General features: G+C 37.3%; 2 protein-coding genes across 2 annotated transcripts; one reads left to right on the top strand and one right to left on the bottom strand.

Moving 5' to 3' along the window:
* The first annotated feature begins 19,464 nt into the window (after window positions 1–19,464).
* LOC145982760 (uncharacterized) lies at window positions 19,465–86,044 on the top strand. Its single transcript, XM_083116128.1, has 5 exons — window positions 19,465–19,578; window positions 46,202–46,378; window positions 66,400–66,625; window positions 74,908–75,253; window positions 85,902–86,044. Exons 2-5 carry the CDS (start codon window positions 46,221–46,223, stop codon window positions 86,042–86,044), a joined length of 873 nt encoding a protein of 290 aa, XP_082972254.1. The 5' UTR covers window positions 19,465–19,578; window positions 46,202–46,220.
* A 2,202-nt stretch (window positions 86,045–88,246) lies between these two features.
* Window positions 88,247–88,753, bottom strand: LOC145982759 (uncharacterized). Its single transcript, XM_083116127.1, has one exon. The coding sequence runs from the start codon at window positions 88,751–88,753 to the stop codon at window positions 88,247–88,249; it is 507 nt and encodes a 168-aa protein (XP_082972253.1).
* Between the last annotated feature and the right edge of the window lie 49,912 nt (window positions 88,754–138,665).

Genomic DNA, 138,665 nt, shown 5'->3' with positions numbered 1-138,665 from the left:
CCAGTGAACGAGATTATTCTGAAAATAAATTAGTGCTTTACCTGTAAATTAGTTTTGATTTTTATTTATTACACAGTTTAATGTTTCTCAGTGATGTCCATGCATCTAGGAAAATTAACTTCTCAGTGATGTCCATGCGTCTAAGAAAATTAACTATCTTAATTTATTTGGTTCTTTTATGAATTTGTGCCGGACCCTGTGGCCGAGTGGTTAGCACATTGCGCTGTGACGCCAAGGGTCCTGGGTTCGAATCCCGCTCAGGCTTGGTTGTTTGTGAATGTCCATTCATCAATTTCATCAGTCATCCCCATCTTCGCAAATTAGCCGAGAGGCACAAAATGCGAAGTAAAGTAAACTCAATCAATCAATCAATTTTATGAATTTGTAACATGTGGGTATTCTTGGAATCCATGGGAGGGAGTATGTATGCACCATGTGCACACATGAACAGACAATCGATAAAAAATAACATAAAAATCTGTGGTATCACGCCAAAAATTATTTACAACAGGAATGGTATGCTTTCAACTATTCAGTATAGCCTGGTACAGTTTAGAGTTACTCAGGTAAGTAAGTGCATCAAATTCTCTAGATATCATTCATTAATGGGAAAAAGCCTTATGATAGTGTACCATCAAGCTAATGTTAATCTAATTAACTGGGTAAAAAATATACTTTTTATATGATTTGAAAAATAATGAGTAACTTATGCAAGAGAAATGTTCAGAGGAAGCAATTGAAGGGCTCGGTGTGTAAAACATGCTAAGTGACACCTTAGTCATTTCTGAGTTCATTATGAAAAAAAAATTATTAGAAGCTATACTGTAGATAAATTGTTTTTGTGTTGTGTTTACCAATTTCAGAAGGCTTCACCGAGTCCAATGCAAATTGTATGACATGACAATTTCACTCTAAAATTGAAGGATGGCACATTTTACTTTGTAACTCAAAAATACCAAAATGTCGCCATGTTTTCCACCTAAGCCCTTCAATTGATCATAGCTCTCTGGAACATTTTATTGTGACCATGGACTCTTACTTTGTTTATATAGCCTATGGTACAGCATAAATGAGCAAGGTAGAGAGGCTGTGATTAGGCAGTGGGATAAATTAGTTTGGTAATGTTTGTGCATCTCACATTTATGTGAGAATCCCATAATCTTATACCTTCTGTTTTATGATGGAATAAAAAGCACACCCAGTGTATTGTTACACACTTTTGCATTAAACTTTGATAGGGTAAGGACGGGGCAAACGGACACTGGGGCAAACGGACAGTCCCTAAGAAAAATTAGAATAATTTGGCGTTGAAGTTTGCAACAGTGCATCGGTTGGCGTTGTGATTTGAAGCAGAACATTGGCGAGAAGGTATGTTGAACATCGGTTGAAATCTTGAAGAAGAACGCCAATCCAGCAGTAAAACCTGACCAGGTAAGGATAATTGTACTAGCAAAAACCTAAACAGTAAAAATCTGTGTGCGGAACATAAGGATTGCGTGGATTATGATGGTCCCGCCAAAGTTGCGCTTTGTAGTGTGGATACGGCATTGCTTCCTCGACATACACAGCCTGTGTCAACATGCTGCTGCCAAGAAGTGGGCTTTTTCGAAAATGTAAAGCGCAAGGCTACAGGCGGGGCGAACGGACAGGCTTGTGTTGGGGCAAACGGACATGCATAAAGTGCATATCATTTAAATACTATAAGGTATTATGTAATTCAGCAACTAATCTACATTTGACTCAAAATCGAAAGGGCATGTGTGAATTGTATGTAATGTATGTATTACTCTTCAGATGTATGCTTTTCTAAAATAATGTGTCCTTGTTACAGGATGGTGCGACATCGTGAACGAACCACAGACCGCTGTTCCTGGACAGATGAGAATATGCAGAGGGCTGTTAAAGCAGTACAAGATGGCATGCCTCTAGCTACAGTCGAAAGAACATTGTCTGTTCCGCGGAACACTTTACGGAGACGGGTGGCTAGCAACATGCAAATCCCGAAATTTGGCCAGCAGTGGAGGTACAACTGGTGGACCACCTTCTGAAACTTGGTTCCATAGGATATGGTTTGACCTATAAGGAACTCCGCAGTTTGGTATATCGGTATGCATTTACAAATGGTGAGCCACACTCCTTTAATGATCTACAAATGGCAGAGAAGAACTGGATACAAGGATTTTTAGCTCGTCACAAGGAACTCAGCTTGCGTGTTGCAGAGGCTCTGTTATATGCTCGCGCTAAATGACTATCTAAGACAAATGTTAATATATTTTACAATAATTTATCAAAGTTGCTAGACGAACACAATATGTGGGACAAACCTGCCAACATATACAACTGTGACGAGACTGGCTTGCAACTGATCTACAAACCAAAACGAGTCATATCAATGCGGGACAAAAGAGAAGTCGTGAGCCAAACAAATTGTGAAAGTGTTATGGCATGTGTATCTGCAACTGGCCAGTATATGCCTCCTTTTGTTATCATGAAGGGTCAAAGATATAATGAGAACTATGGAATTGGCATGTCTCCTGAGACGAAAATAGTTCTTTCGGATAGTGGCTACATGCAATGGGAAGAGTTTGCTCATTTTATGGACCATTTCATTAGTGTCAAACCCCCTGGTCCTGTAGTGCTCATTCTTGATGGACACGGATCGCATTGTTCAGATCCACCAACTCTGGAGAAGGCATTAGCCAATAATGTGTATCTTCTGTGTTTACCTCCACACAGCACACACAAACTTCGTTTCGTTCTTTGGGCCACTTAAAATATTTTACAACGACGGCTGTAGAATTTACGTGCGAAGACATTCGGGGAAAGATATCAATAAAGTGGCCTTTGGTGTCATTTTTGCAGAGGCTTGGAATCGTGCGGCCACAGTGGGGAATGCAGTAAATAGGTTTCATACGTGTGGGATACATCCATTTAATCCACAACGCCTGCCTGAGCACGCATTATTTCCTGGAACTGTCCATGAAGTGCATGTTCAAGATCAGCTATCACCAGAACCTTTAGCGACAGACGATGATGCCTCATCCCAAGGAAGTTTTCAAGAGCTCAACCCCTTGCCATCAACTTCTGGGACCTCGAACAGGAAACGAAAAACGGGGGAATTGCACTTATTAACGGATCCTTTTTTCATCGCTCGCCTCAAAGAGAAAAAACTGACTGCAGCAAATCAAACAACAAGAAAGGCAAAGCATGTTAAAAGCACCGCAAAAGATGTGTGCCGTGTATGCAACGGTGTGTACACGCAGGGTCAACACTGGGTGCAGTGCTTAGTGTGTTCTGTCTGGTTCCACGTAAAGTGCGTTGTGAATGGAAATGACCAATACTTTGTGTGTTCTTCTTGTGAGAATGATGACAGATCATAAATGAGCTAGTGTCCACTTGCCCCTCTCACATGTCCGTTTGCCCCTCGATGGTGGGGCAAACGGACACTGCTACACACACTGATTCATTTAACAATTTGGAAGCCAACGTTCATTATTTTGAATTATACATTGTACTATTTGTTAACTCAATGTTCACACTTTCTGTATCGACCATATTTGTAATTTTTCAATAAACAGTTTGATAGTTATTTTGCAATATATCCTTAGGGTGTCCGTTTGCCCCGTCCTTACCCTATATCTCTGATATTCAGTAGATTTCTTTTGTCTTCTGTTAAAAGTTCATCCCTTAACATATTCTGAATAGTTGATGTCCTTTGCTATACACTCATATTGTGCATAAATGCCAGGCTATAATCACTCCGCATCTCTTGTTCACGTGTATTGTAACCACCCATTTCAAATTCCAACTTCTAGATGTTACGCTTTCTTCGTTGATGAATTTTACTTGTACTTGTGTCGAATTATGTCATTGCATTTCGCTTATACTCTTGAGAATAGGTAAAAAAAAGAAAGGTAAAGTGTTCCCCTGTGCTTAGCACCATGCCATGAAGGCGTATAGGGGGTGCGGGGGTAACGCCCCACATTTGAGAATAGGAGTGTACAATTCATTGCATTTCGCTTCTACTCTTGAGAATAGGTAAAAAAAAGGTAAAGTGTTCCCCTGTGCTTAGCACCATGCCATGAAGGCATATAGGGGGTGCGGGGGTAACGCCCCACACTTGAGAATAGGAGCGAACAATTTATGTGCACATTGTGGAAATTCATTATGAGTATTCCGCTTCGGATTTCGAATCCATAGAAGAAGTTTTTAGTTTCTTTCATGATTTCTTCTATTTTATATATGTGGAAAGAGGACATCAAGTAGATTTCAGGAAAAAATTGTAAATATTAACAAAGTGAACAACATCTGTTCTATGGTTTTCTGAAAAAAAAAAAAAACATGACAATATGCAGGTGAGTTTGGACTAGATAGCCCTTTCTCGTTTGTTGCAATTTGATACTTGGGTAGAAAATGGAGAAGCATCCCAGTATTAGACTGATGTAAGGAAATTATGTTCAAACAGATTGATGCTACAGTGAAAGAGTGGTAAGGTTGGTAAGCTTCAAGTTCATAAGATTCCTCAAATGCATGCCTGCAGCTGTAAATGCCCATTTTGCTCAACTAAACCTTTTTTTATCTTATGCTTATGGATATATATTCACAAATGAATTGATTTTTCTAATATATAATGTATCAAATTTGTGTCCCAAAAAAGTTGAATTGAAATGGTTCTCGCACATCTCAATGCAGCGATGTCCGTTGAACCATAGAAACTGCAGGTTCTTAGTGCTAACAGTGTTGGACACGTTCCATGTACATATTTACTCCAGGCTGTCTACCAGTCAAGAAAGTCAAGAAATCATGCTTGTGGTCAAGAATGTTTGCTATTTTTTTTACAGTGTAGCGAGTTATATTGTTATATACCTGTCCTGGGATTTGGAAATTTAAATTGAATTGTGTTTAAAATTTGTTTACTTTGGTTCTTAAGAATTACATTCTTGTATGCATGAAGTTTTGTAAAAATATTACATAATGTAATGTGGCCATTCCCCATCTAAGATGAAATCAGGAGCATTAATTTTTACATGCATTCATAATTAAAGCAAGTCAAGCACAGCTTCAGTTTTCATCTTCACTGGCCTTCTGGTAAGGGGTTTTCATTGAATAAAAATATCTAAATTTGGAACTATGCCTAAGTAGTGAACGATTAAATAAATGTTAAGAAAAAGGGAAGAAAGGTCAAGAATTTTGGATTTGTTATTTTGGTAGACACCCTGTACTCTGTTGATTAAAAATCTGTTTTGCAACGTGAATTGACAATGATAATGGATTTGAAAAACAGATGCAAAGACCTTCAAAGCAAGACCAAAATTGTATTTGTAGGACTACAATATTATAAGAGAAGTAGTTTCGTAAAAATCGTTAAGAATAGTTTTCTTGACAAATTTTAAAAATCTGAAAATTAAGAATTGTTGAAAATCTTTCTGGTTGCACCGTAATAAAATTTCATTAGAATTGGACCACCCATTTCTTTTTTATAGAATTTCAAAGAGAGCGATCGTATGCAAAAAAAAAGGGGGACACTTTTTTCTCAAGACAAAAAAATTTGCTTAGCATAGATTAACGCAGAATTGAGTACACTGAGTTTTGATGTAACTCGTTTCAATGTAGACTAATTCCTGGTTAATTTTTAATTTGAGTCCAAACTCGAGTATCTATAAGTTTTAATCCGTGAGTAGATAATTCTTTTGTTGTTGTTGTTTCTCTTTCGTCAACGTATATGAACAACAAAACATGGACCTACAGTGCTGTGAATTTGCATCTTGACTGCACACCGCTGCGTGATTTTCTTTTGTTTTACTACCAACATACAACCTTATCACTAACCCAAGAAAACATACAAAGCCAGGAAAGTAATTCATCTTCTGTAACAAAATCATCACTTATCGAAATAAATATACTTTTACGACTCTGTTCATAACTTCACGTAATTTATTAATGTATTTCAAAATTTGTTTTGTTGTTTCTTTTGACAATTTCTCTTGCAGTTCTTTTAAGTTGGTATCACTTCAGGCAATCGCATCTCAGGATCGTCGTCTTGGCGAAGAGAAAGTTTCTTTCCTTGGGAAGAGAGGCTCTTAGCCAAGAGTTTCTCAAGATACGACTATGAAACGACACTGTCTCAAGACGAGATTACCTTCCCAAGATCGTCTTGGCTAAGAATCTCTTACACAGTGTCTGGAGATTTAACTATGAATACGGCCATTGCATAAATTGATAATAATAGCAGTATAGTTAAAATTAAAGATTACACCTAATAATATTAATTTGAAAATTAACTGATAGAAAAAGATATAGTAATTATAAGCTTTTTAACATGTCAAAGTAATTAGTTAATTTGTTAATTACAAGAAATATAAATTGTATACACTAAATAAGTACAATTCTTTGGTATGAATATATCAAAAATTGTGCAAAACTTTGCATTATAACCAGTAAATTAAACAAAATTTGCCTTAGAATAGCTCAAAATAGCATACTTATTAGATTAATAATAAACTTACTGATGCAGTAAAATATTGACTAGGGCTGAATGTTTCAATTACTGTAAAATATTATTCTCTGATTGATTAAAATATGTAAAATATGCTTGTTAATTCCTCTGATAGCAGACATATCAACTTTATACATTCTAAATAACCTAACTTAGACACATAAATTAGTAAAAAGTCTTAAAAATTAAGTTAAACTGAAAAAGTAATTACCTTGGTTCTTTAAAATAAGCATAAGGTAGTAAAAAATATTGAAAGATTTTCCTTTTATTAGTTATCAAAAGAATGCCAGATAGTGTAAACCAGATGTTATATTACTAATTTCATTAATTATTAATCAAGTATAGAGCTTAAGAACTGACTAAATAACATAAAAACATAAAATTATGAAAGCAGTAACAATATTTTTTTTAAAAATACTGTTTTTTACCTAACTTTGCTAATTAATTGAAGGGCTCGGTGCAATAAGGAGCAAACCCTCACTTCTGTCAAAATTGAGATACACCATGCAGTACATGCGGCATGCAGCATGAACGTCTGCTGCATTCACCAAGAGGTGGTGATGGTGCTGTGTCACATTCACATGGTACCCTCAATCACATGGTACCCTTCTTCGAAAGTAATATACGAACGGAAAGTTCAGTGCAACAAGGTATCAAGCCACAGCAAAATGTCGTATAACGAGGAAGGTCTGGAGAGCACCTCCTCATATATTTGTGATTCTGATGAGGAAAATGATGTGTCGTGATGTGCATGTTAATGCGCAAATCAGGTCACTATGCATTTGTCAGGCCTCGTGCAAGTTGGTACAGTAAAATCATGAACTTATTCTGATGACAACTGCTGCTAACATAATGAATGTAGGTTAGCACCATATTGCTGAAATGATTAATCACGAAGAAATCGACATGACACACGTACATGGTTCCCAAATAATGACAAATTCTGACAACGTACCATCAAGGACATTGCGATAAATCTTATAGAATAGGAAAGGTGGCCTCCAGGATGGCTCAGTGGTAGCGTCATCGCCTTGTAATCAAGGGGTCCCAGGTGCAATTCCCGGTGGAGGCACATAGTGGTTCGGATTCCACTTTAAACTGTAGGTTCAGTCCCAATTAGTCTTACTGTGCATAAAGTAGACTTAAAACAACAAATCAATCAATCAACAGGAAAGGTATTGTAGAAATAATGTAAAGATAAATAATCATAATTGTTTGGTCATTTGCAAAAATGATTTGTTTCAGAAATTTCTGTTTGTCGAGTGGATTGGACAGTTATTGCTACGTGCTAGTTTACATTTTTAAATAAATGTGTTACTCTGATCCATTTCAGAATGACCTTCACATCACAAGGACGACAGACCGATCTTCTGTGAAACATCCTCCAGCCAGAAAAGATAAGATAACTGGGAGAGAGTGAAATGTAAGAGAAGAAGAAATAAAGGGGAGCAGTACACATCCAGGAACACAAAGGATGTTGTTCCAGCCAGGAAGATAGGTGAGCCATGTACTTGTCCAAAGAAATGCTGGAACAAAATTAAGGGGCACATTCTAGGACTTGGCTGATTATGCAACACAGAACACATACCTCATGAAAAATATTAGAATTCAGAATAAGAAACGTTCCTACACAAAGGGACAATCTTCCAGGAGGTCATTCACGTTTTCCTATAATTTGAAAATTAATGGTGTAAATATGTGCAAGAAGGCTATGATCGTGATTTTGGCCGCATAGAGCTGTACGCAAGGAGGCATCATCCCATTGTGTATACAACAGATAAATTGGCAGATGTGATCAGCAGTGCAAACAGAAAGAAGAAATTTCATGTAACACGCATGCAGCAAACCGACTACACGGATCTCACACCACTAGTGTAATCAATTTCCAAGAAAACCACCACAGTTGGTAAGGAGCCCCTCAAGTTTAAAGAGGCTGTGGTGTTCATGATGGAATCCGCTACTCGTCATATTCTGCATGCGAGTTATTCATACCAGATAGAAGCGCCAGTATGGGCTAGGTGCACCCTAAAGAAAAGAGACCATCCACTGCCAGAGGTACCCCTAAAGTGATTTGCCATGCAAGTACAAGGAACAGATTCCCATAGATGTCTGGAAATATTCAGACATAATGTCCCTGTTGGAATGGATCCCTCCAATATACCATAATTTTTATCTCAGCCTTGTTCCGACGGAAGTAACTGCCGCGGAGAGTGCAGAAACTCTGGATGGACTTGATGACTGCTACATTAGGAGGGCCTGGATCAGTTGAATTCAGAATAGTTTGTGCGACCTGCATTCATATGCCACTATTTGGTGTCAGTGCTGAGAATATTTCGGCTGACACTGCATATGAATTAAACTTGTATGTCATTTTTTTCTCCCTATAAAATTAACTTCGACTTTTCATTCTTATGTATATTGTTTTGTTCACAATATAATGGCCATGCATTCCTGTTTGTTGTTATTCCACAGAACTGACACCGAAGATTGTGATGCAATAAGGATCTAACCAACAATGGGAAATAATGAACTGAAAAAAACAACTAATTGAATCATCTTTGCAATAATTGTACCACATTTGAATGTGTCCATGTAAACTGGAAACTTCAGACATGCTTTTGAAATCAACTATACGACAATACAAACAATATTCAGATTTATGGATTTTTTCAAACTTTCAAATGCTAAAATCTCGAAAACAACTTTTTGTGGGTTAGCTCCTTCTTGCACCGAGCCCTTCAATTCCTAGTATCTTTGTTAAGTTATAAATAAAATATAGCTATTTCTTTGGTACGTGTGCTTTAGTCAAAGAAATTGTTATTAAAATTAGCTAGTAGTTGGTGCGATCACAGTAAATCTGAGTTTTGACAATATTTGTCCTGAAATGGATACAAATGTAACTTGATAAGCTTGTCAAACAAAATAGTTAAGAAACAGTACAGTGTGACCTCAATTTTGAAAGCTAACAGTACTCTAGCGTTTCTACATAGCCTTCTGCAGCAGTAAGTTATATCCAGTCCATAAGATTATTGCCCTTCCATTAATCCTCAGCATCGCGATTAGTCACAAACGCACAAAAGCAAAGTCTCGTGTTTGTTATATTTTCTTCTTTTCATGCAAGCACCTATTATAGTGGCCGTGGTGGCTCAGCCGTCGGCCCCTGTGGTGGAGTGGTTACCACATCGCGCTACTATGCCAGGGATCCCGGGTTCGAATCCTGAAAGTCCTGAAAGAGAAATTCGAGTGAAATGATATGAGTAAATGAAGTGTGATGGGGAAGCTTCCGCTTAGGGGCTTTCCTTTATATAAAATAAAATAAAAAAATATATATATAAAAAGTCGGTATCGCGTCTGACTACCATGGTAAAGGTCCCGGGTTCAATCCCCGACCGGTTCAAATCCGGGAACTTTTCTAACGTCGGAAGCGGCCCCGGCGCCCACCCAGCGTCGAATGACATGAGTACCTGGGGGAAACCCTAGGGGGTAAAGGCGTTCAGGGCGTGATGCTGATCACATCACCCCCACTCACGACCGGATCAAGAAAGTGTGGGGCGTTACTCCCACACCCCCTATACGCCTTCATGGCGTCGTGCTAAGCAGAGGAGAGTACTTTATCTTTACATGCAATCACCTATACTATAGGGTAAAACGAGGAGAAACGCCGCAGGTGGAGAGATGCCGCACATGCTGTAGTTTCCCTAGTACACATCAGATGGCAGCAACATTCTGCAAGGATGTGTAACTGTCGTTCATTCCACCATGCCAGTGCAGTAGAGACCAGTCAAGTGAAGTTTAAAGGAGTGGGGCGCCTTCATATGAAACTTTCCTGGTGAATTGACCGTCGAAATTTTATGAAAGGTAAGTGTGATAGATCGTAATAGACCGCACGCTAGTTTCTACGTGACAAATATTTTATAGAATACTTGTTACAGTATTGCGATTACCTTTCGCACGATTTTACACCGAAACTACAAAACCAGTAAAAAGCAACTGGTGCGGCATCTCTCCTCGCGAAAAAGGATTGTTGCCGCACATTTTTCTGTTTTTCACATCTATTGTAATCAAACATCAATTTATTGTGATTTTTTAGAAATTTATTACAGTCTTTATTTTGTTTAAGTTAACAACTTAGAATGATTGGTGTGCTCAGCAGACGTTGTATTATTTTATACAATGCAATAAAACCCGGAGGTACAAGCTGTGCTTCAAACTTTGGGGCCGCAGCTTTTTCTTTAAAAAATTTAGAATGAATATTCCTTTATTTTTTTGTTCTACACTTAAATAAAGATGAAATTGGAGAAAACAATAATATATCACTTATTAAGTAACACAGGCTTGTACTAAACGTACGCGCAGCAGGACGCCGCAAGATAGAGTACCTAGTGATTTTGCGGCCCTTTAACAAAATCGTTTCTTTGTCCTGAGGTACTATTCTTGCCCCCAATTTTGGCACCATACCCTCTAGTTTTGGAACCCAATCACCACCACTGCCAGCGACGTTAGTTCTAATCTTGTATATCTAATACATTCAGACACTATACAATGGAAGATAACAATATATTTAGAATGAATATTCCTTTATTTTTTTTGTTCTACACTTAAATAAAGATGAAATTGGAGAAAACAATAATATCACTTATTAAGTAACACAGGCTTGTACTAAACGTACGCGCAACAGGACGCCGCAAGATAGAGTACCTAGTGATTTTGCGGCCCTTTAACAAAATCGTTTCTTTGTCCTGAGGTACTATTCTTGCCCCCAATTTTGGCACCATACCCTCTAGTTTTGGAACCCAATCACCACCACTGCCAGCGACGTTAGTTCTAATCTTGTATATCTAATACATTCAGACATTATACAATGGAAGATAACAATATATTTAGAATGAATATTCCTTTATTTTTTTTTGTTCTACACTTAAATAAAGATGAAATTGGAGAAAACAATAATATATCACTTATTAAGTAACACAGGCTTGTACTAAACGTACGCGCAGCAGGACGCCGCAAGATAGAGTACCTAGTGATTTTGCGGCCCTTTAACAAAATCGTTTCTTTGTCCTGAGGTACTATTCTTGCCCCCAATTTTGGCACCATACCCTCTAGTTTTGGAACCCAATCACCACCACTGCCAGCGACGTTAGTTCTAATCTTGTATATCTAATACATTCAGACACTATACAATGGAAGATATCACAACAGTCGCGTGTCCTGGATTTTCGAAAGGGGTGTTATGACTCCCATCAACCACCCTTTGGCACGTGTCTGATAACAAAACTCGAGATTATTCGCGACGTCACTACTTTCATCCTGGAACACGACTATTACACTTCTTTTCCGGATTTATTTACTGCTTGTGTGATTTTCCTCACTTTACCCGTGACTTTCGTCTCTGCAGAAAGCGGACATTCCAAACTTCAGCCAATAAAATATCATCTGTGGAATAGTGCTCCTCAGCAAAGATAAACAAGCATATAGGTTTTGAACAATGGACATTTCCACTCAATTTTTTTACAACAATTTTAACCCTAGAACACTACCGTGTTCCAATATTACAGTATAACTACCGCTACGTAAATTTTACGTACATGAAGAAATCTATTTTTAAAACAACCTCTACATCATGAAAACAAATTTCTATTCATTGTGAACATTATTGTGTTTATTTTTCCTTATATTGGAATTTTATTCTTCATTTTAAAATGTATAAGTATGGTTTTATTAAACATAGAATATTTTAAGAGAAGGTCTTGCTTGACAAGCCCGTTCGTACATTAAGAATGAAGGCGAAAAGTTCGAACAATGAAAAGCAAACAATAATAATATTCATAACGCTGTAAATAAGGAACAAATGTAATTTTAAAGTCTTGCAAGAAAATAGTGCATGCTTCTAAACTTTCGTTTTCAAAATCTAAGTAATCAAATCGAATTTACAAATGTCAAAATTACGTGGAAGATACTTCTCGTTTTACACAGCTACGTAAAATTGACGTACAGTGCACAACATAACAAACGAAATCAAGACGATCAGCGCTTGCACCCTCCTTACCACAGTGCTGCATTATGTCTGACAGATAACTTGAGGCACTGCTAGGCAGAGGGGTAAGTAGGTGGGAGGTAGGGGAGGGATTTGAGCGCAAAGCATACGTAAATTTTACGTACGGTAGTGTTCCACAAATTGGCTTCCCACAGGAGCAGTACGTAGTTGTCATCCTCCTTTACTTGTAGTTGCAGAAACTGCAATACTTTCTGTTCCCTTGTGACGTGGCTGCTACTGTACTTGTCTCTTCCTTCCCCAGTACCTTCAAAATTGACTTTCTTAACTCCTGTGACAGTCCCGGATTTATTAGCCTTTGCTCCTGCCAGATCTTGGTCAAGTTCTCTATGGAGGTGAAGCATGAACTGAATTCGTGAGAATGGTCTCTGTTCTGAGTTGTCCTGATTGTTGTAGAAGTTGTGAGTGTGAATAATGTATCCATTTATCGCTGCGATGTTGATCATATTATAGAAAAGTGAGATATAATAGAAAAATTCACGCAAATCTTACGTGAATACAAATGGCGTTATTACTACATGCACGTCAAAATTACGTGCAAGATTTTTCTTATGTTACTATCGCTACGTATTATTGACGTACAGAGTCTCACATAACGCACAAACTAAAGACGTTCACTGCTTCCGCCCTCCTTACCACAGTGCTGCCACGCACCTGACAGAATGCTCGAGGAACACCATAGGTGGAGGAATAGGTGGGTGCGATGTGGGAGGTAGGGGAGGGAAATGAGCGCGAAGCATACGTAAATTTTACGTACGGTAGTGTTCTAGGGTTAAAAACTACACCTTGGAAAAATGACCCCTGCAAGTTCTCGCGTTTCTCCGCGTCCAGTTTAAGGCAGAAACGAGACTTCCAAAGTTGCGAGGCTAGCGTTGCGCTGAAAACACGCCGCCGCCATGTTACTACGTCACTCCTTAGGGAAAGCTCGTTTGTCGTCTGCTTCGAGCGTCCAGTTCCGGATGGGTAGCCCACGGTGAGCGAACACGTGCAGCAGTTTTACAAATTTGTACCGATTTAAATAATGGAAGAAGGAGCGATAGGAAAAAGGAAAGCTATGCTTTGTAATGATCATTCTTCTATGAAATATCCGTGCTGCTCACGTGCAAGATAAATGAAAGGGTTCAGCTGCGTGTGTGTTCTCAGGCCATGCGAAAAATATTGCTTATAAAATTGGTTGCTGACCAGACACTCAAAAATATTTACCGTAACCTATGTAGTGCAAAATAGGAATTTTCACATTCTTCACTTTATTTATAAAGCCTATTTAACTTTCTTTTCCATAAAGCAATTTCAGTTTGTGTTCCATTTCTTTTGTGCAAATTATGATCAAATATTTTTGTGCAGATAAGAGAAAATACACTGAGAAGATTACAATAGTTGCACAGTACATATCTATACTTAGTTTATGTATAATCATTACAAGGAAATAATGTGTATAACCATGGGCGTATTTAAGGGGGATTCAACGGGTCCAAGCCCCCTCTTTTGTTGGTTCACTAAAATTACCAGTTTCCGTTGTTCTATCCGCTTGTTCATAAAAAAATCCTTCGGACTTATTTCATTCTCTTAAATTAGAGACGTATAGGACGGGATACGGATGGGAAGGAAATTTCGTAATTCCACACACCAGATGGGACTGCAGACCAATATCTGCAATTTCCTGATAGTTTCGGAATTTCTGCGATAAGAAACTGCATTCAGACTGTCAAATCAGTTATTCCCCCCCCCCCCTCGAATCATATCAAAGAAATTTGGTTCTTAAAAACGTAGTGACACAAGATGAACAGAAAAGTATCAATACTAAGCAGCGTGACTTCCTGACTACAAACACACAACTTTGTCGGGTCCAACATCCCCTCCCCCCATGCTGCACAACAAGATTCCGGCCAGCAGTGTCCTGGATTTTCACTTACGAAATAAAGCAACCCTAATCATACCAAAAGTTGATCCATACCTCCCCCCCGTGAACTATATATACGTCCATGTGTATAACAATATCCCATACCATCATGTCCCATACTGAAATGGTACGATATAATTATTTTGAATTTTGTCCTGCGAAAAAAGCCGCCTCATCTCGTTACCCCGAACGCATTAATTGGTTGGTTCACAACTTCACCACTAAGGATCTTATCGAGACGAGACATGGCAGCCTTGGTCTTGTTCTCGTTGAGAGTTGTAAATGTCTGTCTCGTGTTTATTTGTAAATGTCTCATTGACAGTCTCGTCTCAATTTATAAACATCCGTCTCGGTTTGGGAGGGCAATTCTCTTTCTCATCTCAAGTCTAGAAAAATATAGAATTAACACGTATGCAAAGGCTTATCATTATAAATACAAAAAAAAACTTTCTTTTTATTACTTTTATTTTGACTCCTCGTTTCGACGGTACAGCCCTCGAAAACTAAATATTATCCTGCTTATATATGCAAACCAAACTGCAGATTCAGAATTACCAGGAATGAACTGGCGTTGTAATTATTATACACAAAATTCATGATTTATCTGAGGAAGTCGCATGTTCCAGGTTTGACTCTCGACCTGGGCATGACTGTTTCCTTGTGAGTGACATTTCATTGAACTGGAAATTGTTACATGGGAGGATGTTTGCTCGAGACTTTGGGGTCAGCTAGGGGGATGCTTCTATTGTTAATGTTAGTGTTGCTCACGAGACGAGGCATGTTCCGTCTCGTCTCATAAGAGGAGATGGGACAAGTGAATGTTTTCGAAAAGAGATGGGACAGAAGAAAAAGTTCGTCTCTTATCATGTCAGCTTGGGTGATACTCAGATTGTGCAGTTAGTGGTAGTGTGTGTGTGGGGGGGGGGGGGGAGTGTACTCCTTCATCCCGACTTCGAATACTGCTTGTAGTTATTCATCTTCATTGTAGCGATTAGCCAAAAGTGGGAAGAAATGTGATGTTAGAGATGATACATAATAAATTAACCATGCGTTCTCATCGTTGCGGTTAAACAAAGTGAACGGAAAAGCGACGTAAAAGTAGGCTAAATACAAAAATTTGCAATATACAGGGTGTCATTTTAATGGCGCCCACGGACCACGGAAACGTATAGAGGACATCAAAACAAACAACTTTTTTCAGTAACATTTTTCTCGTTGGAGCGTAGTTTCGGCGCTACAGTCGTTCAAAAAAGACCGTTTTGCCGCCTGAATGCTGGCAACCACACACATCATTTGATTGCATTTGTGACGTCATATCCCGTCGTGAAGCGATGCGTTACAGGGTTGCCAGGAACACACATATTCTGTGAAAAATGACATAGCTACAATCAGCCACATTATGTACCGTAAAACAAAACGAGAAAACACGTTCTGTAACCTAACAGGAAGTAAACAAACGATACGAAAAATGGTAGAAAGAAAATAGAATTCAAGTGGAAGTGGTCATATCGAATTTTGTATCAGCTTGCATGTCAAATATTTGCAAATCTAGTTACCAAGTTGGCATCTACAATTTAGTCTATCCACTTCGTCCTTCTGATACTAGTTGTCTGTGACACACTGAACAGATGACAAAATAGAAATGAAACAACTCAAAATTCCAAAGGTAAGCAACACATAATATAATGTATATTCAGGGCATTATGAGGCAAGTGGCAAAAATGGTTGAAAATACAGGGATATAAGTAGTAATAAAAAAAACTCTCCGACGACTGTGTTTATCTACGCACCGGATACACATGTAATAGTTTGCAACTCTGAAGAGGGCAGTATATTCGCTACTGATTCATCATTAGATTGTTACTGTGGTTGTACAGTGGGATCCATGAGTATTACCCTGCAAATTGTCCACGACTATTTTAATTAATTTTTCTCTTACATCCTATGTGTTTTTAAGCGATGGATTGATATGTATGCTGGTGCAGAAGTTGTCAACAGCTTGTTTTGAGTTTTCTTTTAATTCTTGAAGCTCTCATTGCTTCAAATAAAGTGCACGAACATGGTGATGGACAATTTGCACGGTACTACTCATGGATCCCACTGTACGTGTTTTAGCCGTAATGTAACAACGTTAACCTCAGATACTTCCGTTATCAGCACAAAGTACCACAAGGCATCTGGACACAAACCTGTAGATATCAACCTTGCAACGAGATTTGCAAATATAATTGACATGTAGCTGGGCGTAAACAGCCACATGTAAGTTGTAAGTACAATAAAAGTTATTGTTGTTGACATTTGACATGTAGGCTGAGACAAAATCCGATATTGACTCTTCATTTTCAATTCGTTTTTACCATTTCTCATATCGTTGGTTCACTTCCACCTTCCCCTGAGATGACTGCTGAACTTCTGTCTGGTAGGCTATGATGTTCGGTTTACTGGACGCGTTTCTCGCTTCGTTTTACAGCTTATAATGTGGTTGGTAGTTTGTCATTTTTCACAAAATTTGTGTGTTCCTTGCAACCCTACCGTGCGCTGTTTCGCCGCAGGAAATGACGTCATAGATACGATCAAATGTTGTGTTGGGTTGCCAGCATCCAGGCGGCAAAATTGTCTTTTTTGAACGGCTGTAGCGTCGAATTGACGCACCAACGTGAAAAATGTTACTGAGAAAAGTTGTTTGTTTTGATGTCCTCTACACGAATCTGTGGTCCGTGGGCGCCATTAAAATGACACCCTGTATATATATATATATCTTAACTGAAGAAAACTGTCATTTACTGCAGGAAATTTAAAAACTCACCGTACCTTTTTAAACCGTATCACCTCTTATATTGTAGAAATTGGCGTGTAAACCAGTGTGTTCTAGAAGCATTATCTTAAAATTTGTGAAGAAAATATTATGACGAAAATAATTGTAATCCCAGAAAAGGCATTCCTATAACATTAAGTTCTTGCCAGTCAGAACTAACCTATGTATTCGCAATGAACAAGCCTGTTCACGTGTTCAGCCATTGACTGTTACAAGGTTTGCTTTGTCACCCTAATGGGAAAACTCTCTACCGAGTGGCTGAATTATGGTAAATACTACTATACTGCTAGGGCATAATTCATCTCCAAGAAATGGAGCACAGATGTTTGCACTGGAAGTTGTAAGATACTTGTTTTACACAGTAACAAGTAAATTTGCTGTCGATTCCGCGACTCATGCTAAGTTGACGGGACGAGCAGAAGCCCCGCCTACATGCATTTCTAAGTGATGACGTCAGAGGACCTCCTGTCTGTGGAGAGGACGTTTTCAAATCCGTGACGTAGTAGGTGAATTTCAGCGGTGTTTGAAGGCGTGTTTCTCGAGAACCGAAACAAATATCGCCGAGATATTTTGCACGTCTCATGTTTGTGTCATTATCTGTAAAATGAATGGATTTAAAACGTTTTTCATGTCAAAGTGGAAATGTCCATTAGCACAGGCGAACAGAGCAGCTAAACGTTGAACACACTGTGAAACACATTGCTCATGCCAAAGCACGCAAGCGAATGTTTTAGTTTTTTTAATAGCCTAATTTTTTTTACGCTGAATTTAATATCGATACATACTTCTTGAATTTTTTTTGTTCGATATTTGTTACCTACACCTTCATTACTTGTTTTGCTGTAAAATGCAATTTTCTCTCAATAAACATCAGCCACACGATGTGAATTTTCTGACTTAAAAACATTACAAGCATGCAATTCATAATTGTTATTGCCCTCATAGCGCAAGAAATACTATGGCTGGCTGGAAGTATGAGGGGGGGGGGGGCAAAAACATGACACGGCTGGGCCTCCAAAGTTTTAGTTACGACAGGACCGTAGTTTGTGAGGGAAGTGTCAGAGCGCCGAAAGTTCAGGGGGCTGGGGGCGCCGAAATGGGTGTACGCCCCTCTCCGAGAGAACGTCCTTAATCCACCACTGTGTGAAACTAAGAATTTTAATAAGACGATTGTTTACAACAGAAAAGATATCGGAACTAAAAAAGCCTTAAAATTTGCACAGCACTTGTTTACGTCACTTGCAATTTTCACAATTTAAGTGCTTTATTCTTGTGAATCTGGTAAAGAATAATACATAATAATTTTACGCGACTGTACTTTAATTTTTATAGTTGCTATTAATAACAAACTTTTCTTTTTAACTTGATATCATACTTTTCCTCATGGCTAGTAAGTAGGGGTGTGCGGGACAGAATTGTTTTGGTCGGAACGGGATCGGTACAAGAAATTTTCTTAATCCCGACATTAGGGACGGGAAAAAATCGCCCTTTCCCGAAAAGTAGGGGAATTTTCGGGACGCAAAATATTCGAAATTTCCCGAAGCTCTGAAAATCTCGAATTCTACAAGTCATTTTCAACTTAAGTGATTCTTTTTGCATTTTTGGAATAAAAACAAACAATTTACGATAAGTTCCAGACACTTGCAATGCAGAAAACGTCGAGAATTAACAACTTTTTAAAATGACCATTCGGCATTTCTCGACTGCTCGGGATCCCGAAGAGTCGGGAAGTCATTTCCTGAAGTCGGGATCGGGACGAGATATTTAGTAAATTTCTCGTATCGGACAAACGGCTGAAATTTGCTAGTTCATTTAATTTGAATATTCGTACTTACGTATTCTGCATTGAGAAACATTGCTGAAGGTAGCATTTCGATTATTTTACGGAATTTTACGGTTTGCTAAACACATTTTTGTTACCGATTTACACGAGAAATTCTTACCTTCGTTGAAAATAACGTTTGAATAGCCATCCTTTCGCTCTCCCATGTAAATCTTAGGGCAACCAAATGACGAACGAAATTATTTTCCTCTGGCGGAAAAGTTTGGCAATGAACAGCCCCATTACGCCAGGTCAACCGTTGCTATGGCGACTAATTTTAATCGCTAATATTCTGTGCCTCTATATACTTTGAGTCTGTGCATAGATTGTGCTTGATTCTCATGATTCAAATCACTCGAAGTCTAGGAGTGTAGAAAATCTTTTTATCTTGCTTGATTGTGGTTACTACAAACTCATACCTGTTGATAGCATTAACTTAAATTGAAAAGTGAATGGAAACCTAAATTGTCCTGTCCAGTTGTGTGTCCATGTAAGTGTACTGTTGTACCAATTTCTTTAGTGTTGATTAAATATTGCAGCAAAGATGCATGTAGCTTCCGGAAAAACTGTTTATCCAATTAATGAATGCGTAGCTAATTACCACATACACGTGTGATGTGGGTATGGACATCGAGTAATGTGAATAGAAAAGCGGCGCACTTGATTTCTATTCAGACCATGCACGCACCACTCACTTCTGTAAATAATAAGAATGGGCACCTTATCATATAGCAGGTACTCCGTAATGGGCATTGTTCCAGTCATGAGCATATCCTTACATTTTGATGTGACTAAAATTAAAAAAGTTCTAAACCCCTAGCAGGTTTTTGGATATGTATGATTGCTGGTGTTCATGCATGTATGTTGCAAGATCATAAGAAACAAAAACTGATACACCTATGACAAAACTCTCGATAGAAAACTGGGGTGTAAGGGGTGCTCCTTCAACATAGTGCACCCAATATTCAACCTCACTTCCACGTAGTACACCCTGGACTGCAGACTAACGAGACTCTGGCGACTGGCCATGGCCACTATAATTCTGTGTCGTCCTATGTTTTGTCCTTATTTGTGCTGAGTGCCTTTTTTAGCCTCAGCTTTTAACCAAGGTAAGGACATTTTAGTTTTCAGACATGCTTTAATTTTGTTATGATATGGAGCTGGACCCCGTATAGTGTGACGGGTGCAAAAGAGCCTCAGTGCTGACGCACCCAAATAATTTTTGGCAAATGTTTAATTTAGGGGTGAAATGAGTGCTAATGGAACCTAACCTAACAGGCCTAAACTAACCTTGTAGGCATACCTCGTTCCCGTGAATGGTTAGTGACAGAAAGTGTAAAAAGAAAAACTTACTTACCCTACGGATGCCGGAGTGCCGGCTGTCTGCTAGCATGGTTTTGTAAACGGGCAAGAAGAAGGATGTAAACTAGAGTCTAGCCAACGTTTCCGATTGTTTTATGATTTATCCTAGCACAAAGACTAATTATCGTAGAATTTTGGAAATCATTGTAACACTAAATTTGAACCTTCCTTAAAGTAATGAGCGCTGTTTGGACTCAAAAAAAAGTTATTTATGTTGAAAAAACAACTTGAAAATTACCTTATGCCCTTCTCATGGACAAGATATTCTGCGTCGACAAGCAACAGTAAATATCGTAGAAGTGTGGGAATGAATGTAGAAGTAAATCGGAAGCTTAGTAGAATGCATTTAGGGACGTTATTTTAATGCTAAGGGAACCAAACCTAACCTGCCTAATCTAACCACAAAAGCATATATTGAACAAAGCCTAATCGCTAAAACTTCGCAGTATGTGTTAAGATGTACATCGAAATCAAACCATGTAAAAATTGCATTCGTAGCATGATGGCATCGCAATAAAACAAAAGGAACTTGGGCCATCATGAATGTTTACCCAATCTTATTAATATGACCCACATGTCATGTTGGAGAGAAAAATGGGTACTACTTTACTATACCTGAGACACCTGGGAATCATTTCTTTCGCACTTTTTTACATTGCTAACGTACTATTCTGCATTCCGGAACACTTATTTAGGTGAAATAATTGAATTTGTTAGGATAGTAATGTATATTTCTTACATTTACGAGTACTTACTGTTCTTGTTTATTTCCACACACAACATGGCGATAGCTTACCGTTGGTCGTTCCTTGAGCCAGATAACCCATTGACGTTAGCCCAAAAAATCACGATAGCACCACAAACAATCATGGGGACGAGGTATGCCTACTAGGTTAGGTTAGGCCTGTTAGGTTTGGTTCCATTAGCACTCCTTTCGTTCAATTGAGCATATACGGACAATACGAGAGCGTATTGTGCTCTCATGCAGGAAGCAAATGGCGGCAGCAGCAATAGCACGTCGGAAATAGATTTTCGTACAAAACCACATGCATTCGCATTAAAATGAATCAAAATTACATTCCCGAACATCAACAACGCTACAGAAAATGATTTGCGTAAGTACTTTCTCCTGTAAATTTGAAGAAATCTGTCTCAGGTATAGTAAAGTGTTACCGAAAAATGTTTCTCGGTTTTGCAGTTCATCAACAATTCAAACTGAGCCCATGTTCCAATTGTTTAATTCAAATTTATTCATGAGGTACATACATTTATGACATGATTCGATTGCTATTTATGCCTGTGCACATGGACTTCTTCACCTTAGTGATTACTTACTGTGTGTTTCCTCAAAAAAATATTTTTCCTATCCATATGCTCCTATAAGTATACTTGTTTGTGAGCAACCATTCATTTACTGTGGTCATGGATATTGACTGCTGTTGCCATCTATGTCATGTGTGTAAGTTACAGAAAGGTTTTCTGGTTCAGACCTGTTACCCCATGATGGCCTATTCCGTTGTTTCCATTGCACTGTCAAAAATGTTTTGGAATCATTTGGGACAGTGCTGTTCTCTTGGCATTGTGGTCGACTACATTAAAATAATGCCCCTGAATGCTTTTGAAGTTGTGTTAGGGAAGTCAGGATTAAGTCTTATAGCATTATAAAGATGTCTCTAAATGCTCTTGGGGTTATGTTATGGCTTAGGTTTAGGGCTTTTAGTATTAAAATAATGTTCCTAAATGCTTTTGTGGTTAGGATGTGGCTGTTCTTATTAAAATAACATTGTTGAATGCATCTACTAGCCGGTCACAACCCCCTCAAGCTTCATATGCAGCAATAGTCCATATTCAACATGGGCAAGGGTTCCAATTGTATTATGTTTTTTTTTCAAATTCTCCTTGCTGAAATACTAATTATCGTAGAATTTTGGCAATCACTATCACATGGAATTTGAACCTTCCTTGATGTAATGAGCACTGGTTGGGTTTCGAAAAAAGTTATTTAGGCCCAAGTTCCTTTGTTTTATTGTGATTTCATCATGCTATGAATGCAATTTTTATGTGGCTCGATTTCAATTTATGTCTGTTAAAACATCTGCGGAGTTTTAGCAATTACTTAAGATTTTGTTCTGTATATGCTTTTGTGGTTAGGTTTGGTTCTCTTAGCATTAAAATAATGTCTCTAAATGCATACTACTAAGGTTCTGATTTACTTCTACATTCATTCCCACTAGTCTATGATACTTACTGTCACTTGTCAACAGGACACCTTGCCCATGGGAAGCATGCATGCTTGCGTAAGGTGATTTTTAAGTTGTTTTTTTTTCCAACATAAATAACTTCTTTTTAAAAAAACTGAAACAGTGATCATTACTTTAAGGAAGGTTCAAATTTTGTGTGACAATGATTTCCAAAATTCTATGATAATTACTCTTCTGCTAGGAGAATTTTTTAAAAAAATCATAAAACAATCTGAACAGTAACCGTTGTTATGTTAAAATAAACTACTAAGAAACTTCCCTTATGCAAGCATGCACACTTCCCATTGACAAGAGCATTTTCCATTGATAGAAGTGATAGTAAGTATCATAGAATAGTGGAAATGAATGTAGAAGTAAATTTGCACCTTGCTGAAACTCATCAGCACAGTTCTCATTTGCAATAAGTCCAGTCTATTGCAAAAATAAGATGTTTGAGATACCTTGCACAAAACTCCCCATTTTGCAGGCATGACACATTCCACAGACTGTTCCACTGCTACTCCCCTCTTGCTGAATGTTCGCAGGAGAATCAAAGGGGTTTCATGTTTGTAGCACTGTCAGTAGTATGAAGCATTTAGGGATCTTATTTTAATGCTAACCTGCCTAACCTAATCAAAGAAATAAAATAAAAATAACTCTGACTATTACTAAAATGCTAAGAGAACTAAACCTGACCTGCCTAAACTAATAACAAAAGTATTTAAGCCAGTTTTTCACTGTACCATTAAGATTCATGTTAGAACATAACTGGAAGTTTGTGATAATTTTGCTTTTTCAATGTACAGTTAGCTCGTAACTGGAAGTGTTGTGGCGATTATTTTAACCGATACTCCTTCTTGCAGTTAACATCCTAACTGGAACTTGCGAAGCAACATGCCTGCCATGGAGTTATCGAAGTTCCACACTTGACAACTTCACCCCATCAGCTTAAAGATGTGATTCACTAAAAAGTTATATCTCAAGTAATCAAGGAAATTAAGCAGTATGGTTGCAAAAATTCATTTTGCAAGGTTGTGTTGGAGAATTTGTGACAAGAATATCTGCTTTACCAAGTGCACCATTGCTATAGAATAATTTGCCTCAGTGTTTAATAGGCACCACCTTTTGAAGTGCCTTACATTTATGATAATAGTTCGAGTCCTGATCTCTGTCCTTTCCCTTTTGTCAATTATTTATTATGTATGTTCCCTTCATTTCAGGCTTTATTGTTGAAGGATCTTATCTCATAAAAATCGTACAGTAAATTTTAAAATTATATTTACTCTTCGTATACTTTCATATCTTTAGAAGTTTTCCTGCAAAGCATGCTTACTAAAAGGTTCTTTTCCCCTTCTCGAGCAACAAACAAACATTGCACAGAGATGGTATAAAGCTTGCAGTCAAATTACATGTAAAATTTTTGTATATTCATAGTGTTTACATAAACAGACAGAAAATATTAATGTTTCGACCTTCGAGTTCCTGACTCTCCTTCCGTAAGAAAGTATGTATGCTTGTGCTCCATAACAGCATTTGAGATATAGGAAATTAGCCATTATTGAAAGAAAGCCAAATTTGTAGTGCTTGCTTTCCATAAATTTATTTCATAATCATACAGAATTAATGCAATTTGTAGCACTTGCTTTCCATGACTTTATTTCAAAATCATACAGGATTAATACATAGCCATTGTTTCAGTTGTTTCCAATGAAGAAACATGCTTTCTAGTGCATAAGTATTTGTAGTTCTACATTTAAACACCAGGCTGTGTGCCAATCCACATAGTTTGAACCTACACTAAGAGATGGCGTGAAGGTCGATTTTATGTAATTTCCATGCTTCAGCATTGCCAACACACTATTTTGGAGAGCAAACTTACGATTAGTTAACTGGCTGTTGGAGGCGAGATGGAAATGCAATTCTGAACACCTGACTCTAAACGAACATATTCCATGAACCGATACCAGAAACCCCTTCATACCTCACACATGTGACCTAGGTAGGAGGGGCAGTTCATGTCTAAGATTATAGTAAACTAATGGTTATTGGCAAGTACAGAAGTAAATGGAAGTAAAATACCAGTGTCAAGAAATGAGGCAGTAAGTAATCACTAAAACTCCACAGTATGTGTTAACAGATATATATTGAAATCGAACTATGTAAAAAATGCACATGTGGCATGATGAAATCGCAATGAAACAAAAGGAACTTGAGCCATTTATGCTATCTGAAACTTTTGACTCTACTAAGAACTTTCTCAAAGCTACTAAATTTCCTCCACAACCATTTCCACTATTCCTGAAGTTTCCCTAATGTTCCTCAGGGGGTCGCAGGTTCAAATCCTGGCCTGGGTATGGATGTTTGTGAGTGCCCATTCATCAATATCATCACTCATCCCCATCTTCGCAAATTAGCCAAAAGTGGCACAAGAAACGAAGTAAAATAAAGCAAATCAATCAAATCCTAATGGTCCTATAATGTATTTTATAGTATTTCAAGATTGTAGATAAGTAATGGATTTTTCTTATGTTGAGGTAGATTCCAAATTCTGATGACACTTTCAAATCTCTGCCTAAACTACATTTTTGGAGATTAAGAAAAGAGTCTTAAGAATTTTAGGGCTTCACTTAAGCTATAATTTGACAATAAATGTTTTGAAATATAGTGCATGTTTGGGGATCGTTGTGGACCAAATTGGAGATCACCAATGTTTTGGCCATGGGAATTGCCATTCTCATAGCAACCAGATGTTTTGGAAAATTTATAAGGTATTCCATTTGGATGAAACACCCAGACAATTAAATATGGCAAACTTATAATTTATCATGGTTAATATATGGAGGAGGTTTTTTTGCTTGAAACATCCAGAAAAATAATAGGAAAACACAACTGTGATAAACTGAAGAGTAAAACCTGGCTTGACGTGTGTGTTGCATATTATTGTTGGCACAACTCCTTGTGGATGGGTTTCTTCCAGGTCTCGTGCAGGCCTCTGGCCAGATCCGAAAATGTGCAACGAAGATACGATCTGAAATGATGTGGGGTAGATTGACTGAGGTTATTTTGCATCGCTTTTCTGAAAGGTTTCTGTAATCAAGATGATGAGGATGAGTGATGATATGATGAAGGAACACACAAAGAACACCCAGGCCGGGATTAGAATCTGGGACCCTTGGCTATGTAGCACACTGCACCACTGTGGCCAGCGGAAAGCTGTTGAAGTATCAGATGTGACAACAAATGATATGGTAATATTTCAACTAGAGCTAAAGGTACAATTATAGTGTTCCAATATAATGGTCCAAAGTAACTGTAAAAATTCGACTCACTTGTAGGGGAGGGTGGGTAAAGTGAGACAGGTTGGGCAAGTATGTCCAGCCTAGCTAAATTGTATACCACGACAGGAAATGACCCCGCGAAGAGATAGTTGGTGTCATAGAAGCTGGAGAGGCTGTGTGTGAAGCCGTACGCTACTCTTGAAAATTGATGATTTTGTAGGTATTATATAGTATATATTTTGGTGTTATCTTTATAAGGATTATGGTGTATACAGAAACCTCAATTACATATCATCAATACATTTTAACACTTGTAATATATTTATTGCATAATCTATCTCTTTACGAACCTCATACTAGGGTGAATGTAGCATTATTAGACTCTCATACAGGGGTCGAGTAAATAAAAAATGTGGGGTGGGGCAAGAGCATCCACCTAGAATATTAGATGGTCGCACATTCTCCAGGTTGATTGATTCACTAGTAGGTTATTTCTCGTTGCTTTACTACCGTTATGTTATTCTCGATGACAGTGCCTCCATGTGTATGTGTTCTGGTGGATGCCCACTAATTTCTTTTGCCAGTTAATTTTTTAAACTTTTAAAATAATATTTCATAGCTTAGGAGATAAGTGGTTGAAAATGGTAAGATCACACACGTTACATTTGTGATAACCACCATAAATGCAAAGCTTTTGAGTTGCATTTTTTATAGTTGCAAGATAACTTGAAGGATTGGTCTCACATTGTATTTGAAAAAAGATGGTCATCATGTTTAAAGATAGTAGACGACAGACTGTTTTAACATGTCTTGCGAGAACTTTAAATTATGCTCATATTTGACTATGTTTTGAAATATAGTGCATGTTTGGGGATTGTTGTGGACCAAATTGGAGATCACCAATGTTTTGGCCATGGGAATTGCTATTCTCATAATAGCCAGATATTTTGGAAGATTTATAAGGTATTCCATTTGGATGAGGTGGCCACGGTGGCTCAGTCGGTAACGCATCTGACTACTGTGATCAAGGTCCCGGGGTCGATCCCCGGCCGGTTCAAATCCGGGAACTTTTCTAACGTTGGAAGCGGCCCCGGCGCCCACCCAGCATCGAATCACATGGGTACCTGGGGTAAACCCTGGGGGGTAAAGGTGATCAGGGGCATGATGCTGATCACATCACCCCTACTCACGACCGGATCAAGAAAGTGTGAGGCGTTACCCCCACACCCCCTATATGCCTTCATGGCGTGGTTATATGCACAGGGGAACACTTTACCTTTTTTTAATTCCATTTGGATTAAATCACCCAGACAATTAAATACGGCAAACTTATAATTTGGCATGGTTAATACATGGAGGAGGTATTTTTGCTTGAAACATCCAGAAAAATAATTGTGTTACATAGTATTTTTGAATTATTTAATGGTCTATGGCATATGAAATAAATGAGATGAAAAATGTGTTTGTAGTTGTAGCATAATTCATTCCTACACATGCACAACACTGCATTCGCAAAATAATTTGTTTCCTAAACTAAAGTTCAGCATGGTTTTGATTGATTTGCTTTATTTAACTTTGCCTTTTGTGCCACTTTTGCTACTTTTTGAAGCTGGGGATGAGTGATGATATTATGAAATTGATGAATGGACACTCAAAAACATCCATGCCCAGGCTGGGATTCAAACCCAGGACCTCTGGCATTGTAGTGTGATGTGCTAACCACTCCGCCACGGGGGCCGGCAAAGTTCAATAATAGTATTAACCCTCCGTAACCCACACTGAGTGCCATCTTTTTTAAAAATTTGAATTATTTTCCTTACCAGCGCTATAATTGTCGGGAATGCTCTAGGTAACTTATCTACACTACTCCCACGAAAACATAGAGGCATTGGTGCCTTTTTTCTCTCATTGTTTCAGTTGCTTACATGCCTCTGAAGTGACCGGCCCTTTGGCGGCACTCAGTACCACGCGCGGGAATGTTTCATATTTTAAATCACAGCATGCCAGCCACGAATTCGATGGAAATAAGAAGAATAAAACCACGGTACGTTGTTTGGAATGCAAATTATTTGTATGCAGAAACCATTGCAGTACCCATACGTAATGTCAGAGTTGTCAAAATAACGATATTGAAAAGTGACAACATTTGGTTCCTTATATCGTGCATTCATTTCGATCTTCAGTCGAGAGATCGGAAGAAGCGTGGCTGGCGGCGCTGGTGGAGATGCCAACATTTACGGCCTGTAATGCCCGCTTATTTTTATGGACATGTGCAGACATTTATATAAATATTGCAAAACGAGCACTAACCTGTGTTATAAGAGTACGATTTTAATTTTAGTAGCTTAGTGGCTGTATGTGCTGATGATTTTGACACATCCATCTCCTGTGAAACACGGCGTAGAGGTTTGTTTGGAGAACGTTCTAGCTCTGCACCAATTTCATCGAGTTTTGCTTTGGTTAGAATCCGTCGTTTTTGCTTAGGTGTTTTAAAATTCAGTTTCTCGTAATTTAAGGACAAGATGTGTAACTGTATCTCTATGTGGAGGTGAAATGCCTGGGAATTTCTGTACAAATTGCCTACACACGTCTCGACACGAGTCTGTTTTCACGTAAGTGTCATACATAAAAATTCTTTGTTCTAACGTGAACCTGGCGGCTGTCATTCCAATCATCTCACTGACACAACACACATACACACTGCAATAACACAAACAAGTAACGGTAAGTAACCAAGAATAACACTCTTGAGCACAGTACGAAATTAACATGCTCTTGGTTTACATCTGCTCGCCACTATATTCATAGCTCTGTCTTCATCTAGTCGTGAAGGAACAAAAAACTCGAGTTCGAAAATTTCGGATTGCAAGGAAGCTCACAAACACCATTGCCTTTTAACGGTTTCGTCTGTAGTGTAATCTTGATACAGTGTTGCACATTCGAAACCTCCAAACGATCCCCATCGACACAAAACTCTTCCAAGGATATAAACTTAAGCAGGACGTTACTGGTCAAAACTATGATTAAAATGTTTTATTATGTGTGGCTCTTAACATAATTTCTAAAGTGTATTTATTTGTGTATATAAGGGCAGAACTTGGATGAATGACAGAATAACTTTTGCGTGTTATAAGACAGGTTAGTACTCGTTTTGCGGTATTTATATAAATGTCTGCATATGTCCCTAAAAATAAGAGGGCATTACAGGCCGCAAATGTCGGCATCTCAGTCAGCGCCGCCCGCCACGGTTCTCCCGATCTCTCGGCTGAAGATCGAATTGAACGCACGGTATTTGAGTCAGAATGTATTTTCTTACGTATACCTCGTAAGAGTACGAGAAACAAATTGAGATTTTAACATTTTGAAAATATTTATTAAGTTTCTTCGAGGTATATTTTCTACATTTGATTGCTTTTTCTGCGAGTCAGTAAGATTTCGACCAAGAGTTTTGGAACAAATAGTTCCTTTCTACACACATATAAGTTGTAAGATTTCAATTCGATTTGAAAAATATGTTGAACGTTTTTGGAAAATAAATGATAATTTTGTGAATGGTGAGTTAATTTTGTAGTGCCTTTATTATATAGCAAAGTTTTAATTTCTTTTAGAATAATATTTTGGTGCAATTGCTTCAAGAGCCTATGCTTGTAATTCTTTCATTTTTATTTTTTACTTTTCTTTTAATAGCTGATAAAAATGTCCAAAATGGACATGATGGTATTCATGTATATTTCACCTGATTTCCAGTAAGTGCTAGTGTAATTCAACCTCGATTTGCGTCAATAATTCACGTACATAACGTTGGTTTTGGTGAGGCGGCACTGAGTGCCGCACGCGGGACATTCGTGCTGCAATAAGGATGCGGATGACGGAGGGTTAACTAAAAGTGTGCTTTAAAAAGAAAAAGAAAAGAATATACTTTATCATGCCAAAATTTGAGTATCATTATGGAGGAAGAAGGTAGCAAACCTGATTGATAAAATAAGTGTGTTAAATGTTAGTTATTTTTTTCCTAGGAAGAAAGGTTCCGCACTATTCAAGTTGATATGTTATGTTACCATGCTTGTTAATGTTTTTATCATAGCAACTACTCAAAATTGTGTTATGTTCATAAACGATGATGCATCCAAGCACACACATACGTGCATATGCATTTCACTTGTTTGTTTCACTGGTTGATTGATTGATTTGCTTTATTTTACTCCTCTTTTCTGCCACATTTGGCTAATTGCAAAGATCAGAACGAGTGATGATATGATGAAATTGATGAAGGCCCACAAAGAATACCCATGCTCAGGCTGGGATTCGAACCCAGGACATCTGGCATTGTAGGCATTTCCCTTGTGAGACCCGCTTTAGACAAAAGCATTTATCTTAATATTTATGCCATGATCAAAAAGCTACTGTGTAAAGTGAGAAATGTTATGGCATATTTCATGGCATTTCTGAAGGATAGAACCAGCTCTATTTCCATAGCATAACCAATCAGAAGTGACCTCATGGTCAGGAGTGCAAATGTAATGGTGGTCGTGTGAGATGTATACAACATATCACTTCAAACGACGATAACTATTCGATCTAGAGGAATATGACTTCGTATTAAATTCTTTCAGGTAGAGATGAATGGTGCTGATTAAATACATACTGTACAACATTTACTGTATACGTTTCGAAGAATATTTTAGCTTTTTCAATTGTAAACACCATGCACACAGCATAGATGGTGTAACTAGACGTGCCTTTCGTGCTGTATGTATTGTACATTGTAATTGAAACAGCTAACCAAAATGTTTCATAAAATGCTTTCGTGTAAAGTACTATCTGTTATAAGATTTTTGGAAGCATTTGCGATAAGATTTTTGGAAGCATTTACGTAGCATTTATGCTAGCAAAAATGTTAATCGAAATGCTTTCGTCTAAAGCCGGCTTTAGAATAAAATGTTATTAGCCCTCACCTATAATAAGGTGCCATTATGGACTACCATTGTTGACTACCAGATAAGAAAAAAACACTGGTCATAACATATTTTTACCCTCCCCCCCTCCTCCCTGGTAGTCTGATTCTTGGATACACCAAAGTATGTGCCTCCTGAGGGAATGCAACAGTGAAAACTCATCACAAACCAACAGCATTAACTATTACACCCTCCAGGAAGAGTAGAACCAAACTGTTGGACAGATGTTTTAGATGTGTTAAATAGCTTTTGATTCAGTCAACTATTCCCTTTCACAGATATCTCTGGAGCAAGGGTGCGCATAGCATCAGAGAAGGGGAGGAAATAGAGCGGGCAGAGTGAAGCAGTACATGCTGTTGTGAAGGCTGGTAACTGTAGTTGCTTACACCCCCCTCCTTGCAGGCAATCTATTTCTCCCTCTGGTGTTCATTGGTGGAGCCATCTCTCGTTACTACTTGCGCAGAAACTTGTTTTCGTTCGCTTTCTCTAGAGATAGTTGGGACAAGGGTATGAAGCAATACAAATTGAATGTTACTGGTACATTACTACTAGGGGAAAGATCTATTTAATTTTTTAACATAACCTGAAGAAGCCCACTCAGGTTGGTTTTAAAAAAAATGTGCAAAATGCCAACTTCTGTGTTGTAACTACTGTATTGAAGGTCCACTGGGGCCATTAAAACTCAGAAGTGATCCTGACTCTACAAGGCAGTATATTTTGTTGAAGTTTTTTTCTTAAGAAAGAACGCTGAGTGCTGGGTACTTCTAAGTGAGGTATGTTGTGTTTCATGTTGTTACTAAACAAGCTCATTGAAGGTAATTAGTGAGTCAAACTGCCAACCACTTTCAGGTGTCTGTTTGGTTACATGGCATAATGGCTAGTTTACTTTTATTTGAAGGGGATATTCCCAGCAACAGCTGCTTGTACCAGGCTCAAGGACAGAGAGGGAAAGTGGCAATGAATCAATATTAAAACTAATATTTTTTGTGGAGTGTAATGTTGTCCAAGTGCTCATATATTAATATAGTATAATATATTGTTTGTGTGACCCCAGTATTGAAGATACAGCATTTAATACAGTCCAGGTTAAGTAACAGTATGCTCATAGTTTTTCTTAAGGACACACATTGGGTAAATGTTGCCCAGAAACAAAATTACTTTGTAAGTCTGAATTATAATTGTTTTAAAGCAATTCATTAACAATATCTTTATTAAACTAATTTTCTTAATTTTGAACATCTTTATTGTATTACGCAATTGATTAAAATGAAAAGAAAGAGAATATGTTGAAATATCATACTGAAATGTTTGAGCGTATAGCCTATATGGGCAAGACAGTGTTTCTACGGCTCTGTGAGCAGAAGTAACAAAGTCTCACACCTGATTTAATGTTCTGACATTCGGAAGGGTTCATTGGAAAGGTAGTATTGAGAAGGGTGGCCTGTGGCACTCATTGGAATTGGTTTGAAAATATGTTTCAAAATCGTCTGGCTAATTTTTATACACACATGCTTATGGGTGAATGGTGGTACATTATGGAAATCCACATAATGCCTTTTGTGAAAAATCTGGTGAAGATAGGAATCATCAAATAGAAGGAAAGGCATCGGAACTAGTGAATAAATATTATCAGCAGGGTGGATAACAATAATGATTTTTTTTAGAAATTGTTTTCGATTATTTTTTTTTATTAAAGAAAAGCGTAAAAATGTTTGCATGTGTTTTGGCACCATACATATAGATATGTTTTTTAGAAAGGTTTTCTCTAGTAAATGTCCCTGTGAAATTTATTTTTATTTATTTATTATGTCTTGTTTATCATGGCGAAGTAAAGGCTTTGTATTGTAGCCTTTTCTACCACTTAACCATGTTTACACCAAAATTTTAGCATATGAAAATTAGGAAACAACATTTGAAAGATTACATACAAAGGCAAATATTGAAAACAAAGAAACAATATTTGAACAGTTTGATTAAAGCAAATAAAACTTTAGATGTAAATATAAATTTCACTGTTTCTGATACTGTATTTTGATATATGTTTCTTGAGTGTCTTAATAAAACTATCCTAATTTCAGTTACTTTTCTTCCAGTGAAAATAAAACATTCTGAAAATATTGTTTATAGTCTTTGTAGCTGAATTTTGGTGTTTTTTGTAATGACAGCAAAATATCAGCTGTCATTTTTATTTACAGTTTAATGATAATGAAATGACACTTTTTGCAGTTTAACATGATTAGTATTTTGTACAATTTTCTACACAAACTATTTGCTATCTTTGCCTATAAAAATTATTGAATTTTAAATCAAGAGAAATTTAAGTGTGTTTACAGATTACATATTACATTCTCTTTTGAGTGAGCTACATCCCATCAGTACATTTGTTTTGATTTCTTTTTTTTCCCTTAGAGCCTAATAAACACCATTAGATGATTACAATTACTACTTTCACCAAAAGTGATTCTGATATCTACGAAATCCTTGTGTACATTAATCTATAAATTATTTATTTAAAGTGATTTAAATCAGGGATTTTTTTTAACAAAATCACCCGATTTAAATCAATCCACATTGCTTAACAGACAATTTATTTTGACATTGATTTGATAGGAAGTCTTTGATTTCCTAGCATTGAATATTTATTGTGCATAACTGCATTTTCAAGTTTCACTTTTTATTACCATTATTATTATCATCATCATCATCATCACTATTGTCAATATTACATAGAAGTGGCATTATATTATATAAATGGTTTCTGTAAATAATAATATATTTTTCTTCTTCTTATGCAAAGGTTGGTTTCTCATTTGAACTATATATAATTTTATCAATGACTTCAAAGCTTATTCTGATGTAGCAAACAATATTATAAGACTATTATTGAGTACACTGTTGAAGTTTCTGTTGCAACATTTTTGGCTTTATTTGTTGTTACTGTGAGCACATTGTTGCTTGATAAATACCAGTGATTGTTGTTGCGAAGCAGTGGATATTCTGTGAATTGAGATGGTACAGTACAGCTGTATTCTGAACACTTGTTAGTGGGATTTGAAAATTGAAAGTGGAAGGAGAGACTTCCTTTTAGTTTTTTGTGTCTGTGTTTTTTGAACTCTTCTCGTTTATTACACAAATATAAACTAGTGCTAGTGTGTTAGCTAGTGTGTATTTTCATCACCTGCACCGGTGTTTCCAGGAATAATGTTGGCAAGAAGCAAAAAGGGATCTGAACTGAGCCCAGGGCCCAGATCAGCATATTGCATCAAGAGGGTAAGTCAAAATCCGAAATTGCAGCCCAATTCAAGATAGCTCCAAGTACTGTCACAAAAAACACTGAATAGAATTCAAGAAATCGGTTCAATCAAGTCTCGCACACGAAATGGCAGGCGACGTGTTTTGTCCGATCGAACAGACACAACAATCGTTAGATTTTGCAAACAATCTCCCAAAACTACTTCTGCTAAAATAAGATCTAACCTTCCAGAAGACATCAACAAACAGAGTTGCCGAACCATTAGACGTAGACTGTTTGATGTAGGTCTGAAATCCTACACTCCAGCAAAGAAGCCGAAACTATCACAAAAAAATATCACTGATAGTATAAAATTTTGTCGTCATTACATGGCTTGGACAGCAGAGGACTGGAAATCAGTGATGTTTTCTGATGAATCAACATTTACTCAATTTTCCATTATAATGAAATGTGTAAGATGCCCCAAAAACAAAAGGTATGACCAACATTATGTCGTCCCTGCTGTGAAGCAAGCAGAAAAAGTGATGGTCTATGGTTGTATTTCCGCAAAAGGACGTGGATCACTATGGATAGTGCCAAGGAACACTACCATAAATGGAAGGGTGTATCTACAGATCCTTCAACAGAAGCTTCCAGCTCTTATGGATATTCATCAGTGTACTTATTTTCAACAAGATGGAGTTACTTGCCACGGTACTAAGAAAGTGAAATCCTGGCTAACCTCACGCGACTACCAGTTGATCCATCCATGGCCAGGCAGTTCACCAGATCTAAACATCATAGAAAATGCATGGTCCATCATGAAGATGAAGGTCTCTGAGAAGTCCGCAACATCATACAATGACCTGGTACAAAAAATCAAGGAAGTATGGGTCACTGAAATTATGCCAGATTACCATCAACACTTGGCACACTCTATGCCTAAATGGATATTGGAAGTATTAAGAAACTAAGGACATGCTACAAAATACTAGAGTATGGAAATTATGATAACTTGTATCTATATTTGTTCAAGTAATCTTATAGTATACATTTTAAAAATAAAATATAAAATTTCATCAATTGTATTAAGTGTGAGAGAATTAAAAAGTAATAATAATTGAAAGTTTTGATGATTTTCCAGACTTTTGGTAACCACTGTATTATTAATATATTTTTGGGAAAGTATTTCAGTCTTCAAGTGCCTTGCTTAGTATTACTGTTCTTCCAAGTGTTTACTTAAATATACTTTTCGTACAAAAATCTATATAATCAATCTTGCATCAATGGATGGTATTCTTTGATTGATTTGGTTTATTTTACTTCGCCTTTCTGCCATTTTAGGCTAATCACGAAGATGATAGTGATGAATGAAGTTCACAAAGAACACCCATGCCCAGGCTGGGATTTAAACCCGGGACCCCTAGAGTCATAGCATGCTATTCTAACCTCTTCACCACTGAGGCCAGCTATGATATTCAATATGATGTCAGCAGCGCAAAGCATGATAGGGAATATGGCTGGAATGGGACATAGTCTGGCATGAGTGAAGCAAAGCAAATGCTGTGTGCATGAAAACAACCTGGTGTTTAACACTTTAAATTGTATTATTGTAGATTTTCAATTGAAGATTTCTTTTGGTGAATTAATGTGTTGTGTGCGTGTGTATATATACCATTGTTTTTGTATTAATTGTGAGAGAAAATCATATCTTCAGACAGTTTTGACTGTGGTTAAGATGGCATGATTTTTATCAATCTGGGGTGAAATATGAATTGTGTTTGAAAGGCAAGTATCAGTTTATGGCTCACATTGTGAATTTTATGCTACTCTTTACATCCTGATGCTTTGCAATATGTGTGATTGCTGTATGATCTAATAATGTTCACAAAAAAAAAAAAAATGTTGAAATGTTGTTTATCAATCAGGAGATGCATTCCCTGTATGCCATATTTGTATACACTTTTCAGCACATCTTCTATACATGTCTCGATACACACACAAAAAATGACAATTATATGTTTCTGCCTTAAAAAAAATACACAATTCTACACTTCGGAACATACCTATAAATTATCATTTTGACGTGACAAAGTTTGTTTTTAATTCAATTTATGCTCAGATGGACTAGTACCGTTAAAAATGTGCCTCCACCACCAATTAAATTTTGGATCGTTCCATTACAATGGGATAACATTAGCTGCTACACTATCTGATATGCCAGATTAATTCCATGAGAACAGGCTCCCTAGCCCTGTATTTCTTTCAGATGTTGTATGCCTTTGTACAACTTTGTTTTGTGGCAAATGACATTTTTTTAGATACTCTGGTCATTGGTACGAGACTAAGCAAAATGCAAAGGATTACATTTGGCATATAATTGTTGTATTTGTACCCCCGAATCACTGCCACAAAAGCTGTGAGAGAATTACTTTTCAAAAGTGTTTTCAACATTCTGCAAAATGTTTGTTGGAATCATGGCATCAGGCTTAATTTCACGCAATGAATTGTGTTGGAAGTTTTTCACTGAATATCATCCATTCTGTGGTCCCAAAGTGTCAATTATTCCTTAAAATTGCTAATCTTACACATTTGTATTAATTATCAAATAGCAAGTTCCATATTTTTGCCTATTTTTTTTTTTTTTGGCATTTTGTATCACTGTGCAGTAAGTTCAAGCCCCCCGTCCCCATCAGCAGAGATGACACCACCAGTATAATAAGTGAAATAAAATATTTTTTCTATATATACACATTGTATTACCAAAATTTCTATTTGTGCTCCCATTGCAATATTTTTAACTGTACACCCTTTAGCAGAAAGAAACGCCCACCCTTGAAAATTTCAAATTTGAAGTCTGCATGATGTGACAACAAAGCAGGGCAGTATAGCAAACCTCACATATGAAACAGTGTTCAGAAAGTTACTTTTTTAAAAGTAACTAGTTACAGTTACAGTTACTCATTTTGAAAAGTAACTCAGTTACTTTTACAGTTACTATCTGTTCGAAATTTTCTTGCAAATAATTTACACACAATCAGTAATCTGGTACATATTATAAGTGTTCATATATTTATATTATCAGTATTGTATTTTAGAAATTTGCAGTGGGTGAGGGGAATTATACTAACTGTATGGAAATAGCATGAAATAATGATTTTATACCTCCTAACATACCGTTACTCACTCACACTCTCTCTCACACACACACACACATACGAGGTGTGGCTAGAAAGAAACCGGATTGATATTGCTGTCGATAAACGGCAAGCGCGTCAAGCTCAAGCGGTGCATGAGTGTATAACGTGATATCTTGCCTATCGACTGTGTGATTGCCCAGGGTGCGTGGCAGTCAGTTCCGCTGTAGCTTGTGGACGAAGTGAACCGTACATCTGTGCTCTGTCGGAAAAATGTTAAGTCTGAAAGTGGAACAGCATATCAATGTGAAGTTTCTTACGAAACTCGGGAAATCCGCCACAGAAACTTATGGTTTGTTGAAGGAAGTGTACGGAGATGAGTGTTTATCACGCACGCAAGTGATTGAGGGGTTTGAAAGGTTTAAAGAAGGACGAGAAGTGACGCGGATGACTTGCGTCCCGGACGACCTTGCACGTCAAAAATGGAATAAAACATTAATGTCCGTGAATTGATTCGAATTGGGTACCTGAAGGTCAAACTGTCAACCAACATTATTTCATTACGCTGCTGACGACCCTTTGTGAGCGAGTAAGAAGACGACGACCTGATTTGTGGAAAAGCATGTAATGGATTCTTCATCAGGAAAATGCTCCTGCCCACACGGCATTGTCAGTCAAGGCTTTTTTGGCCAAGTATGGGATCCCAGTGTTAGAACATCCACCCTATTCGCCGGATCTCACTCCGTGCTACTTTTTTTTATTTCCAAAGGTCAAATCAGCACTGAAAGGAACCAGATTTACGACCGTAGGATCTGTGAAAAGAAAAGCGACGGAGGTCATGAACATGGTTTCAGAAAATAATTTCCAGAACTGCTTCCAGCAATGGAAGGTTCATATCGGTGTATCGATAGTACAGGGGAGTACTTTGAAGGGGATAATGTTCGTATTGTACAAAGTAACCAATAAAAGATTTTGTAGCAACAGTCCGGTTTCTTTCTAGCCACACCTCGTATGATTGAATTAGGTTATGTTACATAGCTTTTCTGCCACTTTTGGCTAATCACGACGATGAGTGATGATATGATAAAATTGATGAAGGGTCACTCACAAAGACGACTCATAGCCAGGCCAGATTCGAACCTGGGGTCCCTGCTTCCGTAGTGCATTTTCCAATGTTTCTGTATTACTTTTGCTCATAAAGTCACAAAGGTAACATCATACGTAAGAGGCAAAATTCAATTGGTGCGCCTGTCACCCCCCCCCCCCACTTTTCCTTAGGATGTGTGTTCCGACATGACACTCAAGCCTACAACAATTATGGTAATTTTTATAATTAATATAATTACTACATACTTGCACTTATGTAAACAAGAAAAGCATTGATTCAACATTAATATTTTTTCTGTGCTTTAGTGAATGATCAGATTTGTGTGCGCAATAATTGGTTCTTATTTGTTATTAATGATGGTAATTTTTGTAGCTCATATATCTGCTCACATGTAAACAATAGAGGAAGTGATGAATCAATAACAAAATTGTTTCTTGAAATTTAATGATAAAATAACTCCGAAACCCCTTTTCAGGCAAGTACGTTTCTTGAATTGCACAAGTAAACAAGGGTTCAGACGCCTCACTACCCTCCACCTCCCCACAAAAGTCTCGAATAATTATAATTCAAGTACGAATTTATCATTTTTATATGTCCTGTGTGTGTCATGAGAAAAAAAATCTATTTGGTGTAATATTTCTTGTTAGTTTGTTCAATTTTTGTTACCCATTACGAGTCCAGAAAAAGAAATAAAAAAGTGTCATACTGTTGCTACAAAGGAAGCTACATATTTATATCTTATTAAATATATTTAAATTTTCAAGAACTTAAACACTATGAAATCATATTTTCACAGGAGGAAAGGGGTGGAGTTGAGGTATATAGGTATAGTGTGTGACAGGGAGAAATAAATTTCAAGTGCTTGTGCATTATCAATGAGGCCAAGAATTACATTCTAAACTTACCCTTCCAGTCCTCCTGCAGAAGATTACATTAACAAGCATGTGTGATGGCTAGGTTCTTCTTCTTTGTTGGTTTGGCACATGAGTGTTGCAATTATCACACTGTTCTTAAATGATTTTGTAAAGGACTACTGTGCTCACGCAAAAAAATCAATGTAGGCTATCTTCCACGTACTCTTATTGTTCCACTCATTCATGCAAATAGAGGTTCTGCGGTGGATGACCGAATCAGAGTCACCATGACAACTCTCTCATTCATTGTGAAACTATTTTATTCCAAATTCCATGGACAGAGGAAAGGGATGAGGGGAGGTTGTCCTTGATCCCTTGGTTGTTTTATCTCTGCCTTGACCATCACTTCAGGGGGTGATGCCTTGATGCTTGCAACTTGTGCAGTTCCAAGAATAAGGTATTGCTCGAGGCTACTACTACTGTGTTCGCCAAACACAGCTTGCAAATGAATGGCAAAGAGGAAAAAGAAAATAGCCAAATTGTCAGTACTTTACATCACAATAACAATTTAGTGTTGTAAAGTAACTGTTGAAATGTTACTTCTGCTGAAAAAAGTAACTCTGTTACAGTTACTTGATTTTAAAAGTAACTAGTTAGTTACAAGTAACAGTTACCTTTTTTGAAGAAATGTAACTAGTTACTTCCAAACACTGGTACAAAAAATTAACATCGCGATTATGTCGGAGACTTAGTTATGTTAAAACAGACATGTAATTAGATAATACAGGTCTGCGATGAAAAAATTGTTTCAACTTGAATGGCTGATTCCTGTGTATTTTTTGTGTTGATTACGGGAAAAATAGTAAGAACATTCCATCACGTACCATTTTTGCGCAAAACTCTATTTTTGGATTTGACACCCCACGTAGGCCCTTATATGGTAAGTAATATGAGCAGTTAGTAGCATCTTCTGTAACTTAAAATAAGCTGTTCCTCATAACTTTCAATTTATACTATTGAGACAAGGATATATTAGTCAATAACCTGGCAAACAGCCTTATTTTTACCCTGAAGGCGAGGTTTCCCCAATGCGTCATCCTAAAATCCCCGTTCAACCACTCCTCCACTTATCTCCATAAAACAATCTGTTCCTTGCCTCCAACCCCTGCGGTTCATTTCACTTGTGTGTGTTGCGGTGAACAAGTTTTTTTCTTAAGTGTTTCGTTGTGTTCTTTTAAGAAATGAAATGGTTGGAGGAGGTTGCAAGAATTCTCCTGACAGCTTTTGTATGTTTGTGGCAAGTTTATTGTAAAAAAAAAACAGCAAAGGAACATTACAGACTTTGTCAAGAAAGTTTACTTTTCTTATCTTGGAGTAAGACTGTGAGACCAAGATAAACGTGAGCCCCACATAAGGTTTGCTCTGTTTGTGTGGAGAAACTTCGTCAGTGGTCACAAGGTAAGAAGAAATCTTTTCGTTTTGGTGTGCCTATGGTTTGGAGAGAGTCCCACAACCATAGTAATGACTATTATTTTTGCTCTTGCAACATACAAGGGTTCAATCTGAAACATAGGAAGGAAATCTCATATCAAATCCTACCCTCTACAATGCGTCCAGTGCCTCATGGACCCGGGATTCCGGTTCAGTCACCTCCAGAAACTAGAAACCCCGGCTAGTGGGCACGTGTGAAGACTCAGGTGATGACTTCCTCGACAATACTACCTCCAGTGAGCCTCAACTCTTCACCCAAATAGAGTTAAACGACTCGGTCAGAGATTTGGGCCTATCCAAAGAGTCAGCAGAGCTCCTTGGCTCCAGATTGAAGCAAAATAACTTGTTGGCTCCTGGAATGGCTTTAGATAAGGAGGGAGAGTACTTTAAATACTTGGTAAAGAGCTTTCCTGGGCTGTCCGAAGATAAAGTGAAGGAAGGAATTTTTGTCGGTCGGGATATTCTCAGGCTCATGAAAGATGAACCCTTCATTTCCACAATGAAGGACAGTGAGAAGGAAGCATGGACTGCATTTAAGGATGTGATCATGAGGTTTCTAGGGAACCAGAAAGATCCCAACTTCAAAGGCATAGTACATACCATGCTGACACAATATAAAAATTTAGGGTGCTCCATGAGTTTGAAAATGCACTTCTTGGCATCTAACCTTAACTACTTTCCAGAAAACCTTGGTACTGTTAGCAAAGAACATGGTGAAAGGTTCCACCAGGACATAAAAGAGATGGAACAACTGTATCAGGGCAGCTGGAACATCACCAGATGGTAGACTACTGCTGGACGCTTCACAGGGACCTGTCACAGGTGACTTCCAAAAGAAAAAGCTCTTGAAGCTTTGAAGGGATGTAAAAACGGTATTACAAGGACTTGTAGCAATTCGATAAGTGACTGAAACTCAAAATTCAAATTTTTACCTATTTTTCAGAGCAAATTTACAATATTTTGTTAATATTTTGCATACTCACTAATTTAGGCATCAAAACCACGAATCTGAACTTAAAATTTGGGGGTCATGTCTAGAAATCGGAAAATAAGGGGGTCCATGATCTCAACCAACAATGTAGAATTGCTCATTATTTATCGCAAGATCTATCGTTTCACAACAAAATATACATCTTCCTGATATACTACAACCACAAATTTTAACTATGTTTGCCTAACCCAACTGCAACTAACCTAACCTTACTGTGAATGGTGCATGGGGCTATTCGCCAATGGTGCGTGACCTATGCATGCATGGTTCTACGACCCCAAATTTTAACTATGTCTGCCTAACCTAGCCTAACCTAACCTTCCTGTGAATGGTGCGTGACCTATATGTCCATGGTTCTACACTTTTGTAGCATGTAACTGGTGACCAGACATTTTGAATCAAAGGAATTGAATCACCGTTTTCAAACTTACCTCTAATTAAAATCTGCATTCTACGTGCTCTTGTCCTTTCGGGTTCTCACGTTCAATATCTTCATTTTCCTCTTCCCCGTTTGTGGTATCGTACAGCATTCCTGCAAGCTTGAAAAATTCTAATGTTCGGTCCGATTGTAACATAATGCACAACTTTAGAAACATATACTTAGCCAGGTAACCGGAGTATAACAGTTTCTTTGTACCACTGGAATTTAATGTCACTTTTTCCTGTCTCCATGTAGATTGTATAGTGTTTGTATGAACCCCAGTTTCCTCATTGACAAAGCTAATACTATGATTCACTTTCAGGTGCTCATACCCCTCATCTTTGAGCGTATCGTATACCTTCCAAAAGTCTGAAGTAATTGTCGTTCCCGGCAGAATCCACTCTTTAATCAAACCTATTAAAGTCTCCGCATCCCTCTTATCAACAGGTACTAAGAAACACCATCCACTTCCCCTTTCTATCCCTCTGAACGCCCACTGCCCCTCCACATGATGACTGCCATGATACTTTCATTTTCCAAATTTAGATTCGTCAATCTCCACGATCTTTCCAACACCTCTTATCTTCTGCTGGTTCTTGTAAAAAGAATGTTCCACAACTTCCCTACAGAAAGAAGCCCAGTCAACTCCCATTTTGTATGAAATTTCAGCCTCCTCGCAAATAATATTCAAAGCACAGTTCGAGACCCACAATCTTACGAAGACACACACTTGTAACAAGGATAACTTGGATCTAGCGAAAAAAGTCCCTTTCCTTAGTGACACTGAGTAATTGCATGGCTGAGTTTTTTTCTTTCCATGCACAACACTTGTCAAACACTTCCACGCATACTTATCAATACACGCACGGTTTCTGTACAATTTCAAAATGTGTGCACATGTATCTACCCTCCTTCGGCAGAACACCAAATTCCTTCAATTTGTTAACCAAACCACGACCATCCTCTTCTACACTCCACTTATATAACTGTAGCACATTAACAATCTTTTCATTCCTCTCCGCCATTCTTCCACGACCTTCCACGACCAATGCTGTAAATCTAAGAGAATCGCTCTGAACAGCATCGCAATGCTCTAGACAGCAGAACGGACGTTGATCGTCATTTCTTCACATCATCAAACATGGTTCCTATGTTTCTTTATGGGGAATCATCGCTATAATTAATAATGTTATTTTACAAGTTCTACAACTCAATGTGCAATTTGAACACGTTACCCCAAATATTATATGCATATACGTAAGTACGACTGCATATTTAGTGAGTATAACAACTAGTAAACTAATTACACAATATATCTATATTGTAAATTCTTACCAATTTTTCTTAACTTTTAACTCCATTTTGTGGAAAATCCTTACGTGATGGAGGAAAACGGGGGTCATTTTCCGATTCAGTGCACCTAAAAACATTAAAATCAGTTATTGCGGTTAAGACAATTTTCAAAAAGTCTCAAAATGCAGGCCTGTGTAATTAAACAATTTTCCATTGATCCATTTTACTTCACATACGCCGGCCCTCTTGGCGTGGATGCTAGGGGTCCCATGTTCGAATCCTGGCCTGGGCGTGGATGTTTGTGTGTGTCCATTCATCAATTTCATCATGTCATTACTCATCTCTATCTTCGCAAATTAGCCAAAAGTGGCACAAAAAAGTGAAGTAAAATAAAGCAGATCAAAAACAATATCAAAATATTACACATACTTTGCTCCTGCTGCTTTTGTCAAAAATTACTATAGCTGCATATAACTTGAAGTATGTTCTTCACTGTTTGTAACACTATCATCCGTAATCAAATCGTGGCAGTCTTCTTGATTGATTGAGTTGGTGTTTTAAGTCCACTTTATGCACAGTTAGGCTAATCGGGACTGGACCTACAGCTTAAAGTGGGATCCGAACCAGTATGTGCCTCCACCGGGTATCGAACCTGGGACCCCTTGATTACAAGGCAACAACATTACCACTGCACCATCGGGGAGGCACCCGCAGTCATCATTTGGCTTGTGGGAGGTTTTGAAAGCAGCTACTTATGTTCCCAAAATAATCACGCAAAGAATGTAAAAATTTTCATGGACACAAACTATGGGGGAAAATATATCAATGAGCCTATCAAGATTTAATGTTGCAACAAACATGAGATTTCCTACACTGCCCTGCTCTGTTTTGTCACATTGTGCAGATTTTGACTTTGAAATTTTCAAGGAGGGCAGTTTTTCCCACTCAAGAGTGTACATTATTTATTATTCATAATTAGCCGATGAAACTTTTACCAATTATAGATGGGAGATGTATGTCCTTCAAAGCCTCCAGTGGCTGATGCCAGATTTCGAAGAATTCCTATTATGATGATTTTTTTACTGCTTATTTTCCTTTTTAGTTGGGGATGAAAGTGGTGTATCTTCCAAGTGTGGTCTTTTTTGTGCTTCACTGCAAATTTCAAAACATGGTTGTCCATAGGGCCGGAGCTACAACCAATTTTTCAGACCTGTTTTCAATAGTATTGGTACACTGTTTTTTATTGAGGTGCATTATGCATTTCGATTATATTTTCCCGCAAGAAGTATATAATGATTTTCAATGTGACTGTGTATGATTGTAGGAACATAATAGTGCTACTTACTATATTTTCATTCACTTTAGTATGTTGTGGTGGCAACATAGAACTGCCAAAGATGAACTTTTGTCTAAAATTTATATTTTATTCTTCTTAACTATTATTAATGGGAAGAAAATGTATAAATTTTATGGCTGAGACACCTTTCATTCACAAAAAGAAAAAAACCCTGATAAATAGTTCTCCTGCTATGATTTATTTTCTACATCTGGGTGCATTTGAAAAGTGAGCACCTGATAAGATTCCAGCCATAGAGAGACCATTCAATGTGAAATCAACTAACGAAGATGCACTTTTTAACCTTTCATATTTTAATTCATTTGGAATTTGGCACACTGAAAGGGGCACTTGAGGTAGGAAAATAATTTGTAGATCCATATTTTTTGTATTTCTGAAATTACAGTGGTGCAAACTGTGTGATTGATTTTGATCATTTCTTCCAACATCTTGTTAACTGTAAATTGCAAAATTTTGGCAATCAGGGCACCTAAGATTTGATTGGGACGATGTTGGAAAGGTCTTTAGGGGCTATTTCACATGAGATATAGCATGCCTATGTCAGGTTTGATTAGCATATTGGAGCATGTTGTGGACTTAAAGAATACTTTTTGTTAATTTTTCATCTCCTGACAATAGTGTCAACTGCTTAGTTTTGATATTATGTAACATGGTGTGAAATCCCGGGGGTGACAGGGTGGAATTCCCCCACGAATGATCTTGTCATGAAATCCCCCCTACCAAACTCTTCCGGGGGGGAAAGTTTTTGTTTTAACAACGATCATAAACAATTAGTTTGGGATTCGAATATACTTGACTGGAATAATATCAATAACATAACTGACAACAAAGAGCCTCATCTCTTAGGAAACTGAATCCAGCCAGCAATCCCCAGAACACAGAAATTAGATCGACTTATTTCTTCTCCATTTCTCACTGCCTTTCGTTAGCAAGCACAAAGTATATAAATATGTATATTAATAAAACACGTAATAGCACTTATATGTGAATTTTATACAGGAAACTATTATCTTCTTAAAGTTTCTTATTTTTGGCCCTCCTCCCTTACGCAAATCATTGTTCATAGCATCAGTAGTACATCAAACTCTTCAATTTGCAATTACATTTTGACTGAAATAACAGTCGATATAATATATTGTATATTTTATAACATAATTTGATTATTTAATAATTGACATATATTTAATGGCATTATGCATATATATGTATAATGTGCATGTGTGTCTGTCTGTCTGTCTGTCTGCTCCTTCCCACCGGCCAATCTGCAGTGATTTTGCACCCTGTTATGTAATTCAACAAATGAGGCTATATTCATTAATTTCTCTATATATTTAATTCTTAAAAATGAGAGGATCATTTCTGATGTATACATGTGTCATATTCTTTCTTTTAAGGTGAAGCAGTGGTAATAAAATGGAAGAAGAGGAAGCAAATCAAGAAGAGTTGGATAAACAATTACAGCTCTTGCAAACAGAAATCAACAAAATAACTGACGAAATTGCTGTTTTAGAGCACCACACAGAATGCAATAGTGACTCATGGGAAATTCTTCTTGATTCCTTAAGCTGCAGGTAAAAAAGATAAAAAGTAAAGTTAAGTGTTCCCCTGTGCTTAGCACCATGCCATGAAGGCATATTGGGGGTGCAGGGGTAACGCAAATTTTATATTCATGCATGTACATTTAATTCTATGTCTATGTATGTCTGTGTAGTATCTTTATGTCAGGAAGTTTAGTGTGTTGGTTAAGTATTATTCTACCATTTAATTTCCCATAAATCTGTGTACATTGAAAGTATCTTTTAAGGTTTTTTCTTTGCTCATTTTTGTGTTGTATTTAATTTTTGAACTGATGTGGTCTTCTATGTAAATAAGATGCACAAGAAACCTCTTGTTTCTTTCTTTTACAAATTTGTGTAATTTACACCCTTTCAACTGCAACTGAGAAATTTAAACTTTACTGCTTTCCACTACTCTGGAAAAATATCAAACTCAGATTGTCACTGGTTAGTAATGAAAATTGTTCAGCCTAATCTCTTCTACATTTTTAAAGTTGTGTCTGGCAGGGTGGCTACTTAATTCCAACAAAACAATAAAGGGGGAACCCCCGAATGTTACCAAACCTCCACCCGTATGCATTCGAGGGCATACGCTTTGTCCCAGTGCCTCTGTGAATAAACTGGGACGTCTTTTGCTCGAATTACGGTTCCCCCGTTATTGTTTTGCTCTACCACTTTATTAAATTTCCCATTACAATATTTGAAAGTATACAAGAAAATAACATTACTACATACATGAAATTATTACATAAAATAGTGTATGGACACAGTATTACAGTACACAATTATTTCTTCGTGAGATGGAGATTCTGTATGAAAGTGTTTGCAGTTTATTGTAGTTTGGTATGGCTGTAAGTACCGGATTCTGTGGTACCAGAATCTAAGAAATTGAGGATTTGTATGGCTCGAGTGCTCTATTTAATATAGTTGGTTTTTAAAGGTATGATTAGGCTCCTGGACCAGCCACCGAGAGAGGGTGAGTTGATGGTTGAAGACCATTTTAGTTTGTATTGTTTCGTCGTTTGCTCCACCCCAGAGGCTAGGTGTTCCGCCCTCGGTGTCCCGTCCCGTTTCCTTTAGGAGGAAGTGGACAAGGTATAGAGCACTCGAGTTCCATCACTATAGTGGAGTATTGCAATTTGTAGTGAGAAAGAAAAAAAAACAAAAAAAACAAAAACAGAAGTTGTGGATAAAATAAAAGAAAAGATCGTCGCCATGTTGTGTATGTGTAGGCCGAAATGTGTGCACTTCAGCTAATTCATGGCGACGTGTATGATTACAATCAGATAACTAGTAAATGTAAAGTAAAATAACTTTTAATAAAATATTAATGAAAATAACAATGATAATACAAAAATAAGATACTATATTATTATGAGTATTAATAATGAATACAATGGTTTATGAAGCTCCGGATTTCCGGTGCTATGTTCTTACTGGCGTACCAGTACGTGTATCTACAGAGGGGTTTTATTTGATAATTTTATGAATTTGGGTTGTGTTGTTTTGAGGCTGTCTCCCTCAGAAGGTAGTCCTTGTGTATTTCTCCTTGCATTCACATGAGACGAAATCTTCTTCTTTCGGCTGCTTCACTTCTGCCTGTAGATGTCACGAAGAATTTCCTTCTGGGGGCATTTACTGGTGCGTCCTCCTTATCGCTCTTCTCCCCGGGAACTACTGTGGGTGATCTCTACTCTTCGAGAGAGCATTTTGGGACCTCGTCACCCTTCTATCTTGAGGCTGGCTGGGAGTAATGAGAGGTGTAGTAGGTCGAGTCTGCAGCTGTGAGTTGAACCGTTTCATTTCCTCCAAGGAAACTGCGTTTGTCAAGCATTTCAATTTGTCTATTTGTTGCTGACAGAGAAGGATTTTGATATTCGTCGTTGGTAGTTCCTTCCTCAGATTCTTGATGTAGTCTCCAGCTGCCGGGCAGAAGAAGACCTTATGTTCTGGAGTATCCTCTGTCTCTCCGCATGTGGCGCATACTGTTGTTTGCCTGCTGCCAATTCGGTGCAAGTGAACTCCATAAGGACCATGGCCTGTCAGCAGGTGAATAAGTCCTCTTATGGGGAGATCACCAGTAGGAATTTTGGCTCTTATGTTCGGGATGAATTCATATGTTCTTCTCCCGTTTTTCGCTCTTTCCCATTCTCGTTGCCAGTCCGTGGTTATTTTGTCGTGAATTTCTTGGAGTGTCAGGTGGAAGGTCCCTATAGTTCTTATTATGTCTCTTTCATTGCCCTTCTTGAAATGGTATTTAGTGGCTCTCCATCTCGCTTCCAGATCCATTGGCAGGTGTCCTGTGACAGCCAGAAGCGCCTCAGTCGATGTTGTACCAAAGGCACCTGTCGTTCTTAAAAGTATCCTTCGTTGTGAACCTCTTAGTGTCCTTAAATTTTTTTGGTTGTTTAGGCCATCTACCCACGTTGAAGCCGCATATGTTACTATTTGTGCATATATGGATTTAATGTAAGATTGTATAATGCTAGGATGTAGATTAAAATTCTGGGAGGCCAACCTTGTCAGTTTATTCATGGCTAGCTCCCCTTTACTTGTAATAGATTGTATATGAGCTCCAAATTTTAGCCCCTCTTCCAATGTTACTCCCAGATATTCTACTGCATTTGCTCGCTGTATAGATTTTCCTGATATTCTGATTGTTGGATTTCTACTTCTGCTGAGTCGACCTTTGACAATCAGATACTTTGTTTTAGCAGCCGATATCTCAAGTTTAGCATTACGGCACCACCCGTTTAGTTCACTTAGAGCGTTATTTGCTTTTCTCTCCAACTGAGCTCTCGTGTTTCCCGAACAAATGAAGGCAACATCGTCTGCATAGGCTATGACTCTATCGACATTATTGTTCCTTCCTAATAGTCTCAAACAGGGCTCGAGGTTTATATTCCACAAATGTGGTCCCAACACTGATCCTTGTGGGCATCCTTTTGTTGACATTTTGGACACAGTTTCGCCATTTAAATTTAATTTAACTTTCCTGTCTTTGAAATAGCTCTCCAGGATTTGGATTATGGTCACGGGACAATTCATTTTGTATAGTGTGGAGAAAAGGTGCGGCCACCATAAGTTGTCGAACGCTCCACTGATGTCGGCAAAAATAATTATGATATATTTTCCATCTATTTCCCTTGTTGCTTTTGTTAGTGCATTTACGGCATCCTCGGTGGAGCGACCCTTCGTGAAGCCGTACTGATTTCCAGTGTTACCAATCATTTTGAGGAAGTCCTGAAGTCTTCTATTTATAAGCTTTTACAGTAGTTTACCAATACTATTTAACAGACAGATAGGTCTATAGGTTTTTAATGCCAGCTCATCTTGTTTTCCCTCCTTTTTAATTACTATCAATCTCCCTTCCTTCCATGGGGTAGGGAATTGTTTCTCAATTAGGCACAAGTTGAAGAGTGACGTAATGAATTGAAGCGTCTTAGGGAGAGACATTTTTAATATCTCAGCCGGAATGCCATCAGGCCCTGGAGCTTTGCCATTTCTTACTGTAGCCAGTTCGCTCAACACTTCTTCAGGTGTAAAAGGAAGAATTGGGTTATTATTTGGGTACCTTCCCATCTCGCTTCTAATTATGGCATTAACCTCATTGTCCGTGTCTTCATCATCATCTGGCAATAGTCCATACAGCAATGCTATGGCAGTTTCCTTTAAGTCCATGGTTATGGACCCATCAGGTTTCCTGAGAGTAGTAATTCCTGAATCCTGTTTAATTTTATTTGTTGCAATCCTGTACGGTATTCCCCATTTGTCCTTATTGAGATTTTTATTTACAAATTTTTGCCAATTTTTCTTCCTAAAATCCTTGAGCTCCTCTGCGTACCTAGCCTTGGCCCTGCGGTAGTCATCGAGTAGGATCGCTCTAGTGTTTGGAATATTTGATTTTTGATATGCCTTCCTACATCTTCGCATGTTTGCTCTTAATTTTGTGAGTTTTTCTGTCCATGGTCTCTTTTGTATTGCCATACCTCTCATTGGGGTGGATGTTTGTATTGCAGTTTGGAGTTCTTTAGTAAGTATCTCTGCCCATTCATCCAGACTATGCTCAGGTCCAGGATAATCCGGCAACACAATACTATCGAGGAGGGTTTCCATGTTTGTTTTCTTCCAGTTGTACGAAAGATTTTGCCCTGTTGGAGCATTTGGGATGTTTGGAATAGCATCCAGTCTTATATTAAAATGTATGGCATTATGATCACTGGTAGTGATCATGTCCAGTACCTGCCATCCTTCTATTAATGGACACATACTTCTATTTGATAGTGTCAGGTCGATGTTGCTGGATGCTCCAGCTCTACCTCTAAAAGTTGGAGGATTGTCTGGTTGATTTTCTATATTTAGGTTAGTTTCAGCAATGAGATCCATCATCTTCTCTCCATTGGCATCGATTACCCTACCAAACCATAGGGGGGAGGAAGAGTTGCTATCTAGTGTGATCAAAATTTTCCTGTTAGGGTAGGCTTCATAGGCTCTTCTTATACAGGCGATGTACTTGTCAATATTGTGACTGTATTGACAGTAACAGTTAATTATTATAAAGTTTATTGTTTCATAGCAAATTTCCACACAATTGACATGGGAGTCTGATAATTGAGCAATTTTTAAGATTTTAATTTTCTTGTTCAGTGAGATTATTGCTGCTTTTGCGTTTAAAGATGGGTTGTATATTGCTGTGGCACTAAGTGGTGCATGAATTATTTTACCATTTCGAGTGTAGGGTTCTTGCAACATTAATAAATCCACATTGTTTCTTCTGGCATAGATGAAAATTTCCTCTGTGGCCAGCTCAGCCCCATTTAAGTTCACCTGTAGGCAGCCTATTTTATTTTCCTTCAATGCCTTAATATCGAAGTCCACGATGGCCATGGTTTACTGGTGTCCTGAACAACTCTTCCATATCCCCTGGCAAAGTACTTGTATACCTCATCAAGGTCCAATTTTAGATCTCTACGCTGTAGTGCCTGTTCTAGTAAATCCTGCAGTTCATCTGGATCCACGGGGATATTGCTGCATCTCAGGAGCATTTTATCCACTATCGCCGGGAAAGGAAAGGTGATGAAGTTTCCGTTTTCATGTTTCATTCTGACCAGTATGCGCAGCGCCGCAACGAGGTTGTCCCTTTCTTCTAGTCGGCTTAACCTTAGGTTCAATTCAAAGTTTTGGTAAATGGCTTCATGGTTTATATCAGTGTTATGTAGATCTGGAGTGTCAGGTTTGGGGGATGTCATTAGTGTAGGTGCCGTGAAGTTTGGGTACTTATTTTGGTAATGGTACGGTGGTGCTTCCGGATTGAGGTTGCTGGACGTTTTAGGTTGAGCCCGGCAGTTTGAAGGAGCAATTCTTTGGGGTTGGTTGTTTGAGGTGCAGGAGTCCTCCGTTTGGTATGCAGGGCTGTCCGGGGGTGTGGGAATTGTAATAAGGGGTGGGTGTGTGGCTATAGTCGGAGATATGTCCGTAAGGAAGGACATAGGAGTAGCAATTGGTGATGGGTTTAATGATTCTGTTTCTGAAAATGAGGAAGTCTCCAAGAGAGTGGGTACTGGCGACAAATCAGATTGTGAGATGAATAAGGATTGAACAGACTCAAAGGGTGATGTGTGAAATGATTGAGTTAAAATGGGAGATTGAGGGGGTGAGTTGTATACATATTGGCTGGGCTCTGGGGTTGAAAGACTCAAATAGGGAGGAGAAGGTAGAAAGTATTGGGGGTAGAATATCGAGCAGGGGTTTAGGCCTGGAATATAATTACTAAGAAGGGGTTGATAATGTATATAAACCTGGTTAGGTTGGGATACAGTGTTGAAGGAGTAGTTATTTAGGGGTGGTGTGGAGGAGAGTTGATGCAGTTTGTTGTGGTTTAAGTCATTTAAATGTTGGGCTAAGTCTATGGTAAAAATAGTTTCAAGAGTGTATTTTAATTCTTGTTGTTTTCTCAGTGCGTAGGCCGCCGCTCGTCCCGAATTTCGTCGTCGACGGCTAGGAGTATTTCTATTTTTTCTTTTTCTTTTAACTTCACTATTCATAGTTGGTCTTTTCAATCAATCTCTGTTGGAAAAACTTTAATGTAGGGCACTCTTTCGAATTTTCGTGGCAATTTCTCTTCCTTCTCTTGCAAGGTATGCAAATTTCAACTGACTTGTCTATTCTGCATTCCTCCCTTACGTGATCCTCCAATCCACATCTGATACAGCATTTGTTACCCTTGCAGTGTTTCGCGACGTGTCCATAGTCTCTACTTAATTCCAACAATTATACGTGGATTATTGGCTCCGGGAATTATGCATGAATTTTTCTCTGTAGATATGAAAAATTACAAGCTTTATTAATCCAAAGCCCATTGAATTTATACAGGGTCATTGAGAATGATTGCCAGCATTTTAAACTGTTATTATAAAAGAAGTATTTAATGAATATACATATGTGGCATCTTAAAATGTTCAGCAAAGTTTAAAGTTTTAGACTTACCTTAGTACAGTTCGATATGGGCGTCATTTGTAGCTCTGGTGATGTCTAGACGGTATTCAATCCCCTGCCACATCGTGTCCAGAGTTACAGTTGCAATTGCTGCAGTGACACTCTCTTTAAGGTATTCCCACGCATGCGCCATTTTAAACCTCATGGTAACACAAGGTCACACGAAACTTTAAACTTTTCTGAACATTTTAAGATGCCACACCTGTATATCCATTAAATAGTTCTTTTATAATAACAGTTTAAAATCCCGGCAATCATGCTTGATGCCCCTGTACATATTTATAAATGCCCTGAGGCAAGTTTTTCACAGTTTAGCATTTATTTTTATCGAGGAAACAGAATTCCCCCAATCTGTTTACTTTGTTAGTGTCATCTGACAGATGGAAGATTTTTGCTAGATAAGATTTCTTGAGGATGATTAGGTAAATATGAGTTTGAAATTCATGAGCGAGCAAGTTTTTTTTTATTTATTTACTTTTATTAAAATCAATAGTAGAGACCTAAAAATAAACACTTGAGTTTAACATTTGGAAAATTGTGGTTAAAATTACTAGCTCCGACAACAAAAATAGACATATCAAGGTACATCAAACTTCATGAACTGGACAAATTATTCATTTTATTGTGATTATATGATTATGTAACTTAATACTTTATATGCAAGTTTTGGTTGGGAATTGATTATCATAATCTGTTTATATACTGTATTTTTTTTAAGAAAATCCTTTATGGGAGTTTAATATCTACACAGATATTCACACCAACATATTTTTTTAACATTGGTTATGCTTTGTATGAATATGTAACACTAGTCACATTAATACATTATGAAGTAGCACACATATGTTAACAGATATAACCAAGAAAACCTACTAATCCTGAATAAATGATTGATTTATTGATTTGGTGTTTTAAGTCCACTTTATGCACAGTAAGGCTAATCGGGACTGGACGTGCAGTTTAAAGTGAGATCCGAACCACTTGTGCCTCCCTTAATTGCAAAGGCGATGACGCTACCACTGCACCATCGGGGAGGCCCTGAATAAATAAAATAGTGGCATATTGCAAAACAGAATATTTTCAACTTCTAATCGACTTTTACGAATGGAAACAACATTAATGAAAAATTTCATGGCCCCTTTAGTGTCAACATTATCCAGTTTTTCCTTATGTAGTTGACACAGTGCCAGAGAGTTAAGATGCTTTTGTCTTATCATACTTTGTAATTAGTTCTTGAGGTGATGGAAAACACAAACTACTTTCAGCCTCGCAAGAAGAATACAGTGTCAAAAGTAAGTGGACTAGTCAGGCCCCAACCCAGAATTCTTTTAAGGGAGGCCAGGTCCAGAGCACTACACATCCACAAAATACACTTACTTGGCCCTCTTGGGTGGCGAGCGAGCGAGTAAAACTGTTTGCCTAAGTTTTGAACTGTCAAGCATCGAAAGCCCACGGGTAACTGGCAGGCCTTGCAAGACCCAGCTCACTTATATACAGCAAACACTCCTTCAGGTTTTGCACAGTCTCCAGGTACATGAGTCATGCAGTCACTGTTGCCAACTTTTATATTCTAAACTGTTCAAGGTGGACTTGAAATATTCATCACATTTATCAATTTGAAACTGCAGAGATTTATTCCGTGGTAGGAAACATTTGTATCACTCACACCCAGTAGCGGCAATTGGGTTCCAAAACTAAGGGGGGGGGGGGTTGGCTTGCAAGGTGCAAAAAAGTGGGGGGGGGGGGGCAAGGACAGTCTAATTTTCCTTGGTACATAAGGTTAGCATAGTGCGGAAGCAAAAGTGGCAAGAAGTGTGTTGAGGGTCAACTGCCTCCTAATCACCTCCACTGCTGACACCTGTAAAGGAGTACGAACCAAGTTTCACAAAAAGTGCCATTGTAAATATTTTGGAACGTTGTGACTGGTGATGGTTTTACATTAAACTATTTTTTTTTGGGGGGGGGGGGTGCTCCCCGATGTTGCAGTGGTAGCATCATCGCCTTGTAATCAAGAGGTCCCAGGTTCAATACCTGGTGGAGGCACATTAGGGTGTTTCATTTTTCCAAAGATGTGATATTTATATGACTTTGCTTACGCCCCGAGTCTGAGTGATGTAAAAGATATATATGCCAAATTTCAAGAAGATTGGATAATATTTAGGGGTTGCACACATTGATCACTTTTATCTCAAACTAGTGAAATTTCTAATATTGAAGTGCTTTGTACTAATGGGCTTCTCATGTATTTCTTTCATCTTGTGCAGGTAATTGAACTTTAAAATGGGAACTGAAAGAGGAATTTGACTGCTAGAAAAGGTGCCTAGTGGTGAGTTTTTAGGAGCTCGGCTCCCTTCAAAGGAACAAGTACTTTTAGTTTTTATTTACCATCACAAGGAAATGAAAGAAACACTTTCGGATGCTGCTAAATCTACCAGTACTAAACTACAGGAAGTGTGGAGGAAAGCTAATATCCCTGTTAAGACGGAGGAGAATATCCATGCTGGTATACAGAAGCTGTACAAAGAATACCAAAATCTGGGTAAAGAGAAATCGAGAAACACGGATAAGCAAATGTGAAACGGCAGATTTGGAAAGGTGATCTCGTCGAGATATTTGACATTTCCCGGCAAAATGTGATGGACATGAATAGCGTATGACAAGAAGATAAAGAATTTCTTAGATCACAAAGAGAAGATCGTATGAGTTCGTCAATGAGTGGAGTAGACAAGGTTTTCGCCTCGAAAATGAGAACTAAGTGGACAAAAGAAGACAAAAATTATTCATATAAGAATAAACATTACAAAGCTATCACTGACATCAATAAGACAGTTATACTGGAAGACTCATCTCCATCATCATCAGCACCTAGTGACGAGGCCGAGTTTTCGCCTCCAGCAACGAGAAAATTACGTTCAAGTCCTAGATTAAAACCTCTTGATCAGACACTCACGTCTACTTGGGATTGAGAACAGCTCTCTATTCGACAAGCAAGTACTTCATTTATAGCAACTGCAAAGAGCCTTGGCCACGATGTTTCAAAAATTTCCGTATCTCCAGCTACTGTTTACCGAGCTCGGGCGATCAATAGAAGTAAAATGGCAAAGAAAATCGAAGAGTCACTCTTTGAAAATCCTCCTCATTTGGTCTTGCATTGGGATGGTAAACTGTTGCCCTCAGTTGTCCATGGGAGTGTCAAAACTTTTGGAAGATAGAGTTTTAGTTCTAGTGACTGGCAAAGATTTGAGCATTTTCTTGGCATACCTGTTGCCCTGAAAAGCACTGGTGAGCAGATGGCTGAAGTAGTTATTCGGGAAGTGGACCGATTTGGGCTATGTGACAATATCATCGGTATGTGTCTTGATACTACAGCATCTAATACAGGACTGATCCAAGGGGCATGTACCAGAATTGAAAGGGAATTCGGACGAACATTGTTGTGGTTGGCTTGCCGTCATCACACCCATGACCCATGACCTAATATTGAAAGGAGTGTTTGAGGAGTGTTGTGGCGTACCATCAAGTGGTCCTGACATCCAGATTTTTCGGAAGTTCCAAAGTCTGTGGGCTTCACTTGATAAGAAGTCATATACGACAATGCTGGATGAAGAAAGTCCTGTTCAAGGCTTTCTAGAAGAACAACGAGTGAAAATGGTTAACTACATCCAAAATGTCCTAAAAGATGAAAGTCATCCAAGAGAAGACTACAAAGAGTTATTACAACTCTCACTCCTGTACCTAGGAGGTTGGTCTGAAAACGACTTCAGTTTCAGGATCCCAGGGGCTCTGCATCAAGCAAGGTGGATGGCAAAGGCAATATATGCACTTAAAATTGTCCTCTTCACTAAATAGTTGAATATTCCTCAACGAGAATTGAAAGGAATAAAACGGGTTACACATTTTGTCAGCCTCATATATGTTCGCTTTTGGCACGAGGCAATTGTAAGTCCATGGGCTCCAAAGAATGATTTGGATATGCTACAGCTTCTGAGCCAGATGCAGACGTCAAAAAAAGTGCTCCCACAGTTGCTAAGAGACACCTTTGGTATCCATCAGAAACAAACGTAGGATTGGCATTTTTGGATGAACGTATTACTCAGGCTGATAAGGAAAATATGACTAAAAATTTAGAAACCAAACCTGCAAAGAAAAAGGAAATGAAACGATTAGAGGGTAAAAACCTAATTTTTGAAGGAAAAGACCTGAGCCATTTCATTACTAATAAAACAAAGACGTTCTTTGAATTGTTTGGGATCCACGACGTGACAGAATACTGCAGTGATTCTCTAAGAATCCATGTGAATGCTCTTAAGGTGGCCAATGATACCGCAGAAAGAGGAATTGCTCTGATTAAAAATGTTTAACGAATCGGTCAGGGACGAACAAGAAAAACAATTCTTGTTGAGGGCAGTCGAGCATCACAGAGAAGTTGTCACCAAGCGAACAAAAAAAGGGATTGCATCGTTCAAAGTTGATTAATATAACACATGTATTGCCTATCATACTACCTATTAATCTTAGTGTCTAGTTTTAATATTATTTTAAGTTTGTGATTTCTAGTTTTCCCAATAAAAGTAATTAACATTGAAAAATTGTATTTTTTGCCTACTTTTACAAAACTGATCAAAGTGTGCAACCTCTAAATATTATCCAATCTTCTTGAAATTTGGCATGTATATCTTTTACATCACTGAGACTCGGGGCGTAAGCAAAGTCTGCAAAAATTTTACATTTTATTTTTTGCCTTACGAAATGAAACACCCTAAGGCACATGGTGGTTCAGATACCACTTTAAATGTTGGTCCAGTCCCGATTAATCGTACATAAAGTCAACACCAAATCAATTAAACTATTTTTCTAAAAACATTGAAAACTGTTGTTACAGATTTTCTCTCTGGTGTAATTTTGCCAATTAAATATCCGATTTAGTTGAGAAAGATATCCCCCTTCTCTTTGAAAACTTATACTGCTCGTGGCTTGCTTAATGTTATTATCCCCTCTACGGCACAATGATAGGTTGTTTTTTTTCATAACTTTCATTCTGAAGGGAATTTTATACTCAATATAGGTGAAATGTAGTTCTTTTTCAACCATTACATTTCTGATATCACGTGATGCTGAACACTTAAGCACAGGGGTCCATAAAAATGGAACATGAAATCAGAATTTACATTAAAAAGGTTTTTGAATATTGCCATCTATTTCAATGAATAGTCGTTCTCTCATATTGTCGCAAGTAATCTAGTTCTGCAGAACACATTGATAGTAACACGATGCAAAATATATAGAAATTGTTAGCTTGTATCTTCAAATGGAATGCTATTTACACATTTCATCAAACAACGTAAAAATGAAACGGAGAGAATATTTATGATTTCAAGACCAGAAATGTGACATAAAATGAGCAAAACACACAACCCTCTTTCAAGATCTTCAAAACAAATTTTGAAAATATGTGGTAGTTCGTTTGAAATAATAATGGAACTAATTTGAGAGGTTAACAAAATCTAACAGTACAACCTCAAGGCACCTGCGACTACAATAAATTTGAATGTTTCCTTGTGTAGTGAAATTTAATGGCCATTGGAAACACTGACAATGGTGCTTGCGTCTGACTGCATCAGGTCTCACGTGACTTCTAGTGCACGGGTAAAGAGAAAAACCTTGCAGGCATTGAGGCCTGTGGAAGGGAAGTTAGTTTTTGCAATGTCGAACACCTCGCTTGACGTGTGTGTTACATGTGATTGTTGCCACGACTCCTTGTGGATGAGTTTCTTCCAGGTCTCGTGCAGGCCTCTGGCCAGGCTGTGTGCCAATCCACATAGTTTGAAACTACACTAAGAGATGGCGTGAAGGTCGATTTCCTGTAATTTCCATGCTTCAGCATTGCCAACACACTATTTTGGAGAGCAAACTTACGATTAGTTAACTGGCTGTTGGAGGCGAGATGGAAATGCAAATCTGAACACCTGATGCTAAACGAACATATTCCATGAACCGATACCAGAAACCCCTTCATACCTCACACATGTGACCTAGGTAGGAGGGGCAGTTCATGTCTAAGATGATAGTAAACTAATGTTTATTGGCAAGTACAGAAGTAAATGGAAGTAAAATACCAGTGTCAAGAAATGAGGCAGTAAGTAATCACTAAAACTCCACAGTATGTGTTAACAGATATATATTGAAATCGAACTATGTACAAAATGCACATGTGGCATGATGAAATCGCAATGAAACAAAAGGAACTTGAGCCATTTATGCTATCTGAAACTTTTGACTCTACTAAGAACTTTCTCAAAGCTACTAAATTTCCTCCACAACCATTTCCACTATTCCTGAAGTTTCCCTAATGTTTCAGGGGGTCGCAGGTTCAAATCCTGGCCTGGGTATGGATGTTTGTGAGTGCCCATTCATCAATATCATCACTCATCCCCATCTTCGCAAATTAGCCAAAAGTGGCACAAGAAACGAAGTAAAATAAAGCAAATCAATCAAATCCTAATGGTCCTATAATGTATTTTATAGTATTTCAAGATTGTAGATAAGTAATGGATTTTTCTTATGTTGAGGTAGATTCCAAATTCTGATGACACTTTCAAATCTCTGCCTAAACTACATTTTTGGAGATTAAGAAAAGAGTCTTAAGAATTTTAGGGCTTCACTTAAGCTATAATTTGACAATAAATGTTTTGAAATATAGTGCATGTTTGGGGATCGTTGTGGACCAAATTGGAGATCACCAATGTTTTGGCCATGGGAATTGCCATTCTCATAGCAACCAGATGTTTTGGAAAATTTATAAGGTATTCCATTTGGATGAAACACCCAGACAATTAAATATGGCAAACTTATAATTTATCATGGTTATATGGAGGAGGTATTTTTGCTTGAAACATCCAGAAAAATAATAGGAAAACACAACTGTGATAAACTGAAGAGTAAAACCTGGCCAGATCCGAAAATGTGCAACGAAGATACGATCTGAAATGATGTGGGGTAGATTGACTGAGGTTATTTTGCATCGCTTTTCTGAAAGGTTTCTGTAATCAAGATGATGAGGATGAGTGATGATATGATGAAGGAACACACAAAGAACACCCAGGCCGGGATTAGAATCCGGGACCCTTGGCTATGTAGCACACTGCACCACTGTGGCCAGCGGAAAGCTGTTGAAGTATCAGATGTGACAACAAATGATATGGTAATATTTCAACTAGAGCTAAAGGTACAATTATAGAGTTCCAATATAATGGTCCAAAGTAACTGTAAAAATTCGACTCACTTGTAGGGGAGGGTGGGTAAAGTGAGACAGGTTGGGCAAGTATGTCCAGCCTAGCTAAATTGTATACCACGACAGGAAATGACCCCGCGAAGAGATAGTTGGTGTCATAGAAGCTGGAGAGGCTGTGTGTGAAGCCGTACGCTACTCTTGAAAATTGATGATTTTGTAGGTATTATATAGTATATATTTCGGTGTTATCTTTATAAGGATTATGGTGTATACAGAAACCTCAATTACATATCATCAATACATTTTAACACGTGTAATATATTTATTGCATAATCTATCTCTTTACGAACCTCATACTTACATAGGGTGAATGTAGCATTATTAGACTCTCATACAGGGGTCGAGTAAATAAAAAATGTGGGGTGGGGCAAGAGCATCCACCTAGAATATTAGATGGTCGCACATTCTCCAGGTTGATTGATTCACTAGTAGGTTATTTCTCGTTGCTTTACTACCGTTAGGTTATTCTCGATGACAGTGCCTCCATGTGTATGTGTTCTGGTGGATGCCCACTCATTTCTTTTGCCAGTTAATTTTTCTATCGGAAGGACTCTGTGCCCCCCCCCCCCTGCCTTTCTGTTAAATTCACATCCTAACTTAGAGTTTCAAGTCTTGTAATGAAAATCCAATATCATAGTTGTCGTGATGTCTTATATCCCTGTACCTTCATTCAGATGTGGTTCTTGTCTGTGTTTGAAACAGAGAGAGGAATGGTGTAGATGGAGGATGACATCAAGCATTGCATTGCAGAGTTTCAAGGATGGTTTTCTGTCATTGAGAAATGAAGCAGTGGGATGCAGTATACCCCAGACAACTCTCATCTCAAGTATAGATTGAGGCACTGTTGGAAGGGTACAAAATATGGGAAAGTTTAACCTCACATTCATAGCTGAAATGGAAGAAGAGAATACTGGACAAAACAATTTTGTGTGTCATAAAGTGAGCTTCCTACAATAGTTCAGGCAATTAAAAACATTTTTCCATCCATCCTTAACAAAACTGCTTCAGACGCTTTTTAAACAATTTCTAGTTCAGAATTCATTGCTGAATGACATACAAAATCAGACCACCGGAAAACCACCGGGAGAGCAAGTGTTGGAATTGTAAAAATAGTCAAACCTACGCTCTACTATTGGGGGATACACAATAAAATATTTAGTATATTTGGAACTTTCACTCAAAATTGTATTCTGAGGATTAATTTAAAAGGCATTTGCATTTAGCACTTTCCCAAGTTCTTTCCTGCATTCATTTAAAAATTTTGATTTTCCTCAAAATTTCGGGAGGGACTGTACCATCTGCACCTCCTCCCACATGTGTACACCAGTGTTTGCAGTGATGAAAATGATTAATTAAACTTTGTCCATCTTAAGAAGTTGACTTTATAGTTAAGAGAACTTAACAAATAATTTTATTTGAAGTAATTGTAATTTTCTCTTTCTCTCTTTCTATAAATATCTTTTAATATCAAAATTATGTAAGAAATAGTATATTGTTGAAATATAGTTTTAGTTTAAATATTATTAAATGTAAATAATAAAGTGTAAATTACTTTATTTTTGCCTTTAGTAGAAAACAGTCAGTCCGCCACTTTGGAATCCGTTTTTGGGGGCTTTCCTGTTGTCCGATTTTGTTTGATTTTGGATATGTTATTCAGCAATGATTTTTGAGCTAGAAACTCTTTAAAATCCTTCTGAAGCAATTTTGCCCAGGTCAAAGTGTAAATTGCCAGGACTACAAGCGTTATGTGACAGTTATATTTCCATTAATCTGAACACATAATTTAAGTGATTTAGAACGTTTGTCTGGTTAAAGTTATTTGTCAAGTTTCAGTGTCCAATTTCTGTATCTGGCTTCTCTCATTTGCCCCACCCTATGGGGCAAGTGAGTCCACACGCAGACTTGAATTATTTAATTTTTTTAACAGTGGAGTTAATAATTTTTTTTGTATTTGAACTAGATAAAATGTTCATAACTGTTCTATGTGTAGAGTGGTAAAAAGTTTATTTCCTTTCAAATAAATAATGTACACACTATGACCTTTTTTTTCTTAATGGGTCTCACTTGCTCCACTCTCCCCTACGACCCAGTGATCAGCAACAGAGTTGCTTACAGGCAAGGATGTCATACGACACATAACTTAGTGCTCGAATAGTACTGTGTTCCACAAATTAACAATGATTTCAAATTTCCTTCAATTTTCTTACAGCAGCACCATTGAACAGCTATTATAATTCCATGTTTAGAAAATAATATATTTATAAATTAAATTATACATATTAACAATTATCATAAATGTGAGTTATCCAAAGAATATGAGACATTTTCGCATCACAAATGCTTCAAAGAAATGTCGAGACAGGAGTTAAAATTAATGGATTGTTCAGACTAAATCCGGACATCTAGTAGCCTGGCATCAATGGTTATAAAACTTAAACTACCAAATATGGCAAACTGCATACTTCTGGAGCCTGCCTCTTTCCACAACTCACACATTCATTTATGCAAGGACAAAATCGAAATTTTTGCAAATTTGAAAATATCTTCGATGTTATTTTCGTAGCTTTTTATAGATTTACATTGAAATATTTGAGAGCTCAAGGAGGGGGGCAGCAGGCTTCATGGCTCCTCCCCTGGATATGGGCCTGGTACTAGTCCTAACTATGCACCATGAGTACTGATCAGAACATAGAATATCTATAGCATATTGTTTATAGATATTTTATGAACTTACTACTGAGGATAATATCAAATAAATTAAAAACATATATATTTTGTTATTCATTTTACCATCGTAGTTCGATAATAGTTGAATTTTGATAATTAATGTTCCACCAAATTGTTATCTTATCAAAGTACTTTTAGTTCATATGAAATAGGGACAGGATTAGGCCACTCGAATGCCATTTACAGTTTCGAAACCATGCACCTGGTCACCCTGGGCTAAGACATCCCCTTTTTTTATTGTAGTTATATACCCTATCCCAGGCACATATGCAGAACTAATTTTTGGGATGGGTCAGAGCCAAGCATATTATGTGTAATAATAATGATAATCATTCCTTTCTTTTGACTCTTTCGAATGCATCTGATAGCATTCCAAATTTTGGTGGTTCAGAAGTTCATAAGGTGAGGTAACCAATACATCAACGACAGACAATGGAAGTTAAAAGTAGCTTACATTCATGTGGAAAACAAAGGCATCTACATATTTTTTGATGAACTGACTCATTCAAGATCACGAGGACTAGAGTATTCCCATGCATCTTCCTCTATTCTTGCACATAATCATAATATACCATGCATTTTCCTTAATTAACTGTGTATTTGGGAAATGAAATACTAATAGAGTAAAATGCCCATTTCAGAGCAGAATCCTGACTAATTTCCCACAGAGTCCTCAAATAATGTATGAAATTTCCATCACACAAACAATATTTTGTTACAAAAAGAAATCGTGTTGAAAGTTAAACATTGGGACCATTATACAGGGGTCCCAAATGAGAACTGAGGGTCCCGGGCACCCCTGGTCCCCCACTTTCGGGGCCCTGGACATTTCTAGACTGTAAGGTGTTCACTGAATGTAGCATTTACTAATGTCAGATTCTTTTAATTTCTGTTCCCCAAGCCATCCCAAAATGAAACTTACACCAAAGAAAGATTACATTTAACTGAATAACTTAACTTATTTCCACAAAAATTGAAAGTACCATTTTTAGGTATTCAAGGTCATGTGACAACCTAATGAAAATTTCAATGTTTTCATATGAAACTATTTTTATAAAAACTATGCTCCCTTATCTTCAAAATAAGCCCAACATGAAAGGTATACCATAATTAGAAGAAAAGTTGTGAATTGACCTTGACATAAATTTGACATTTGGCAACCCTCCTGTATGAGCACCATGTATCACTGAAGGCTAAAATTGTACACATGCTAGTTACTTCATGTTCTCTACCATCCTACCAAATTTCATTACAATCTGAGATGGTCGTTTGGGAGTTGTGATGATTCGGCATGGAATGAACTTGATTCTATACTTTTTGTACACTTTGAAGTAAAAAAAAAAAATCCTTGTGAATTTGATTGAATGGCAAAGAAAGTATTCAGATTTTAATACCTCATGATATTCTTTATGTTAAGACTCTTTTCTAGCATTTTTTTAAAAAATATTTTTGAAAGTTGAAATTGTTGTTTATTTGCAAAACTGTAGATAGGTGGCATGATCTTGACTGGACTACTTTCATGCTGTTTACTACAGATGTTACTGCCATGACATTATTTACTGATGGTACCCAAATGAAATAATAGCTCTAATTTCATTTTCATTTGAGTTATTCGTTTTTTATTTATAAAATTACTTCTTTTATGTTGTGTGTAAGGCGGCTAGCCTCTTTCCACATGGTACAATCTGAAAACTACATGCTAGAAGGCTAACAAAGAGATGACTCCAGGGTCCACAGTCAGAATAATCACATGCATGGTTGTGTATGATCCTGTCTCTTGTCTATATGTCTGCTGAGTGCCACTTCACAATGGTGATTAGAGTTCTTAGATGCTTCGTGTTTGTTCTTAATGAGACCAGCTTCTATAATGTTCATAGTTATTTTAGCTGTTCAATGTTGATTATTATTATTATTTGTTCTTGATAAGGAATTCATCTCCAAAAAAATGTTGTTCCTTCCATGTACTCACTTACATGTTTTCCTAAGTAGAATAAGAGAAGGTTGCAAATAGTCTCAGTGCTGACAATATTGTTTTGTTTTTCAACACAAACAAATCTGTAACATTTCAATTTGCTAGTGGTGGCAAATTCAGTTTAACTTTTTCAGATGAAACCATGTTTCTATTAAATGTCCTGCAAGGCCTGTTTTCCTAATGCATCTAAAAAAATCCAAATTTCTTTCTCTTGCAGGTGGTTTAGTTTGACTTACATATTTTCATGTAAATGTCTGAAATTGGGTCCTTCATTTTGACTTACCCTGTATAGTGAAAAACATGCATTTTGTAGTGCATAGTATAATACATTATCTCGTGTCACATCATAGGTGTGCTGCGTTTGCCGACAAATGTTTGGAACACATTGTGCTGAAAGGACTCCTTATTTCTTATTTCCCTCTCCTCTCCTCCTCCCCTCTCATGGGGCTGGATGAGATCTATACAAACAAAGAAGTGAAATCATAAGTCAAAGGTTTGATCTCATTGTATTCGTTGTAGCAATGAGTGTCTAATAATATTTTTCCGATAAATATTCTCAAAAAATATGGGGAAGGGCTTCTGTACATTATTAAAAATATTCTTGAAATTTTGGAATGTATTCTGTAAAACCTGGAATTATTCTTGAATTTTGTCTTAACTGGTGGAATAGCCATACTGGTTGCAGAAACGTAACAGCTGCTTTTAGCACCCGACCCTGTGGCCGAGTGGTTAGCACATCGCGCTGCGACGCCAAGGGTCCCGGGTTCGAATCCCAGTCGGGCTTGGTTGTTTGTGAATGTCCATTCATCAATTTCATCATTTCATCACTCATCCCCATCTTCGCAAATTAGCCAAGAGGCACAAAACGCGAAGTAAAATAAACTAAATCAACAACAACAGCTGCTTTTAGCAGTAGGTCATATTGTGAAATGTATTATTTATTTCTATTCTCTCCCCCCCCCCCCCCAACATGCAAGTGAGTACCGCTCATGTGACAAAAGGCTTCACAAGTAACAAAAAAATTAATTACTAATACTTAATAAATCAGATCTCAAATTAAAACCACTGACTCACTGGCCAAGCACCTTGAGTGATGAACTCAAGATGTCTCCACTGAATCTTACTGGTTTGAGTTCTTGCCAGGATGTGAGTGTTCCATGGCGAATGTCCCTTCATGAATTTCATCTAAGCATCATTCACTCTACCATGATTAGCTAGTAGAATCAGAAAAGCAGTGTAAATTAGAAAGAAAATCCTGGAAAGTGTCACAAAGTAGAATGCTAGATAAATGTTTTTATGAACAGTAGAATTACTGTATGTAAATATTCATTTAAAATATTTTCTTGAGCTGATGCAAAATGGAACTCATCCAATTCTTGATCTGTGTTATTTATTTCATTATTGACTCCTAATGATGCATTTAGGCTTTCAGGTTTTTCAGCATTTGAAATTAAAATTTATGAATACATAAGTATTTATGTCTGTGTTTGTGCGATTAGTTTTTATTTATTTTTGACTGGTAATTAATTGCATTCATTGGGTTTCTTCTAGTGGAAGTTTTGAAGAACCAGATCCTTCTTTTGGACCCAACTTCACAGATGTGAGGGAAATGATGAAGCATTATGAAATAGTGAATGGTATTAAATTCACAAACTTTCGGAAGGAAATAGGAATTAAACATGTAATTGATGAAGATAAATGTAAATTAGATGCATATTGGGTATTTGGAGAGATTGGCCATGTGATGTTTCATGTGAACTTTAAACTAGGATCAGAGGTTTGTGAATTTATACAGTTCATATGAACTAACAAGGGAGGTTATCTAAGTGTCCCCCTCCGATTTCCATGAAACTTGGCAGGTGTATAAAGGGGCCCAAAGGAAGAAATACGTGTTTTTTTTTGTTTTGGCTAAAAAACTGTTTTAGGGGGCAAAACCTCCCCTCAGGTGTCAAGATGAGAACAAATTGAAGTGGGGATCTGACCCCTGTGTCCCGCTCCGATTTCCATGAAACTTGGCAGGTGTATAGAAGGGCCAAAGGAAGAAATGCGTATTTTTTTGTTTCGGCTAAAAACTGTATTAGGAGGCAAAAACCCCCCTCAAATGTCAAAATGAGGACAAATTGAGGTAGGGATGTGACCCCTGTGTCCCCCTCCGATTTCCATGAAACTTGGCATTTGTATAGAGGGGCCCAAAGAAAGAAATACGTGTTCTTTTATTTGGCTATAAAATGGTTTTAGGGGGCAAAACCTCCCCTTAAATGTCACGATGAGAACAAATTGAAGTGGGGATCTGACCCCTATGTCCCCTTCGATTTTTATGAAACTTGGCAGGTGTATAGAGGGGCCAAAGGAAGAAATACATTTTTTTTTTCGGCTAAGAAACTGCTTTAACGGGCAAAACCTCCCCTCATATGTCAAGATGAGGACATATTGATGTGGGGATCTGACCCCTGTGTCCCCCTCCGATTTCCATGAAACTTGGCAGGTGTATAGAGGGTCCCAAAGGAAGAAATACGTTTTTTTTTGATTCGGCTAAAATACTGTTTTAGGGGCAAAAACCCCTCAAATGTCAAGATGAGGACAAATTGAAGTGTGGATCTGACCCCTGTGTCCCACTCCGATTTTCATGAAACATTGCAGGTGTATAGAGGGGCCCAAAGGAAGAAATAGGTGTTTTTTGTTTCGGTTAAAAACTGGCAGATACACAAGTGGAGCATTTGAGATATGAAGTGCATGTCACTGGGAAACACAGCTATCACGGACGAGACGAAGAAAGGCAAATATGCCACGTGAGAGCATACAATGTGACAAAATGCATTACATAACACACGATTCATGCTTGACACAAATCATGTGCAACACACCCACCACGATGTATCACCTATGGGCAGGGCAGTCTGTCAGGAGATACCTCACAAGCAGAGGAGATAAGAGTAAAGAAACGTGAAATGGTGCCAAGAGGCCACAGTTAAACACAATTATCAGGTGTGCTGTAGTGGGATGGTATATACGATAAGACATCATGAATCCAAATTCCATATGTGTGACCCTGTATATAAAGGCTCACAGAAGGAAATAAGGACAATCGTTCTGTATGGAGGTACCTTGTTGAATGTAGTGAATGTGGTCACACTTTTAATACAGGCATTTAATACCAGTAGCCCATCTCCTTTAATAGCAGAGGAGGGATATGTCACAGACGTTGTGAAGGACGTCATTGAAAGATGTACCGAAGATCCTGCGTACATCGTTGAATTTGCTCCTTCCTTGGACTTTGACCAGCAAGACGATACATATGCACACGCTTTGGAAGATACAGATGATGACACAGAAGAAGACTATACCGACCATTGTTCACCACATACTGTATCCATTGGATATAAACGAAGAGCAGTTGACTTTTCGAGGAGTGGACAGAAGTGACGTTTGTCTCTGACCACCGTGCAAAATCAGTATAAGAAGGTTACCTCAACACAGCAACTACGAAGATGGGAAGAGCAGGGGCAGGAGGAACACAGAAAGAAAAGCTGTGTCAGGTTTCCAAATACGTTTTAGAAAACTTTAGTGATGCCGTGCAAGCACAGGTTCCAATTCATGATATTGATATTCGGAGATGGGCTCTGCAAGCTAAAGCTGAATTGGACGTTCCTCGGTTTACAGCATCACGGTTTTGGCTTTGGAAATTCAAGAAAGCACATCACATCGTTTCCTGGAAGGTCACCAGGTTCGACACGTCTTCCAATACGCACGGTGTAAGAGTGGGTATCTTCCCGAAAGGCCTCCATTTGAGAATCCGGTGGCATTCTGTTTTGGGGGTGACAGTAATGCGATATGTGATGTTTTTGGTGCAGTGCAGTAATCAGATGTGCATGGTGTAACCGAACATTATGTTTAAATCATTTTTTTTAGGAGTACCATTACTGTGACGAGTATGTACATTGACACCGTGGAAGCAACAATGGGGGCGGTTTTCAATGTGATGCATGGGTGCTTGTCTTTACTTTGTGTTGGCAGATCGGTTACCATAACATTGTTTCGTGTTACTTTCTGATGGTAATAAATGTTTTATACATGCTGTGTATTCATCTGTGGAACTATCCTCTTGTGTCCTTGGCTATGGATATCACCTATATGATATCTAGGCCATGCTTGATAGGGTTATGGTTCCTGTGTGCGGCTATTTTGATGCTCCGTTACCCTGCTCTGGTCCGTCTATTGTTATGCCCATCCCTATCCGGGAACAACGGTGTCTATGAATTCGGCATCTCTCTACAATTACACTGCGTTTGGTACCGACAATCCTACAGTTCTGTGCTGTGTGTGTTCCAATTATATGAGTGTGTTCTTCGTATGCCAGATTTATGTGGTTTCGGGGTCAGATCCCCACTTCAATTTGTCCATGACATTTGAGGGGGGGGGGGGGGTTGCCCCCTAAAACAATTTTTTAGCCGAAACAAAAAAACACGTATTTCTTCCTTTGGTCCCCTCTATACACCTGCCAAGTTTCATGAAAATCTGTGGGGGACACAAGGGTCAGATCCCCACTTCAATTTGTTCTCATCTTGACATTTGAGGGGAGGTTTTGCCCCCTAAAACCGTTTTTTAGCAGAAACAAAAAAAACACGTATTTCTTCCTTTGGGCCCCTCTATACACCTTCCAGGTTTCATGGAAATCGAAGGGGGACACAGGGGTCAGATCCACACTTCAATTTGTTCTCATCTTGACATTAGAGGGGAGGTTTTGCCCCCCTAAAACAGTTTTTTAGCCGAAACAAAAGAACACTTATTTCTTCCTTTGGGCCCCTCTATACACCTGCCAAGTTTCATGGATATCGGAAGGGGGATGCAGGGGTCAGATCCCCACTTCAATTTGTCCTCATCTTGACATTAGGGGAGAGGTTTTGCCCCCTAAAACCATTTTTTAGCTGAAACAAAAAAACACTTCTTTCTTCCTTTGGGCCCTTCTATACACCTCCCAGGTTTTATGGAAATCGGAGGGTGACACAGGGGTCAGATCCCACTTCAATTTGCCCTCATCTTGACATTTGGGGGGGGGGGGGGGGGGTTGCCCCCTAAAACCATTTTTTAGCCGAAACAAAAAAACACATTTTTCTTCCTTTGGGCCCCTTTATACACCTGCCAAGTTTCATGGAAATCGGAGGGGGACACTTAGATAACCTCCCTTGTAAGTAATGTAAGAAGTAACATTTATAAATTACACATGTGTGAGTGAATGTACATATATTGAAACTCAATGTTGTCACAAATTATTAGGTGTTGAATAGTAAAGGAATGAAAGAACATTTCTGTTACACATCACATCAATAAGCTGAAACTGTTTCCAGTTGTTGCATACACCACTTGATGGCCATAATGCAGCATTCAAAGAATAGACTGGATATTGCACGAATTAGTTTGAAATTTGATGTATTTTCAATTCTTATAACAGTTTGTGCATGTGAAAAAAGACTGTTATAACTTGTTTTGATTTGATGCATAATGTAGTTGTCCTATCACTGAAAAATGCCTATTAATTTGTGACCAGCCTGTGTTACAAAACAGGCTTGTGGCATTTCATGGCTGCAATCAAAAGTTTTTAAGTAAAATTATAAAGTTGGACATTTATGATAGCAGATTACCTAAAAAGAGCATTACAATTACTTTGAACAAGCACCACATTTCCTTGTTCTGGCAATATATCAACATTTCTCACATTGTTTTTTTTAAAAGCATCTAATGACCATATTACACATACTCTGGGGGTTAAAGGCAACCAGAGGTTGTAAGTTGGCATTCATTGGCATGAACAGCTTCTTCAGGACTGGAGAACTTCTTCCATGCATACGATTTTTTACTGTAGGGAACAGGATATAATCACATGGGGCCAATTCAGGACTGTATGGTGGGTGAGTCCTACTCTGTGGCCTCCGGGAACTGAATGAGTATTTTGGCTGTGTGGGCAGATGCATTCTCATGGTGCAAGAGGATCACTCATAGTCCTGTCCTTGGTCGTCGTTCTTGAAACTTCTCGAACATTTTTGGTATGCAAACTATTGCATACCACTAAGCGGTAAAAGTCTTTTGTTCCTTCAAAGGCTCACATCTGATCCTTTGGAGAACAAAGTTGCAGCAATTTTCTTTTCGACACTTCAGGGCCGCTTCAATTTTGTTTTTGGAATTTCATGGAAAAAATCCACACTGTCGACTGACACTTATTCTCTGGATCAAACTGCTAAATCCAAGTTTCTGGGACTCATTTAGCCCACTTTTAAAATCATAGAAAATCATCATATGAAAGTACTCTGTTTCCAGCTCCATAGCTGCAGGCGACTGATGCCACACAGACAGCAACAAATGAAACCCCCTGAACAAAACACAGATAAGCAGAGCAGATTGAAACTTGCATGAGCGCATCAGTAAAGATGTCACTGCTGACAATATTTCTTGGAATCTAAACAATTCACCATATTTCTATAGAACACCCTGTAGAATCCCCCATACCAAAATGAGGGCTCACTTAGTAAAGTTGATGTGTTTTACATGCTATGAACGTTTGCCTAAATGTATACAGCAACCCCTCCCCCCTTCTTCTCTGCCTCTGTGTTTGTTTGTGTGTGTGTCGCAAATGAGAAGGAAGTAGGAAACACTCACCAGGCACTGGAAAATTTTGAATTTTTGCATCTGCATGCTGCATCTTCAGTTGTAGATAAAGGATGGTGGTAATGAAAGTGAGTGTTCAACTTTCAAAATTGCCAGTTTCAAGCAGAGATAGTTGAGTGGTGGAGATGGGGTTCAGTTGGAAGGGTTACTGAGTGTCCTTATTGTGGCCAAGGTGTGTGACATTTTTAATGTTATTTTGAATCTGCAACAGTCTACATTGCTGATTCAATAGCTTTTGTTTGTTGTTTGTTTTGATTTTAAATCCACTTTATGAACAGAAAGGCTACTTGCTACTGGACCTACAGTTTAAATATGTATCTGAACCACTCTGTGCGTCCACCAGGTATGGAACCAAGTGCACCTTGATTACAAGACAACAGTATTACCACTGGTTTAATAGGTAATAACACTTTTTGAGGTGACCTGTCATATTCTGCACTACAATTGTGTCACAAACTTGAATTTCTCTGATTTTTTTCCAGCTTCTTTCATTTTTCACTTGTATATAAATCTTAGAATTGGCATTTCTTAACATGCTTGTACCAAATTTTCTTTTCAATGAAGAGGAGATACTTACATGTACCATTAAGTGTTTGGTCTATTATCCAGCTTAGTTTTAGAAATGATAACACCCTGTAACACGATTTTTGTTCCTGTGTAGTGAGTTTTATTTTCTAAAAGCTTCTGACTGGAAACATAGAAAATGCCTATTATTCCCCTCAAACTTTGTTTTTGTGACCGGGGCAGTGTTATTTTTAAATGTTACCTGTTTTCAATGAGAAAATATACGAATTCGTGCTTTTCATTTACATAAAGAAAAATACAAACACACATACATCAAAAGTGACATATATTTGCAATCTAGTTGTGAACAAAATTATTGCAAAAGATTTAAAAATGAGTAGTTTTCCAGGATTTATGATTATACTGTACATTACTTTCACGAATCAGCCCCCAAATATAGTCTCCCATCATGTTCTCATTATACTGGACTTGGTAGCGACGTTCGAAGTCCAATAGCTATATCTTGATGGAAACGCTCGCCTTGCTCCTCCGAGTACGCTCCCATGTTATCCTTAAATGTATGAAGGTGAGCATCGAGGGCATGAATTTTCAGGGACATCCTGCAGCCCATTTTGACGTAGTTCTTCACCAGAGTCTCAACCACTTCCACATAGCTTTCGGACTTATGATTACCCAAAAAGCCCTTAACCACTAAAACAAAGCTGTTCCAAGACGCTTTTTCATTCTCACTGAGCTTCTTGGGAAATTCTTCGCATGCCAAAAGCTTCTTTATCCGTGGGCCGACGAAGACACCGGCTTTGATCTTTGCATCAGACAGGTTAGGAAAGAAGTCTTGAGGGTACTTGAAGGCTGCTGACTCCTTATCTAAAGCTTTGACAAATTGTTTGATCAGGCCCAATTTAATATGGAGTGGAAGCATTAGCACCTTGTGGGGGTCTACCAGTGGCTCCCACTTGACGTTGTTTTTTCCCACAGAGAACTCGGTCCTCTGTGGCCAGTACCTCGTGTTGTAGTGCGCTTTGGTGTGTCTGCTGTCCCATAGGCAAAGATAACAAGGAAACTTGGTAAAACCTCCTTGGAGACCCATTAGAAATCCTATGATTTTGAAGTCTCCGATGACTTCCCATCCATACTCATCATATTTCAAGGTATCTAGCAATCGCTTTATGCTGTTATAATCCTCTTGGAGGTGGACTGAGTGAGCTAGTGGAAGAGACGGGTATGTATTTCCATTATGAAGAAGCACGGCTTTAAGACTTCTGGACGAACTGTCAATAAAGAGGCGCCACTCATTTGGACTGAAGTCAATTCCAATTGCTTCAAACAGACCGGTGACATTGTGGCAGAAGCAGAGTCCATCTTGACTTATGAAAAAGCTGGAAAAACTTTGATGACACTTCCTCTGATCTGTTATTTGCACACTTTCATCTAATAAATTCCACTGCTTAAGCCTGGACGTCAAGAGTTCTGCATTGGACTTGGTGAGACCAAGATCTCTTATTGAGTTGTTAAGATCTTTTTGATTGGGGTAGTATGGGTTTCTCTCTTCGGCTCGCAAATTGTAAGTATGAAGATCAATGTCTTCCTCGCTCTCTGACTTACTACTCTCATCTGAAGAGGGCAGCTTTTTCTCCGGAGGAGTGGGCACGGGAAACTCAGGGCAATGTGGCACAGGGGCGATGGATGAAGGTATATCCGGATATATAATAGCTTGCGCATTCTTTCCAGCCCGACGTTTGGAAGGATCCACCATGCAAAAGTAGCAATTACTTGAGTGGTCAGTGGGTTCCCGCGAAATTCTTGGGATAGTGAACTTCATGGCTCTCTTTTCTCCTCTGTACCATCCTGCAAAATACAAAAGACAAAAATAAACTAATGTGTATTTTCACAACATATTTCACATATGAGATATGTAGATATATATTTAATATGCACAAAATTATATACTTTATTAACTTTGTCAATCAGGTGCACAACTTCACCCAAACCTTGTGACTTAGGTGCACTACTATTGGTTAGGTGCACAAGCAACTTACAAAACAGGATGTACAATTCAACATTAATGTGGGTAAAAATAAAGTATATAGCAGTTTATTAAATGTTAAACATGTAAGGTGTTAGTAAAAGTAATTTTTCAAAATACATTTGAAATAAACAAAAAACTCTAGGCCTCTTCAAGAAAACCCTAAATATTTAATATATAATTGAAATTATTAAAATTTTACATTTTAATTTTCCGTCTTACCTTCCAGATTTTTTTTTGCAGTTATCGCAGGTGAAATAAGGTGCCCAGGTTTTGTCTTGTTCCCCTACAGACATGCCGAAATATGCTCTGTATGCTTCACACATTTTAGCAGATGCTTTCACAGAGTACTTATTTCCTCTTTTCTTGATAAAATGGCCACAGACATAACAAAATTCGTCTGCCATATACTTGCAACTTCTTGATGGCATTGTAAACGTGTATCTAATTAGGCAGCTAGGACGACAATGAACCACTTCAAACTGCACGATTTGCACTATTGTTGCTGGCAGAATGCCAAGACCTGTCCATTTCAGTTATAGGGGAGACCAGTATATCGTTACAGCGCGCAATATGACACGTTATTTATCTTCTTTATTCATAATGAGAAAAAACGTGTACTGGAAAAGGGTAAATCTCAAAACATCATTGTCCTGGCTACAAAAACAAAGTTTATGAGGAATAATACCCATTTTCTATACTTTTGGAACACAAGGAATTAGGAAATAACAATTATTACCCAGGAACAGAAAGAAAATATTTTTTTGTTACATTGTGTCATTTATTAACTTAAATGCACCTTCATTACAGTGTAGTTTTTCATAATTTTTTTTCTTTTGATTTTAATGCAGGCAGGTGAAATAAAAATGATACCATTGAAGATTATTGTGAGTGACTATGATAATTTGAATGAGTTGAAAGAACTTATAGAAATATCTGAGCAAAAGAAGGATTTGTCTCTGTTCTTCAAAGGATTGAATGACTTCTGGACTCTCAGCCAACGCAGAAAAGAAGTGATTGAAATGCTAAGGGATTATGCAGCATGCATAGGTGTAAGACCATTGGGAGAAGGAGGATTTTCAATTTTGGCATTAAGCACAGAATTAAAAGAATACTTTGGTATGACATGGAGAATCAAATACAATAGTCTGGAACAGAAAATGATGTCTGAAGTCAATATTAATGTTTCAAATTATGGTGAGTAGATTTTCAGTTTTACTCTTAGTTTCATCGCACATTGTTAAACTACATATAGTAATATTGAATTTAGTGGGGAAGAACTTGATCACATGTCAACCCTTCTCCCTCATAATGCATGTAGTACAAACTGTATTTCTGCAGGTATACAAGATACTGGTGTCTGGAAGCACAGCCTAATTAATATTCCTGTGTAGTGTTGTGTTTTGGGCATGCCCACATTACTCTTGTGACCATCAGAATTACATTTTAATATTATATTGTAAAATTTACTACTTGAATAAGTTCAATATTCAGTTGAATATGTGTGATATACTCAAGTTTTATATTATGCGAGTAGTAAATGTTCTTACATGAGTGTGTGTGTGTGCATGCATCCTTATGTGTGAGGAAGAAGGGAGACTCTGTAATGGTCACAAAAGTAACATGGTCATATTCTTGTGTCCTTATGCGTGCTGAGTATCTCTTAAAATTTCCAGCTCTTGGCACAGGTATGGAGGTTCTAGACATCAGTATATGTTTTCATTTGACATACATGGCTTAATTTAAGTTATGATAAGGAGTTTATTTTCCCAAGACAAGCATTAATTGGGGTGTAAGGGGTGCTCCTTCCACATAGTGCACCCAATAGTCAACCTCACTTCCACTGGACTGCAGACTCACGAGGCTCTGGCGACTGACCCATGGCCAGTATAATTCTGTGGCATCCTGTGTTTTGTCCTTATTTGTGCTGAGCACTCTTTTTAGCCTCAGCTTTAAACCAAGGTAAAGGAATTTTAGTTTTCAGACAAGCTTTTATTTTTGTTATGATAAGGGGCTGGACACCGTATAGTGTGATGGGTGCAAAATAGCCCCAAAATAGTACCCAAAAATTTTTAATTCAAATTCAAAAAATTCAAAAACAAGCATTAATCCAGACACTTTTTTTTTTTTTACATCACAAGATCTGACCTGTTTGATTTTAATCTCAATCAACCAACCATCTGTTATGTTCATAACCCACCATCATCTCTATGCTTTCCTAACTTGGCATACATTTTAAATAAGGGAATACCTTCACATTCAGAGAATACTTGAAAGTTAATGAAAATTTTGAATCTTGCATAATTGAAACTATTTAGAATTTCTAAATGTACCGCACATGAATTTGCAGACCCAACACCTCATTCAAGGTACCCAGATTCCAGAAAGTTGTTCACTAGTGTTAGAGATTAAATGTGAATCAATCCTTCCATACTTGTATCTAACATACACTCATGTCCAGGTAATTCCATGTCAAATCAACCAAGGAAAAATAAATTTCGGAATTTGATGTTATGGATTTGATTAATTTTTGGTATACATGTATCTTATCATCTGAAATATAGAAAACGTTTTATTTTTTTATTTTTCATGTTGCCAGTTTGTAAGTTATTGAAATTTGAAAATTGACAAAATTGCCCAAAAACTGCTCACCGCTGAAACTTTAAAGACAATCTGCAAGAGACCTGTTTCAACTACAGGGCTGGTCATGGTCTCATTTTAAAGCTTGTGCAGATAATTCACAATTGCTCATGATCCCCAGAAAACAGAAAAATTTCAATGTTTTTAATTTGACATTGAAAATTTTCCTCAGAAGGAATGGATTGCTAGTGAAAGTTGGAAAATCATAAATCCAATAGAATTTCATGCTCCTAGACATATTATTATGTGGTTTCATTTGTCTTTTCTTGAATGTACTTCACAGATGTTCTTTTCTGCTAATGACTTTTTGAAAAGTTAGGGCTTTTCAATCACTATTGAACTTCAAAGTAAATTTCTATTCAGACATGTAAATGTAAGACATGCTGTCCCGAAAAGGAAAGAAATAGGTAGCTTTCTATTCACACATAACGTATTAGCTGATCAGACATTGGTTACTAGAGTAACCAATCTATCTGGCCAAGGAAATAATTGAGACATTTTGTATTTTTAGACTGAAAACAATTAATTCAACTTATGGATAGATTGTCATCACTGATGACCTTGCAAATGAATCCCAATTTTTGCTAACCTTGTGTACGAATATGATACAATCAATATTCGACATTTTTTATTCCTTAAAAAGAAGTGTTTACAACATGTGTGCATTTTTGTTCCAAGCAAATCATGCAGTACTTGATTATTGTTTCATTTGGACTGCTGCTGTTGAAGAAAGGAAAATAAAAGTATTTCTTTCCAAGAAAATGCAGTTAAACTGCCCCTTCCTCCAGTGGCCACCCACCCTGCATTTATTTACATTATGGGCATGAGTTGAGGTACAAGTTGCTGTCTTCAGTGCCAACAAAGATATCAGTTGAACTTCTTTCCTCTTGCCAGACATTGACTCATATGCTTCTTCTAATTCACACATATTTAGCAAACCTGTTATTTTTTGTAACATATGATTGTTATTAAGAGAAATAATTGATCATAGAACTAAGTCATATAGTTCTTGTGATTAGTCTGATTTTGTCCCCAGCAAACAAGAAAAACTAGACTGAATATGCTTTTCTTTTTAGATCAGGTAAACATTTCGTATGACATTCATGCATGTATTAAATGTGACTGCCTCCAAGCATAAACATTTTTTTCTTTGCTACTGCCAGCTTATGTACAATGTATTAGAGTTGGAAGTGGTTGAAAAAAAAAACTGGCTTTTTTCCCTGAAATGTTTCAAATGGATGAAAATACATTACTTGACTGAATTTTTCCTTTTCCACAGGTTTTTTGGAAGCGACTCTATATCTTACTTCTATCCATGTTTATTTTTCCTTTGCACAAATACTTTTTTTTACACCTTAGTAACTTTTTCTTCATACTGAATGTTCATGTAGAGAATCATTTTCTTGTTTCATGTTTTTAAAATATCCCTATCACTTTTTGTACAAAAGTTATGTAGGGTGGAGGCACTAGTTATGGACATCTTAAGGGAAATGTACAATAGTATACAAATTTTAACATGATGATAATTTTACTGATAGCTTACAAAAATTATGATCACTGGTACAGAGTAAGTACATTATGACTAAGCATTAATAAATACAAAGAAGTTAGTCAGAAAAAAGTTTTAAAAATATTAATCAAACGTGACACTATTCTTCAGTTATGGCCACTGATTTTCCCCGCTTAGGCCACCTTGTCTATGAACAAATAATGAAGTAATACAGACGAAACTCAATATGTTAAGGGTAAATAACATAGTTTTCAATGGATGAACATAGTGTAAATGTAGTTGAACAACATAAATTAACATATCCAGACTTCTCCGGTCACTCCGTAGTAAACAAAAAAACAAAATGTCAGTTCGAAAAATGAAAGTAAGGAGAGAAAAAAGTTTTCACACATTAGATAGTAGCTTCATATCACAAGGAAATTATATCTCTAATGCCAGTTCACTGGCAATAATGTTATACAGAAAATTACTTTTTTCCAGTGTGTTAACAGGACCAGGAAATTTTGTTATCAAGTGTCGCCCCTCTTGTATTAGGATAGGCTCCGGCAATTTTCCCATAATGTCATTCACATTTATTGTTAAAAAATCATTTTCTATATAATCAAAGCATGTCTTCTGCACATTTGCAATCTTCAGGCACTGTATTTCATATTCACTTTTTTTCAAAACCTTTAAAATAACAACCACATACCGAAATATGGTGGAAAGAGGAGATTTTTACCCTTTGCAACTGAATTTAACGAGAATAAAATCTCCAGTTTTCAAATTTTCTGTTGAAGATAATGTACAATCCTCTAAGTCTTCATCAGACTCTTCTGTAACATCAACAGAACTTCCAGTTTCCATCCAGTCTTTTTCAGATGAACTTGTGTCTTTTTTTGTCACAACGGAACTAGATGATTTGGACCGGTTTTTTTTTCTCTTTAGCTCCATGTTTGCTTTATGTTCTTGTTTCTGTTTTTTTTTCTCTTGTTTCTATCTCTCCTTTTGTTCATGATATTCAACCCATTTGTCACAGGTTACTACACTAGGAGTGAATTCCTTCTTCCTTCTGCTGGTTGATTGTTTTGGTTGTGGCCAAATGGCAACATCATTGTAAACTTATTGGTGTCACCTGGATGGTAGTTCTAGGAGTCAACTGCGATGCAGATGCCAATGGTTGCTGCACTGGAGTACTGTTATCAACACATGCATACATACATTAATAAACTGCAATCATTTTCTTCAGTGGCCATAATCAAAGAATCTTTGCAAACCTGCATCTAGTAATGGCCATGTGGTCTACACATGCTGTTTTGTGGTTATTTCTATTTCTGGATATACATACTGCAATTCTAACATTTAAACTCACCTCTGAACAAATTATATGTTCCTGATATATATAACAACTGTGGAAAACATTATTGTAGCTCTCTCTTTTCTTACGAAAATGCATAAGAAATTCTACTGTAACAAGCAGCTTCTTCCTTACAACAAGCTTACTTCCTACAGGAACTACAAAGAGGAAACATGAATATCAAATTGGAAAGCTTATTTTACACTGATTTATGTAAGCTGTTCACTGATTGGCTTTAGATCACCTAGGTAGCTACCAATTGAATATGAACAGCAAAGTGGCCATAAGTAAGGTAGTGGCCAAAACTAATGCCTCCACCCTACATTCAAAAACTAGATTGACTGACTTTTCAAACACCTTCAGAAGAAATGGTCAATATGTGTCTTCTGCCTCAACATGTAAAATTATTTAGCTAGTTCCAAATATGACATTACGAACCTCTAAACCCTTAACTGATACAACGAGTGAAATAGGTTAACCGTAATTGGTAAAAAGCCAAAATTTCCTGTTTTTTTCTTCAAAAAGCTGGCCTTTTATATAAAAAGAAGTCCATTTAAAAAGCAGGCTTTTTTGCAACTAACATACAAGGTACATTCAATATATAACCGGAAAAGTTGTATAAAAAATCGAAAATACGACCATGTTTGGTGTTTCTTTGTTATTTTGTTGTGGCATCCTAGAACTATTAACAGATAAGCCTGGCATGCCTGCCTTGCGAACGGGGTGCTGGGAATCAGTTAAACAAGATGGCAGCACCCTTGCAGGTTTGCACCAACTTGGAGCAGCGAAGTGTCATTAGATTTCTGTTAGCTGAAGGGTTGTGTCGGATGGCAGTACAATATGGTGAAAGCTGTTTGAGTCGAACACAAGTGTACGAGTGGGCAGAGAAGTTCAAACAGGGTGTAACAAGTGTTCAAGGTTCGCCACGTCCAGGATGCACTGTCTTTGCAGTCACGGAGAACAACATTGTGAGAGTTGACGAGTTGATATGGGAAAACAGGCATATTACCTTGAGTGAGATTGCATCAAAGAGTCGGATCAGCCCACCATATTGTTCATGACGTACTGATGTTCAAGAAAGTTTATGCGAGGTGGGTTCCAAAACATTTGACACCAGAAATGAAAGACAGGTGAATGGATGTGTGCATTTGTGACAGTACGAGGCTGAAGGGAAGGCATTTCTTCACTGTAATGTCACGGGAGATGAAAGTTGGGTACATTTTTATGAACCTGAACGAAAGCGGGCTACAATGGGGTATATTCCCCGGATCAGGCTCCTTCAGATATCACAATTTTGGCCCACTTAAAGACGCTCTTAGTGGCTCAAGGTTCGAGGATGATGAGGAAGTCCAGGCAGCAGTGCATGACTGGTTACGCACATGCCCAAAATAATACTTTGCACGTGGAATTGGGAGGCTTGTGGAGCTCTGGCGCAGGTTCATTGAACTTGAAGGGGACTACGTTGAATAATTATCGTGTGTTGTGTTCCATTCAAATAATAGTTTTCTGTAAAAAAAAAATATTTCCGGTTATTTATTGAATGTACCTTGTATATACAATACCTCTCTCAGCCTCCGTGGCCGCAGTGCGGCAGCTAGCTCGTCGAGAAGTAAGAGTGCATCTGCCAGCATGTAGACCCGCAGCTGTACGCTGACTTGCCAGAAATCTGGTGTCCAATTTGCACGTGTTTGTGAAGTGTTAAGGTGTTAACAAATGTTTTAGATTGTTTTGTTTTAGTTTACATATTGCTGGTGCATTTCTGCAGTGTAATAATGCCATGTTATCCGTACAATTTCAAACAACACCTTATTATGTGGGACTCTTACGTCATTATGAATATTTGTAGGGAAGTTAGAAGGTGTTTTGTAGTAGAATTTCCAGATGTCCCCATTCCACACATAGAGAGTTTTTGGTTACTTGTGAACAAATTTAGGGAAACAGGGTCTGTTCTTGGTAAGAAGCAAAAGGTAAAATGGCTTGTAATGGCATGAGGAGAAACTAGACGACTTTGGAGATTGATTGGAACATACACCTCTCAAATCCCTTCAGTGCCTCACACAAGAAACAAACATTTGCATGTCATCTGCATGGTGAGTTACAAAGATTTTAAACCTGACACTTTCATAAGAAGAATTGAAAGAAAATATCAGAAGTAATTGAAGCAATTTCAGAAGAAGAGCTGATACATGTTATTGAAAATTTCCTTAAAACATGCCGTAAATGTGAGGAAGCAGGAGAACATCAATTTCCAACACGTCTTGTAACAAGGTACATGTTCATTTTAATTGTAAGTGTCCATGTAACCTTATTTCATTATGTAGCTAGAAGTTCCATTTATGCAGATGTTCAATCCAGTTTGCTGGCAGACACACTCTCATTTCTTGTTGACTGTCGCACCAGTTGTGACTGCTGACACCGAGGCTAAGAAAGGACTATATGTGTGTGTGTGTCTATATACAGTATATATTAGATTTTACTCTAATGCCAACATTCTTGATTAAATAAATTAAGCACTTATAGAGAAAATGCAATGGTGCATTACAGTTATAAAAAAATATGATTAAAAGCTAGTTTTCTTCCATGAAAATGAACATCTGTTAGCTTATGATTGGATAAAATTAATAACGTTCAAAATTTGCAAATCTTTTTGGAAGGGAAATTATAAAGTTCTACACTTTTATTTGTTATTCCTGCTGTAAATTTTAAAATCCAGAGGCATAACCAGGATATTATTTTCAGGGAGATGTTCAAGTTGACAGATTCCTGTTTGCAAAGTATGTATGTGTGCATCATTAGAGAAATTTCATATCTTGTAAAGTGAAAGTGGCCCCTTCCCGGTGCTGCTTACTAAGTCTGAAAGTATCCAGAACTCGCCAACACCCTGTTGAGTGCTGGACCAGTGGTTCCAGGTTTGAGTCATGGCACTCTCATGTGTTTTCCTTTGTGAGTGTCTCATCATCAATTTCATCTAGTCATCATTCATTGCCATCATAGAGATTACCTAAACATGCAGAAAAGTAATATGGAATTAGAGAAGTACAAAAGTTATGTTTTTGCTCAGTAAAAGTGCATTGCTCAGACATGCTAATTGGGATTGGACATACAGTTCAAACTGGGATATGAACTACTGTGCCTCCATTGGTGATTGAACCTGGATCCCTTTGATAATAAGGTAGCAGCAATACTTTATGCCATTGGGGGATCCTAATTCATATCCATGTAACATTCAATCAAAATTCCAGCCTTTTTCAAACAATAATACTCACAATTATAAGAAACTTTTGTCTCTACAGGCTAAATTACTTCTTAATCTTCCTCATACTTATCTTGGTATTAAATGGAGTGTATGTAAAATGTAATAGAATGTAAAATGTAATAGGTGTACTTCTGCATATGTATTATCAATAGTAAGATTTTTTTATTATCCTGAAACATCTAATAGTTTGATACTAACATTTGTTAACAAACTGTAAGAAGCACAAACACGTGAAAATGTGTTTTAAGTCCATTTTATGCTCAGATAGGCTAATCGAGATGGAACCTACAGTTTTAAAATTGAATCTGAACCACTGTGCAATGTGTCTCCACTGAGGATCAAAGCTGATACCCCTTGATTGCATGACAAGAGTATTACTGCTATCCCATTGGGTAGGCAATCACTAACATAGACGTATTGCAAAAACAAGTTAGTAACTAGAAGAATGGGCAATATATGTCTCTTGGCTGCTACATAATGTAAAATCACACATTTTGCTGGTTCCAAACTATGGCATTACCAACTTCTAAACTCACAACTGACGCTGCAAATGGCAAAAAAGTCAACATTTCCAGATTTTTTTTAAAACCAGCTTTCTAACAGGAAAAAAAATCCATTTAAAAAGCCAATATTTATATAACTATAAATTAGTCTGTATGTTATTGCATTATTGTACACTGGATTATTGCTGAGTTAGCAGAGGCAAAGTCAGGGACGTCTGAACTTCTTTTGGAGTGGGGGGGCAGGTTTTCAAAACCATCAACAGGTTTTACAACCTCTTCCCCCATATTATATATAAAAATTATTATTAAATAGCTTATTTTCTTTTATTATTATATTTATTACATACATAATAAATATATACTTATTGAATATACATATGTATGAATATCCACAGTGCAGAAGACTAATAAGAGATCAGAGTATTTTATTACTTATAATTCCATTAAATGGCGCTTAATACATGAAAACTGAAATTTTACGTCTTACGATAATTCCACAAATTTCCATCCTCACCTGGTACTCGACCTTCGCATGCAGTGAGGCATGATGGTATTGAGGCATTCCTTTCATGATTACCTAGGTAGTAACATACCTGAAAATGTGCTACTTTTAAAAGGGGGCGAAGTTCACATGCAAACATATTGAGAAAATCCATATTTCTGATCAATGTGTTGCAATAAGAGTTGCCCGTGGCAGTGTTCTCGTTTACCATTTCATAATTTTTAGTATATTTTAACAAGAACGTCGCATACTAAAGAAAAATTACATTAATTAAAGAGTTATTTAAGGAAATAATTTAATGACAGATTTAGTTGATTTTACTTCACTTTTCTACCATTTTTGGCTAATCGCGAAGGCAGTTGATGGGCAATATGGTATATTTTATTTTGTAAGTGCTATATTTTTCATATTTCAACATATAATACATTTATGCTTCTAAAATTGCGTACAAAAACTATTCTTTCACCTTTTACTGATATTTTCAAATCCGAGACTGCTATTTAGAGATTAAGATTAAGGAATGAAACTATCAGTAATTTTAGAGCATTTCTAGGCTAAAGTTTTGCAATGAAGACTTTCAAATATAGTGCATGGTTGGAGAGCGCCGAGGTGTCAAATATGGGGCAAGTCGCCACGCTATGCCAACAGCTTTAAAATTTGATATTTTCATTTGTAATTATCATAGCAGCTAGGTACCTGGTATTTCATTTGAATGAAATCAGTCTGAACTTTTCAGATCAATGGCCTCTCTTAGATGTTTCAGATTTGAGAGAAGAAACTAAGACCGAAGGTGAGAGGGGCGAGCCTCCTCACTCATCCCTTCCCGAGAAGTATAAAATATCGATAATGCCTCGAGCTTGCCACCTAAAACTAACCTCCAACGTAAAAATAAATCACTCGCGAACATAAGAATGAACGGTGTAACCTTTCTCTGAGGTCTAAAACTAAGCCATCAGCCCTGAACACGGTGCTTAAAAACAAACAGTAAATCTAAATGGCCAAGAAATAAACGTTCCTCCCTTCCCACGAGAGGAGATGGTTCATGCACTCCAAAGTTCACAGCGTTCAAACCTGATATGGCAGGGAAATGATGGTGTATCGGGACTATACTTGTCTGTCTCTAGTTGTCATTAAAAATTTTGATTCTTTACTACTATAATAAAATATTGAAAGAGTAGTAAGTATTATCAAGTCCCAATACCAATTGCATATATTCATCAGTTCTATTTTGGGTGTTTTTAACATCATTGTAGCTATTTATTAAGCCATCCTAGTTCATTTGGGAATTTTTTCCAGCAGTGTGTCTGCATGAAGCATCTCTTGGGCTTACCCAGCCTCTCATCAGTGAGTACCTTTGGAGTGACTGGAAGTAAAGGTGGTAACTTGGAGCCTTGTACTGACCACATCACTGTGAATGAGAAAATAATGTGTGCGTCCCTACTCCCCTACTCTGGATGCATCTTTATGACATGGTCAATACACAGGAAGAGCTTTCCTGCAGTTATTTTTGCACTAAATACTAACATTTATTTCAAGTATTATAACAATAAACATGTACTTGCAGCAACTAAACTGCATTCTGTTTATATTCTTGGAGACACATACAATATGTCAAAACTTGTACTTCAAGATGTTTGTACAGTTACTGCAAATACTGTTCTAAGACTCTGGCTACACAGATTTAGGTTTTATTGCATTAAGTAATTTGATATTTTATTTGTCTTATTTTATGTCCTATTCTCCCAGGGGGGAGAAGACCATGTTGATTTGTAATTAGGCCAATGGGGTGTAACCTCTGCCTGCCATCCTTGTTGTTGGCTTACATCTAAAACCTACTTAGATCATCACTATTCTCAGTGGAGAGCCACTTGTGAATGAGTAGATACTGAGATGGAACACTTGATTGGCCTACCAGACTCCTCCCACAGTGAACCATGTATTTCTAAACCAAATGTATTGTATACTTCACTTCAATTCTTGACGATAAAAGTAAACATAGATCTCAAAAACTTGGAACCTCAATAAATCAGAAAGATTTTCATCATTATTGCATTTTGGTTAAAAATTTAATTTACTATCATATCTATTTGTTTTCTAGGTAAAACATTTTATGAAAGAGAGCAAGAACTATTTGATTCTGCATGTGCAGGGAATTCAGATTCTCTAGTTGATCTCTGGAAAACTCTTGCACATGCTGTGCTGAGACAATGTGCAGTGGATGAAGTGAGACGACAGAAGTAAGAAATATTACTTTTCTTTTTCTTTATTCACATCACACAATCTCAGAGTTTTGCTGATTTTTCAGAATTCATGCATTCTCCCATAAATCACCAATGTATTTTTAGTTGAGAGAAAGGTACCATTAAAGGGACTTGGTGAAAAACAAGCTGAAATTCCTACTACTTACACCCTATCCATCATGTATTGTCTCTTGAATTTTACCATTATCTGGCTTGTCTGCTGAAAATTAAAGGGGCGGGGGGGATATAGGAATTGAAGGTGTGTTTAAATGATTCCATAACAGCAATTTTCTCTGTACTGTATCAGGTTAAAGGAGCTGTTTAGTAACTGAGTGCATTTGACAGTCAACTCTTGATCTGTCTTAAAGTTCCAGGTATGTCTCTTCATCAATTTCAGTTAATAACTATTTATCCCCATCATTGCAATTATCATAAAGAGGCAGAAAAATGATGTTGACATTTTTAGAATAATTGGTAGCAAGTGCTACCACTGCCACTGTTGTGCTTAGAGTAGGTGATGGCTATATTTACCAGTACTACATGATAGCAATTAACATGCAATTTCTTCTGTCTGTTTTTTTGATTTGTATACATATGAAGGTATATAAATGATGAACGACTTCTGAAAATCTTGCGTAATTTTCTATATTTTCAAAATTGGGGATTGGCATTACATTACGAGTCTTCAAAGACTGGTCTTTTGTTGTGCTTCTCTGCATCCATAGAACCAATGCCAGAAGCGAAATTCTGGTGTACCACTGCTATATTCTGAAGTTTTTGTTCACTTGGGTATATCGTGGTGGCCACAGGGGCATGCCAAACACCCATTTTTTTAAAAAAATATAATTTATTTTCTTCTTCCTTTAACTTTCATTATTCAGAGGTTCAATGTATAAATTTCATCTCTGCTAAAAGCCCTGTCATTCTGGAAAAAAAACAACTATTTCAATCCTCTAATACAGTTCTTGAGTTTCAATTTTTTTGTAATTTGCGCCAAGTTTGAAATGCATTAGCTTGGAAAGTTCCCATTCGAAGTGGCTTTAAAAGCACATGCTAGAAGTTAAATTTGAAAATTACAAAAACAATCTAAGGGATGGGGAGATGCTCTATCAATCACAGTATCAGCTGATATGGACATTAGTGGTTTATCGGGAATATGTAGATTGGCTCTAACTTGGTGCTAAATCCTGCAATATTAGTATTATTTAAATATATAATTAATTCATGCATTCTGGTTTTGAAAAATAAATGTCAAAATCAGAAATTTGTTTTCTAAAGGGCAAACATTTTAACACAATCTGGCTACATTAAAGAGGCAAATAATCAAATCAGGCTTCATGAGCATTTACAATTTATAATGAATTTGTAGAATTAAGTTATTAGTAAATTTTATATTGGTACTTTATCAATATAGTCAAATGTTTCAGATCAGTTTATTTGTGATAAATATGAATGTAATCTTTAAGATCCAGAAAAGTATCTTTAAATATGAAAGTTCACAATTGTTTAATCAGGTAAATCAAAATGCACTAAAACTTGCTATGGTACTCCAATACTCTTTCTCCACGGGAGGTGCATTGCAAACTGTCTTGGATCCCTCACTCTATGAATTAGACTCAAAAGAAATTGAGTCCTATAATGAGTAAATTTAAAACAATTTTTGTGCCAAGAATAAATATATTGAATGTAGGCATGTGTCTTGATTCTATAAACAGTTCGATGTATATATGCATCAGTATATTCTCAAGATCCTTCACATTTACGCTATTGTCAAGATATATATGGACTGGTTAAAGTTACAGTGGTGTAAGTCAGTTTCTTAAAAATAAAAAAAGTCTGACTCACAGCACTTTGCTGATCAACACAACAGCTGTTTCCTTTATCACTAGACCTTAAACTGTCATCTGTTGACAGTTGAATGAATCTCTGATTTACTTCACATTCTCTGTTAACAGATTGACTTATATGCACTGTGTCCATAGTCATGGTGCACTTTTGACCGGTCACAGGAAAGCAACAAAACAAGATAGAAATGTGAAATCTTCACCAAATAAAAGGAAAACTCTCCAAGTTTCTTACCTATTCAGTGCAGTTCGATGTGGCCTCCATTTGTTGCCCGACACACATCTAAATGATACTCAAGTTCTTCCCACACACGGTTAAGGACGTCTGGTGTCACAGAGTGAATAACGTCTGTGATTCTCTATTTTAAATGATTAATGTCGTTGATATGTTCACTGTACACATGTTGCTTCACATAACCCCACAAGTAAAAGTCTAAGGGTGTCAGATCTGGGGATCGTGGTGGCCATGGCTGGACAGAACCTATGCCTATCCACAGCTGGGGGAATGTTGTATCCAGAAACTCATGAACAATGTTGGCGTAGTGTGGAGGCACGTTGTCATGTTGAAAGATGACACCTTCTGGAAATTGTGGCACTGCATACATTTCCAACATGTCAAGGTAGTTGTTTGCCATCACAGTCTGCTCCGCAAAGAAAAATGGGTCTATCACTTTATCATGCATCAGGCCACACCACACGCTCACTTTAGGGGTGTTACATTTGTACTCAACGTAGGCACGAGGATTTTCAGCAGCCCATATTCGGACATTATGGCGATGAACATGTCCACAGACATGGAACGTCGCCTCATCGCTAAACACAATCTTCTGCAGAAATCGTTCATCATTGTCGATCTTATGAAGCATATCTGTAGCAAACACAAATCATGTGGGTCTATCTGCCGGTTTGATAGCGTGCAACAGCTGCAATTTGTAACCCGAAAAATGCAGACATTTCTTTAACACCTTATGAACTGTAGTCTTGCTTAGGTGTAATTGTCGAGCACACGCACGCACAGATTTTTTAGGGCTCCTTAGGTAGCTCTCTCGTATAGCCTCTACAGACTCGTCACTTACCGATGGTCTACCAGAACAGGGTTTGTCCAACAAACTGCCGGTATCCTTCAACTGCTTATCCCACCGATTAATGTTATTCCTATGTGGTGGCGCTTCGTTGTACACGCGACGATATTCACGTTGCACTTTTCTCACGGATTCAAACTTCGCAAGCCACAGAACACACTGGACTTTCCTCTGTACTGTACACATCTCGACTGGCGTGGGCAATGGCTGATCCGCTGCTGCGCAGTTCGTGGTGTTGCGTCATCACCTGTGTGTGCACACACTTGTGCATCATAGTACGGAAACTTGGAGCGTTTTCCTTTTATTTGGTGAAGATTTCACATTTCTATCTTGTTTTGTTGCTTTCCTGTGACTGGTCAAAAGTGCACCATGACTTTACGGACACGCTGTAGATCTGGTTTCTGTGTCTGTCTTTTTTTTAAAGAAAGTGACTTACACCACTGTAACTTTAACCCGTCCATATTTAGAAATTGTTTGCAATTGTTCATGTTAACACAGTTGACATTTTATGCACTTTAACATATAACAAGTGTTCCTTTGATGGTACACTTCTGTTCAGAGAAAGTGGCACATTTGTTTGAGTTGAAGTCCAGCTTCGTAGGCGATCGTGTCTGGTAGTACAGCCAAAGTAAGTGTTCGGAAAGCAGCAGTGTTGCTTACTATCAATCATTTTAACCACATGCAGGGAATTTTGTCTCTCTCAGACTTCAACTCAAACGAGTGTGCCACTTTCTCTGAACAGAAGTGTCCAACTGTCTGCTAGATAATTTGATTTCATTTGATTTATTTTACTTCGCTTCTTGTGCCACTTTTGGCTAATTTGCAAAGATGGGGATGAGTGATGATATATGATGAAATTGATGAATAGACATCACAAACATCCATGCCCAAGCCAGGATTAGAACCCGGGACACCTGGCATCGTAGCGCGATGTGCTAACCACTCCGCCATGGGGGCCAGCTGTCTGCTAGATAAGTAGACTTAACAAGATGTTTTTGGAATGTCACCTGTTGTATAAAAAAGAAATGTGCTGTTTTAAATATTAAATAGTGATAGAAACATACTTTCCAACACAAGGTGCAAGACTGAATAAAAGAGAAACTTTTCAATACAGATGTTGGTTGGTACCCACCCAGATGAGTTTGATTGGTTATGTACCTACTGCATGCTATATCACGTCTATCAGTTGTGTTGATCTGGGACCCTGCTCTGAGCTATTGCATGCATCAAACTTTCCAAATAATAAATATATAATTCATGCACTCTGGTTTTGAAAAATAAAATGTCAAAATCAGAAATTTGTTTTCTAGGGCAAACCTTTTAACATAATCTGGTTACATTAAAAAGGCAAATAATCTAATCAGGCTTCATGGGTATTTACAATTTATAATGAATTAGTAGAATATAAGTTATTAGTAAATTTTATATTGGTACTTTATCAATATAGCCAAATGTTTCAGATCAGTTTATCAAGCAACTGAGGGAAGGTTATTTTTTCTCACTCCTGTCTGCAATCTTTCCAAAGGCCATTTACAGTAGGCATATGATGTACTCTTCGCAACACTTTATTTGTCCACCCTGAAAAAATTCAAAGTCCTTACTTCGTAAATTTGGCAACATAGCAGCAAAGCCAGCAAATAGTATCCAACTTTGCAACAGTTTTTCTTTCTAAATGAAAAAGGTCTTGTGAACTTTTTTTCATTCTTTCACATTCCATGAAATTAGAAACCCTAATCCAGTAATACAATTCATAATTAAACAAAAATCGTAAATTGGAAATACGAATGTTGTCTGTAGATTCCTTCCAGGTATCACCATGAAAGAAAAGTAGCACCTCGGGGGATGATGCCATATTGAATACCTTACCATAGGACTGGAACTACGGATACAGCAACAAATTTGCATATCATACGAGGGGGTGCTGAAAAGTTCGTAGCCCAACCCAGAAGGAGTGCACGTGGAATGATGAAATTTTACAGTTATTCTACATACTCCCCCCGAAGTTCAATACACTTCCTTGCACGGTGCTCCAATTTTTGCAGACCAGTGAAAAAAAATTCTGAAGGCTGTTCCACACACCACTGTGACGTAGCACTAATCACCTCCTTATCAGATCCAAAATGGCGTCCTTTCAAGTTTTGTTTGAGTTTGAGGAAGAGGTAATAGTCTGACGTAGCCAGATCTGGGGAATAAGGGGGATGATCTAGACATTGAAACCCTAGATCATGCAATGTCAGTTGTGTTTGCAGTGCTCGATGGACAGGGGCATTGTCCTGCAGGAACAGAATTCCTTTTTTCATTTTTTCGCGGCGTTGCACTTTCAATTTGTCTTTCAATTTTGTGAGTAATGCAGAGTAATGCTCTGCATTAAATGTCTGACCCTTGGGCAGGTAGTCTATGAGTACAACTCCATCCTTATCCCAGAAGAATGTTGCAAACACTTTCCCAGCCGACTTCTGCATCTTGAACTTCTTGGGGCAAGGGGAACCTGAGTGCCGCCACTCCATTGACTGTTGTTTCGTTTCAGGATCGTAGTGGTACAACCATGTTTCTTCCATGGTTAATATTCGTGACAGAAATTGGTCGGCATTGCGTTCAAAATTGGCAATGACTTCCCTTGATGTCCTCACTCTTTCACACTTTTGATCTGCTGACAGATTTTTGGGAACCCATTTTGTCGAGAGTTTGCGCATGGCCAAGTCATTATGAATTATGGTACCAACGCGTTCCCGAGAAATGCCCAAAATCTCTGCCACATGTTTTGCTGAGATTCTGCGATTTTCAAGAATAAGGTCGTGAATTTCATCCAAGATTTTGGGGACAGTCACTGTTTTTGGTCTTCCTTCACGTGGAGCATCATCTGTTGAAAAATCGCCACGTTTAAACTGTGCCACCCACTTCTTCACCACTGCATATGATGGAGGAGAGTCCCGTAGTGTTCCACTGATTTCCTCATGAATTTGCTTCGGCGACTTTCCTTGGTGGAACAAAAATTTGATGACAGCTCTGATCTCGATGTTTGTGATATTAGCTGGCTGGGCACAGATGATCATTTCAGGGGCTTGAAAAGCACAATAACAATTCCGTTATTAATATGAAAATTTGCATGTGTACATACCAAGATATATTCTTTTAAACTGTAAAGTTTCATCATTCCACGTGCACTCCTTCTGGGTTGGGCTACGAACTTTTCAGCACCCCCTCGTACAAGTCCTTTAATTCACTTAGCATTATACAGTAATTAATACGTTTGCACACTGATAAGATACACTAAAGCCCACATCCGATAAGCTAGCTGAAAAATGTTCTTCCCGCTGCCGCGAGCCGACATGCACCATGCCGCTGTGTTAGAATATCATGCTCCCAGAATTCCGCGTTCTTGCAAGAAGCTCCCAGCGGGAGTAAAATAAAAACAAATGAGGAGCTGAAAGCAATACTATTTACAATCTTCAACAAATGTTGAATTTCATTACGATTCTTTGTTTTGAAATTGAAGATAGGGGAATTTATGTGCCATTTGAAATGCTGAACTTATTTTCCTCCACCTGGAGAGAATTCCCATCACATTTGAATGCAATGAGGCAAATTTCTCATGATTTTAGGTGAAATTACAGTAAAAATACCTTGCACAATACCGGACAATTCAGCAAAGTGCATCTTTTCCTTGATCTGTGGCGAAAAATGATTGAGAACTCCGAGACAATGTTCTTTCAACTGAGATCAACTTGTTTTACAGAATTAACGTTAGTAATCTCCTGGAGCAGTTGGTTAGACAGTTGTCTTGTTATACTTTTTTGCCAAGAACGAAACATCATAGGTTCAAATCCCACTCTATTCTTATTCTTTTTTTTATTGTTATTTACCGAGTATGAAGTGTTGTAATAATGTAATATAAGAATAAGATTATATTAAATCACTGTAAATATTCATGTGATGCATACCTCTTGCTCATTTTATTGATTTTTCAGTGATTGGCAGGATTTTTGGCAAGACCTTTCTTTTCATTCATTGCTGTAATCAAGGTTTTGATATCCGGTGGAGGCTCATAGCACAGTGGTTCAGATTTCTGTTTAAACTGTAGGTCGTCTCGATTAACCTATATGTGCATATAGTAGGCTTAAAACAACAATACAAATAAACACACACACGATGGTCTTTGTTTGTGCTCTTCACTGCGGACCTAAAACATACGTCAGATTTTCCATGATACAACCAAAAATTTTATGCTATACTCAAAGTTTGAAATTACCCACCTCAGACTTTGCATCGGATGTTTCTGTACATTTCAAGTTACATTTTCGTTACTATGATTAAAATGTCATCCGGAAATGCTGAACATAAATTGCATAAATATCCAAATTCCAAGAAATGTAGATAAACATTCTCGTCCAAGGCCGCTTTCTTTCCGAAAAAGTTTCCACATAGAAGTAGATTTGAACCCATGACCTTCCATTCATTAAGCAAACACCACACCTCTCACATTATTGTAAGCATTCAGTTCGAGAGATGAAGACATACACATTTCTGTAGAGGTGTAGTGTAGTGTGAAGGAAAAGTTTTAGGTGGGGAATATTTGCTGAGCCTTTAGGATAACGGGACAATGCTTGTATCATTGAAAATTGTGACTAGAACTCGGAAATTGATGACCTAAAAAATGTCAAAAAATGATCTATAGAAATGGTAAAAAATTACCTGAAAATAATTTTCGCTCTGATAGTGAAAGCTTTTTTTTTTTTTTTTTTCATAGATTACAAGAGTAGTTGAATAATTCGATAAGCCAGTTGTTTGGTGGTTTAAACTACTGAAGAAATTAAGTGCTAATGTAGTTTCTTTTATTCTTATTTCAAGGTTACATAAAATACACAACAAAGTTTTGCTTTATAAATCATTCATCTCCTTTCAGAATGGGCCTTCTACAGTACTGTAGTTAGCCAGCATCCGAAATACAGCTGTGTTACAAGAGTTTAATTTCATTTAATATTGTGACTAATTTTGATTTAAAACCACAAATTAAAGCGACAATAGTGTCAAGCAAAAGAACCTGAAAGTAGGCTTCACACAAAGTATTTAGACCACTGCCAAACATTTCAGTTAAGAATACCATTGTGCTTTTCCATTGACCGTATTTTCATTTCATGGCAAATTTGCTAAAAGGACCATGCCAGGAAATTTAAATATGTAAGTTTTGATAGTAAATGCATTTATAAATTACGAAACAACAGGGGAGGAGAAAAATAAACCTAAAAAATAAAGGAAAATGCAACACAAACTGATAAAAATACTGAAAAATAACCTAAAATCCAAAAAAGGCCGGAAAAAAAATATGCAAAATTAGAAGTGTTTTCTGGTTTTAACGGAAGGTAAATAGACATGGTATCAGGTTTATCATTGTTTTTAAGGCTCAGAAAAAAAAATGATCTTTCATGAACTTCGAGACCATAATTACTAATTATAATCTTTGAAAAAGTTGGAGGGAAGGATGTGGCTTACGTAAATTTTCCTGCCTCAGGGATCGTATCATATCTCCACTTTATAATACAGAAAAAAAAATCAGGTTCATACAGTCCCTACCAGAAGTTTAAGACCACCAACTTTTTTCATATAAATGAATCCTGACCGAAAGTTTTTGGTACAAATATGGAGTGAAATTGTATGGAAGTAATATCGTAGCATTCCATCATGAACGCGGGGATCTTAAATAGGGATGTAACTTGCCCTTCCAATTAATACTAGTTATGGTTAAGACAGCCCTGAAAGGGCAGGTACAAATATCTAAATGAACATTAATATAAACTCATGGTTAGGTTTTATACTGAACTGAGCAATGTGAATGGCAGATGAGAGAGAAGTATAGCTTACCCTGATCGGTTTAGGAAATAGACCAATAGCTCCTGCTTCTTCGACTATTTAAACCTTTGCTTGGCCTCCTGTCACCTCTAGCCAAAGGCCAGTGTTCTTACCATTTCCTGTAAAAGTTTTATGGTACACATTTCTAAGCAGGCTCTGGCAAGGTCTGCCAGGGTCAATATTTCTTAAACCGAGTGAATATGCTAGGATCTCCCTCTTGCAAAACAATTTCCCGAATTGAAATTGTAATCATTAAAATGTTAAAGTGAACCTTCTGCCATTCACCAAAATTTAAAAGGTATTTTATTACATGAAAAAAAGGTTACATAAAATAAAATAATAATGTCGAAAACCCTCACCTAAAAATTAAAATTGGTTGAACAAAATTGAAGCTCAAAGCTTGACTGCAGAAATAAAGTATTTTGTTTTCATTATCCACACGCTGGGAGAGTCTTTCCTAATGAGAAATGCTGACGTTTGATCAACATGCGATAGCAAGTGTTGTTCGCAGGCCCGTGGAGTCAGCTGACAGTTCAACACATTGTATCGTAACTCGAGACATGGTAATGGCTTCTGCGTTTCACATAACAACAAGGAGAGATGAATACTGGCATCTGAACAGGTGCTAACTAAGCGCCAAACGTAATCCGTGAGAAACCTTGAGGCGTTATGTTCGAGGTCTTCCCCCTTGTTAGGACGAAAGTTCAAGAGGCGAGAGAAAATGACCGTGGTAAACACCAATCTCCACTTGGATTGTTCAGCATTGATGCGGACACACTGAAGCCAATAAAATAAACAACACACTCAGTATTGGCTACCCACAACCTCATGAAGATAATAAAATAGTTGAAGATTATATTTTCACTTGCCATTGACGTTCGTAGCACACTATGTTTAGGATATCGGGAAACATATGAGTTTTTGTTGCAATACTTGCGAAGTCAGAAGGCAGAGCAATCCACACACACGCGAACCCCGGATTCCTGGGGTACGATGAACTGTTCCGGGAGAGGCACAGTCCTGGGCCAAACACAATTGCACTGGGGGACCGGGTTCGAAGCTCGGTGTGGAAAGTTCAGGAATACAGTTCAGTAGATGAAAAGCACGTTGGCAGTGGGGCGGGCGAACACAGGGCAATCCAGGAAAAGCCAGTTCAAGTAGTGTTAGCAGGCCCCAAAATATGCGATGTCCAATGGCGGTCACTGGGGGGTGGTGGTGGGGGGTATGACATGCCCCCGAAAGTTCAAAGCACACGCCATTCCATATTTCTGGCACACATCTTATGCCGACACTGGAGAGAGAGAAAAATGTTGCTGGTTGCATACGAGAACGGAACTGTATGTTGCCGTTGCATACGGTATACAAAGTATCCAGGGGTTGCGACGCCTCAGCCATTCCAAGAAGGGGAATACTAAACATGGCCACTGCTGGGGTGAAACTGTGCAAAGATGGCCTGGCAGGTTGCATATCCACAGAGGTGGTGTCTCAACACATTTAGGTATTTGACTGTACCCGGAAAGTTCCAATATGTCGTTAAGATACACTGCCTGGCAGGACAGAGCAAAAAGGGAGGATGGACATGAAAGATGCTGATGTTTCTTCTAAATGGGGTCAGAGCTGTGTTGGGGAGGGGGAGGTTTGCTCTGTAAATCTACATGTGGTCTGATGTTTAGTATGTTCCGTTTCTGGATTGGCACGTGAGGTAGGATGTTTGTAGCTTCTATCCCAATTGATGAGAAGTAATTGGAAACAGGGGCGGAGACAACCACAGGGCTAGTTCGTTCGTTGTCCGTTTGTGGTGGATTCTGGACTAGCCTCAAAGTGATGTAGGGACAGATCCTGGGTTTCTGGATTCCTTGGAGTAGAGAACCACCGGCTAGAGTAACTGATATCCATGGAGAGGCTGGGTGCTTCCCGATCCAGTATGAAAGGAGACTGTTCCTTGTGTAGCCAACTTTCAGGAGCACTTTGTGCGATGCTGCCATAACTGAGTAGACTTCCGAACAGGGTAAAGGAAACATAGGTAAAGAAGCGTTAAAATGCATTACTCAGTCAGAAATATTTATGTAAAGGGGGTATAAAATTATTGTCATTTTATAGACAAGTGAAAACCATGAGTAAAATAAAATGAAATAAACTACCCAATAACTGATATAAATTATAAAACAGAATTGAAATGAGGAAAAATAAAATGGCGGAAAGTGTACGCCTTAACCTTGTAACACTAGTAATATGAAAATATGATGTCTTGAGAGTTAATATAAGTTGACTAAATTATATAGCCCCTGGCTTCTCCCAAGAATATAGAATAATGTGTCAATAAAACTTAAGTGATTATATGGCACTAAATACCCTTTGTTGGCATGTGATCAATATACAATAAAAGGAAGGGCAATAAAAAAATAAACGAAAATATCTGGGATTCAATATTGATAAATATAGAGAATAAAATATGGGTGTTATAACATATAACCCGTGGTATCAGAACAGTAACCCAACAAAATCCATTAACGTCATGCCAAAAAAGTCGAAGCATTGTAAAAATTAGGAACTGACGGGAAAAAATAATGACCCAAAATTTGGTAACATCACAGCTGTTAAAGTGGACCAAGCCAAGAAAGCAAGTTCTGGATCCTTGAGATATAGTAAATAGTAGATGACATAGCTCCAATGAAATAAGAGTCGATATTGACTAAATATACATAATAAAAATGGATTAATAAAACAATAGCATCATAGCGACGCATTTTTAACTCTCACTAGTCAAGGTTTTTTTGCGCCTGCATACTCCTGAAGAATTGCATAATAAACAGTTAAAATGAAGTTCCAAATGAGTAAAAAAATAACAGTAACGGGAAAATGTGACAAAAATATTTCATGAAATTTTGGTTCATTCACGATTGACTGATTTAATTTTTCCATGGCCAGGCGAAGGTCAGTCCAATCAGGCAGAATTACATTTGAAAAATTCACGGAGGTATTAAAAAGGGGAGAAATTGCACGGAGAGCTATTTCTGTATCTAAAGCCCTACGAGTATGGATAATTTCATCATCAAAAATCAATTGATCAAAATTCTTATAATTACAGAAAAAAAGGTGTACCTTCAGACACTGTTATTGTACTGTGTGTATTTAAATTGCCATTTATAGTTTGCGAAAGGAGGAATTTTCCTGTGCCGGAGACTATCACTCCTGTTCGTCCTTTTGTGAGGTGGCCCCCGACGTTGGATTTTATTTCTTTGGAACAGGAAATAGTGGAATTATGAAAGAGAATATTTGTTAAGCATTTGATATTTTCGTGAATTGAGAGCTCTGTATGAATACAAACGTGAATAAAGGAATTGAATTTACAATGACTATCAATAATTTCTACGATTTGAGTTTGACCATTATGTTCCATTTTATATGCTAATTGGAGAACCTTAACCCAGAACCATTTATTATCAACAAAAGTGCCCACGTTGAGAGTCCGAAAAACGGTAGAAATAGCGTTGAGGTAAATTTGGAGTTTCTAACAAAATATGAAAGGAATTAGTGGATAAATCATAATTGACAAGGTATACATTGGTCAGGGCATAAAAGAGACCAATATCCGTCTGGTACAGGGTGTCCTTAAAGTCAGAAGGAAGACTCAGAAAAACACGGAGCCAATCAGAAGAAATCATATGGTAAGATAGTTTATTCATTGATAGATCGGCAATTATAGAATCGATGGGGGTAAATAATTCTGACGCATGCAGGAGTGCCATTAGATGTTTTTCCTCCATATAGATAGTACAAAATTTCACTACTAAATCCGCTTTAAGAGCAATAAGAGAATGTTTTGTATATTACCAAAATGTTATTAACAACTCGGAAAGCCTGGATTTCGTCTTTTTCATTTCCGTCAATTCTGCCTGAATCTGATCTTGATTATGTTTTAGAGCTTGAACAGTGGAGCTAAGGTGATGAATTGAAAAGGAATTGTAAATTAAGAGGCCTGCCGAAAATAAATTCATCAAATTAAAGAAAATTGATCTTTTCCCTCCGGTGCTCCCAGACACATTTTTCCACACCCCATGGCAGTTCGGCCGGCTATCGCTGGTTTTAAAACGACAAGGGATATAAAGTGAAGTTTCACGAAGTTATGTTTGAATACGATCATGGGTTAACACAGCCTGAGTGGTTATCGGTCCGAATGTTAATATCAATATAAATATTGGCGGTGGTATATATGTAATCGGAACTGTGAACCATAAGACCTTGTTGTTCGTGAAATAAACCCAACCAACTTACAAAAATATCCTAATTTTCATTTGCAACTGTATATTGAAAGGTTGGAAGGATTGTCAGAAATAAAAAGAGACAGACACCTCCCAAGAAAATTGCACGATGTCAGCCATGCTTGATATCTGGAAGGGAGAGAGAAAAAAATGTTGGTGATGTAAGCAAATTATACTAAAATTCAAAATTTTGTATATTTGCTAGTAAACCAATGAAAGACAAAATGACAATCAGGAGTCTAAAGGGTAAAGTCAGCAAAACATTTTTTTTTCAAAATTGATGAGAATTGTTTTCTATACGAATTCTGCCGGTGAGAAACTCAAAAATTGAAATTTGGACAATTTTTGAAGTATATAAAAAATAAATTAGTGTATTATATGTATCATTTGTTCTGACCTCGATCATAAGAGCAACTATGAATTTTCAAGCCATGCCTATGGATGTCTGTTTGGCTATCCTTAACCGGATTCCAGATGTGGAAATGGCGCTACACATAGCAAGATTTTCCCCGTGTTGGTGTGAGGATCTCCAAATATTTTTTGGAGGAGGACCCGCCAGATCAATCGCACGCTGGGGGATTTAGATGGCATCAGTGCTGCTGCTGCCGAGGATGTGGCCATGGCTAGTAATGTCAGAAATAGGTATCATTCTCGTCGTTGCGAGCCCTATCGAGTGCTGTCTCAGCTCATGGACGAAAAAATTGAACTCTTAATTTGGGTGTCAGGATTACGGTATCACTCCGCTGTGAATGAAGTGTTTTAAATATGTAAATTGTGATCATGGTATGTTATATTTGTAAATGTGGGAAAAGCAAAAATAAAATGTAAAAAGGAGGGTGGAGAAGAATTTGAGAAAGAAAAAAATAATAATTAAAGAAAAATCAATTGAAAATATCTTAAAGCAAACCATAAACATCGCAAGGTGTGACCCTAGGAGGTTGCCTTGGCCGGTCTGAAAACTGTCAGCAAAAATGGTGGGTGGGGGACACATGTGTCACCCCTAGGTAAACTGTAAATTCTAAGGTGAAACTAATCTGGGTTAATCGTGAATATGAAGAAAATAAGTATTTAGAAAACATTTCTTCGCTATCCTTGAAGTAAATTTACGGATCTGAGAACAAAAGGAAAGAAAATATCCAAATTTTAAGGCAGTGCGTTAAACAGAAAAGAGGAAAAGACTACTCTACATCATGCTATATCCTGCCGTGTATTTTCTTTTCACTTAGCATAAATGCGCGTAAAATATTACACTTGACCCATGACAACTGTAGGCGTCTAGATCCAGTCTTTTCGAGTTTTTAGCCTAACAGGTTAAACAAAAAATAATACTGCTCTTTGTGGTCATCTTGTGGATTCAAAATATAAATGGAACCGTAAACGAAACATAATGACACCGGACCGGGAAAAGAAAGTATAGGATTTGGCATGGGCAGTCACAATTAGCCAGGTTTATGTTATGGGACTGTTTCCTGACCCCTAAAAATAACCTGTGAAACACGTTCCTTTCGTATGATAGGCTTGCAACTAGTTTCTATGACGTGTGGGAGATTTAAATATAGGCACAATTACTCGCTATTACCCACTTTACTAAAATTAACACGGAATTAAACTGTAAGACATAATTAATTTCATTCATGAAACTTTTACAATTCTGAAGGAACGAAATCACATAAATAGCCCTTGAGGAGGCTCTTATTAACACCTCGGTTTGAGGCTAGAAATTCAGTGTCGAAGCCACATGAGTCTAATGTCCAACTGCTTTATGTTAACTTACCGAAAACACCATTAAAAACATGTTGATGTTTACGAAAACATCCACTTTCCTATGTTCCAAGCACATTTTCTCGACAAGTCGTGAAAAATATTATTGTTTTGAAAACTGTTCGATATTACGCAAGGCATTGTAAATAAAATGACGAATAAACTCCTCGTAAAGTTGCTTCTTTCTGCACAAGCTTAATGGCGATTTCCTCCAGGTGGAGAAGAACTCTATTCAGTGTTTCAAACCCCTCTGATTTCAAGTCGAGCAAGCAGTCATAAATATTCCTCAAAGTTATTTATCAAATTTATTATTTTGTTTGATTGTGTATTATAATAGCAGGTTATAGTTTTTAAGTTCATGGAATGTAAGAAGTTGAAAACCTCTCACTGCAGCGATTTTCGTCTAGTGGAGGAACCAATTCGAAGTTGGCTACTCTCAGCTGGCTCCGAAGCGCAATGTTGCTAAGTTAACGAATTCTGGACTCTAAAATTATTTCGGGGCGGTCAAGTAAGAAGTTGCAAAGAATACACACACGTGCCATTCGGGAAGTAGAAAATCCAAATCAATTGGATTAGCAAAATGTGAACAGTCAAACCAACTTGTGCACATTCCAACATTAGACTTTACATACTTGCTATTGCTAACTGCAACAGTTGAAATATTGTGTTATAACTAAACATATGCCAGAAATACAAATAAATACCAGTACACAAATTTATTTCTATTTGTAATTAGTTTAGAAGATAAAGTAGGCACTTTTTTAACATCCTGTGGTAAATTAGAAATATTATGTGAAAATTGTGATGAAACCTTTGTTTTTGACATTTCACACCAATGTTCTACCACTGAGTTAAAGTCTGATCCCTACCATTTACAACTTTAGATTTCTCTACAAACTCTTTAGGTCAATTCCAATTATAGTTCAACTTTTTCTGTTGATATTGTACACCCTTGGATATGTGAACTAAATTCCTACTTTCAATTGTTAACAACTTAATGAAATGTTTTGTTTCTCTTGCAGAATTTGTGATATAGAAGATTTCACTGCTCTACAGGTTAGAAGGCAAATGAGAAATCTGTTGTAGTGTCTTATATTTCTGCAAGTGCTGAGCCAGAGCTGATATGTATATAAATTCTTAGTACGCTCATTTCAGAAAGTATCAGTTGGAGTTTTAAATGGAGATTGAATTGGTTATGATACGGTGAAACATGCATGTGCAAGTTTTCTGACATTTGAGTGGATAATGATCTCATCTCTTAAATATTAAATAATGTTGTAGCTGTGTATTTCTGTTGTGTTAAGTTTTTCTTGTAACGACTGACTGACTAGTCTGTTGGACTGAATTGTGAATTTTTTGTAGGGTACCTTCAGATAGTAATGGGATTCAGTCATCGCAAGTGGTGATGTTTCACAAATTTATTTTTCATATCACCAGGCTACATTGCCTATTACGTACTGGATTTTATCTACTCCCACCCTAACTCTCAAGTAATAAAACACAAGAACCACTCTGAATATAATTCTGGTAGAATAGATCATTCATTTACATGAGTGTGCCAAAATGGACACACTATCAATTTCATATTTCTGTATTGGCTTAGCATATAAATTCACTGTTGTTTTATTTTTGTTGCTGGACTTTATTATTGTATTGTATTTACCATATATTGAATTTATATTGAAAATTATATCTTAAACATATTCAAAACATAAAGTGAAGAAGTATCCCAAAGAAAAATGTGAATAAAAAAAATATATGCAAAACTGAAAACTATTATGAACAAGTACGTACAAAATTTTTCCAAAGAAAAATGTAAATGGAAAAAAATATGTATTCAAATGTGATGTATTATAATATTTGAAAGTTAATTGTAGTATTGTTACTGACCTTTTTAAAATTGTGTATTTGTTCTGTGTGGTTAACTGCAAGGAAATCCAATGATAGGGAAAGAAAATGAATGTGCATTAAAGTAAAAACTCCATTGGTTAAATGCATTATGAGTAGTAAAAAGTGATAATAGCTCTCAAGTGGCAGTTACAACAAACCTATTTGTGAAGCAATGAACTATGGAATGAAGAAAAAAGAGAAATAGGACAATTTCTGTGGACTTTTGGTAGGAATTACTTGTCAGAAACAATGCAAACAACAACCATGTTTGGCACATTCATGCCATGCTACTAGTTCATAAGATTGAAATAATTGCTGCAATAGCCTTATTCATGTTTTCCTTGAGGTGCACCAATTCTGAGATCTTGCAATGTGTCTTAGTATGACAAGCAATTTTAACGAAATATGACTCTTGTGGACCAAGAGAGAGAGGTCCATTTTGTCTGATCAACCATCCTGAAAATATAGCATTTCCATTTACTCAGCTTGGGAAAATGAAATGTTCTTATGCTTCTTTATATAATTTGTCGATAAAAACAAACTACATGCAAATCTTGAGAGATTCACAAATATGCTTATAAGAGAATTTTGCAGTTTATTGTAAATGGACTTGATGCAGAAATAAGCAAATCAGGATGGATTGTAAAGTTCATGGTGCAATATAAACCTCTGAAATGAGCATGCACTTGGAATCAAAACTCGGTACCTATGCTAAACTACAAGGTTTTTTTCTGTTTTCTTTTTTTGATTGGGGGGTGGTTTCTAAATGTGTTTGTGTCTTATGTGTAGTTCTCAAAATATTTGTCAATGTTGAAGTTCACTACATGCCCAGCTAGACTAATTAGAAATTGAGTCTATGATTTTTAGAGGAATCCAAAAGACTGTAGACCTAGGAAGCAATTAAACCTGGGCTACTTTGAATACAACACAATGACATAATCCATCATGCTTTAGAGGAGGCTTTTATATGTCGTGACCACATTTTATGTACACTTCTCCAAATGTTATCTGACCGTTCTGAAAGATTTTTAAGTCCAGAAATCGTTAATTTGGCAACATAGCTGTTGAGAACCAGCAGAGAGTAGCCAACTTTACTATAGGTTCCTTTACTAGACGAGAAACACTGAGGTATAAAATTTATATACTTGTTTATTTTAGAATTTAGAATTTTAGAGAATACTTGCTTTTCGGCATGTTAAAATTGTAATCATAGAAACTTTTGCAAGGTTGGAAACACTGCACTCGCTAGTGGTCCACCTGGAAGAAATCTCTGTCTAGTTTGAACACAAAGGGGCGTAATTATGAGTAGTTTATGCAAAATGAATAAAACAATACTTTGCAAACTACTCTGTAATGAGCGAAAATTAATAATTCTCTGAATTTGCAGCGAAATCACAAACAGGTTTCAAGACGTTTGCTACCGGCGATGTTGTAGAGTATTTAGTAAAGTAGGATATCCTTTTCCCTAGAAATTAAAGGTCGCAGGTTCAAATCCCAAATTCTACATTTTTTTTTGTAAGTATGGCATTGAGCATGGTGTTTCGTAATTAAGTTGAATAAATTTGTTTCAGAATGTTCACAATAATTAATTCGGTGTAGAATTCGACGAATGTTTCTATTTTTTGGCACTAAGGTATACAATTCAGAAATGAGAATTATTTCAAAGCACTAACTTTCCACTCAATCTGCCGGCCCTCGTGGCGGAGTGGTTAGCACATCGCGCTACGACGCCAGGGGTCCCGGGTTCGAATCCTGGCCTGGGCATGGATATATGTCGGGAATAATTCCGTAAAAGCTGAATTTTGGTCAGTTGTTAGAACACTACTAGTAGTACAGAATCCCTTCTCGTGGTGCTTCCCCCACCCCCGTGCCCCCCAAACCTCAATTTCGCAGACACTCAATTATTGACCTATATCTTTGTAACCAATTGTCGTAGGCATGTCACCTTTTTTCAGTCTTAACCCTATTTAAATGGGCTACGAAAAATATTCTGTTTAATTTTTCGATTTTTAAAAAATAATCTTCAAAAAGTGAAATTATTCTTGTACTTTATGAAATTTTTGCTTTTTAACTTTTGAACCAATTAAATGCAAGGAAATTGTTTCGAATAAAAGTTGTAGATTAATTTATGAGCTTTAAAATTTTATAAGTTTTGATGTATTTTAATGAAGGGCACACCATAAAATTTGTCTCCAAATGGAGGATAGTACCAAGAATGTGTGTCTTTATCACAGTCCGACAGTCCGGAATCATTGACTTTTTAATAAAAGCAAGAGACTTGGTATAATTAATTGTTGTACCACTTAAGATATGTTCAGTAAAGTAGCCAATCGCCATCTGCGTTCTGACGGCCGCCATCTTGAAAAGAGTCCACCATATTGGATATTTTTGATTTGATATATCTCGGGAACGGTGGCACCTATCAACTTCAGTTTTTAATGTTCCAAATAGTGCAAACTTCAATAATATATTAATAAATCTATTTTTGAAAAATAAGAAATAGTAGTTTTGTAGAAAAACTTTCTATTTATAATACTTGATGTGAATAACGGAAAGTTGAAAGTCTTATTAAATTCTCGAAGTGAACAATAGTATTTTATATCTTGTAAGGTTACGAGATGTTTGTTATAAGACTTTAGACGAACTGAACCCTTAATATACGATTTTTTATATTTATTAATTTATATTTAATAACATTTTAAAGAGAAATACAATTTTTATACAGCCCAATTTGATTTCTGAAAGTAGGAGTTATTGGATTTTATACAGTATTAAATTGTTTTATTATTTGAAAGAAAAACACATTCATTGTAATTGATGATACGAAAATACTGAAATTTGTTCTACAAAATATTTTGATATGAATTTCTCATTATATTGGTTCCCTTTTTGATCGGGACTTTAATTCAAATCATACATTTGGATAATGTAGTAGTACAGGCAAGATTTCCCATTCAATACCAAACACCTATACTCTATCCCGGGAATCTCTGGAGCATGGCCGCACATAACGGTAGAGACGGGCAGAAAGCGAGAGGGCGGAGCAAATCAGCACACTGTGATGCAAACAGCTGTTAAAGGCAGTCTCTTTTCCCCCTCCATGCAATCCCGTTTACTCTCAAGTTTTCATTGGTCGAGCCCTCTCGAGTTATGACTTGCTTTTGTTTGCTTCTCCATAGATTCCAGGGAAAGAGTATGGTACCTCGTGCTTGGTTATAATGGTCTTGAGCGTGAAAAGCCACTGCAGATTGCACAGGAGGGGGCAGGGGGGGGGGCAACTTGCCCCAACTCATCATCGAGGAAGGCAAGATAGTCATTTTGCCCCTGCCCCTCCCCCCTGCGCCCGGTCGTATGCTAAAATTGTGACTATATTTTTTCCATCTTATGTTTTGTTTTGGAAAGAATTGTAAAAAAATATTTTTGCACTAGTTAAATGAAGGTGGACTCGGTTGCTACCAGGAAGAAGTACGTGCAGATAACAATCGCATCAACGTCTCCACAAATCAAGTGTAAGGTGGAAATATCCTCTTAGGAATTCGTCGCTTCTCTTTCCAGTTTTCCTTTGTATCTACCAGGTTGTGTACGTCCAGGTACGGTCGGTGTGAAACAATAAATCTATCGTACCCCGATGGGGAGGGAGGAGGGAGCAGAGAACTGCTTAATTTTAAATATTTTCTTTTCCACCTACAACTACATTATACGGATGCAAGGACTCCAAACCAGGGGTAGGTGAAGCTTGAGCTTTCTAGGTAAAAAGTTGTAGGTAAAAAAAATTCGAGACGACGGGGTAGTCTAGTCGGTAGGGTGGCTGACTGCCACGCTGAGACCCGGTTTCGATTTCCGGGGTGGGTGATCTAAGGTTGGAATTGTTTCATCCTTGTCCCTGCATAAAGCGGCTCCGGGGCTCATCGAGCCTCAAATCAATGGGTACGGGGGGTACTTGGCAAGGCGTCTGGAGCATGGTGCTGATCACATCACCACCAAAATGTCCGAGATTGAGAATGTGTGGGCTAAACCCTCACAACCCTTAAATGTGCCTTCATGGTACTGTGCTATATGTACGGGTAAAAAAAAGAAATAATCACACGTGAACATAAGAATAAATGGTGTTACCACTTTCTGAGGTCTAAAACTAAACCATCAGGCCTGAACATGACGTTTAAAACAAAGAGTAAACTTTTAATAAATCTAAATTTTCAAGAAACAAAAGTTCCTCCTTGGGTTCTTCCGCCTGTACCCACAAGTCCTATCAGTATGTGAAGAGACCACAGAGGAAGGGCACGATTGTCTTTTTGCTCCCCTCCCCCCAGTCACGCCCTAAAGAATTAACCTATATCTATTTCAAGTTATCTTGGTTTTGAAGAATATTTGGAAAAATATTTTTGCATTAGATTTGTGAACGTGCACTCAAGTTTCCGTTAACAGCAAGAAGCACGTGATATCGCAGTTAGGTCTCTGCAATCAATCTCCCTGTACGAATTCGTTGCTTCTGTTTCCAGCCTTCCTGTCAGGTTTTGTACCTACAAGTGCCCTTACATATGACAATACACCGGGGTATGGAGACAGAGGATAGCTTAACTTTAAATCTTCCGGTGCACTTTCCGAACACGGAACTCCTTGCTGTCAAAAGGCCATCGGCCATGAGAAAAGTTTCACCTTGGAGGTTCTTGGAAATGCAAGTCTACGCTAATCTGCCCTTTCTTTTCAAAATTTAGACTTGGTCAGACGACACAGTCATTGTTCAGAGTAGAATAACAGCAGAAGTTGTGTTTCTGCAGTTACTCTGGAAATTGTAGTGATGAGTTTGGATTTCCTTCCGCACCAAGTGATACAACTGTGCATATATAGGCTACGTGTAAATGATTTGCAGAAAGTAGACCGACTGCAAGGTCATGTCGGAAGATCACTGCACTGCACTTAATCACCTGATATAGAATAAAAGACTTGTAAATTTTACTTCTCTCCGTTTTCTTTACTAATTTATATTTTCTGTGTGAAAGGACAGAAAAAGACGAGACTAGAGACAGACAAGTTTCGTCTCGATATACCATCAGTTCTATGCCCATTCGGATTTTAATGCTGCAAACTTTGGAGTGTATAAACCACCTTCTCTCGTGGAAAAGGAGGAACTTCTATTTCTTGACAATTTAGATTTATTAAAATTTACTCTTTGTTTTAAACGTCATTTGCAAGGCTGATGGCTTAATTTTAGACCTCGGAGAGAGGTAACACCATTTATTTTTATGTTCATGGGCGATTTATTTTTACGTTGGGAGGAGTAATTGTTTAGTTTTAGGTGGCAAGGTTGAGGCATGATCGATATTTTAGACTTTGGAGGGGGGGGGATGATTGCCCCTCTCGTCTTCAGTTTTAGGGTATTCTCTCAAATCTGAAACATCTGAGAAGGATCATTGATCTGAAAAGACATGTAAAGTTCAGACTGATTTCATTCAAATGCAATACCAGGTACCTAGCAGCTTTGATAATTACAGATAAAAATATCTAATTTTAAAGCTGTTGGCTTAGCGTGCGACTTGCCCCATATTTGACACCTCGGCCCTCTTCAGCCATGCACTATATTTGAAAGTTTTCATTGCAGAACTTTAGCCTAGCAAATGCTCTCAAGTCGCTGATAGTTTCATTTCTTAATCTCAATCTCAATCTCTGAATAGCAGTCTAATATTTGAAAATATAAGTAAAAGGTGAAATAATCGTTTTTGTACGTCATTTTAGAAGCGGAAATGTTTTATATGCTAAAATATGAAAAATATAGAGCCTACAAAATAAGATATACCATATTGCCTCAATCTACTCGACTGCCTTCGCGATTAGTCAAAAAGGCAGAAATGTGAAGTAAAATGATATAAATCTATCATTAAATTATTTCTCTTTAACTGTTTCGTTCATGTATTTCTTCTTTAGTATGCGACGTTTTGTTAAAATTATACTACGATTTAAAAAATGATGAAATGGTAAATGAGAACACTGGCAACTTTCTTTGCAACACATCGATCAGAAAGTTTCAGAAACATGGAATTTCTCAATACGTTTTCACGTGTACTCTGTCCCCTTTTAAAATTAGCGTGTTTTCAGTTATGTTAGTCTACTAATCATTAAACACTGCATGCGAAGATCTAGTACCAGGTACAGTACTTGCAATTTGTTCTCTTGTGATTTACAGGCTAAATTAGATCTTAATCTCTGATGAAGTAGCTAACAATCTTGTTAAGTATAGAGAACATTCAGAACGAAGCAACACATGACAGTGGAGGGTGTCACATTGAAGAGACAAGGACCCCTTCAGTCTAAGCAAACATCCACCACACATGCACAAACAAGACCGAGATTACATGATGCGTGCCAATGAAGGAGCTCTCAGACTGAAGTCACACATGACAAGCGACACAGTCTCCTTCAGTATAAAGCGAAACATTCACCGTGCATGTATGAATAACGGACCGAAGCGGCATGATGCACGCCACTGAGAAAACAGTATAGTCCGAGCAACATGCAAGTGACATGTTTAGCTTGTTGTGCTTCAGTTCAAAAGGTTGAATGGATTACTGAGGGTCTGCTTCCAAGTGATACATGTCACTTGTTGCTTTGGTCTGAAATTTCCCTGAGAAAACGGTACAAGCTAAGTGACAAGCGACATTTGCAGCTTATGTTGCTTCGGTTCGAAAGGTTGCATGTACTTCTAAGGGTTGGTTTCCAAGAGCTACGTGTCGCTTCCATCTCAAAGTTCTGTTAAACAGGATATACACACAAATTCACGTAATATGTCATATGCTTCTGCATAGTGTTGTGAACAGTAAATATTTTTAATTGTACCGAAACATTAAATATTTTGATATTAACATTTGTTTCATATTTTATGACAAACATTTATATTGAGACCCAAACATGTAAAAGCTTGTTTAAGTCCATTTCATGGTCGGATGTGCTCATCAGGACTACATGTTTAGTTCTAGCTTACCCATGCCACATGAGAAACTTACATATCAGGGGGCGGCTCATAAGTCCACACTTTTTTTTATCACTAAAATTCAAGAAAACATTTTATTATTGAATCACTACTTCCTTTCCTGATTATATATGTGCAGTTATTTATTAATTATAATACAAAAATTACTATCATTAATAAAAAATAATAACCAATTATTGCATGAGTGTCTCACATATATTTTATCATTCACTAAAACTCACAAAATCCATAATATATTTTTTAATAATGCTTTTTAGTTTGCAGAAGTGCGGTTGTTTATTAATTATATTAACTACAATAATTACCATCATTACCAACCAATTGTATACTATCACTGGCATGAGTGTCTCGATTGAGACACATTCAAAGATGGCGCCTGATATACACACCAAGTGCATTTTGCCTCCTAATTACATTACATTTGTTTTTATGAACAAAAGTAAAAAAGAAATATTGGGAACACCCTAAGAAACAATGTAATTTTATTTTCAAACAGTTGAAAAATCTAAAAAATAGAGGTGGTGGGGCTGCAAGCCCCCTCCCCCTCGGTAAGCTACCTGAACCATTATGCAATATGTGTCTCCTGGGATTGGCCAATATCTCTCTCTTGGCTGTGACATCATGTAAATTTCTTTTAGCTAGTTGTAAAATATGTCACTACAAACCTGTAAACTCATAACGGTAACTTCAAGTGAAATAGGTTAGCTGTAATTGCTAAAAAGCCAAAAATCCGTTTGTTTTTTTTTATTTCTTTTAAATAGGCGGCTTTTTTGCAACTCTACTCACATGTCAATCTTTACAAAATGGATCCCTTGTACCAAATAAGAAGGAAGTTTGGTTTGCTCCATGCATTTTAAGACGACCATTTCAACATGGAGCTTCCCAACATGATGACTTTCTTATCATCTCCATATAGTTGTGGCCAGCCCAGAACCACTGAATCCAGTTCGATATTTTGAATATTTGTTGGTCTCATGCAATAATTGGAATTGTTCTACAGGGTGGCTCAATAAGTCACTTAACACCCCCAGTACAAGGCCACTGCGGCATGGAACGTGAAAATGGTGATGACCAATCGTTGCTTGGCCAAGGGGGAACCACATTGACGTCACCCGCATTGTCGGCAGCCATCTTGATGTCCGCCATCTTAAAATCAACTACAGAAATTTAAATGGGAAGGGGGTTGTGCGACATATCAAAATGGGCTAGAATTTCACCAGGAAAACAACTGTGACATTTGTTTTCACCTAACTTTAATTGTTGCAGAGTTAACAATACCACAAAGTTATAACACATGCTCAATATGACGTCCCTCTTGCGCAACACACACGTGTAATCGTCTCTCCCATGACCTTACCACATTCTGAAGAACCTCAGGAGTTATTGCAGTACAGGCATCCACAATGCATGTGCGCAAATGGGTCAGATCCCTGATTTTCGTAGCATACACCATGGCTTTCAGGTGTCCCCAGAGGTAAAAGACCAATGGTGTCAGGTCAGGTGAGCGTGCAGGCCTTTCCACAGTCCCTCGGCGACCAATCCAGTGGTGAGGGAATTGTTGATCCAGGTACTGACGGACTATCATCACATAGTGCGGTGGAGCACGATCTTGCTGGAACCAATCAAGATATCTCCCATCCTCGGACAGTAAGGATGGTAAGATCTGCTCCCGTAGCAGAAGGAAGTAGCCCTCTGCATTTAAGTTGCCCTCAATGAAAAATGGACCAACAAGTCGGGAACCCCAAGTACCACACCACACCATTAGCTTCCCGCCTCCCGTCACCTTGCTGGGATCTGTCCAATGTGGATTTTCGGGTGGAGAGTACCGCAGATTTTGCTTATTCAACTCCCCCGACACATACAAATTAGCCTCATCATCTTGCTACCGATGGCAGGGTCACGTTGCAGTTGTGCCATAGCCCACTCACAAAACTGCAAACGCCTGTCTGGATCGTCCTCACTAAGGTGCTGCTGCAGCTGTATCTTATACGGATGCCAGTGGTGGTCACGTACAATCCTTTGAATTGAACCCCTGCTGACACCACTTTCCAGTGCCAGTCTCCATGTGCTACGGGTTGAGGACCTTGCAAATGATGCCAACACCGCTACAGCAGTACCCTCATCCGTGGCTGTTTTCGGACGTCCATGTCGCGGCTTGTCATCCACCGATCTAGTGTCTTGAAACTTTGCCAGCAAATGGCTGACGGCCACATGTGACACCGGTTGTCTTGCAGGATTGCGGTTATTGAAGTCTGCGGCAATGTCACGCGTACTTCTCTCCCCTGACATCAATATGATGGCAATCCGTTCCTCACGTGTTAGTGGCATTTTCGTTCAGATCAGTGGGAAAGGAAATGTGCTACTCTTGACACGATCAATTCACATCATCACTCTTTTAAACTTTTATGTAAAGACAAAAAACAATCGTAATTCCCATGTCAATCAATACTACAAGATATGTACATACCGGTAAGTCAATATCCGGACATTTTCAGTGATTGGTCTAAACAATAAATACCACATAATCACATACTAACTATAATTTGAAAAATAAACATTTAAGCAAAAAGGAAAGGACGTGTCAGTCTCCCATGCCGGAATCGCCCTTAAATTTTAAGTTAGGTGAAAACAAATGTCACAGTTGTTTTCCTGGTGAAATTCTAGCCCATTTTGATGTCACACGACCCCCTTCCTATTTAAATTTCTGAAGTTGATTTCAAGATGGCGGACATCAAGATGGCTTCCGACAATGCGGGTGACGTCAATGTGGTTCCCCCTTGGCCAGACAACGATTGGTCATCACCATTTTTACGTTCCATGCCGCAGTGGCCTTGTACTGGGAGTGTTAAGTGACTTATTGAGCCACCCTGTAGTTTCAGAAGATATACGGCTTTTAGAGTGACGTCAAACCCATGTCATATCAATGCGAGTTATTTAGTCAAAATGAAACAAAAGCAGCAGTGTCTTTACATTAGGTAGATGAGTTGAAGTTTGAAGTGCTATCGAAACCATGTTGCACAGTCCGATTGGTATCAACTCATCTATTTCAAAAACATGTCAACACCAAGCGGTTTCTTTACTTGCAATTTCTTAACTCATCCGATCTTGAAGGCTGAAAGGTTCTGAGCTAAGTCACTCACTCACTCTCTAGAATTCTTAAACCTGAACGTTTATGGCCGCAGCTTCCATCTATCCCTATCCTGGGCAAGATCAATCCAATCTTTTCCATCTATACATCCTTGCATCCTTCGTGGCATGTGATTCGATGACCTACAGGAGGTTAAAACAGCTCTGAAAGGTGGGGCAGGGAGTGTTCTGTGGAATTTTTCCAAAAGAGAAGATTATAGGGAGTGATACCGAAGCGTCGGTTCCTTTGATCTTCGTGTCCCTCGCGTGGCGGGCAACGTGATTGGTGGACGGATTTTGAGCGCAACGCGTCTGCGCCACTGCACGTTTCCCCAATGTTTGGCGCGTGCACTGTTCAAAGTGGCTGCGGTAAAAGTGTTGTTTGAAGCAGCACAATACAAGAGGGTGGACTTGGTCTTCTGCAATAAATTGCAAGAACAATAGAGGAAGAAAAGATGAACAAGGAGAATATATAAGTTTCTTCCGATTCCCAAAAGAACCACAAAGGTGTTTTCTTTGTATATTCATGCACAGAACAGAATGTTTTGATAGTCGCACAACGCTTAATTTTGATCGTCAATAACATGGAAACTGTTAGAAATATCCTCGCCTCTTTTTATGTACTATAATGATCCGTCCACTGGGGTATTTTTAAAATATTCCCCTTACTTGTTTGTCACTGTCACATAATGTCGCCAAGAAATTAATAAATATCGCATCTAGAAGTGTATATTGATATTTTATATTTTACAAGTCGAGGAAAGGAGATCTACCAAACAGTTGCCGTGATGTGATTTATTGCTGTATATAATTAGGCAAATACCATGTCCACATTCCAGAAGGAACACCTTTTTAAACTCTTTGTACGAATGAGGATATATTATTCTATGAAAAGAATGATTAAAGAAACTTTTCGAAGACAGTTTGACATAAGAAGAAAGTTTCGTAAAACAATATTGAAGGTTGTGCATTCATAACATATCCATTTCAGGTGATTATAAAGTTCTATTGTTACAGAATTGGAATCTTCTGTATAAATATAGTGTTTTTTCATAATATATACATCATATTTGACAACCATGAGCTGATTTATAGACTTGCTTTATTTACGAGGTGTACAATTTAAAATATCTCAATTTTTTTAAAAAATCCAGTGATAAATTTGTTGCCAAAATCGCTTGTGAAAACTAATGTAAGTAATGTACATTATTATTTTTTGTCGGCCGCGGTGGTCTAGTCGGTAGGGTGTCTGACTGCCACGCGGGAGACGCGAGTTCGATTTCCGGGGTGGGTGATCTAAGGTTGGAATTTTTCCTGCCTTGTACCCCTATAACGTGACTCCAGGGCTCACTCAGCCTCAAATCAATGGGTACCTGGGGGCAGCCATGGTGGATAAAGGCGGTAGAGCGTGGTGTTGATCACACCACCTCCAAAATGGCCGAGATCGAGAATGTGTGGGACCCTGTACTCACGTTCCCTAAATGTTCTTTCGCGGCTTGGTGCATATGCACATACATTATTATTTGCATGGCAATTACTATTTTTATTAACATTGTTATTAGTCTTTTTATTACCATTATTAGGGAAAACTAGTTCTCAAAAGCATCCGCATTGCAAGAGGAGCAAGTAAGGAAATTTAAAAATCTTTTTTTGAAAAATGTTAAAGATTATATTTTCATCGTAACATGTAGAAATTCTGTTGTAGTCAAAATGAGCTACAAAATTGTTACTATATATATATTTTTTTTCAAAATCGAAAACAATATCAATTTAACAGATTTGAACACTTCCGAAATATTATTAACTTTTAACATTGTGCAATTACTAGTGGTTCATACAAACATAAAAGGCACGAGCGTAGCGAGCAAAAACAATTTCCAAATTTCAGATAAAAATTGATAATTTAGACCGACTTATTAGCGTAAATTTTTAATTTGACGGATGAATTCACCCTTTTTTGCCCTCCCTGTGGATGGCTTTGGGAGGACGAGTGCCAGTATCTGTAATAGCGGATAAAAATCAATAAGCACAATTATATTTAAAGGCAGAAAATCCTAATGAGAAATCACGAATTGCCTACCAGAAAACGAAATGCGGAAATATGAAACTACCACACACGTAGAAATTATATAAGAAATTATATAAGAAATAGTAGATATCATATATAATTAAAACGATGAAGAGAAAGATCAAGACGCTTGTATGAAATACGAAGCTTGTTCCTGAATGAGTTTGCCTTCGTTCAGTGACTGGTGCAAATCAAGTTGCACTTAGTCCTATAGTCCTATGAACGAGACAGTCGTATGATTTCAAGACGACAGTCGATATTCGGCATCAGTTTTCCATAAAACTAATTCCATCTTGGATATCCTCTTTCGTGAGGCTACTCTTAGATTATTTTGTTAGTCCTACTTCTTACTTCATAGTTACACCTTGCCTGTTCTACAGACGCAGCGGCAACCATGCCAGCGTAAGCTCCTCCTGCCTGGGGACAGTAATCGTTATGGGCCGTGTTAAAAATGTAAACATAAACATTGATGACGTCTTCGACCGGTTCCACCGGAACTCCGCTTTGCACCAGTCCCCGTTGTTTCAAGTACAGATTCACCGGTATACGAAGTAAGAAATGAGCACTTGTTTTCATCAGTTGAAAGACGATAGTCCAGAAAGTTATTTGTTATTGAAGTTTTACCATGAAGGAGTGAACTTATTGAATCCTTTGGATGATCAAATGCAGTTAGTGTTGCCCACGAGACGAGACTTTGTCCTGTCTCGTCTCGTGGAAATGCTGTGAAATGCTGTCTCGTCTCGAAAATATTCGTTTGTCAAAGGGACACATGATCAATCTCGTCTCGTCTCGAATTTTTAAAAGCCTGTCCCGTCTCGTCCCGTGGGCAACACTAAATGCAGTGCATGAAAAAACAACGTGTCTTTGTGGCCGCCAGTTGTATACGCGAACATACACCACGGGCAGTACACGCACGAAGAACTAAAAACGTACAAAAGTTTAGATATATTCAATCATTTTCTAATTGGAAAAACGAGGGAAATAGAATGCTATAAAACTGGCGATATTGTTATAACACAATCAATGTACGCTGAAGTAAATCTTTGCCAACAAATCTGCAGAAGTAATGACATATAATATTCAAATGCTGGTAAATATGTTTGCTATGAATTTCGCCTTTGCGCCTGGGGAATTTAGGGAAACCTATGATAAGACATGCCCCTTTTAATTGCACTAATTTACTTCAAACAGTAAAGGAGCTTTCAGACTGAAGCGACAAGCGACATTGGTATTTCACACCGAAGCGACAAGCGACATAGAAGCATTCAATGTAAAGCAAACCGTTTACCAGACACGCGCAAACAACAGACTGAGGCGACACGATAATAGGACCTAGTCCGAGCGACAAACGACACTTGCAACTTATCATGTCGCTTTGGTTCGGAAGGTTTTGTTTATTTCTGAAGATTGGTTTACAATAGACGTGTAACTTGGACTGGGCCGTTTTCTCAATACCTCGGTTTGTTGTTGTTGCATGTGTGATGACTTGTTTGATTTTAAAGAAGCTTGTGTTGCTTGTCGCTTAGGTGTGAAATCTCCGTGTCGCTTGAAAGCGAAACCTCAGTAATCAATGCAACCTTTCGAACCAAAGCGACAAGGCAATCTGCACGTGTCGCTCAGACTTGTACGTTTTCTCAATACTGTTCATGGTGTTGCCTCGGTCCCAGTGGCGGCGATTGGGTCAAAAGTGGCGAAAAGTGGGGGGGGGGCAACTTCCCCCTAATCACCGCCACTGCTCTGTCCATTGCTTTCGCATGCGAGGTAAATGTTTGCGTATGCCTCGTGTCGCTTGCCAGTTCGGTCTGAAATCTTCCTAATGGATCTTTCAGTCCGAAACGACAAGCGACACAGTTCTCTTGGAAGCAAACCATCAGTAATCAATCAATGCAACATTTCGAACCGATTGGATTGATTTGTTGTTTTAAGTCCACTTTATGCACAGTAAGGCTAATCGAAACTGGACCTACAGTTTAAAGTGGGATCCGAACCACTATGTGCCTCCACCGGGAATCGAACCCGGGACCCCTTGATTACAAGGCGACGACGCTACCACTGCGCCATCCGGAGGCCCTCATTTCGAACCGAAACGGAATGACAAGCTGCACGTGTCGCAGCTGTGAAAGCCCGCTGTAGCGTGTCATGGTCTGAAACCTCCCTAACAGACGTCCTTTTCGCCACATACACAGAAAAACGATCCATATGCTTGTAAGAAAATACAAGTAGTACAAACGACTGTTGAGCCGGATACCAATACTTTCTTCGTTCCGCTTGTATCCACAGATTTCTTCTCGCCATGTGCATCGGATACTTGACTCTATAAATTTGTTCCAGATCGAATTGTATAACCATATGCTACACAGGTTCCACCCTTTTCTCTAGTAAAAAAAATTCCACTTCGCCGTTTCATATTAACGTCCATAGTACCGCCAGCGTAACCGGATGTTCAAGGGGGACCAGACGAGTGCGCATGCTCCGCAGTAGCTCCACCTTTAACACCGTTCATTCAGTAATTCCACAATTTTCACAAGGAGATCATGAAATTTGATAATTTCTGAAAAGGAGGGATTCCTAAAATGTACAGAATTGAAGAGGTGAAATTTCTCGACAATCAAGTCCAGAAAATCGGCATTACTAGAGATGTCGAAATATCTGGAAAAGTTAAGAAGATATCTGAAAAGCAGGAATTTCTCAATGATTACATTTTTCCGAAAAGTCGCAAATTTCTCAAATTTCTGGAAATACCAACATTTTATGATCTGCAAAATCAGGTATATTACCCTGAAATCGGGAGGAGATATTTTTTTTTTCGATTCTGGTCCCTAAGTTTCAGGAAGTACGAACTGCTGGTTATTCGCGACATGCTTCTCCTACCAACGATGACGTGCATACCTCTGAATAAGAAGCAGCGTTGCCAACCTCCAGTTAAGGGAAATCCCTGTTTAATCTGTAATATTATGCTGAATACTGATAAATTGTGCCAGGATCTGTAAAGATAAAAATAATAATGAATTTGCTATTATTGATAATTAGTAATAGCTAATTATAATTATTTTCGGATGATTGCAATTTTAAGTTATGAATTACTTTACGAGATGAGTTTGACATTGGACTAGAGGAAATTTGAGATAATTCCGACCACAAAGCGAAACATTTCTTGTACTTATTGATAGAGTCCAACATACCGAGCCCAATTATAGTCCTCTAATTACATAATAGTATTGCAATTGATTTACTGCAGTGTTTCAATAATGTTTTTTAAGCTTGTTTAAACTTCTTGCAAAAATATCAATGGTGTTATTTACACTTGAAATTGTGTTGAAAGAGTAGCACGGTCTCCACACTGGAGAGGTAGAAAGAATTGACGTTTTTCCTCTTTGGCAACGAAAGATTTTGTGCTTGGAGCGTGTTTTTGAAAAGGGAACATTAAATGTTGCGACTGCTAGTATGTTGGAATCGTCTATTATACCGTTAATTACTTTATACAGAAAAAAAGGTCACTTACTTGTCTCCGGAGTTCTAGTTTGCTGAAGTTATTCTCTGATACTAGATTATCGTATGAATGGAATGTTGGATAATCTCCACAGGCTTTGTTTTATTTGTGACCCACAACTCTACCGATTTCTTGTCAAATCTTTCCTCGCGAGATAATCTGAAGAAGAAAAGAAAAGATGAAGAGGAGAAGGTGTGGTTGGGGAAAGCATGTCCCTGGACCGGAAATAAGATCTGGATGTAAATTTATTTTTTAATTCATCAAAATATCGTCCCTTGAAATGAATGCTAGATTTTACCATTATGCTAAACACAGAATGTTAGGTGTCAACGAAGATCAAATTCTTCTAGGATTAGAATTATTTTGCTAGGGTTGGCATCGCTGATAAGAAGACATTGGGTAAACTCGAACCTCTAAGCTTCGGGGGCGAGATTGCTTGTACACTCAACACGATCTGATATGTTGCTATTAATTAACTAAAATAGTTAATTCAAACCTGAAAGTTTAGGAATAAGAAGAACAAAATCTTACTTATTTTTAGAAAAGAAAAATTATAAATTTTCCTTACAAGGTGACGATAAATTTTCTGCAAAGTCATGTTACGATTACGTCACGTCCTGCTCATCATGCCGTCGCTGATTGGTCGTTTGTCTCGCGACCATTTATGTGCACCCGCACCGACAGATGGCGTGATTGCTAACCCAGTGCTGGAAGTCATCCAGGAAGCAGTGTGTGTTCTCAAAAGGGAAAAATTGTGTATTTTTGCGAAAAGTAAGTAGCAGTGACTGCTATTACACAGCAAGTGATTAATGTCTGCTCATTTGTTTTGGTGACGTTGTTTTGTGTCGATTGTTCTGTGAGTTGGGACTGTCCTTGACATCGCAAGAAGTTGGCAACGAAAGTTTTGTCCAACATTTTTTATTTTTTTATTTTTTTTGCTGATGTGTTCAGGTGTCTAGTTCAGAGCAAGTGTTCTTCGGGTCGTTTGTCGAAAATGTCTACCTAAAGTGTCTTCAAACGCTTTACAATTGCGACGTAAATATGCAAGCGCGTGATTCTTCCTAAGAATGCAACTATAGCACGAAATTTTGTGATTCTTTACAAACGAACAATTCGATATATTGTTGTGTATATTTATTGCCCGCATATTTATTGAATTGGACCGCTTGCATATTTAATACGTATTAATATTAAGTACAGTGGGATGCACACGTATTCTATTCCTAGTTTCTAAAAAAATTCTCTTGCATTATATGTGTTCTTAAGGAATTCATTTTTACGTGTGCTGGTGCAGAGGTTGCCAGCAGCTTGACTGGTGTTTTGTTTCAATTCTTGAAGCTCTCGTTAAATAAAAAGAGCCAAGTTGGTCTGGTCGGTAGGGCGACTGACTGCCACACGGGAGACCCGTGTTCGATTCCCGGTGTGGGCGAGAATTTTTCTGGCCTTGTCCCCGCATAAAGTGGCTCTGGAGCTCACCCAGCCTCAAATTAATGTGTACCTGGGGGAAACCATGGGGCGGGGGGTAAAAGCATCCGGAACGTAGTGCTGATCACAACACCTCCAAAACAAATGACCGAGATCGAGAATGTGTGGGGCTCTACTTCCACATCCCCTAACAGTGGCGTAGCAAAATATCGCGAGGCCTTGGGCGACATAAGGATATGAGGCCCCATACGTTCTTTAAATTTGGAATCTCAATGTGAATCGACACGAAATCTTCAGGGACACGTCAGCAATTTATTATATTTAAATAAAAATAATAAATTACTGACGAAAATAATATTTAATAATTTCATTCGCCCTAGAAATGTCTATCTGCTTTCTGAAAGCTGAAATCTGGAGCTGTAGGACAGTTTCGTACCCAGGAGAAGGGCCATAGGGTCCATAATCCCCTCGAACTATGAAATATTATAATGTGAAGATATGCATATCTACGAAAATAACATTGATTATTTTTTAAATTGTGCAAAAAATTAAATTTCGTCCTTGCATTTATGAATGGGCTGTTTTGGGAGAGAGGCAGGTTCCAGAAGTCTGCAGTCTGCAACATTGAGTAATTTTAGTTTTATAACCATTGATGCAAGTCTACAAGACATCCCGATTTAGTCGAGACAGTCAATTCTTTCTAATCCTTGTCTCGACTTTTTTCAAACTGCAGTCGTGTTGTGAAAATGTTTCGTTTTTAACCCATTTAGACGTGTTCTTTATTTTTATAGCCATTGCTAATACGTATCATTTATTTTATAGATATCTTATTTTCTAACCATATATATTATCATGGCTGTTCAATTTATTTATTTATTTCCCTTCAACAGAGACAAGTCTCCAATTACAGAAAGGTAATATCAAAATATTACATTTTCATTTACAACTTGTATGTACACACGTACACATTCTCCCTCCTTCCTCCTTTACACACACACACACACACACACATATTCACAAACATAGACATATAATACATAATATATATATACAGACATCTTGGTGACAGATCAGGTTTAGTGCTTAACTGTGACAACAGAAATTATCATAGCCTATATTTACACATTTCATCTGAAATTACACAAAACAAGTATCACAAACACTGGTACAATGTATCATTACAACAAACTTCAATACGACAAATCCAATTCTCATAATAAATACATTATTAAGAGAGATACCCCTTTAACATATTCATAAATTTGGTTCGTGTCATGCCGAAATCCAAGTCCACCAAATGATTTGAGATCTTGTTATATTGAAGTGTCATTTTTTGTATTGGCGAACCTTTATACATTTCTGTTCTTGGGATTTTGTATGAGAGTAAACGTCTATTACGCAATGACCCTGTCTTTACATTAAACCATATTCTCTCTAGTATAGAACTACTATCAATATGTCCATTTATTATTTTATACAGAAACATTTGTTGAAAAATTTCACGTCTATTTGACAGGCTTACAAAATCAAATTCATTTAATAAATCGTTGTATGGTGTTTTAAGAATTATTGGCGATAGTCGATACTTCTTATAATATAAAAATCTGAGAAATTTCTTCTGTATACGTTCAATCATATTTTTCTGGGAGTCACAGTTTGGCGCCCATACGGAACAAGCATATTCTAATTTGCTTCTAACTAAACATTTGTAGAGCATACACAAAGAGCATATATCATTTAAACTTTTAGCATTTCTTATTAGAAATCCAAGATTCCTGTAGGCATTCTGGGTAATGCAAGAAATATTCTCAGTAAAAGTCATATTATGGGTAATAATTACTCCTAGGTCTTTAATTGAATACACTCTTTTTACAAATTCGCCGTTAATAACATACTTATCATTTCGCACATTATTTCGTGCTCTAGTAAATATCATGTATGAACATTTCTTAATATTAAACTTGATATCGTTCTCTACACTCCACCTATGAACCATGTTTATATCAGTCTGTAATTTCCTAGTATCCGTAATGTCCCTAATTTCTCTATATATTTTAACATCATCTGCGTACACTAAACACCTTGAAAATTTGATTGTACCTGGTAAATCATTAATATAAATTGCAAAGAATAGAGGACCCAGATTTGAACCTTGTGGAACCCCAGATTTAACATCATAAACAAAAGACTTCGCTTGTTTATAAGTTACATATTGTTTTCGATTAATAATGTAAGATTTGAAAAGATTTACATATTGTGTTGAGAACCCAAAACTTGCAAGTTTTCTTAGAAGAATATTATGATTAATTCTGTCAAAAGCTTTTGCGAAATCTATATATATTGCATGTACACTAAGTCTCTCGTGGAACGCATCATGTATATCTTGGACAAAATTTATCAGATTTGTTTGTGTTGATCTACTTGGCAAGAAACCATGTTGATTGTCACTTAAGAAACATTTTACATGATTAAATATGCGATTGTATAGGATAGACTCGAATACTTTCGCCGGTGCACAGAGAATCGATATGGGCCTGTAATTTTCTATTTTTGAACTTTCACCAGATTTTAAGATGGGGCATACACGCGTTTCCTTCCAGATATCAGGGAACATTTGTGTTTTTATTATTAAGTTATAAATTCTAAGTAGAGGATACATCAATACCTCAGAGCATCCTTTCAAAATGTAAGGTGGTATTTCATCTGGGCCGCTAGATCGTTTGCCTTTTAACTGTTTTGTAGCACTTTCATATTCTTTCTGACTAACTGGCGAAATTGCTAATGTGTATGATATAATGGACTCAGTGCGTTCGTCTATTATACATGGTTCAGATGTTTCAGCATATACGGACTTAAAATATTTATCAAAACCATCAGAAATATCTTTTGCAGATTTGAGAGAATTTTCTTCAAAATTCATTGTGCTGTTACAAGCACCATTATTACTTTTCTTATTTCTAATAAAACTCCAAAACTCTTTAGTATTTGATTTCAAATTGCTTTCCAATTCCTTTATGTAGTTGTAATAGGCACTACTTATCATTGTTTTTACCTGCTTTCTAGTTTGCCGAAACAATGACTTATATTCTATTCTAAATTTTATATTTTTTCTGTAATACTCTTTTAACTTTATCAGTTTAATAATATCATTATTAAACCAACATGGGTATTTATTTGTTGTCTTTCGTCTTCTTTTAGGGACTGTGGCAAGAAATACTTCATGAACTCTATTACAAAAAAAATTAACCGCCTGATTTACATCAGTCATATTATCTAATGCAGACCAATCTACCACTCCAAGCAAATGATACATCTGCATGAAATTGGCTTTTTTAAAATTGTAAGAATAATAAGCTTCATTTGTTATTACATCAATGGATTCCCTTAGAGTTAGGTGTACAGTCAATGCAGGATGATGGTTATCTTCTTTTACAAGTGGCATTTCCTCCCTACATATATTCACATTCGTTGGAATGTTAGTAAGAATAAGATCCAAAGTTCTATCGAGGCAATTTCTAATATTGTTTACAGAATGAAGGTTATAAAAATTCAAAAAATTTAACAAAGCTCTACAAGAGGGTCCACCATTCTGTAACTCATAACCTGAACTGGTAATTGTGGGTAAATTGAAATCTCCAATTATAAATATATTCGAGCCATGAAATTCCACGAAAGAATCAAACATATTATAAAATGACAAATATTTTTCTATACCGCATGCAGGAGTAAAATACACTGTAGTAATGTAATAAATCTTATTACGTGTACTTATTTTAACAACCAATGTATCTACCTCACAATTCAAATTTATTACTTCCGATTTCAGTGATTCCTTTATTGCTATCATAACTCCCCCTCCCCTCTTATTTCCAGGTCTATCGCGACGGTACACTTTGTAATTGCCATTAAATAATTCATTACTATTTACACTCTCATGCAGCCAGGTTTCAGTAACAATTATAATATCAAAATTATTACTCAAAACATTAATATAAAATTCCATAATCTTAGTATTTAGACCACGGGCATTTTGATAATAAATACATATTTCATTTATACGACCCTCGAAATTTACATTAATTGGGTGACGTCTTCAAGTGATTTTAATAATATGATGTTAGTATCATCCCTTTTTTTCCTTAACTTAATTAATCCCGCATGGTCTACCCATAAATAAGCATAGTTTTTCTCGTATTTTATCTTCCTAGCCTGACTAAGAATGCGCTTTCGGTAAGGTGTGAGGCTTTGGTTAATATAAATGATTTCACTTTTGGTATAACCGAGATGTACAGCATTTAAGTTCCTTTTCACTTTCCTCTTCTGTAGAAAGGCATCCTTGTCCACTCGCCTGACAAATTTAACAATGATTCCACTTGAAGATTGATTAGAGGGTTTGCGCAACCTGTGACAACAGTCTATCATCTCATCCTTGATTTCTATGTCCAATGCTCGCCCAATAGTTTTTACTACATCCGTCGTATTTTCATTCGGCTGTTCCGGAACACCGTATATTTCTAACGTATTGCGGCGACCATACTGATCTAATTCATCTAGTTGCTCCTGATTATCCTTCAGTTGTTTTTTTAGAGTTACATTTTCCCCTTTCAACTGCTCAATTTGTACCATACAAGTATTTATTGACTCTGCCTGCTTTTTGATCAATGATGCATTTTCGTCCAACTTTTGATGAGCTAACTCAAGTGATTTACTTAGTTTGCGTTCACAGTTTATATTTGCTTTCTTCAAATTTTCCATTTCATGCTTTACAACTTGAAGTAGTTTATACATATCAACAATAGTTGGCACTTCCGTTTCACTTACACTTTCGTCCTGTAAACTACTACGTCTAATCTTCGCACATTCTTTGCATCTCCAAATTTGTCCCGCACTTCGCATATATTCTGCATCTTCCTCTTTCAAACGTGCACATTTCAAATGACATAGCTTCAAACAATCTGAACACTGTATTTTAGAGGAAATGTCCTTCCGAGCCACAGGTTCGTGACATTCGATGCAAGTACTCATCTTATTAGATATATCGAACAATTCGATAATGACAGTTCAACTGTACTCCGCGGTTTTCTTTTAACACTGAGGTGGCAACACTGTTTGTTTACTTCCGGAGGTAGAAATGACAGTGACAGCATTTAACGTATTTATCGTTTAATTTACCAGATATTGAACTATTTGTAACACAAAAGTAATATTCAGTACTTACTGCACACTCCTGCAATATCGTTTTCACCACCTCGCATCAAAAATACAAAAAATAAGACAAAAAACACGGAGTACATTCACACCGTTGTCCTACCGATCCATCACCACAGACTCTTAGTCTCTCCTCAGTCTCAATGGTACTGGTGTCAGAATATTTTTAAAAATTAAATGTTAATTTGCAAAATACAGTACAATTTTAATACTTCTGAGAATTTGATGTAAACAAAAAGCACCAAGGTGTAGAGTTGATTATTTCTTGTTACTTTGGACCATAACATTGCAACTCTAAAATGGTGCAGCCAATAGCAAAGATAATGATAGGTAATTTGGTAATCACTATTTTCTTTCTGTTTTAACTCCACATATTGTTCTAAGGGATGGAATTCTGTTGATGCAAAGCTGATGCTGACGTCTGCTTAGTGGTGTTTATATTTCAACCCATTATCATCACACTGTGGACAACGGACTGAATGAAAATAGTAATGGACATATTACTTTTGCCGGGGTATACACTTAGCAGTAGCTGCAATATTAACCTAACATTGGTAATCACACCTAACACTCCAACAGCATTTCGCCGACCACCGTGGCGGAGTAGTTAGCACAGCGCGCTACGACGCCATGGATCCCGTGTTCGAATCCTGGGTTTGACGTGGGTGTTCTTTGTGAGTGTTCCTTTATTAATTTCATCTCGTCGCGATTAGCCGAAAGTGTCAGAAAATCGACGTAAAATAACCTAACTCAATCAATCCAAGAGCATTTTGGATCTTCCCTTTGTTCCACATTTTCGGATCTGCCTTCCCCCCACTAAAAAATCTTGGGTACCAACCTGCTGTAGGAAGGAAGGAAACAACAAAACCATATAAATGCCTCACCTTTGCAGCGTGGCACTTGGAGCCGCTTTATTGTTAACTTATTAAAATCGGAAGTGCAAGGTCAATAAAAAGAAGAAACTACAGGTCAAGGTGCTTTTCATTCAAGAAAGGATTATATGGGTATAAATGTCCAAGCAAGTTATCGTGACATTTTGCGTACATGATTCACATGATATACACGACGATAATTTGTACTTTTTTCAGGCCCCCTAATACACTTAGGTTTTCCCTGAAAAATAAATCAATATTTTCCTCCCTTTTCAATAACAAGACTCAAGTTCCTATTATGTTCAAATTTACTCTTATTTTTGTATGTATACTTTATTTTCCTTTTCGCTTAGAAGTATTAAATGAAGGCCTTTGTTGTAATATTATGTCTCCATTCTTACATTTTCATCTTTAATCTGATCTCAATGTTAGAAATTCTGTTCCCGTTTCTTCATTTTAATTCCTTTGTCTTCGCTCTCTTTCTCTCCACTATATATTATATTAACAATTACAGCTTCTTTTTGTGTTCATTTCCTCTCTATGTTTGTATTAAAATTCCTCTTTTCTTCTGCACTAAATACTAACAAATAAAGCTTCCAATTTCTTTCTATTTCTTTTTTCATGACTTGGCTAAATTGTTTACCCTCAATATCAGCATTTCATTTCACTACATATCCTATCTTGCCAGTATTTATAAATGTATCTCCTTGGAATTTTCAGTTCTCCTAAAATTGTTTACATCTTTTCGATCTTCACATTGTAAACAAAAATAGTTCCTTGATATTTACTCCACTTTCATTTATTTTTCTTAAGAAAGATAATTTCTCTCTTTTATCGTCATTGGCAACATTTTAGTGTGATATATCTAGTCTACTCAATATTATTACATGCATGTGCCACCATTCTTATAGTCTTTCATTCTAATTCTTTCTTTCTATTTCAATTCTTAAATTCCATTCATTCTTTTCTTTTCTATATTAACAAAATTAAGCTCACTGCTACCTTCCAACTTTTCTCATTCTTTCTTTCTCATTTCCTTTAATTTCTCTTTTCTGATGTTTTCGACTGCAGGTTTTTATTTTTAAATTTCTCTATTTTTATTTACTTTCAACTTTCGATCTTATTTAATATTAACAAATTGAGTTATTTGCGTTTCGATTTTATCTTTGTTTTAATATATTTTATTTCCATCCTTCTCCACGTTTTCTTGAAATCTTTCTACAAAATATTATGTTGCTCCCTCCATGAAATATGGCGACTGTAGTTCCTCCATTTCTAATTTTTCTCCTGTTTTATTTTTGACTTCATGATAGAACACATCTGGCTTCTTGCCACCTTCCGTTAATGTTTTGCATGGATTTTTTTGAAAATTTTAACCTGCCTCTTAGTTTCTACAGAACTAGGGGTATTTTGCACTTGACTTCCCTGTCTACTCTCCTCTCAATATTTACGTACACAGACAGCTCTGGACTGCTTAGGAATTTCCTCTTCTATTAATATTAAGGTTTCTTAATTTATTTTTTCTTAAAAATCAATCTGTTCATCCCTTTTCAATAATAATACTCTAGTTCCTACTGTTTTCAATTTACCCTGCTTTTGTTACTTCTTCAAATACTTTAGTTTCCTTTTCTGTTAATAGTATTAAATTATATCCTTTGTTTTGATATATTGTCTCCATTTGTATATTTTATTTTCATCTTTTCTCTGTTCTCAGTAACAGAAATGTCACTTCCTGTTTCTTCTTTTTAATTTCCTTTACTTCCCTCTCTTCCTTTCCCTTACATATGAACAATTGTAGCTTCTTGCTTGTGTTGATTATCTCTCTATTTTTTTCTTCTACACTAAATACTAGAAATAAATCATCAATTTTTTTCTTCTAATCTAAATACTAGAAATGAAGCATCAATTTTCTTTCTATTGCTGTTTACTTTACTAAATTGTATTTTCTCAATATTTTGATTTCATTTCACTATGTATCTTATCTTGCAAGTATTTATAAATGTGGTTCCATGGAACTTTCTTTAATTATTTATATCTTTTCAACCCTCACACCATAAATGAAAATTGTTCTGACCCATGGTTCTTTCTAATTTACTTCCTCCAAAATATTTATTTTCCTATTTTTCCAATATTAAGAACTACATTGAGAACAGATAGAATATGAAAATAAGTTGTAAAAAATTGGAGACAAAATATAAAACAACGACCTGCAACGGAGTCATACTATTGAAAGGAGTGGAAAATATTGATTTCTTATGGAAAGAACATGATGAAGTCTGGAGGTGAATTTGTGGTCTTTCCTTAGCAATAAAATATATTCATGTGTAAATGTCGTTGTTAACGCATACGTTGTGTACCTGAATTTTTATATATGAAATAGTACATTTAGAACATTTTTTGTACATTTAGTACATTTCTACATGCGCCCCATGAGTCGCACGGAGGATGTCCAGTTGATACCCGATTTCCCGCCAGGTTACCTGTAGCATGAGTGGTGTGACTGTTTGAATGGCAACTGTAATCCTTTCACGAAGCTGTTCCAGAGTTGTCACTTCGGTTGTATACATCATGTCCTTGATATACCCCCACAGTATTGTTTGCTAACCTGAGATTTAAAGACAAATTACTACATCAAATTCTTTCACCACCTGGAATAAAAAAAAAAAATACGGGCACAAAACGTCACCTTCCTTTCTTGTAACTATTTCAAATATTCACAGTTATGCTATCATCTACCACTTGGAATACGAATCAATATGGTCTCATAAGTTGATTATAAGGATTATATATATATTAGGGACCCCGCAAAAATCTACATGTGCTCCTGAAATGGTATATAAAATCCAGAAATTCGACATATAGTTTTATTTATTTTCAAAAATTGGATTTAAGAAACGGATCTTGTGGGTCAACAACAACACAATTCGCCCGACCCTGTGGCCGAGTGCTTAGCACATCGCGCTGCGACGCCAAGGGTCCCGGGTTCGAATCCCGGTCGGGCTTGGTTGTTTGTGAATGTCCATTCATCAATTTCATCATTTCATCACTCATCCCCATCTTCGCAAATTAGCCAATAGGCACAAAACGCGAAGTAAAATAAACTAAATCAATCAATCAATCAACACAATTCAAACTGGAAATTCTTTGATGCGAGCACGAGATTGAAGGAGCTGATCTCTTCGATTTCTGTGCGTGGATGTATCCCCAGTCAGAAGTTGGCTCCATTGTACGAGTCCTAACACCACCCACGACTCACAAGGGAGGTTATCTAAGTGTCCCCCTCTGATTTCCATGAAACTTGGCAGGTGTATTGAGGGGCCCAAAGGAAGAAATACGTGTTTTTTGTTTCGGCTAAAAAAACTGTTTTAGGGGGCAAAACCCCTTCTCAATATTAAGATGAGGACAGATTAAAGTGGGGATTTGACCCCTGTGTACCCCTCCGATTTCCATGAAACTTGACACCTGTATAGAGGGCCCCTAAGGAAGAAATACATGTTTTTGTGTTTCAGCTAAAAAAACAACGGTTGGGGCAAACCCCCCCCTCAAATGTCAAAATGAGGAAAAATTGAAGTGGGAATCTGACCCCGAAACCACGTAAATATGGCATAGGAAGAACACACACATATAATTGGAACACACACAGCACAGAGCTGTGTATGCCAGTGATATGCACTTCATATCTCAAGTGTCCCACTTGTGTATCTGCCAGTACTATTGGCACAGATCTTCAACCGCCATCGCCCATCACGATAGCTCTTGCGTTTGGTACCGACAATCCTACAGTTCTGTGCTGTGTGTGTTCCAATTATATGTGCGTGTTCTTCCTATGCCATATTTACGTGGTTTTGGGATCAGATTCCCACTTCAATTTTTCCTCATCTTGACATTTGAGGTGGTGTTTTCCCCACTAAAACAGCTTTTTTTAGCCGAAACAGAAAAAAAAACACGTATTTCTTCCTTTTGGCCCCTCTATACACCTGCCAAGTTTCATGGAAATCGGAGGGGGAAACAGAGGTCAGATCCCCACTTCAATTTGTTCTCATCCTGACATTTGAGGGGGAGTTTTGCCCCCTAAAACAGTTTTTTAGGCAAAAAAAAAAACACGTATTTCTTTCTTTTGGCACCTCTATACACCTGCCGAAGTTTCATGAACATCCTAGGGGGACACTTAGATAACCTCCCTTGTCAGTGTTTACTGTTATATTTTAATATATGGACAGGTGAAAGAGTGAGTATCCAGTGACACATCGTAAGATGATGTCTACGATAAAAGCAGTGGGGCCCTAACAAGTTGGTATGTGGAGCGCCTCCAAAATGCCCAATTAACTTACTTGGCGGCACATGGCTGTCAACAGGGAAAACATGTCACCTTAAACCTTTATACACCGTTTATCGGAAACTTGTAAAGTGCAAATTGTTTGTAGTTAGGAAGATTCAGTTGCTCAACCAGTCTGACTCTTATTGCCGCACAATAAACAATCAACCTTGGTCATTCATGAATTTTACCATTAGTACTGCTTTTAAGTGTAGTGTGTAACTTTCCACCAAATATTTTCAAAAGGTCTTTTTCATATTAAAATAAGAGCTAAGATAAATTTCCCACATTGTTCACACCTGTTATGTGTTACATGTTATTCTTGATTTTTAGTAATTCTTCAACAATGTAGTTGATTTTTCTTTTAACTGTTAACGCATTCAAACAGTCCCAAATTCCAATAGGATTTTTGTTTTGAAATTTTGTGGATATTTCTGTCTAGTGTGTTATTATTGTGGTGGTGTTCCATAATGCTTGACTTACAACGATGCTTTCCTTTTTTCAGAAAATCGACTACCAAGTATCCAGCTGGATCATCTTCGCTCAAATATCCATCCAAGGAAGGTGAGTACTTGCAGATTAATTAATATTTGTTCCTTTGAATTGGTTGTGCTGTCTCACATGTTATCTCTCTGTGTGTTTCTATTGCAGGAAGATAACTGAGATAATTATGAATTCTCTATTTTGGAATTTCGCTGTTTGTTCGTTAGGTTTTCGACAGATTCTGGTCAGAGACTTTGTGTGGGATTCTTGCAGTGTTTGGAAGTAACTAGTTTCAAGTAACAGTTCCTTTTTTTGAGAAAATTTAACTGTAACTAGTTACTTTTAAAGTAAGTAACTGTTACTGTAACAGAGTTACATTTTTATGATAAAAGTAACGTTTTAACAGTTACTTTTACAGTTACTTTGCGACACTTAAATTGCAATATATGAGTCGTAAATGATTGACGATTTAGGACTAAAAGTTAGCCGGAATTCAGGTTCTGCTGAGATATAAAAGCCCATTCTTTGATACATTAATTCTTGCAAACAATAGATGAAGAGGAAAGGAGAAAGTTGTACTAAATTTGTTTCCTGGGAGTGGGCAGTTGGTAGGCTCCAGCCAGGTGCCATGAATTTCAATGTTTATCGTATGCTTCAGCTTTCGTTTGGTAGACCTGAATTCCAAAGCCATATACGCACCTCGGAAGAGGGGTGGATTTCGCAGAAGTGGGAAGATAAGCTTCTAGGAGGAAAATTCCTTCCTATTGCTGACAGTTTGCCATTATACTTGAATTTGGAAACTGGTTCATACGAGTTGTTATCAATAATTTGATTTTGATTATTACCTGATTTCGGCCTGTAAGCATATATTTAGTTTTATCTTTGCTAAGTTCCAAACCTATCTCTTTATCTGCTTTGAAAAATACTTTAGCATTATTCTTAACTGTATTTAGATCATCTGCATACCCTAACAACTGAGTCACACCGTTTAATTTTAGTCCTTCATTAATTTCTTTTACCTTCATAACAGCATATTCTAAGGCAAAATTGAAGAGAAATGGAGATAAAACATATCCTTGTTTTAACCCATCATGAAGTGTAAATTTGTCAGACACATAAATATCTACACGAATCTTACTTTCGGTTTCACTGTTGAATACTTTTATCATATTAACAAGCTTCTTAGGTATTCCAATCTCGACTAATACATTATATAACTTATCTCTTTTAACCGAATCATATACTTTTCTAAAATCAACATTTTGATTATATTCCTACTTTTTCTCACGTGTCTGTTTGATGTGGAGAATTTGATCTACAGTTCATCTGATACGTTTAAATCCACATTCACCTATAATTTAATTAGCACATGGAGTTTGTCTTGATAAAAGAATGTTAGATAATGTTTTATATGATGTTGAGAGTAGATAAATTCTACTTATTAGTAATACTAACAAATAAAACTGATATGAAATTGATTGATTGATTTGCTTTACTTTACATCGCTTTTTGTGCCACTTTTTGGCTAATTTGCGAAGATGGAGATAGAGTGATGATATGATGAAATTTATGAACGGACACTCATAAACATCCATGCCCAGGCCGGATTCGAAGTCGGGACGCCAGGCGTTGTAGCGCGATGTGCTCCGCCACGGGGCCGTCGGAAATGATATTAAAGAGGAAATGACGTGTATCTACCTAGCATTTCCCTTGTGGTACGTACCTAAAGCACGTCACTGAGTGGTCCAAACTTTAATCGTTGATGGGGACAGTAGCGATGGGGAAAACTTCTGAGAATTCATACTTCATGATGATCTATTGAAGATGTATTGATTGATTGATTGATTTGGTGTTTTAAGTCCGCTTTATGCACAGTAAGGCTAATTGGGACTGGACCTACAGCTTAAAGTGGGATCCGAACCACTATGTGCCTCCACCGGGTATCGAACCCGGGACCCCTTGATTACAAGGCAACGACGCTACCACTGCGCCATCGGGGAGGCCGTTATTGATAATTATTCACTTGCGTTTTCAGGGTGGCCACTTTAGGACAATGATAAAATTTAAGCATAATTCCTGGTTTTCAAGTCTAACTTTCAAAAAATTCAACATAAAATTCAAGGGTACAAGCAGATGTTTTATCTACTTCGACCTTACGTATTACCGCCTCTTATCACCCACACACACATGCTCACATACAAATATATTAACAACATAAAAATCTGTGTGATTTCAATGAATTCAAGAATTCTAATTAAATTCAATTACACGGTATAAATATTTAATTGCCATGTCACATACTCAGATTCCAAATACAACTGCAAAAACAAGTCAAAAATTTTAAGGGATCTACCAATCTATTAAGTTTTCTTTAATTGTATAAGAATTTCCCGGAGGTAAAATAGTCCACCATTCGGATCTCCGGGTGGGGACTACTTTGGGAGGTCCCTGGACTAAGGATAAGATCTTCATTAGGAATAAGGATATTAAATTAGGCACCTGGAATGTTGTGAGCCTTTAACGGCCTGGGGCATTTCAGTGTACAGTTAATGAGATAGTTAGGTATAAATTAGATGTAGTAGCTGTCCAGGAAGATAGGTGGCCAGGAGAAGGGAATTGTAAAACTAAAAATTATACTTTTTTCTATAGTGGTACTGAAAATCATAATTTTGGAACAGGTTTTTTTCATAAATAATAGAATTATCTCGGCTCTTAAAACAGTAGAATTTATTAATGATAGGATATCATATGCAGTTTTACAGGGTAGGTGGTGTAAAATTATTTTAATAAACATACATGCACCAACGGAAGATAAAGATGATAATACTAAAGATGATTTTTATGCAGAGTTAGAACAGGTCTTTGATAAATTTTCTCAGTATGATATGAAAATTCTGTTAGGTGACTGTAATGCACAGATTGTCAAAGAAGAGACATTTAAACCCACGATTGGTAAAGAAAGTCTTCATGAATTAAGTAATGATAATGGTATAAGATTGATTACTTTTGCAACCTCAAAGAATTTAATTGTGAAAAGTACCACATTTAAACATAAAGATATCCATAAATATACATCTGGTCTTCTCCAGATGGTAAAACTCATAATCAGATAGATCATATTCTCATTGATAAGAGAAGGCATACTAGTATAATTGACGTTCGTACACATAGAGGTGTTGACTGTACCAGTGACCATTATTTAGTAATTGCTAAATTAAGAGAAAGACTCGCAGTGATAAATCATAAGCAACAAAATCTAAATGTTCTAAAATTTAATACAGGAAAATTTGCTGATGAAAGAATTAAGAAAGATTACCAAATTAAACTTTCAAATAGATTTCATGTTTTGCAGGATTTAAATGATGATGAAAATATAAATGAAACAGACGTAAATAAGAATTGGGAGCACATACGTAATGCAATAGAATCAGCAGCTAAAGAAAGTATAGGATACCATAAACCAAGAAAAAGTAAGCCATGGTTTGATAATGAATGTCATAATCTAATAGAAATAAGAAATCAGGCTAGACTTAGATGGTTAAATAACTCTGATGATACAAATCTAAGCAATTATAATAGAATAAAGCGAGAAGTTAACCGCACGTTTATAAGTAAGAAAAGAGATTACTTGAAAAGCAAAATTAACGAAATTAAAACAAACAGCAAAAAAAAAAAAAATTATATCAGAGATTTATATAAAGGTGTAAATGAATTTAGAAAGGGGTGGCAACCTAAAGTAAACTTGATAAAAGATAAAGGCGGTGATTTTTTAGCTGACCCAAGCGATATTCTAAATAGATGGAAGAACTACTTTAATGACCTTTTAAATGTTCATGTAGGAGATAAATCAGAAGTAAATGAAGTACACACAGCAGAGCCTTTAGTTCCAGAACCTAACTTGACTGAAGTTAAAGATGCTATTAAGAGGCTAAAGCATAACAAAGCACCTGGCATTGATTTAATACCAGCTGAGTGAATTAAATATGGTGGAAATTCATTAATATGTCAAATTCATAAATTAATTTGTTTAATATGGAATAAAGAAGCAATCCCTCAACAGTGGAAAGAATCCATAATTGTTCCTGTGTTTAAAAAAGGTGATAAAATGAACTGCAATAATTACCGTGGAATTTCTCTACTCTCAACAACATATAAAATATTATCTAACATTCTTTTAACAAGACTAACCCCATATGCTAATTAAATTATAGGTGATTATCAATGTGGATTTAAACGTAACACATCAACTACAGATCAAATTTTTCACATCAGACAAACACTTGAAAAAAAGTGGGGATATAATCAAAATACCCATCAGCTATTCATTGATTTCAAAAAAGCATATGATTCGGTCAAAAGAGATAAATTATATAATATATTAGTCGAGTTTGGAATACCTAAGAAGCTTGTTAGTATGATAAAAGTATGCACCAGTGAAACAGAAAGTAAAATTCGTGTGGGTATTAATGTGTCTGACAAATTTACAATTCATGATGGGTTAAAACAAGGAGATGCATTATCTCCATTGCTCTTTCATTTTGCCTTAGAATATGCTGTTAGGAAGGTAAAATAAACTAAAGAAGGACTAAAATTAAATGGTATGACTCAGTTGTTAGCATATGCAGATGATGTAGACTTATTAGGGGATGATATAAATACAATTAAGAATAATGCTAAAATATTTTTCAAAACTGCTAAAGAGATAGGTTTGGAAGTTAACAAAGAGAAATCTAAATATATGCTTACAGGCCGAAACCAAGTGTTACGTAATAACCAAAATCTAATTATTGATAACAACTCGTTTGAACCAGTTTCCAAATTCAAATACTTAGGAGTAATATTAAGAAATGAAAATTATATTAAAGAGGAAATAAAAAGTAGGCTTAATTCAGAAAATGCATGTTACTTCTCTCTTCATAAACTTTTGTCTTCTCGTTTAATATCTAAAAAAACTGAAAGTTAAAATATACAAAACAGTAATTTTGCCTGTAGTATTATGGGTGTGAAACTTGGTTCCTTACATTGAAAGAGAAACATAAATTGAGAGTATTTGAAAATAAGATCCTTAGGAAAATCTTTGGACCTAAAAGGGATGAGGAGACAGGTGAGTGGAGAAGGTTACATAATTTAGAACTACATAATTTGTATTCATGTCCAGATATTATTAGAATAATAAAATCAAGAAGACTTAGGTGGGCAGGCCATGTGGCACGAATGGGAGAGGAAAGAGGAGTTTACAGGATTCTTGTTGGGAAACCTGATGGTAAGAGACCTGTAGGAAGGCCAAGACGAAGATGGAGGGATTTCCTAAAGGAAATCGGTAGGGATGGAAAAGAGTATATGGATCTTGCTCAAGATAGGGACAGATGGAAGGCCTGTGTTGCCGCAGCCATGAACCTTCGGGTTTAAGAAGGCTAGAGAGTTAGTTAGTTGTATAAGAATTTCAAACTCAAATTTAACTAAACAGCTTCAAGATATCTTATCTTGCAATAATATTCTGTCAAATATATTGTTATCCAAAGTTCACTAACAAGTAAAGTGATTGAGAGAATTCTGGTATATTTTCACACAGCTTTCTCTTCTTTACTCGATGAAAATTTAAGTTATACTGTGAGAAACTTGCCTCAAGGCATTTATAAATATGCGTATATTCAATGGGATTTGGATTGATTGATTTATTTGGTGTTTTAAGTGAACTTTATGCACAGTAAGGCTAATCATGACTGGACCTACAGTTTAAAGAGGGATCCAAACCCCTATGTGCCTCCACTGGGTATCGAACCCGGGACCCCTTAATTACAAGGCGACGACGCTACCACTACGCCATTCGGGAGGCCAATTGGACTCGGATTAATAAAAGTTGCAAGTTTCACGTCTATGGATACAAATTTACGCAGAATTTACGCAGAATTCTCGGAATTCAAGGCATTCCCTGTGAGTAGCCACCCTGATTTTATATAGATTTTATCTGAAAGAAACAGAAAAATTCGATAAAAATATTCAATATAAAAACGTAAACTATCATTCTGTGCACTGAAACACGACGACACGATTCCGGTGAGATCGAATCCGAGCCTTCCTCATTACAGTTCGACAGCCAACCGACATGGATTACCGAAAACTTGCGGTATCCCTTCGAAAACACGCTTCTCTTTTGGTTTGCTTTGAATTTTGTTATCTATACTCACTTTTCCGTTACTTTTGAGTTTTGGCTAATCTCAACGATGTTCATTAGTTACTTATGATATGATGCAATTAACGAAGGCACTCACAAATAGTCCAGTCAAACTAGAGTTTAACCTGGACATTAAAAAAAATGAAACGAAAGTTGCTAGAAAATATAGAACGTACTACTTGTGTTGTGTTTGTCATAAAATAAAATCCCAAAAAATCCAGTTGTGGGTTTCAGAGAAATTACGTCATCAAATTTTCCTCCGTCAGAATTTGTAATGCAATCTTTTAACGTGTGTAACATTTCCAAAAATAAAGATAGAAACTTTGTTTTTGCATCGAATTAATGCAAATCAATTGAACAATTTACTTAATTGAGTATATTATATATACTGGACACATTTTCTCAAATATATTAACAAAACAAAGTTTTTTGGATTTCCATTACCTGTTTTAGCGTTTGCTTAATAATTATAAAGTGATATTAAATATTTTGATAATTCAATTGTATATCATTTTACAACGGTACCTTGATCTATGCTCTGGCATTAAGCATAAGGGAGTTACTTGTAGGGGTTGTTTGCTAGCTGTCATACAGACAGGACTCTTCAAATTGAGGAAATATTCAGGAGCCTTGGATTGACTTTGGTAGCAGCCAAACACTGATTAACGCCTGAGATCCTTTGCTATCTACCAGTCTTTCATTGAATTACATGATTCGATACGGTTTCTGCATTCAGCGGTATATGTAAAAAAGAAGCTTAGAGAGTATGGACACCATAGTGTCATAAATTCTTTTGAACAGTTGTTTGCAGACAATTTTCCAGACGATGAGTCCCATATGCTTACATTTCAGAGATTTGTTTTTCTTCTGTACGATAAAACATCACTTCTCAACAGCGTAAATGACTATAGACCTAAAAGTGTTAGGTACACGGTTACATGACCGATTTCTACATCAAACGATCCGTCTTGGCAAGGTCCATATGAAACTGCACAACTATCGTTTTCGCCACAAGTGGTCGATAGGAGGCTTCTGAAATATACGATTTAAATCAAATAACTCCCTCATGTTTAATGGTAGAGAATAGATTAAAGCACTGTTGTAAAGTTCTTAAAATGATCTACAATTATAATGTCAAAATGTTTAATAGCACTCTATAATTATTAAGTAATATTCTCTAAAACGTAAAAACTGGTAATCAAAAACAGAATTTTCTCCTTTTCTTGATAGGTATATATATTTCAAAAATCGTATCGAGTACATATACTTGATTCTGTAAATTTTCCAATTATTTTACAATTTAATTTCGTGCACAAACAAAGTTTCTATCTCTATTCTTAGAGAAGTTGTGCGTGTTTAAAGAAAACACTACAAATTCTTACGGCGACCATGTTGATGACGTCATTTCTCCGAAACCCTCAACGGGATTCTTTGCGACTTTTCATGACAAACGCAACACAAGTAGTACTTCATATTAGAGGAAGTTGAGTTTCCATTTCTTTAATGTCCATGTTGACCTCAAAATATGCCTAATTTGACAGTACTAAAAGAACACCCATGCAGGCCGGGATTCGGGTCCCGGACACCAGCGTCATACAGCGAGCGCTGTGCTAATAACTCCGCCAAGGAAGTCGGCGTTTCTCTTTAGAAATCAAATTCCTGTACCAAGGCGAGAAGGTATTATAGTGGTTCCCATGACGTCTGCATACTGATAGCGTCGTCGCCTTGTAATCAAGGGGTCCCGGGATCGATACGCGGTAGCGGCACATAGTTGTTCGGATCCCACTTT

This window comes from Lepisma saccharinum, unplaced genomic scaffold (genome assembly GCF_977018435.1).
Source record: "Lepisma saccharinum unplaced genomic scaffold, izLepSacc3.1 HAP1_SCAFFOLD_397, whole genome shotgun sequence".
Lineage (NCBI taxonomy): Eukaryota > Metazoa > Arthropoda > Insecta > Zygentoma > Lepismatidae > Lepisma > Lepisma saccharinum.
Note: the sequence above shows the minus strand (reverse complement) of the source record. Positions and strands in the feature narration are given on the sequence as shown.

What these genes read in the sequence shown, in the direction of transcription:
- LOC145982759 (XM_083116127.1), bottom strand. Translation starts at nt 88,753, where the DNA reads ATGCTTCATAAGATCGACAATGATGAACGATTTCTGCAGAAGATTGTG.
- LOC145982760 (XM_083116128.1), top strand. Translation starts at nt 46,221, where the DNA reads ATGGAAGAAGAGGAAGCAAATCAAGAAGAGTTGGATAAACAATTACAG. An exon ending in ACTTTAAACTAGGATCAGAG is followed by an intron (nt 66,626 to 74,907) that starts GTTTGTGAATTT and finishes ATTTTAATGCAG; the next exon opens with GCAGGTGAAATAAAAATGAT. An exon ending in TATTAATGTTTCAAATTATG is followed by an intron (nt 75,254 to 85,901) that starts GTGAGTAGATTT and finishes TTTGTTTTCTAG; the next exon opens with GTAAAACATTTTATGAAAGA.